At 39.7% G+C, this 144,179-nt stretch overlaps 5 protein-coding genes, 1 long non-coding RNA gene and 1 pseudogene across 6 annotated transcripts in view; 3 read left to right on the plus strand and 4 right to left on the minus strand.

Annotated features, from left to right (window-relative positions):
• The window catches only part of LOC140238110 (ATP-dependent zinc metalloprotease YME1L1-like), a 20,749-nt gene extending 256 nt beyond the window's left edge, over nt 1-20,493 (minus strand). The window contains exons 1-17 of the mRNA XM_072318043.1: nt 20,366-20,493; nt 19,220-19,396; nt 18,166-18,319; nt 16,813-16,920; nt 16,263-16,369; nt 15,689-15,923; nt 14,913-14,989; nt 14,309-14,399; nt 13,709-13,861; nt 12,992-13,187; nt 12,100-12,212; nt 11,164-11,208; nt 9,809-9,919; nt 7,866-8,017; nt 6,520-6,720; nt 4,660-4,770; nt 1-735 (exon numbers count right to left, since the gene is read on the minus strand). The exon at nt 1-735 is cut by the window's left edge and continues 256 nt beyond it. Of these exons, the coding sequence (XP_072174144.1) occupies nt 595-735; nt 4,660-4,770; nt 6,520-6,720; nt 7,866-8,017; nt 9,809-9,919; nt 11,164-11,208; nt 12,100-12,212; nt 12,992-13,187; nt 13,709-13,861; nt 14,309-14,399; nt 14,913-14,989; nt 15,689-15,923; nt 16,263-16,369; nt 16,813-16,920; nt 18,166-18,319; nt 19,220-19,396; nt 20,366-20,395 (2,202 nt within the window). The 5' untranslated portion in view covers nt 20,396-20,493 and the 3' untranslated portion in view covers nt 1-594. The remainder of the gene's footprint in view (nt 736-4,659; nt 4,771-6,519; nt 6,721-7,865; nt 8,018-9,808; nt 9,920-11,163; nt 11,209-12,099; nt 12,213-12,991; nt 13,188-13,708; nt 13,862-14,308; nt 14,400-14,912; nt 14,990-15,688; nt 15,924-16,262; nt 16,370-16,812; nt 16,921-18,165; nt 18,320-19,219; nt 19,397-20,365) is intronic.
• Nucleotides 20,494-20,949: 456 nt separating this feature from the next.
• LOC140237637 (uncharacterized) lies at nt 20,950-45,129 on the plus strand. Its single transcript, XM_072317563.1, has 6 exons — nt 20,950-21,078; nt 38,077-38,150; nt 39,801-39,893; nt 40,784-40,891; nt 41,949-42,103; nt 42,794-45,129. Exons 1-6 carry the CDS (start codon nt 21,021-21,023, stop codon nt 43,605-43,607), a joined length of 1,302 nt encoding a protein of 433 aa, XP_072173664.1. The 5' UTR covers nt 20,950-21,020; the 3' UTR covers nt 43,608-45,129.
• Nucleotides 45,130-52,195: 7,066 nt separating this feature from the next.
• LOC140237950 (uncharacterized) lies at nt 52,196-57,979 on the minus strand. Its single transcript, XM_072317880.1, has one exon. It carries the CDS (start codon nt 57,977-57,979, stop codon nt 52,196-52,198), a length of 5,784 nt encoding a protein of 1,927 aa, XP_072173981.1.
• A 295-nt stretch (nt 57,980-58,274) lies between these two features.
• On the plus strand, nt 58,275-65,573 carry LOC140237951 (uncharacterized). The gene is made up of 4 exons (XM_072317881.1): nt 58,275-58,288; nt 59,956-60,032; nt 60,734-60,953; nt 65,456-65,573. The coding sequence occupies exons 1-4, from the start codon at nt 58,275-58,277 to the stop codon at nt 65,541-65,543; spliced, it is 399 nt and encodes a 132-aa protein (XP_072173982.1). The 3' UTR covers nt 65,544-65,573.
• A 7,666-nt stretch (nt 65,574-73,239) lies between these two features.
• Nucleotides 73,240-77,379, minus strand: LOC140237953 (carbohydrate sulfotransferase 11-like). The gene is made up of 3 exons (XM_072317882.1): nt 77,259-77,379; nt 75,931-76,019; nt 73,240-75,436 (listed from the first exon to the last, which is right to left on the minus strand). The coding sequence occupies exons 1-3, from the start codon at nt 77,377-77,379 to the stop codon at nt 74,468-74,470; spliced, it is 1,179 nt and encodes a 392-aa protein (XP_072173983.1). The 3' UTR covers nt 73,240-74,467.
• Nucleotides 77,380-104,937: 27,558 nt separating this feature from the next.
• LOC140237707 (uncharacterized) lies at nt 104,938-112,049 on the minus strand. The gene is made up of 3 exons (XR_011901863.1): nt 111,918-112,049; nt 107,905-107,967; nt 104,938-105,148 (listed from the first exon to the last, which is right to left on the minus strand). It is a non-coding gene; the product is annotated as an uncharacterized lncRNA (long non-coding RNA).
• Nucleotides 112,050-114,144: 2,095 nt separating this feature from the next.
• On the plus strand, nt 114,145-114,657 carry LOC140237694 (large ribosomal subunit protein uL24 pseudogene; annotated as a pseudogene).
• The last annotated feature ends 29,522 nt before the right edge of the window (nt 114,658-144,179 follow it).

The raw sequence follows: 144,179 nt of genomic DNA on the forward strand, positions 1-144,179 counted from the left end.
CTTGTTCTACTCATGTGGAATTTTTAAGACAATCACGATTCTCAAGGAGAGATAAAGACTATGTACAAGGCAATATGTCTAAGATTCCACTAGCACATTACATGAAGACCTTTTCCCCCCTTCTACTTGTAGGCGTTTGATTAGGTCTCTACCTTACCAACATATACAATTCAGAAAAAAAAAGGTTTTTATTTTATACATATCTAATTTAATTTATTGAAAAACCAAGTCAGCATGATGTGACATGACAGGACAATAAAGTTCTTTCTTTCAATCTTTTCACTGATAGTTAAGTTACAGATATGATTACTCTCCTATAATACAGTTTGAAACCATAACTGTTACATTATGACGAACACAGTGCAATCTTTTTGAGATAGAGTACATGTGACACCTATTTGCCTTGTTCTTGCCAAGTTGAAATACATGTATGTGCGATCACTGACATGGTGACGGCTAAGGAATTACAACCATACAGTACATTCACTTGACGGGTTGAACATGCTTGGTGCCCGAGTTGGCCATGCTGTCAGGGTTACACCGTAACATCTCCATCGGAGGGGTGCAGATCTATACCCGTTGACCGGAGGACTTTCACCTGTCCAGCTGCTGACCCTTGATGACCTTGCCGATCTCGACAGCATTGAGCGTCTCGTAGCGCAGCAGGGCTTCCGCCAGGAGGGTGTGCTCCTTGCTGTGCCCCTTCAGAATACTCCTCGCCCGCTCGTAGGATTCCTGCACAAACACCACAAAAATGGATCGCATCTTGTGAAGTCTCTCCCTGATAGACTCAAAATATGCCATACATTCGCAAGCATGACATTTTGAAAATCAAGATTTGTACAATTTCACAAGCGGGTGAAATTCACAATCAAAAACCATGGCAAAGTAATGAGATGTGAATGACCTTCCATCAGGGCAGCAAATTTACCCACTTCAAACGGTGAAAATCATATATCACATGCAAGTACAATACGCAGCATTTGGGTTACAGGAGGCAAGAGTGTAGCATGCAAATATTTCGCCTTTGTAACAGTTGACCTGAACTATTCACAAAAATGAAACTATCACAACAAATATAATTTCTTGTACTTCACACTTTCAACCTTTAAGCAAACTGAGACGCTTTTCAGGTTGTGATATGGCTATACCTGGGAACTTTGTTAGAACGAGCTGCTTAGGACCACTGACATTTCCTCATTAGAGTTTCTCATTATATCAGGGGTAAAAACAACAGGAATATAAAGGAATGGGTCTTTCAAAAGTGTACCTCATTAAATCAGGTATCTCGCTATAGTCAATCTCATTATAACAGGGTTCCAATGTACAAAAAGTATACTGTTACTATTAAGAGTAGTTTACTGTGATTATTATCACCATATAAGGGCATACAGAGTGGTCCAGAAAGCTTAGCATAGAATGTCATGGTCAGCTCAGTGGTCAAAAATTCAACTTTATGATTACTTCTTCAAATAATTACATTTCCAGAATAATATATCATAAAGGGTTATTGGATAAAATATACTAGAAAGGGTGTGGTTTAAAAAAAAATCTGACTTTGAAAAGGGACAGTAAAATTTGAGTTTTCATTTTTGGTTTCCTCTATGCCCTCCTGTGCAATATTTTGTGAATGGAGAATCCTCTGTGCTGTCTGAACTCTCCGTACTATTATTTCTTTGGTGCATTCCAATGGATTTGGATACATCAATTTCAGATGTGTGTGACTTAAAAACCAGCAAAAAAAAAAAAAAAAAAAACTCAAATAAAAGAACAGACAGAACAATCACTTAATTATTATTTACATCATTTACAATAAAAATTGGATTTGCATTCGGTGCTGTTTGTCTTAGTGCATGTGTTACTGTTTGGTTTGGTTTTGGTTCTCTCTCTCTCTCTCTCTTTTCAAATCAAAAACCTATGAATATACTACTATCAATAATGCTGCTACTTGTGTCTTAAGATAGTTTCATAGCATATCATGAGGTAGCAGCCAAGGATGCTGGGTGCAGCTTGAAGATTTGTAATTTCCAGAATGCGATTTCTCTTGCTGCTTGTGGGTACACTTTAATCTCCTCAATCACTAGCACAATGAAAGGCGGAAGTTACACGACCTTCAGTGTTCTCATCAATAAAACAAATCAATTCCATTTCTCGTGCTGCTGCACAAACCACAGAATGTGAAATATTCATTGTTATCGCTTCACCAGAGCAATCATCCCTCTACGAACAAGGAGCAAAGAGAATGTGAAATAATCAGTGAATAATTCATGTCTCTACAGGGGGAATATCTGCTGAATTTTGAAACAATTCATTTCAATGCATATCATTTTGCTGGTTTTACGCTCCTGTTCAGACTCAATAATTTTTTCTGTCCTTGGCTCGGTACTAAATTCATCATTCCTTATCTGTGGTGTGTAGATATTTTTCATGAATTCTGATTTCCCACACATCCATCCGTACATCTCCTTTGAATATCTTTACTTAAATAATTGTATGGGAGGAGAGAAATCGACAAGTCTATGTCATAAAAAAGGAATATCGTGAAGATGACAATATCACTAGATGAAGTAGAAACATGCATTGATTTATAAAGGCTTTTGTGCTATAATGCAGTGTAGCTGGAAATGCAACCCAACTAGAACGATTCCATTGCAGGACACAGTTAACTGGAATGATTCCATTCTCTCAAGCAACCACTATATTTGGCAATTTTATGGCCTGCTGCTCACACTTCCATGAAGTTCATTAATTTTGACCACTGAATTTCATGATTCAATTTTTAATCCTCCAAACACTCAGAAAATTCTACAAATTAATTGGTATTTCATTGGGCCAAACTGCTTAATCGCTGGCCTTGCCTCAATGAAGTCATAAATTATGATCCGAGGATGACATGACATTCTTTTGCTTTCTTTCAATGACTGTTTACCATGACCTTCAACCTCTTACCCTATTATTTCATGCTTACGTTTCTCTACCCAGTTTTGAACTTCTCTACCTAGTTTTGTGCTTCCAACCGAGTTTATTTTCAATGCACATTCCCAGCTGAAGATGGCAGCCGGAAAATTAACATTCTTAGTCAAGAACATTCAGTTTTACCTTCATCATACATTAAATTTTTGCCAGAAATTCTTATGTGCTATCTACACTTAATGTAGCATACCAGGCTCAAGTATCATGGAAAACCCTGGACAGAATATTTCTTCAGTTGTATTAAGGAGAAAGGTGGCACCTAGTACAACAGACATGAAACCCCTGAACATACTGCCTTTTGCATCCCACAAGTTGAGAGGAACGAAAGCGAAAACCAGAGCAAAGTCATCGGACACCATAGCAATGCTATTAGCCATCACCTTGTTTTAAGTTCACTTTGATTCCTAACTACAGACAACATGGACTGAATCGACCTTGTGCAAGTCAAAAAAGTTGGCTTGGTCTAAGAAAATTTCTACCCCAGAGGAATGTAAATTTGTGGCAATTCTATCGTGCAAGTCAAAATTCACACATGTCGAAGGATTTTTCTCCGGTCCCCTTTGATTCAACTTAGGCAAGGTTGACTGGATACTACTATGGTATCATTTCAGGTTATTCTGATTGAAGCAGGAGGGCAACATATTCATCATGAATTACATGTCAGTATAGTAGAGTTGGAGAGCATTTTAATGATTACACAATCCAATATGCCCAAATCCCTATCATCTCATTATATACCTGGTATACATACTAACAATCAAGATCAGGGTAATCAATACGCAAAGCAAGGAACGTGAAACTTTCAAATCCAAAGGCATTCCACAGTGTTCCATTACATGACCAGCCCACACACTCTTCAGATAGGACTCATGCACACACACACACACACACACACACACACACAAAGATAAATAAATGAATAGTACAGCAACCCTGAAAACAGAGAAAAACAAGAGGCCACCACTGCATCATCCCCTATGACATTCCTGAAAAAATAAATCTAGCATTTGGTATGCATGCATGTGTAATGTACATTAAAATTTATACTAGATTACTTCAGGAAGTCAAAAGTGATATAAGTTCTGGTATGAGTGAGTTTGTCTTATGGGAGAGAGCATTGTTCCTGTCTACTCAAATATCTCCTTGTACAGGATATGAGCATTTCGTATGTGAGTAATGCTATAGAGTACAGTTTGTCTTACAATCAAATACAAGCCTTACGACGTTTGACAACCCATATACATTCAATGAAAATAGCATTTCTGCATAATTTCTTCATTTCTGCATTCAATTATTACACATATTCTTTTATCTCATGTTTGAATATTCTGTCATTTGCAAAATGACAAGTATATTGTCTTTGGATAATACAGTTATCTCTTTCATGCATTGGTTTCCATATTCTTTTTTCTCTTATTCCCTCATTCATGAGTATATGGGGCATTCACTATTGAGAGGAATAAAAAAGTAAAAAAAAAAACTGGATGAACAAGCGATATAGGTGCTTGTGATGGCGTAATGAACAAATTTGATAGTAAAATGGACAACATATCAACATGAATTGACATGAAACATGAATCAAAGGTTTTTAACAACATGGAAAGAAGAAAATCGCATCCGCTTTCGACAAGCTGCGCCACCAAGCACAGAAAGTAGCAAAATGACTCATTTACGTAGGATGCTTACCTTCAGCAGTGTGCGTATCTCATTTTCGATGAGGAGTTGTGTTTCCGGACTGAGCTTGTTGCTGTCACCGTACACCAGGGGATCTTTGTCCTGGAACGTCATCACACCCAGCTGAAATGAAATATGGAATGTGAGAGATAAGTCATTTACGTACTTCTAATCACAACCAATGGGCAACTTGTAGTTCTCATACAAAGCAAGAGCATAACATACTGATGAACATATATGCACCTTCCTAAGAAAGCTTGATCATTGAAGTGTTGTTACAGCTCAACAACCGTGAGCTTTAGTTTTGCGATGCAATCGCTACGACGACACAGCCTACCAGGTTGGACAATGGAAACAGATGTCTAATGCATGTGCAGAACACAATTTTTTTGCCTAATTAATGTCGTCTTAATGTTCAAGTCACAGATCTAAAGCTCACTAATAAGGACTTCGTAGGGAGTGGGCTTGGATGCCAACCTTGAAAGCAGCATTGCAGTAATCTGAGGGCTGAAAAGCCATATCATTTTAGTGGAAAAACAGCATGTTATCTTCCTACAACAGACATATGAAGGAAAACAATTTTGGAAATGCAATATTTTCCATAAAACCAGCAGCATTTTTAGCTAAATACCACAAAAAAGTAACAGTTAGCATTTCTGAGAAGGGTTTGTAGTTGCGCTCAATGTTACCCATCAAAAACATACATTTCTATGATAGACATGTGCAGAAACCCATGAGAGTATTGAAAGCTATCATCACCTTCTCTAATTAACATATAATATGGTTTATGGTACCCCATGGTACCAAATAGAAATCTACCATTTTGTTTAATTATCTAATCTTCTTTTAAGTACCTTGGGTTACTACTGTAATAATTGGGGAAAACAATTTTAGTGCTTTGTCCAAGAAGATTTTGAAGCACTAAATGTACAAAAAAACCTCTGAGTTCCCATTTTAATTATGGATCCTTGGACTCCCAATGCAAATTGGAAATAAATTCTATTCATTATCAAAAGTAGAATTTCAAGTGTCAGTTTCTTTCATCTAATACAGTAATGCTATAGTTAAAGTGTGTGTACTCCCTTTGCACTCCCTCAAAACCCTGCAGCAACTAAGGTAAGCTTTTTTTTTTTTTGCATTATAATCAATGATAATCATGTAGGAAAAGATCAGATATTACCTACCCAGTCTAGCACAGATTAAATAAGCCAGCCTAACTTTTTCCCTATTATTCCCTCAATGATTATAAAAGAGTATCATTTTCATTATCATGATTACGTTAAGCATATCAAAACCGCCTTGGATTGGCATTGGGATAGTTATCACCGATTGCCCAAATTTAACTGCCATGATAGCAAAGTCTAACTGTACGTCTTATGAACATGAGGTGGTGCTATACACAACACTGTAGTCTTGGGGATGACGGTACCCCAGGGTAAGGTGTGCCGCATCACATTGTCTGGAAAGATAGCTCTGTTTTGTGAAAACATGAAAAACTTGAATTTCAATAACTTTCTTTTACTTCATGCCCACTATAAATGGAACGTCTTCCAACAGCTTTCTTTGATATATTTTTAATGAGAATCAATATTCATGCAAAATGACATTTCACGTAAACTCCAAAAGAAATCAATGCACTCTCCAATCTTTTCATTTTCCATTAATGACTTCTATGACAAACGGCTTTTGGGTTAATAATTTTCTGGTCAGGTCATAGCACATGTCAGAGTCACTTACACAACAGAGCAAAATGATAAAAAAGTAGGGTTTCTTTTTCCTTCCCTTATTCAATGGCTCCCTAAATATTGAATAATGCCAGTCACTAAATATTATGCAACCATGGGAATAAGGCCATGAGGACCTTCTCAGTACCTTTTCACTCATCCCAAACTTGGTGACCATGAGGTGGGCAATCTTGGTGGCCTGCTCAAAGTCGCTGGATGCTCCCGTGGTGATGTTGTCAGTACCAAAGACCAGTTCTTCGGCGACTCGGCCTCCCATGCACACGTCCATCTGGGCCAGGAGCTGTGACTTGGTCTCACTCCACTGGTCATTGTCCGGCAGCAGTGACACCTGATCGCAATCAACAAGGCAAATGTGGAAATCTGTAACACATCGGGTAGTCACTGATCTCATCAATGTTATGTTAGTATTTTGAACATTTGATACTGTACGAGCTGAAATTTTCACGTACAGATATTTTCGCGAATTGGTCCTTCGAGGACATCTTCGCGTGTTGTTAATTTCGCGGTTGCGAGGGTCTAACTGAACTTACTTATTTGCGCGTTGTTATTTTCGCGTGTTGTTATTTTCGCGATTCAAAGGCGATTCGCGAAATTTGCGAAAATAAAACCACCGCGAAAATTTCAGCTCGTACAGTACTCTAATGCTACCCCAAATCATAAACTCTCATTTGATGAGTCTTCAGTTATGATTGGATGAAATCGAGGGCATAAATTTAATTATAGTCTTCAGCCCCACAATACCCAAACTTTTTCATAGTTCTAAACCACCCCATGGTACTAAATTGCGATGTTTTAGTACATTTGCGAAAAGTACATACATGTACAGTACATGCTTGGCTTCCACAGCATAAGAGGTGACCCTTGTCAAATGTGATTGCCATGCATAATATCTATGGCAGCATCTGATGTGTGAACTGGCTAGTGTGAACATGATCCACCAAGAAAATTGTTACTACTTTGTTGAGATATTGTCCCTCGGGATCTCAGCTCCATGCTACAACCCTCTGTGTATAAAGCTCCTCACAGGTCATAGCACAGAAATGAGATCCCTCAGGACAACAATATAATGAATGTCCTGAAAAGCAGTCCATTACTATTTTATATTTATTCACAAACATTCTGGGAAAACATTTTTTTTTTCTCTTTAAACACCTGAATGCCAGCAAGTTTGCACTCTCATCTGACAATGACCTCTCTTTGGTTGAATTATCATTTTTATTTCTTTTAAAGTGAGTTTCATAACGATAGTGATCTCTATTTGTAGGCCATTTCCCACAGTCTAAGGTGTTACAGGACATACCATTATCATCCATTTGCAGAGTGAAAATATGAAGAATGATGGTGGGCCATGGAGTACTACTCGAGTGAATCTAAAAGACCCCCCCCCCCCCCAACTCAGGCAAATATGATGTATTTGGAATTCACCAATGATGTATTAGGAATTCACCAAGAAGAGGGTAGGCTGATACTCACATGACCAAGTGTTGGTCCTCGTGGCATGATGGTGGCTTTGTTGATGGGCTTGGCATCCTTGGTAAAGAAGGCTACCAAGGCGTGGCCTCCCTCATGGTATGCAGTGATCTTCTTGTTCCTCAGGTCAATTTTGGCACTCTTCCTCTCCGGGCCTATATCATACATACATACAACATATGTATAAGGAAAAAGAAATGCCTGGTCAAACTACAACGTGGACATTTTCTCTCTCCCCTCCTATAAACAAATATTAACCCGTTGAGGACAGACTGATTTTGCTACAACACCCATTTCCTACAGACACCTGGGACTCGACTGCTCCGGACTTCTCCTCAACGGGTTAAATCCTTCAAGTTCCCCACTCTTGGGGAGACCATGCATCTTTTCTACCCAAGGTCTAAAAACTATGTGACAATACAATGTGACTAATAGCAATCAGTAACAACTATAAAATAGCATATTCACAAAGATATACAAAGTCAAATTTTTGCTTCTCTCATTTGCTGCTACTACATTAATTGTGTTTGATTTCATCATGTAACATTGCTACTACAGTGTTCACCACTTAATCGGGAGGGGTTGGGAGACAAGTTTTTCTTCCGTATAAGCGGTGCTCCCACTTAAAGGCACAATTTACCATTTGCAGATGAAAGCATTAGTGCTTTAAAATAGTTCTAAAATGTGAGTTAGGGATAGAAACAGCCACTGTCGAAATTTGAATCCGTATAATCCATGTTGAGTGTTGTTAAATACACAAAATGTGAACAATAGTTATAATAAAAATGTTTCCAGACTAAACCGTGTACAGTTACGGTTTATTGAGAAAAACCCTGATATCTCCTTATATTTAAGGTTTTATGGCAAATATTTCATATGGTAGGATGTTTTATGATACAACTGACCTACACATATGCATCAAATGTGATATCTTGAACATTTTTTAAATCACTGCTCCCAAAGGTAAACTGGACCTTTAAGCAGTGGCTGGTATTGGCCCGTGCAAACCACACAACATGAAGCCAAGTATGTGGCTATTACATGAAAGCCATGCACGGTTATCAAACCTGCCAAAAAACACAGCAACACGTACATTCGTGCTACGACATGCAGACACAAAACTGTGATAAGAAAAGAGACAGTGGCCTCATAATTTTGGCAAATGCGTCATCTGAACAAACCTTCATTCATTTGATCCACAACATAACCCTTTAAGTACATATCAAGTCATGATGCCTATGACATTATTAATGCAGAGAAAGTGGCAGCTATATGCAAACTTCCACATACTGTTTAAAATGTTAACAACATGCACATTACGATGACACTGACAGCAATGATTGTACGAACACATTTTTCTCATATGCATGCCCCACTGCATGCATACAATGCACGAACAGGAAGAGTATTGGCTGCACACAGAGAAGGTGACTCTCTGTACTCTCTGCACAAAGTACAGTGTAAGTGCACGAGTAGAAGCTGATGTCGCTTGAAAAGATGACTACCTCTGCACTTACTGCCTAGCGGCAAATGTTTTAACTGCAGTCAATATTTGACTCTATCGTGAACTGGTTAGATAATAATCATTCTGGTAAGGAAATGAAATCCCTGCAGTTATTTATAAGGTTTTACTTATTACATTTAAACATTAGTGAAGGGCCATGGAAGTATTTCAGCCAGATTTGTCCCCACAAAGAGGTTCATGGTTCTGATTAAGCGGTGGAAATAATGTGAAAAATATGTTACACCATGTTTTGTTGCACTTAAGCAGGGTTCCCACTAAAGCAGTTCCAGATTAAACAGGTGAGCACTGTATCACTGACATCATTTCAATCTCTACAATTTCACTTTGACTCTGATAGAGATTATGATACTATATATAGGAAATACTTTACTTTGTAAGATTGTCTGCTCAATTCCATTAAATTTTCATGGCATCTACTCACCCATGATTATTTTATCCTTGGCAAATTCAAGATCCTTCATGTCCACAGACTCCTTGCCTCGCCTGGCTGCTTCCAGCGCTGCCTGGTTGACTAAGTTCTGAAGGTCGGCTCCTTCAGCCAGGAAAAAAGAAAAGATGTAAGTATACTGGGTCAAGATCACAAAAATCTCACTGAACCAGTCACAATAGACCAAGGTCCTATGACAACAAACAAACCAATCAACTGTTGTTGTATACACCATATATTTCACTTGGTTTTTATTTTCACAAATTTTGTGAGTTGGGTGCTATTCGCAAATTGAACAACATAAAAGCATATTAACTCTGATTCTGACATGAATGAGATGTGCTAAGCCTACATTTCTCTGTTCACTAATCTACTCCACAATCTCAAATCTAAACACTTGTGAAATTATCTGGAAATGCTGTTTTGGGGAAAATTAGACTCGACAAATACATGGCATACACAGTATTATCTGGTTATTCAAAAAGTCAATCACGATCTCCCCATACTCAGTTAGCATTACTTGATTTGGGATGGCAATCAACTGTTTACATTGGCTCATCCTAACACCAAGTTTTTAATTATAGATAATGAAAGTTTGTCCATCATGGACCAAACTGATGAGTGTTCATCCCATGTTTAGGACCCTTGCTCATCAACTAAATCCACACACAATTAATGAATCCAGTACACCTGACATTTTAGGATCACATGGTGTTGGCATGGTACAATTAAGACATCTACCCTCTGGGGTAAAACACTGTCATCTTTCTTTTTCCCAAGCAGAGATAAAGTCAAAATTACAAACTCCAACAACAAAAATTCATCACTTCTCATTTTTGTCCCAATAATTTCTTGTTTTCTTCAGACCTGTTCTTGGTATAAGCTATTAAAGAGAAATATGTTTTTGCAAGTTCTCCTCAGCAGATAAATTCTCTGTGCTCAAATATTCTACACTTAAAATTGGTGAAATTTTGTGTATAAAACGAATGCAGAGCTGCTCAGCACCTAGATAACAGAGAATTGCCAATTTGTCTCACTCTCTCAACTTTAACACGTCAGAACTTTTTTTTTTTGTCCAATTTTTTTCCCTACAATTAACTGATTTACTTCTCTAATATTTATGTTTTCGTACATGGCAACATAATATCAATATAGAATGTTGCTTCAATACAAACAAGAGTAATGAAAATGAACAATCACAAAATAAAAGTCAGTCAAGCGATTACTTGCTGAACACAGACTCCCAGTCGAGCCAGACCCGTCAGTCCAAATCGATTGGTATATGAACACAGTATAGAGCTACAAAAAGATAATCAAATGACATTGGGCGAAGTCCTTTAGATTGTTACCTGTGAAGCCAACAGTTCCTCTTGCTAGGGTCTCAACATCCACTTCTATGAAGCAAAACAAAGCAGGGGGAAAAAGAACACATTACATACACAAACAGTGCTGATGATTTTATTGGAGGTTACAAATTTAAGAAAGAGGAGAACTGTTTTTGGTACAGCGAAGAACGTCTAGAAAATTGCTTCTTACAAGTTTATGCCGCACCTTAAATCATTTTTCACAAGTCAAGTTCTGGGATCACCTTGTTAGTTTGAATTACCAACTCTGAATTTCACTACAAATCTTTTGTTGAACAAAGACAATGTGGAATTTAGGTAGTTATATTCATTAAATCTGCTTAAGCTCAGAGAGAAAGTTACAAAATTTGACCAATTTCAGAGGACAAAAACTCCAGTCTTCTGACATGTGCTGCGAGGTTATGAATGTAGCAATCAGAGGCTTTGAAAATGCTGCAGCTGAAACAATTATAAAAACATTGACAACAGAGGATTCATACAACAACAAAATGACCTTATTATATACTAATACTTAATAATACATATCACATCTTCGAGTAAAGATACAAAACTAAACCTCAGAAATGTTATTTCTCCAACCTGATGGGTATTCATGAATACCATCACACATTTAATCACAGATACACAACATGATTCAGAGGTAGGTGTTATGTCCACATTGCAAATATTATGATAACACAATATCCAGATTCTCCTAAAATATCTGTGTGGCTCCTGTATGTTCTCATTGATCTCATTGTGACATAATTCAAAAACTCTTCTTGCAACACCCAAAATGACAGAATTTAAAATGTACCAAAAGTTATAACTGGAATGTTGGGACCACAAAAATTCAAAGATTGAAGCCATACCATCATAATAACTCAAGTTTTACTTTCAACAAACCAAACAGACACATGCCATCTGGTACCATTAGCATACCTGTTGAAACCTTGACCTTTCCTAGGTAGAGGTCAAGAATATCTTGCCGACCTTTGACATCTGGCCGTGGAACCACAACTTTCATGTCGAATCTTCCAGGTCTTGTTAGAGCACTGCAAGGAAGTAGATACGCAAATATTGTCTCCGGGAGTCATGAAAAGACGGCAAGATTCACAAGGCAATGGCACAAATATTGTTTAAAAACTTTTACCATATTCTTTGCAACTTTCCAGAAAAAGGAGAACATTAGAAGCATTTAAGCATCAACCGATTAAAAAGAACATGTCAGATTAAGAAAGGTTGGATGCCTTTCAATGTCAGGTAGGTAGGCTATAAACAATTTGCTTGAATGCAGTTTACACATGAATTTGGAACAATCGTTAATAACATCATTATCCTTTTATCAAGCTGACAGGTATTTTCGTACTTTGTCAACGACAAATCTTGTCCACAGTCTAGCTTCTTTTTTTTTTTAATCCAAAACTGATGATAGCTGTAAAAGACTAGTGTCATGCAGATATTGTTTGGTACATATCAATGCTTGGACCAGAAATTGAACTTGAATTTGAGCAACCTCATTCAAACCTATGCATTTGCAGCAAAAGTGGAATGGAATGGAATGGTAATGGTTTATTTAAAAATTCATTTGCAGCCATGGAGATGGCTGAAGTGCAGAATTTTGTACAATATCATATTTCATTTTATAATAACATACATAATCATACAATCATTCTTCGATTAAAATGTAAAATTACTCAATTATATGTATATAAAAGACACCTGATGACCAAAATATAAAAATTAATCAAAGTATAGAAGATATCACTGAAAAAGGAAAAATGTTGGATTACGGAGTGATGGTCAAGAGTCATAAGAGTTGGAGACAACTTACGGATCGAGGGATTCTGGGAAGTTTGTGGCCGCCAAGACCACGATGCCCTCGTTCTGTTTGAAGCCATCCATCTCAGACAGCAGCTGATTGATGGTCTGCCTGGCGTAAGGGTGGAGTGGTGAGTCCACTCGCTTACCACCAACTGAGTCCAGCTCGTCAATGAATATCAGGCACGGGCTGCTAGCTTTTGCTTCAGCTGTGAAAATCCCAAGAAAAAACCTTTATGAGTGTCTACTACCCCAGCATCATATAAGATTTGGACTAATTTCATTTAAGATGATAAAGATAGCCACTCTTGCAGGAATGGCAACTTCCCATAGCAACAGCCAATCAGGAAGCTGGATTCTTGTCATTACCTTAACAACTGCCATTCCAGCAAAGAGTTGCTATCATATACACTTTTTTTATGAAATAGGGCCCACATAGCTTCATCTTTCTGTATCAACACTATCAGGGTCATAATGTCACTATGAAATTCACACTGCGCACGACCAGACTGCCAAAGGTAATGATGACGGTAAGATGAATTCAACATTAACTGGCCAAATTCACTTCCTACACCCTAATCTCTCCAGGCCAGAACAAACTCATGTCCACATCAACTCTGTCACAGTGTTTAATATTTTAAGCACCCATGCATGCAGCAGGGAGATAAAAGTCAACAAAAATAGCATTGAAATAAATGGAAAAGCAGCAAGGTAGTTGCTTGAAACTCACTAAATATATCTCTGACTCTCTTGGCCCCAGAACCAACAAACATGTTGTCAAAGTCTGAGCCCGACGCATAGAAGAATGGAACATCTGCCTCTCCAGCCACTGCCCTGGCCAGGAGGGTCTTACCGGTCCCAGGGGATCCCTGCAGCAACACTCCTGTAACCAACAAGAAAATAATAGAAGATGCTTAGGTACATCATATCAATAACACAGAGGGAAAGGGAACACATGAAATAGTCTGAAATGGTATACCATGGGTACAGGGAATCACAACCTCTCTGCAATTGCACTTCAATCCTCTGAGTCTGGGAAATCAAGTTCAATAATTTGTTAGCCAACAGCTTGTGTCAATGCTTTGTGAGGGAGTAGGTATGTGTGTGGGTGTGTGGGTATGTGTGTAGTGTCATTGCTGATACTGAATATCTTGCCCTTTAATTGTATTTTTGAGGCAAATATTATCTGGCTAAAAAAGAAAGCAAGTTTTCTTTCAAAAAAAAAAAAGGTTTCAAAAAATTATTATTGACAAAAAGATTTTTTCACAGTGCAACAGGTAAATCAAGTAATTAAATGGTAGTAAGCAGCAGGATGAAGGAGAAACATTACCTTTCGGCAGCTTGCCGCCCAATGCGGTGTACTTGCTAGGGTCCTTCAGGTAATTGACGATATCTTGAAGCTCATTCTTTGCCTCCTCAGCCTACAGAACAATGACAGAGGTAGCCATGAATAAGGGGGTGGGGGGGGGGGGGGGAGACACGAGTCACAATACATGGACATGTTCACATTTTCCTGGTATTATGATTATGCTTCTCAAACTTGGCCACAATATAATTTAAAAGTCAAGACCTACACACGCATAACAGTGTTTGAATTCTTGGATTATGTTGCTTGTTTTCTGAGGTTCTTGGATTGTCATAAAATCGCGGGTAGAAATAATGGCTCTGTAATCTTTGAAATGGAATGTATGATTTCGGTCTATCTCATTCACAGTGGAGAGGCACTAACAAGTTCATCTGAATTTCAAGATTATGTCAAATGTGCCATACTTGACAGATAAGACACAGTCTGAATATGACACCATCTGGTATGTATCAATGAATAAAGTTACCAGCTTTCAAGGAATAGATGATTGACACCTTGCCACTTTTTTCTACACACAACACACAATGCCTCACTGTAGCTTCAAAAAATTTCACAGCAGTTCATTTACCCCTCTGACGTCATCAAATGTGACGTCTGCAACATTCATGCTGTCCACGCTGGAGGTACCAATGATGGACACGCGGGCTGCAGGAGGAGAGAGGGTTAAAAGACATAAGACTTCATGGGCCCATTTTAAAAAGACTTACAAAATACAATTATCCATTCTACTGTGAAAGTGGATATGTTTGCATGAGCAATTTTTCGCGTTTGACCAGGTAAGATGAGTTTCACATGTTTTTAATTCCATGGAAACAAGACATTAACTACAGGAACATAAGTCAAGCAAAAATATTTGTGTGCTTTTATTTTCATGTTACTTTCTGGTTGCGCAAATTGCACGAGAATTTTAACATAGCGAAAACTTCCACTTATACAGTACACCTGTATAGTACCAGGTTAAAAGCACAGCATATATTTCACTGTGAAAGTCTTGAGCTGATGTGCTACCACATGCAAAATCAAGGAGACATAATTAGAAGGCACTAAAGAACGTGACACCAGGACCTGACTCAGATGCTCGTCATATTCATAGCCACAAGAATGACTATGAGTAATTGCTTTACCACATCCACACAGATGGCATGACAGAAAAATTCCCAGTACTGGCATATGACTTACATACAACACAGTCATGCTACACAGACAAGACACAGCTGTCTTTTTATTCCCAACAAATATGACTTACACATGATCAGTTGTAATCAGCCACATGCTGATATTGTACAGACAAATGAAACAACTAAAATCCTTGAGATGCTTGTGACCATTGAACACATGACTTACCAAAGACAGACACCATCTTGACATACAGGTAAGCTAAGACCCCAAAGACGAGGACGGTGGCCCATCCCCGGAACCTGTCTGTCTTCTTGGGCTCCTCCTTGCCCATCATGTAGCCCTCCAAGTAGCCCGTCTTGAAGGAGTCCTTGTCGGCTACCTGGTCCTCGTGGCTCGTCAGGGCATCGTCAAGCTTGTCGCGAAACTTCCTCTCTTTGGTGTCCTTTGAGGACGTAAATTTCTGATGGGAAAAATACAAATCAAATATCAACTTTCACGGTCTTCTTGCATTGCTGTGTTGGTATTGTTGCTCTGAACAGATCTGTCTTGCAATACAGATGTCTGATCTCAAATATTCTCTGTGGGAAAAGTTGAACACTCTAGTACAACAACGGTATTGCATACATGTAATTGCTTTTAGCTTTTAGATATAGCACACAGCACACATCATATCATCATAGGACACTTCAATATCTGCCTGAAGGATAAATATTTTCTATAAAATACTTTATTACATCCAATAATGGCAATTTCGCCATTATTTCTTGTGAAAACACAAGAAAACCTCTCGCTTTCTCACCTTCAGAATGGATGATAAGCCTACGTCTTCCTGGCCAGCTTTCCTGGAGGATAGTGATTTGGCTGTGGCTGCTCTCTTGGTTTTGAAACCTCTCCTCTGCTCTGTTACTGTATACAAAGACATTGGAAATCCATATTGCACCTCAAAAAATATTAAAGAGGTAATTACTCTGATCAATTGCTTTGATCAATTGCATGTGCTGTTTTGGAGGGCAGGGTACTTTATAGTTGCAGAAACTGGTTTTTAACATGTGCTTGCTTCATGTTATGACAGGTTTTTATTGTATATAGCTCAAAGCTTCATCCACAGTATAATGGAGGGTTTAATGCATTTAGAATACTCACACACACACACCCACACACACACAAATGAACATTTCATAATTGAATAAGAAAAACTTAACTAAAGGTTATACAACAAATCTATTTAAATATGGTACGGCATTCATGTTGTAACTAATATTTGTGGTGCTGAAAGTTTCACATTGAAATACTTTAAATAAAAATATGAACAAAAACTTGATCTTAGACAAGAGAGTGTCTTTGCTTACACCATGCCTGTGATGAACACTGGTTTGTCTGGAGGAAACTTTGCAGTAACCGGAGACTTGGTTGTGTTGGCATAGGGTGGGAGAATCTTAGATGCGATGCAGGAAAACCTAGAGCAAAAAAGAGATTACTGTCATTAACAGAAATTAACAGACTGCACCTTACACCAGCACACTGAAGCATAGGTTCACTTTCTAAAACTACACTGCAAGTGTCAGAATCTCTATATGACTTTGCAGTCAAACCGTTCTACTGCAGTATGGCCTATATGTTATCCACAAGGATATGAGAATTTTAGAGGTGGGGCAAAAGGACTGAAATTCTATACAAGTGACCTCAAAATCACATGGCCAAAGCAGCATTCAACAGCAATCTATGTGTGCCACCATTTCAAATAATTTACTGACATTTAGCTCATGACTTTCTTATACAATGCTCAATTTGGTAACATTGGATCTGAACTATTAATCCTTTGTTTCACATTCGCACACCCACCTCAGCATGCCCAGATAGCATTTTTGCTCAAATAGCACCAACCTGTCCAAACCAATTGATAAATTGCCAAATGCTAAAGTACAATGAACGCTTCACTCACGATTCCGTTCCTCTCACATGTAGCTTGCATTGTGTGGTGATTGAATATCAATGTTCCTAATTCGATTTTTTTTAGTACTTTCTAATTTTTGTCACAGTTGTGTGTGAAAAATCAAGCCTCCCAGACCCTTCACAAAATGTAGCTACTGGCCATTTCAGAGAAAAATAATCACAGATGAGATTTGTCATAGAATTTACATCTAAACAAAACTTGGAATTTTCTCTACAACTCTGGTCATTGCACATCCTCCATAAAAGATTCTATAAAAAGTTACACAGATTTAAAACACAGAATGCTTTCCCAAAGTATGCCAGCGTCACAGTCTCAGAAAAATGTGGCACACAGGGAGATTGCATCATGGTGCATAAAGAGTTAAGTACACTGCCATCATGCCCTGATCAAAATGCAACATTTCACCAAGGTAAGTGCCCTTTCATTACTTTTAGCCTGTCCAAGTCCACTCACAATACTGGAGCTTAAAATTGTATCATCAAAGTGTGGTGTGTTGATACATGTATCATCCCATTGCCTTTATGAGAAAAGTTGGCCTCAACATGATGTCCATCCCTGGATGCTAAGACAAACACAAAATAAACAAACAATCAAGAGGTAAGTGATGTGCTCAGTACTATCTCATACAGTCATTACTGTTCACTTGTACACTGTATGTCTCCCCTCCGATCCCCGCCCTGCCCCCACCCACACCAATACCATCGACTCAAGCTATCAACAATTTTCAAGGCACTCTTGAGATATTCACCGTGTCTGTTCTCAAAGAAGGACTCTGCAGAGGTGTAAGACGGTGAATGTACTCTATCCAGTCTCTCTGCTGCTTCATTGATGGTGGGTAGTAACGTCTTCATCCAGTCCTTTGGGAGCATTTGGGCTCCAAGATCTGTCAATTTGAGTGTCACCTGCTCGGGATAAGGGGAGAAATAGACAGACAGACAGACAGACAGAGAAAAAACAGATAAATTTTATATACATAAATGCAGACACAAAAGTACAGAGAGTGAGAGAGACATGCAGATGGGAAGACATGGGGAAAGAGATGGCGGGGACAGAGCAAAAGAGACAAAAGACAGAGGAAGATGGCCATCTCAATAACTGCTGATAAATCTTAGGAACTACATTATGTATTTGTATGCATAACTGAACAAAATGACCTTTGAATTCTTTGTAGCAGCTTTCTAAATCCAGGTTCTTTCTATCATGGGACCCTCCCTGATAGAATATAAAGAAAAAATGCACAGTTATATCTTGAACAATATATACACTTAAGATATTACAACAAGCTTGACACATTTTGATCAAATATCTCTCAATATTATTGGGTTTGGGTTTTTTTTCCTTAGACAAATGAAAACAACAATCTTTTCACATTCCCCTAAACATATGAAATTGTAATGTATCCATTGCTCTCATTCCTTTCACATCTTTTCAGGTGTGGTTAACCATATTTTCCAATCTGATATTATCAAACAAGTTTCTATAAATCATACACTTGTTCATAATTGATACAGGCAAGATCACTAATGTCATTATATTGACAATCTGGAGTGTGCATCCCAATGTCTTTATCTCAAAGTCTTTCAAAGATGAGATTGGTTACTAGGGTAGTTTATCTTCAGCATCAGTTTATCTTCAGTATCCAGCAACTTACATTATACTATGGTATACATGTATGTTCTGCCCTGGTACTGTCAAGGCAACTGAAAAATTTCCAAGGGCACATAACAGAGCAACTTTCACTTACAATTTGTATCATTGTCATTTTATTTCATACAGTAATACTTTGCCCTATTCAACCTTACATTTGAGAGACTGTCTGTGAAATGTGCTTCTCCTTCTGCTTTGCCCGTCTTTGTTGTGGATGATGATGATGATGTTTTCACCGGTGCATGATGACATCTCCTGCCAGCACTGGTTTCTGCGACACCCTTTAGTGAATGAAACGCTGTGACGAGGTGCGGCAACGGTAGCACCAGCTGCTGTAATATTGAGTGAGCACAAAAACAGTCATTGGTTCTGGTTTAATATCAAATATAAAAATAAAATTGTACTGTACATGCAACAGACATTACAAGTGAAAAAAAAAAAAAATCTTGCAGATTCTTGTATCGAAGGCATCCTCATCAGTTCATGCTCTCTCACAAACTGCCAGTTCATCTCTTTGTTTGAAGCAATCCTTTGTGTAGGCAGAGCTGGGATCTGGTATTAAAATTAACATGTACAGTACAATGTAGACTCCATATTGTTCTGGTCCTAGTTGGATGTAGACATTTCTACTGTACTATAGACTGCACTGGCGAATCCAGGGGAAAACGCATCAGGCGCGCGCCATCCTGCCCCCTTTATTTTTTTGTTAAAAAAAAAAAAAAGAACAAGAAAAAATGGATGGGGGGCATGCGCCCCTTTTGATTTGTGTAAAGGCGCTGTCCTCCCCACTCCCCCCTGTATGGAATTCCTGGATTTTACTATTAACCCCTTGTTGTTGAGGATGGGCTGATTTTGCTAACTGTTACAAGTACAACATACAGTTTCCCATTATAGACTTAGACACTTTTGCCAGGCCAGGGTATACTCGGGACCTACCATTCAATCTTATTATAAACTAAAATATCATGAATATGGTGAATGATGATTGAGGATGTCTGTTTTAGACGAGAACAATGATAAATTCTACTTGTAGGCCTACTTGTTTACGTTGTAACGGTTAGTGTTATCGCTCATTTATACACAACTTGTGCAGTATAACACTACCATACAATTTACAAGAGACCTACCCGAACCGACGTGTCACTTGCACGCATGGTAGGCCTAGGCCTACATGTACTTTTTATTCCAGATTCTACAAACAAAATCTACGATGTTTTCTCACGGGGTACCTTCTCTCCTCACCAGCACACGAGGATGACCGCATAGGCCTAAAATACATATAATATATTATGTGTACTAACCTGGGGATTCAATCCACCGATGGAGAACATCGTGTTTCAATTTCTACGTTAGAGACTAAATAAATCAAGATCTCCGAGCCAGTCCGAGGAGGAAGTTTGTAGCTTCGAAGAGCTTGGCTTGACCTTGGTGTTGGCTGTAAACTTAATGCGGACAGCGACTGTGCTGTGTGTGGACTGTTATGACGTGTACGTGCGGGTACGGCCGGGTTCAGCTCAGGCGTCAGCTAAGATTTTGTCTATTTGTTAGTTTTATGTAATTTAACTTGTCTGTTGTGGTGTCCCTCAGAACACAACGGCCATCATGGGCCAGTTGTTTGGCTTTCTTCGCCCCGGTCGGTCGGCGTGCCTTCTTGATTAGCAAGATGACGAAACACTTATCACAGACATAGCATGTTTCGTAAGTCACCGATACCGTACTAAACAGTTGCAGTTACTGCGCTAGCACACTGTACTAGCATTATGCATAATATGCATTCTGTGTGTACTGTGAGATGTTAGCTTTACGTTATCGTGTGTTATGTAGGCAAAACACACGCGGAGTCCGTACTATACGCGCTCGCTAGTACGTGAGTGCTCACTAATCACGTGGACGTTGGTGTAGTGACAGGTGATATCGGTGGCTGTCGATCGCTGTGCTGGCTGCTGGTAATCTGCAATGATGGCTGACAATTGTTTTGCTAAAAATCAAATGCAAAAATACGGATGGATGCAAGGTACGTATACGCCGCCTGTAAATAAACGTTGTATTAACGTAAGCTTCAATGGCGCTTATACTCGCTGCTCGACTCGGCTCTCGCGCAAGGATCGCTTCAGTCCCACACGCTGATAAATATGTGTGGTGAGTATGGATGCTACAGTACAGTGCTGTGCTAGTGCTACATTGTTAGTACCGCCCGGTAGTGGTAGTACCAGTGGGTGATTTCAAGTTCGGTGCTAGTGCTAACAACGTTAGTGCTATCTCAGCACTAGCACCGGTAGTTGGTGCTGAGCTGGGCTCGGTGTTGAATGTGGTCTGCTGAACCGAGCTCCGCCGCGCCGTTTACTTTGTGTTTAATAGCGATTTAGAATCTACGTACTTTTTCCCCATGTTATGACAACACACTAGACTACTCTATGTCACTAACCCGTAGGGATTATCATTTTCTTCATTTCAAGTTCGGTGCTGGTGTTAGCGTTGCTGTGCGAGACCCGGGCCCGTATCCACTTCCATAATAGATGCATGTTTTACGTTAGAAAGATCCGTCTGTCCGGAGGACTCTTTTATATTTTGCCATTAATGCTGTCCTCCGTAGACAGACGGAAGGTACAGTACCCATTGCTGTGGGGATGTTCTTAACCACTGACACTGTCTCTATGGAAAATTGGGTGAGGTACCTCACCCTTCTCGATTGCGTCTAATTCACGTCCCTAGGTCGGCAAATTTAATCTTGTATAGTGAAATCAACTATTCAAGAATACACTACACTCACCAGATTAATGAATAATCCAACATTTTGGTAGAATTTTCAACGTAAAACACACATCAACCAGCCCGTCGCGTCGTCACGTTCAAACTGCAGAAACATACAGTATGAATCTATCTAATGGCCAATCACATGCGAGGTAGTTTCTACGTGTTTTTTTCAATAAAACAAGTACCTCGCATTTGATTGGCTTTACAGATTCAAAATGGCGACTTACAGCTAGCGAACGGTCTTGTATACGGAGGGGATCCGTGAAGCCAGACGCAGTCTCCGCGAACATTCCCCGACGGACAGATACAGACCGATCTTTCGTTCAAGTTTTACGTGTAAAGTCTATGCTAATACAGTGGTTGCCCACGTAACGTACACGAACACTCCACATGCTCCAGACATGGCTATACAGTAGCGCTCACGGTAACCTGTGTCACTCCCGCGTATTCCCGCGTGCTTCGTCGAGTGGATAAATCGGTGTTCGCTTCCGACATACCTGCAGGGATACGCGGGAATACAGCGGGAGTACAACGCAGCGAGACCGCGTGCAATTTATCGTGTGGGAAACACGCCAAAACAGCCCGATGTACGATCAACGCAAGCCCGATGTACGATCAACGCAATGTATGAACAATGCTATGCTTCGCATGGCCGAGTGTGCGATTTGCGCTGTGTTGGCCTACAGGTACATCCTTGCATAGCGCGTGTGCTTGCAGACGAACCAGCGCAGTGACAGTTGCAATTATTTGCAGAGTAAGAAGAAAAGCACGCAAAGAAAGCTGCCTCATTGTAATTTAATTCCACGTGCCAGCACATCGTACTAGTAACTCGCACGGGAGGGATAGGGCCCTGTAAGCAGCGAGGTGAAAGGGACTCGATTCTACCTTCCTGTCAGTCCACTGCACAAAACTGCAAAGCAGTATTACGAATGGAGCGATGTTACAAGCACGTGATTTCCCGAAGTTTTTTTCTAGACTCACAGAGAAATTAAAAAAAAAAAAAAAAAAATCTTTCTTTTCGACTTCGTGCACTCACCTAGTGACATATTTCCTGAGAAGAGTTCTTCTATCTTTGTTAATAAATTCACATCGAACCATGCAATAATTTTCCAGAAAAAAAAAGATTCATCTTTAAACAATAAAATACATATTCTTGTACGGAGAAAACCTTGTGAAGAAATTACTACATGTACGGTATCCGTAAATCGCTACTCATTCTCGGGGAAGTTGCACATCTCTCCCGTACTCAGTGGAGGAGTGTGGGAGAAACGCGGGAGTTACAAAGCACGCGGATACGAGAGTTTACAAAGATCGAACCCTAGGGTGTGAGGGGAAACGCGGGAGTTACAAAACTCGCACCCCTCCCGTACTGAGAGCATGGTGTGCGGGAAACGCGGGAGTTACAAAGCTCGGATAACAAAGATCGTACCCAACCCGTATTAAGAGCAGGGTGTGAGGGAAACGCGGGAGTTACAAAGCTCGCACCCCTCCCATAGTGAGAGCGTGTTGTGCGGGAAACGCGGGAGTTACAAAGTTCGGATAACAAAGATCGTACCCCACCCTATTAAAAGCAGGGTGTTGGAGGGAAACGCGGGAGTTACAAAGCTCGCACCCCTCCCGTACTGACAGCGTGTCGTGTGGGAAACGCGGTAGTTACTATAAAGCTCGTCCCCTGCCGTATTATTTTGTGCCCGTTTACTTTTCTTTTTTTTTTTTAATCAGGTGATGAAACATCGTAGACCAGAAAAATAACAAAAAGCCTTTCTATTTCTTTTCTAATTTATGCACTTTCTCTACTGTTATCTAATCTTTTTCTGTTCTTCTTCTTCTTTTTTCTTCTTCTAATTACTGTCATTACAGTAGGCCTATTAGTATCATCACAACCTTGTTACTATAACCTCTGTAATTTTCTTTTGTGCAAGCAACAAACTATCTTTCTCTATCTTTCGTCTGCATGAGCACCAAGTGTTTTCTTTATTCAAGGGAAAAAGAAAAAAAAAAGCAAAATCACAAGCGTTGCGCTCAATCTACTTCCTTACGTTTATTATTGAGAAACTTAAATACAATGTATATACTATAGCAACGATTGTACTAGAAATGCATATCAGCATCAAAATAAGCCCATTTTCTATTATTCCTTGAGTTACAATAATCTCGCATCCTTTCCTTGCTAACTCTATACCAGAGGAGGGATTACGGGGTAATTTCAAAGTTCGCACTCTCTATTCAGTGGAGTGCGCTTCTGCGGTAAACGCGGGAGCACTAATCTCTCATCCCTCTCGTGATGCTCAGAGGAAGTTGAGGGAATACGCGGGAGTTACAAAGCTCGGATAACAAAGATCGTACCCCACCCGTATCAAGAGCAGGGTGTGAGGGAAACGCGGGGGTTACTATAAAGCTCGTACCCCTGCAGTATTATTTTGTGCCCGTTTTACATTTCTTTTATTTTTTAAATCATGAATCATGTGACGAAACATCGTAGACCAACAGAAAAACAACAAAAATCCTTTCTATTTCTTTTCTAATTTATGCACTTACTCTGTGACACATTTTCTGGGTAAAGTTCTTCAATCTTTGGCAATAAATTCACATTCATACTTTTCTCGAAAAAAAAATGGGTTGCACAATAAAGTTGAGGGAATACGCGGGAGTTACAAAGCTCGGATAACAAAGATCGTACCCCACCCCAGGGTGTGAGGGAAACGCGGGAGTTACAAAGCTTGCACCCCTCCCGTACTGAGAGCGCGTTGTGCGGGAAACGCGGGAGTTACTATAAAGCTCGTACCCCTGCCGTATTATTTTGTGCCCGTTTACATTTCCTTTTTTTGTTTAATCAGGTGATGAAACATCGTAGACCAACAGAGAAATAACAAAAAGCCTTTCTATTTCTTTCATAATTTGTGCACTTGCTCTGTGACACATTTTCTGGGGAAAGTTCTTCAATCTTTGGCAATAAATTCACATTCATACTTTTCTCGAAAAAAAAAAGATTGTGTTGCACAATTAAGCAATGAAATATTCTTGCTCACATTTTCTTCTCTACAGTTATGGTTTAATGAGAAAAATGGCGTTATTTCCTTATAGTTTAGGCTTTATTGAAAAAAAAAAGGTATGGTTGGATGTTTTGTGATACAACTGACTTACACATTTGCACCAAAAAGTGATATCCTGAACATTTTTAAAATCATGATCATCAAATAGATACAGTAAAATGTAATATATGATTTTTGTTTCCTATATCCCTGTTTTCAATTAGATATAATTGCATTTCCTCAATTTCACAAGCTCTGAATCTTTGATCTAACAGTACCATGAATACAAAGTGCCTACATTTTTTTCTTTTCTTTTTTAGTGGCCTAAATCACTTAGCGATAATGGTATATACTATAGTTAACGCATCATGGTGTGATAGAAAATTATTTTCTGGCACGGGGTATATCCCTTTCTCATTTTCGCATGAGTGACATAGCTCGTATCCCCCTCCCATATTGAGAGTAGAGAGTGCCCCTCCCCCAACTGATACTTCATAAGTGATATCCAGAGTGTGTGATTACACGAGTGACGAGGTTCGTATCCCGCCCGTATTGAAAGTAGGGTGTGCAGGATTACGCGGGAACTTCAAAGCTGATTACCCCTCCTGTATCGAGAGAAGGGGCGCGGGAATACGCGGGAGAAACAAAGGTCGTCAACTTGCCTGTATTGTGATTACAAAATGCGGGAGCACGCGGGAGCTTCAAGGGTCATTACCCGTCCCCTCCCTTATTGAGAGTTAAACAGGGAGAGCGGGACTACGCGGGAGCTACTACCTTTCTTCTCATTTACATGACCACTTTCAGTGTTAATGCCTTCACAGACCACAGGCAGTTATTGAAATTATATAATAGGCATGCTTTATTTTCACTTAAAATGCTCCTCACTTTCACGAAGAGTTTGTCGGTATTTATCCTCACTTCCTTGACAGAATGCTTGCCCTTCCCATGTCCATCGACAAGCTCCGGATCTTAAATGCATATGTTAAATATATTCTGATGAACGCTATTAACGAAAGCTTACCTCTCTGCCACGACACGGAGTGATCATGCATTTCTTCATCTGGCGGCAAAATATTACATACGGTGAATATCCAAATGATGGCTGTACACCCGGGAACTTGAGTCGTAACGTGGCAAGCAAAATCCTCGACGTTGTTGCAATATCAAGTGTATATTGTAGATTTCATTGACATCCAATGAAGTGAAAAGGGAAAACTTGTCACATAGTTTCATAACCTTACTAAGTGTTCATCACACGCAGACGAAGAAAAATTTGTCAAGGCAAACCTATGGTTTCACTATGCGTTCACTTTTTGAATTGTATTCAAATAATCTATTCTGTACTATCCTTAATCTGATCAATCTTGCTGCTCTTCTCTGCGTCTTCTAGTATCATCGTAACTTCGTTTCTTTTACCTCTTTAATGTCCTTTCCGATAGGCGATAAGGCAACTGTCTTCTCTATATTTCCTCTGAGCACCAAATGGTTTCATCAGTCAAAAGAAAAGAAAAAGAGGAAGACAAACAGCGAGGAGCTCGATACGCAATTTATATACATTCTTCGTAGAATATTCATGTTTTGGCAGGATATTGGTCCTGGCAATCACTATAATGTCTATTTCATGTATTTATGAACTGTGCATTCTTTTCTTCAAACCCACCAGTTATCAAACTCATTTTCTTTACTGGAGTAACAGTAACAGTAATGTCGCATCCTCCCCTTGTTAAGACAGGATACAGAGGGGCAATTTCAAAGTTCGCACTCTCTATTCAATGGAGTGCTCTTCTGCGGTAAACGCGGGAGCACAACACTGATCTCAGACTCCTTTCATGATGTTCAGAGGCTTAAATGTTAAAGGAATACGCGGAAAGTGCTACCAGCTCCACAATACTTTGGGTGCTGAGGATTACGCGGAAGACACAAAAGCTTGCACGTATACCCCTTCCATATTCCTCGGAGCGAACGCGGGAATCGCGGGAGCTACAAATCTCGACTCCTCCCGCGTTCACAGGAGGTTCTGAGCAAATACAAGCATACACAAATCCATTCCAGAATTTTATTTTCTGTTACATTTAGTCCTATCCATGGCCACATTTTTTCGGGATTGTGGTACCGGGAATTTTATATTGTACTTCTTCCCATCCACAAGCTTTGGTTCTACTAATCATTTTTTTTTTCCGGAAACTTTTTTTTTCATAGTATACATGTAATATGGCAAACCTGTAAATCCATCAACAGATTACAAGTAGTTTTTGATTTGATCTGCATTTTGATAACAGTAGTTACAAAAATCCATGGGAAGAGGGAAACTTGTCAAATGCATAGTATTCAGCATCCACCTTAAACAAACAAATGCGTTCATCTTTCGAACCTTATACTTACATCTTTACACCTGTTATCTAATCAGTCTTTTTCTGTTCTTCTTCTTCTTCTTCTTCTTCTTCTTCTTCTTCTTCTTCTTCTTCTATACTGTCATTCGTATCATCACAACAACCTTGTTACTATGATTATAACCTCTGTAATTTTCTTTTAGACAAGCAGCAAACTGTCTTTCGCTATCTTTCCTCTGCATGAGCACCACGTGTTTTCATTATTCAAGAGAAAAAATCACAAGCGTTGCACTCTTAATCAATACTTTCTTGACAGAGTATTTGTTATGGCCGATTTTGGTCCGGGTCATCAGTAATGAACATGGGAACCATTTTTCAAACTCACCAACTTAAGATCTATATAGACATGAAGCAGAGAGGCGGAACTGCTTGAATTGATGCACTATAAACTATGGGTATATACGGTTATATTTACTTGAGAAACTTTAGTATAATATAGCAACGACTGTAGACATGCATATCAGCATCAAAGTAGGTCTATTTTCTATTATTTCTGGACTTAAATAATCTCGCATCTTGTACTTGTTAAGACTATTATATTACACAGAAGAGGAGGGATTACGGGGTAATTTCAAAGTTCGCGCTCTCTATTCAGTGGAGTGCGGTAAACGCGGGAGCACTAATCTCTTATCCCTCTCGTGATGCTCAGAGGAAGCTGAGGGAATACGCGGGAGGTACAAAAGCTTGCATGCCTTCCGTGTTCACTGGAGCGTACGCGGGAATCGCGGGAGCTACAAAGTTTAATCTCGACTCCTCCCGTGTTCACAGGAGGTTCAGCGTGAATGCAAGCTTACACAAATCCATTCCAGAACATACTTTTTTTGTTTTTGTTACATAGGTCCTGCATGGCCACATTTTTCGGGATTGTCGTACCAGAAATGTTATACTGTACTTCTTCAAATCCACAAGCTCCGGTTCTTAATAAAATAATAAATAATCAAATATGAAATTTTATACAATGTATAAATATATACATTTTTCGGAAACGTATATAGTAATAAAAGATGGCAAATTAATCCCTCGAAACATCACAAGTCTTTGTTTTTATCTTTTAGTTTGATAACAGTAGTAACAAAAATCCATGGTTAGAGGGAAACTTATCAAATCACTCAGCAATATTATTCAGCGTTCACCCAATAAACAAAATAGCATGCGTTCACCTTTTGAACTGTATATACTCACGATTATTTACACCCGTTATCTAATCAAATATTTCTCTGTTCTCTTCTTCTACTTGTTACTGTCATTAGTATTATCATAACAACTTTGTTACTATTAACCTCTATAATTTTCTTTTGGACAAGCAACAAACTAACTGTCTTTCTCTATCTTTCCTCTGCATGAGCACCACGTGTTTTCATTCTTCAAGAGAAAAATAATCACAAGCGTTGCACTTAACCAATACTAGTCTTTCTTGGCAGAGATTTGTTATGGCCGATTTTGGACCGGGTCATCAGTATAATGAACATGGGAACCATTTTCTTCAAACTCACCAGCTTGAGATCTTTTACAGACATGAAGTATATTGGGAGGCGGAACAATTAGAATTAACGCATATTTTATTTGAGAAACTTCAGTATATTATAGCAACGACTGTACCAGTCTTGCATAATCAGCAGCAAAGTAGCTATAGTATAGGCCTATTTTCTTTTATTTCTGGAGTTAAACTTAATAATCTCGCATCTTTTACTTGTAAAGACTATTATACAGAAGAGGAGGGATTACGGGGTAATTTCAAAGTTCGCGCTCTCTATTCAGTGGAGTGCGGTAAACGCGGGAGCACTTATCTCTCACCCCTCTCGTGACGCTTAAAGGAAGTTGAAGGAATGCACGTACCGGAGGTACAAAGATTGCATCCCTTCCGTGTTCATTGGAGCGTACGCGGGAATCGCGGGAGCTACAAATCTCGACTCCTCCCGCGTTCACAGCAGGTTCAGCGTGAATACAAACTTACACAAATCCATTCCAGAATATTATTTATTTATTTATTTTTTTAACACTCGTCCTGCTTGACCACAAGTTATTTTCAGGATTGTCGTACCGGAAATTTTATACTGTACTTCTTCAAATCCACCAGCTCTGGTTCATAATCAAATATTATACATTTTTTTTTTCCGTACACGTTTTTTCTTCTATATATCAGATGGCAAATAAATCCCTAAAAACATTACAAGTCCTTGTATCATTCATTTTGATAACAGCAGTAACAAAAATCCATGGTAAGAGGGAAATTTATCAAATCATATAGAGTATTCAGCATTCACCTTAAAGGACAAGTTCACCTTCATAGACATGTGAGTTGAGTGAATGCAGCAATATTAGTAGAACACATCAGTGAGAGTTTGAGCAAAATCGGACAATCCGTTCAAAAGTTATGAATTTTTGAAGTTTCTGCTCAGTCACGGCTGGATGAAAAGACTACTATAGCTTGTGATGTCACATGAGTACAACGATATAAAGAAAGAATAAAGAAAATTCAACACATTTCCATTTTTCTCCCATAACAAAAGAACACTCAACTTCTCTCTTTCAGAAGGCAGGGGGAATAATATTACCCTTAACATACGTCAGTAGCAAGTCGAAGAACTGTGCACTTTATTCAAAAAGTAAAGTTTTGTGAAATTCTCCTTTTATTTTCCTTATATAGTTGTACGCATGTGACATCATACACTGTAGTAGTCTTCTCTTCCAGCAGTGACTGCGCAGATACTTAAAATATTCATAACTTTTGAACGGATTGTCCAATTTTCCTCAAACTTTCACTGATGTGTTCTACTAATATTGCTGCATTCTCTCAATCCTTATGTATATAAAGGTGGACTTGTCCTTTAAAAACAAACAAATACGTTCATCTTTCGTACTGTACTCACATATAAATACACCAATCATCTTACCAATCTTTTTCTGTTCTTCGTCTTCTACTTATTACTGTCATTATTACTAATATCATAATAACTTTGTTACTACAGTATAACCTCTATAATTTTCTTTTAGACAAGCAACAAACTGGTATCTGTCCTCTGCATGAGCACCAAGTGTTTTCATTATTTAAAGAAAAATATCAAAATCACAAGCGTTGCCCTCTACTTTCTTGACAAAGTATTTGTTATGGCCAATTTTGCTCAGGGCCATCACTAGGTAGTAATGAACTTGGAACCATTTTCTTCAAACCCGCTCCAGCTAGAGATCTTAGACTTGAAGCAGGGAGGCGGAATTGCTTGAATTAACGCACTATCAATCTATGGGTATATACGGTTAATACATACATGTATTTGAGAAACTTAAGTATACTATAGCAACGACTGCATAAGACATGCATATCAGCATCAAAGTAGGCCTATTTTCTATAGTTGAGTTACAATAGTCTCGCATCCTTCACTTGTTAACTCTATACCAGAGGAGGGATTACGGGGTAATTTCAAAGTTCGCACTCTCTATTCAGTGGAGTGCGCTTCTGCGGTAAACGCGGGAGCACTAATCTCTCATCCCTCTCGTGCGTGATGCTCAGAGGAAGTTGAGGGAATACACGGGAGGTACAAAAGCTTGCACCCCTTCCGTGATCATTGGAGCGTACGCGGGAATCGCGGGAGCTACAAATCTCGACTCCTCCCGTTTTCACAGCAGGTTCAGCGTGAATACAACCTTTTATACACAAATCCATTCCAGAATATTTTTTATTTTTATTTTTCATTTTTAACACTGGTCCTGCTTGGCCACGATTTTCAGGATTGTCGTACCAGAAATTGTATACTGTACTTCTTCAAATCCACCAGCTCTGGTTCATAATCAAATAATTGAGGCAATTTTGTTTTCCGTACACGTTTTTTCTTCTAGTAATATCAGATGGCAAATAAATCCCTAAAACATTACAAGTCCTTGTATAAGTTTTGATAACAGCAGTAACAAAAATCCATGGTAAGAGGGAAATTTATCAAATCATATAGAGTATTCAGCATTCACCTTAAAAACAAACAAATACGTTCATCTTTCGTACTGTACTCACATATAAATACACCAATCATCTATTCTTATCAATCTTTTTCTGTTCTTCGTCTTCTACTTATTACTGTCATTATTACTACTATCATAATAACTCTGTTACCATAACCTCTATAATTTTCTTTTAGACAAGCAACAAACTGGTATAACTGTCTTTATCTATCTGTCCTCTACATGAGCACCAAGTGTTTTCATTATTTAAAGAAAAAAATATCAAAATCACAAGCGTTGCCCTCTACTTTCTTGACAAAGTATTTGTTATGGCCAATTTTGCTCAGGGCCATCACTATAGGTAGTACCGGTAATGAACTTGGAACCATTTTATTCAAATCCGCACCAGCTAGAGATCTTAGACTTGAAGCAGGGAGGCGGAATTGCTTGAATTAACGCACTATATAATCTATGGGTATGGTTATATTTGAGAAACTTAAGTATACTATAGCAACGACTGTACTAGACATGCATATCAGCATCAAAGTAGGCCTATTTTCTATAGTTGAGTTACAATAGTCTCGCATCCTTCACTTGCGAACTCTATACCAGAGGAGGGATTACGGGGTAATTTCAAAGTTCGCACTCTCTATTCAGTGGAGTGCGGTAAACGCGGGAGCACTAATCTCTCATCCCTCTCGTGATGCTCAGAGGAAGTTGAGGGAATACGCGGGAGGTACAAAAGCTTGCACCCCTTCCGTGCTCATTGGAGCGTGCGCGGGAATCGCGGGAGCTACAAATCTCGACTCCTCCCGTGTTCACAGCAGGTTCAGCGTGAATACAACCTTACACAAATCCATTCCAGAATATTTTTTATTTTTATTTTTTATTTTTAACACTGGTCCTGCTTGGCCACAATTTTTCAGGATTGTCGTACCAGAAATGGTATACTGTACTTCTTCAAATCCACCAGCTCTGGTTCATAATCAAATATTGAGGCAATTTTGTTTTCCGTACACGTTTTTTCTTCTAGTAATATCTGATGGCAAATAAATCCCTAAAATATTACAAGTCCTTGTATTATTCATTTTGATAACAGCAGTAACAAAAATCCATGGTAAGAGGGAAATTTATCAAATCATTAGAGTATTCAGCATTCACCTTAAAAACAAACAGATACGTTCATCTTTCGTACTGTACTCACATATAAATACACCAATCATCTATTCTTATCAATCTTTTTCTGTTCTTCGTCTTCTACTTATTACTGTCATTATTACTACTATCATAATAACTCTGTTACCATAACCTCTATAATTTTCTTTTAGACAAGCAACAAACTGGTATAACTGTCTTTATCTATCTGTCCTCTACATGAGCACCAAGTGTTTTCATTATTTAAAGAAAAAAAATATCAAAATCACAAGCGTTGCCCTCTACTTTCTTGACAAAGTATTTGTTATGGCCAATTTTGCTCAGGGCCATCACTATAGGTAGTACCGGTAATGAACTTGGAACCATTTTCTTCAAATCCGCACCAGCTAGAGATCTTAGACTTGAAGCAGGGAGGCGGAATTGCTTGAATTAACGCACTATATAATCTATGGGTATGGTTATATTTGAGAAACTTAAGTATACTATAGCAACGACTGTACTAGACATGCATATCAGCATCAAAGTAGGCCTATTTTCTATAGTTGAGTTACAATAGTCTCGCATCCTTCACTTGTTAACTCTATACCAGAGGAGGGATTACGGGGTAATTTCAAAGTTCGCACTCTCTATTCAGTGGAGTGCGCTTCTGCGGTAAACGCGGGAGCACTAATCTCTCATCCCTCTCGTGATGCTCAGAGGAAGTTGAGGGAATACGCGGGAGGTACAAAAGCTTGCACCCCTTCCGTGCTCATTGGAGCGTACGCGGGAATCGCGGGAGCTACAAATCTCGACTCCTCCCGTGTTCACAGCAGGTTCAGCGTGAATACAACCTTACACAAATCCATTCCAGAATATTTTTTATTTTTATTTTTTATTTTTAACACTGGTCCTGCTTGGCCACGATTTTCAGGATTGTCGTACCAGAAATTTTATACTGTACTTCTTCAAATCCACCAGCTCTGGTTCATAATCAAATAATTGAGGCAATTTTGTTTTCCGTACACGTTTTTTCTTCTAGTAATATATGATGGCAAATAAATCCCTAAAATATTACAAGTCCTTGTATTATTCATTTTGATAACAGCAGTAACATAAATCCATGGTCAGTAAAGAGGGAAATTTATCAAATCATTAGAGTATTCAGCATTCACCTTAAAAACAAACAAATACGTTCATCTTTCGTACTGTACTCACATATAAATACACCAATCATCTATTCTTATCAATCTTTTTCTGTTCTTCGTCTTCTACTTATTACTGTCATTATTACTACTATCATAATAACTCTGTTACCATAACCTCTATAATTTTCTTTTAGACAAGCAACAAACTGGTATAACTGTCTTTATCTATCTGTCCTCTACATGAGCACCAAGTGTTTTCATTATTTAAAGAAAAAAATATCAAAATCACAAGCGTTGCCCTCTACTTTCTTGACAAAGTATTTGTTATGGCCAATTTTGCTCAGGGCCATCACTATAGGTAGTATAACCGGTAATGAACTTGGAACCATTTTCTTCAAATCCGCACCAGCTAGAGATCTTAGACTTGAAGCAGGGAGGCGGAATTGCTTGAATTAACGCACTATATAATCTATGGGTATGGTTATATTTGAGAAACTTAAGTATACTATAGCAACGACTGTACTAGACATGCATATCAGCATCAAAGTAGGCCTATTTTCTATAGTTGAGTTACAATAGTCTGGCATCCTTCACTTGTTAACTCTATACCAGAGGAGGGATTACGGGGTAATTTCAAAGTTCGCACTCTCTATTCAGCGGAGTGCGCTTCTGCGGTAAACGCGGGAGCACTAATCTCTCATCCCTCTCGTGCGTGATGCTCAGAGGAAGTTGAGGGAATACGCGGGAGGTACAAAAGCTTGCACCCCTTCCGTGTTCATTGGAGCGTGCGCGGGAATCGCGGGAGCTACAAATCTCGACTCCTCCCGTGTTCACAGCAGGTTCAGCGTGAATACAACCTTACACAAATCCATTCCAGAATATTTTTTATTTTTATTTTTTATTTTAACACTGGTCCTGCTTGGCCACAATTTTTCAGGATTGTCGTACCAGAAATGGTATACTGTACTTCTTCAAATCCACCAGCTCTGGTTCATAATCAAATAATTGAGGCAATTTTGTTTTCCGTACACGTTTTTTTCTTCTAGTAATATATGATGGCAAATAAATCCCTAAAATATTACAAGTCCTTGTATTATTCATTTTGATAACAGCAGTAACAAAAATCCATGGTAAGAGGGAAATTTATCAAATCATTAGAGTATTCAGCATTCACCTTAAAAACAAACAAATACGTTCATCTTTCGTACTGTACTCACATATAAATACACCAATCATCTATTCTAATATCAATCTTTTTCTGTTCTTCGTCTTCTACTTATTACTGTCATTATTACTACTATCATAATAACTCTGTTACCATAACCTCTATAATTTTCTTTTAGACAAGCAACAAACTGGTATAACTGTCTTTATCTATCTGTCCTCTACATGAGCACCAAGTGTTTTCATTATTTAAAGAAAAAAAATATCAAAATCACAAGCGTTGCCCTCTACTTTCTTGACAAAGTATTTGTTATGGCCAATTTTGCTCAGGGCCATCACTATAGCTATAGGTAGTACCGGTAATGAACTTGGAACCATTTTCTTCAAATCCGCACCAGCTAGAGATCTTAGACTTGAAGCAGGGAGGCGGAATTGCTTGAATTAACGCACTATATAATCTATGGGTATGGTTATATTTGAGAAACTTAAGTATACTATAGCAATGACTGTACTAGACATGCATATCAGCATCAAAGTAGGCCTATTTTCTATTATTTATTGAGTTACAATAATCTCGCATCCTTCCCTTACTCTATACCAGAGGAGGGATTACGGGGTAATTAAGTTCGCGCTCTCTTTTCAGTGGAAAGCGCTTCTGCGGTAAACGCGGGAGCACTAATCTCTCATCCCTCTCGTGATATTCAGAGGAAGTTGAGGGAATACGCGGGAGGTACAAAAGCTTGCATGCCTTCCGTGTTCATTGGGGCGAACGCGGGAATCGCGGGAGCTACAAATTTCAACTCCCCTGCGTGTTCACGGGAAGTTCTGAGCGAATACACTAGTCAGGAGGTAAAATCGAGACTTGTCAAATCATATGAAGATGAGAGTTCACAAATGCGTTTATTTTTCGAATCGTATTACATCGTCTGTGTCTACTCTTTGCCTCCTCTTGTAATCATAATTTTTATTGTCTCCTCTCATTTTGCAAGGGGTCTGTGCCGTCCATTTACTCACTTCACAAAAGCTAATTCCAATAATCATTTATGTCATTCATGACATCATAATTTTCTTTTAGCTCTATAATTTCCTTACGGATATTTCTAAGCGATACGACAGTTGTTTTCTAGCTCTATTTTTCATATGAGCACGGTATGGTTCCTAACTTTTCATATAACTTCAGCAAATTTAATAAACAAACAGTGCAACGGGCCGCAGGGCGCTCAACAAATTGTCGATCGCGCGTGCCAGCTGTTGTGATCGCATTTTTCTCGACAGGTTGTGAGTATCAATGACATTTCGGGGAATACACGTTCTTTAGGGGCTACACGTGTTTTCATGGTTCTCTGCTAAACTTTATTCTCTGACGTTCGTGGCATAAAGTTACGGCAAATATATAAGCCAGAAGTAAAGCAAACAAATGGAAATTTAAAAAAAAAAATCTTTCTCGTACGTTGCCTTACGCTGTGACAGGGAATTAACAGCTGATACGAACTAGCACAGGCTTATTAGCCCATGCGGTACCAGAAACACATGGAAGGCAATATCATTATTTTATTATCATTATTATTATTATTATTATTATTATTATTATTATTATTTTTGGTACTGCCAACCAATCGACTCGGCGGTCATAAGTTCGACAGCACGGTCGGAGAACTAGATGTGAGACACAGGTGCGTAAGTTACCAGTGGGCCTACAAACTGTACTTTACGTACCTACAGGAATACTGTAGGCCTACTACTATCGCAAAAAACACATCGTGCTGTTTTCATGGGACTGGAAATCAATTCGACGTTCTGCACAAACTGTCATGTTGCATTGATTCTTGCCGTTCGATGCCTCCTCGGGACTCGCTCGAAATGAGAAGGTAACGATATTATACCGTTGCGTTCGTGGTCCAATGCGAATGTCTTCTAGTCTTTAATGATATGTAGCATAAATTAAATTTTACTTGGGTTTTGCTGGGATTGATTCCACATTTGTTTTTCAATGTACCGAATTGTACAAGTTTTGTACTGTGATTACGCCACTCGTAACACATACAGTGCACATTGCGTCGTCAGGAACAGCACTACAAGCACAATGTTGAATCGCGCGCTGCTAGCTGTGCTGTGCACAGTGTGCATGCATGCTGCAATCGCGATCGTACAACTCGCACTCGCTCGTGTGGGCGGGAGTTCCCTGTACTGTGTGCGGTATTGTCGCGATTTTTGGCGCCGCACACATCGTCCACGGACTTGCGAAAATTCTGCATGACAGAGCGCGGGAGTACGCGGGAGGACGCGGGCATACGCGGTAATCGCGGGAGTGACACGGACCCCCACAGGTTACCGCGAGCGGGACTGTATACAACAGAGCCTGGGAGCAAAATTAAGATAGCTGTATTTTGGGGAATGGATGAAATTTGTGGCATTTTAATCCGTCTTCCTTACTATATGTCTTAAACTAAGCAGTTTTGGCTACATCTTTTAATATTTGACTGTAATCACGAGCCATCACTTTTTTCGTTGTGCAATTCCATTTTCAAATTCCATTTTCCCAGGCCCAGCAGCAGCCAACACTCAACAGCCAGATACGAACATTGAGAGTGAAAGGTCTAGCCAGCGTCATTCGGTGGAATTTTGTGATACTATCGTCTGAGGATGACAGACAAACTAGGTCTAACGTTAGAATTAGATCCACATGCACAGCCGGCCAGACACGTCGACACAGAATCGATGAAAGTTCAACTTGACTTGAGTTTGCCCTATACATGTAGTACATGTATAAGTTACCCTGGGGCGCTCCTAGCTTCACACAGTTATACTGTGGGAGCACCCGGAGTCAACAGAGTGGTGTCTCTGTATGATGAAAAAAGTATCACAAATTTAAAGGGACTGTACAGTACTTGTGGAGGTGGGGATTCATGTTTTGAACATTCCTAAGTGAGATAATGAGAAACCTCTTATATTTCATAAGAGGTTTCTCATGTAATTTTAAGAAGGAACCATCACTTGTTTGATGAAAATTGGTTTTCAAATGGCTGAGATATCTAAAAAAGTGTTAATAATAAAGGTGACAGGCCACGCCTTTTATTAGGATCTCTTTGTTTCACCTTGTTTTTGGATATCTCAGCCATTCCAAAACCGATTTTCATCAAATAAACTTTTGATACCCCTTAGAATTGCATGCTCTTTGACATCTCATAGAGTGGTTTCTGAATATCTCGCAAAACGTTAAATGCTAAATCCTCACCTTGACCAGAACTGTACACACCCTTTAAGTGCATCTACAAGTGTCCTATTTTACCAGCAAATGGTGTACTTTTATACTATTAACTTTTAAACTGCAAATGGTAAATTATGCCTGCGCTATATTTTATATATTCATGTATAAATGTATAGGATATGAAGATTTTATGTTATTGTGACATGAAATGATGAGATGCTGTATTGTGTTCACTATTGAATGTCATTCTCACAGGGAAAGGCCTAGGAAGAACTGAATCAGGGATAACTGATGCCATCAAACCAAAACTTAAGTTCGACACTGCAGGGGTAAGTAAAATATAGGAGAGGTAATAACCTGAATGCATGTGTAGTCTGGATACTAGTAATGTACACTCTGAACCTTGCTTGCTGCACCTTTTCTTCTTCTTTTCTTGTGGGCAATAATGTGCATAGCACTGTTAGCAGTCTCTTTTCTTCAAAAAAGAAAAGAAAGAAAAGAACAAGGAAAAGTAGAAATTACGCGGTGCGTAATATATGTCTCCGCCGGAAGTAGCATTTTGTAGCAAAATGTACAATATAGGTATAAAATCAAGGTCAAAGGTCAAAGAAGTCAAAGGTCAAAATTCTGTGTAGAAGTTTTGAAGCCCTCACCTAGTGCCATCACATAAAGCAAACGGAATCAAAATCGGGTTAGAAATGGCGAAGGAGTAGCATTTTGTAGCAAAATGTACAATACAGATCAAAAATCAAGGTCAAAGGTCAAAATTCTGTGTAGAAGTTTTGAAGCCCTCGCCTTGTGTCATCACATAAAGCAAAGGGAATCGAAATCGGGTTAGAAATGGGGAAGGAGTAGCATTTTGTAGCCAATGTACAATATAGGTCAAAAATCAAGGTCAAAGGTCAAAGAAGTCAAAGGTCAAAATTCTGTGTAGAAATTTTGAAGCCCTCACCTAGTGCCATCACATAAAGCAAACGGAAGTGAAATCGGGTTAGAAATGGCGAAGGAGTAGCATTTTGTAGCAAAATGTACAATACAGGTCAAAAATCAAGGTCAAAGGTCAAAGAAGTCAAAGGTCAAAATTCTGTGTAGAAGTTTTGAAGCCCTTACCTAGTGCCATCACATAAAGCAAACGGAATCGAAATCAGGTTAGAAATGGCGAAGGAGTAGCATTTTGTAGCAAAATGTACAATATAGGTCAAAGGTCAAGGTCAAAGGTCACAACTGAAATTCTGTGTAGAAGTTTGAAAGCTCCCATGTAGTGCTATCATATAAAGCAAACAGAATCAAAATTGGCTCATAAATGACAGAGAAGTAGCAAATTGAAGATTTTGATCACACACGGACACACACACGGACAGACGGACAGACAGACACACGGACACACACACGTACGGAGCCCATTTCATAGTCCCCTGCTCGAACTCGTTCTGCGGGGACAAAAAGTAAACCAGGGAAAGAATTAAACAAGTCCCTTCTTGTTGTTGCCAAATAGAAGAGAAAGCATGATTTAATTTGTTGGTAGAAATACCAATCTATACACCTTGGGTTCTGTTTACCTTTGGGAGCAGTGATTTAAAAAATGTTCAAGGTATCACATTTGATGCATACAGTGTATGTGAAAGTCTGTTGTATCGCAAAACGCCCTACCATATAAAATTTCTGCAGTAAAACCTAAAATATAGGGAGATATCAGTATTTTTCTTAATAAACCATAACTGTAGATGGTTTAGTCTGGAAACATTTTTATTATATCTATTGTTCACATTTTTTTTATTTAACAGTACTTAACATTGATTATACAGATTCAATTTTTTACAGCAGTTGTTTCTATCCCTAATTCACATTTTAGAACTATTTCAAAGCACTTATGCTAGGTTTTTGTTTCATCTGCAAATGGTAAATTATGCCTTTAACTGGTATTAAGGCATCATACATTTGCCTTATCCATGGTGGTATACTGTGTTTTCTTCATGCAGATGGGACACAATGCAGGGGAGCAATTCTCTTTCCACTGGTGGGATCATGTCTTCAATTCAGCAGCCAAGAACATCTCTGTCGAAAACAGTGAGGTAAAGTAATGCGCTTTGGTACTACACTGTAGTTTGATCTCTTTCAGGATGAGAAGCTGTGGCATGTTCAATCGTTGGCTCATTCCCAATGTCGAATGGCTTGCCATTGAAGAAATTAGCTGAAAGACCATACAAACCAGAGGTATGTTTTCTGTTGACCTACTCATTTTGGGGTTGGGGTCAAAACAAAACTGAGACTAGCATCAGTACCATCATTAAAAGGACTTATCTAAATGGGAGCAACTGTTGTAGGAGCAAATGTCATAGAACCCACTAGAGGAGACGTCACTGCAACTTGTGCGACTCAAAAGACCAAGAAATGGCTTGCACGTTCACCAAGAAGGCGACTCCAGGGCGATGTCAGAGATGTTTCCAAACAACATTACAACCCAGAAGTCGTAAGGACATCACTGCGACATCTCTAGATGTCTTCTCTCTGCAACGTCTCCACTTTGCCGCTGATAGGTTACCATAGGTCTCTGCGAGGTGGCAGTGCCAGGTCACCACCTAGTATCCAAGTCGGTGGGATGCCCACTTTAGTTTGGCTAGAAAGTAAACATCCAAGCTGGACTGACATCAGTCTCCAGTCAGCATGATTCATTCTTCTCCATCAAGTCTGCCACATTTTAAAGAATAGATGGCATGCAGCAAAAGTGAACAACAAATGGTATCATAATGATTGTGTAAGATTAATGAACAGCTATACAATGTACTGCTCAGGTTCTGCATTTTGGTGGTGCATACTTTTGACCCATCTAAACTACCAGTAAGTAGCACATGCTGAGTTTGTACTGTGTGTACACTCTTCAGCAGATCCTCTTTCTCTTTCCCTTTTTGTCCCAATTATTCATTTCATGAGCACATACTCATTCTTTCTAACCCTAATGCAGGAAGGCGTGAAGGTCAGCTCAAAAGGAAACAAGGACGACCTCATATCAAACAAGCGAAAGACAGCAAAAGTCAAAGCAAAGTCTCTTCTTTATGGATCTTTTGTGAAGGTGCGTGACAACATTTACTCACTTTGTACACATTTGTGCCAAACAGCTTGATAAGATATAAGCCTGATGAAAAAATGCCAAGCATAAATTACTTATGAATTGAGTTCTTCTGACAAATCTAAGTGTCCCAGGAGGGATTACAAATTATCCCATTTTGTTTCCCAAAACCTACCATATATGTGAACCAAACTGTTGAGCAAAGACAGAGGGCCCTGTTTCATAAAGCTGTTCATAAAGTTACGAACAACTTACGAGCGACTGGTGATCAGTTCTGATGTGCTATACTTATAAGAATTTCCATAATTCAGCACAAGAACTGATCACCAGTCGCTCGTAAGTTTGTTCGTAACTTTACGAACAGCTTTTTGAAACACCCCCGCCCTCCCCCCGTTCTATTCTATTTGTTACATTGCAGCTTTTAAAGAAATTTTGCCCTGTAAAAAAACAAAACAAAAAATATATATGTATAAGTTAGGATAATAAAAAGAAATGCATTGCAAATACAGTGGGAGTGTCTCTGTACATATAGCAGGACAAGGTCTTAATGACTACATTTCTTGAATTCCAGAGCATTTGAATATATATCCTCTCTTCCCTCTTCTTCGATTGTTATCATGTTACTCAATTATTACCAGCTTTGACTAGATAAATTTTGTGGTATATTCATACAGCATGTAGCCATAGATATGTAATCAAGGTTTCCCTTTCTGATGTTGTTCCATTATGTGAACTGGCTGTAATAGGAACCACCTTATAGAGCCATCAATTGATTTATATTTGGAATGTATAGTGCAATTCTTCTTCTTTTTTTCCCCCTTAGTTTTTATTTAGCATGCTTAGTATGTGCACCTTTCACAGTTCTTAGCCAAGCTGTAATATTTGCTTTCAAAAAGCTCTATGTACTTTAATACATCAATGTTTTCTGTGGTATGCAGTGTTTTGTGGCCCTTCCCTTTGGTCTCCCAAAGGAAACAGGGAATGCAATTTAATCTCACCAAATATGTACCGATACTTTGCAACTGATACTTCAATTCACATTTGATTGTCTTCATCACAGCATGGCACCATGAAGGCAGATGGATTGATCTCCCAGGAGAAAACCTCACTGTCATCATCGTCAGAGGACAGTGAGAGTGACGAAGATCCACCAGAGTCCTACGAGGGAAATGACGAAAGATTGTACAAAGCTTGTGGAGGGAGGACCGCCCACAAGTAATTCCTTACTTCACATTTCAGTTGAAGATATGTAACTAAAATACAGTGCACTCCTGTTTTAATGAACACAGTTTATGATAACAAATGTATCATCACAACAAAATAAAGATTCAGGTCCCAAAATATCATCTTTACACAATATACTGTTTGGTTAATGAAATTTTGATAAATGAAAGAAAACCACCGGTCCCGAGGACTTGACTATAACAGGGGTGCACTGTATCTAATTGCCTACATAATTGTGTACATAACAACCAAACTGGAATGTGGGGACAGAACACTGACACCATAATCCTGTGAGTGCAGTAGTTTATCATGAAGAATGAGCTGGCAAAGCAAGTATCACTGAGTTTAGATCCATGTGAGTTGCATGTTAATAGCAAAAAAGCAAATAACTATTCCTCCAATCAACTATGATGTTTAAAATTAAGTTCACTTTCTTGTTGCTCTATTCTAGAAATCTTCAAATCAAATGAAAGCGTATATAGGCAGTATTGTAGTCTAATTTGTAAATATAGGACAGGCATGTGAGGTGTAATACATCTGTACAATGTGTTGTCATTTCAGATCAGATTCCCTTATGGGAACTTGAGATTATGAGGCTATTTTTTTATGCAAAGTAAGGTTTTGAGATTGGGGAGCACTTCATTTAAAACTTTGGTATCATCTTTTGTGGTTTCTTCTCAGGGGAGCCAGGCATGGGCTTCATCTGTCTGGAAAGTTGAAACGAATCCAGATGCAAGAGAATCATCATGGCAACCGCATCCAGAAGGTAAATCATGTGGTAAACGTGGAAACAAAAATGGAGGCTGATGATAGTGGAAGTTTAACGAGAAAGGAGGATGGAGGAGACTCTGCCAGAAGAAGAGAAAAGAAAGAAAGGAAAAAGAAGAGGAAGCATGATAGGACAGTATCAGCACAAGACAGTCAAGGAGTTCAGTGGAATTATGATAGAACTGGTGAAGAGATGGATGATTGTGCTAATGGAGAAATGGTGCCAGCAGAAGAGGAAACGCCTAAGAAGAAATCAAAGAAGAAGCAGAAGAAACTTAAAAGGAGTGGAGAAGAGGATATTAAGAATGGTGGACTTCATGCAAAGGAGACCTCTAAGAGACCTGATGACAGTGTTGGTGTTGAAAGGGGTGAGTTAGAAGTGACCAAACAGCAGGAGAGAGTGGTAGATGATTATGATTGTCAGACATCTAGTGCCATGGAGGCTACATCACGCAAGAAGATAGACGATATACAAACCAATGATGTAATGGTGTCAAATGAAGATGAAATGCCCATCAAAAGGAAGAAAAAGGGCAAGAAAAATAAGAGGAAATCCAAAGAGCATAAAGATCGTAGTAAATCTCCAGGAGACGACGAAATGGGAGAAGTAGTTGATAATATGACAGAGGTAGCCAAGTGGAAGAAAGATGTGGGTAGTGATGATGCAAGGAAAGATGAGGATATAACCCGGAGAAAGAAAAAGAAGAGTAAAGAGAATGCAAGATGACAGTTCTGTGTAATGGCTGAGCACTTACAGTAAGAGGTAGATGTGCTACAGTTATGTATTTCATACAGTTGTATGTAGACTGATTGGGTGTAAAATTACAGTTTTCCTCCTGAGGTGCATTAAGTGCAGTGAAGATTGTACCTCACTCTTTAACACGTCTGTTTTCTCAATTGCCTTTAGGCAGAGTGAGCACCTCTTGCATTTAACTTAATTAGGCATTGGAGAAAGATCCTGTTTTGCTATCATATGATTTTAATTGAATAAATGACAATACAATGTACATGTACTTTGTAAAAGCTTCTGACATAAAACTACTGACATTCTGATGGCATTGTTAATTTTCATATCATAAATTCCACCAGTTTATGTAAGAATACCTGTTTTTCTCGGGCAATTCTCAAAGCAATACCAGCAAAATAAAAGATGTCTCATTTGTCATGTTTATAGTGCCTAAGTGGTGTTTTAATGACGGCATCGTCTTGAAAACATTATTCAAAGCAATTAGAGGTACAATATATGACAACATAGGTGAAATTAAAACACATCTTCAGTCGAACCCCTGTAACGTTTAAAATCAAACACAAATGTATCACTCATACCAAGCAATGTTACTTTGTGATGCATTTGGCTGTCATCCATATCATCTCAGTGGTACCAGAAAATGTAGTTTGCTTAAATTCTTATGGAATGCTGATGGTGCTGTAAATGGGAAATTTGAACTTACAAAAGAAACTTAAATGGGATTCAACCATTGTGCTCAGGAACGTGGTAGCTACTCTGAAAAGTCAATGGTGATTCCAGATTCTGACAGGGAACAGGTTAACTGCAAAGATGTGATGCAGGCGACTCCTGTTATAACAAAAGTCCTTAATCTAATCATAGGCAACATATAAATTACCAGCATATAAAGATATACGGATATTATTTCTACACCAACCTTTTACAATGCATGTAACCTTGTTTGTTATAATGAGAGTGCTCTGTATTCTTCTTCAAAATGTCATCCCCGCATTTAGTCGTATTTCAGTGACAAACTTTCCAGTAATGTTTGTAACTCTATGTCGAGAAATTTGGTTTGAATAACCTTACTTATACATGTGTAATGCAACACAACACAATGACTGAATGTGTCTACCTCATTGTACTACATGTACATGTATCATGTGTATTAGGGAATGCCCTATTTTTTGCTATCTTCTCATTCATTCTGTATATCACCACAGACATTGTATGGGTGTACATGTATTTGAAAAGGGATATGAAGCAATATAAGTTCAAGTCTGTAAATAATTGAAGAAAATACAAGGAACAAGAGGAAAATTAATCTTCATAATGAGAACAATGTCAATTACAGCTGTATTTGTCTACGATTCTACGATGTGAAACTTTGGAGTTGTGACTTTGTCTGTTGATCATATGCAATGTAATTACACCCTCTTACAAGATATTTATTGATGTATTGCCACATGCAGCCCTAGAAAAGAACTACATGTAATACATATGCATATCCAATATGCGATCATTTACAATACAGTGTATGGCGTATTGTATGTCAATGGTGTGTTTGATTTTTGGTGGTGTCTGTGATTCAGTGATGTGCTGTCTTTGAAGTTCCAGTTCTTGTCATGGGCAAGAGTCATACGAGAGTGTTTGAAGGTGCAAGTCAGTGTATGAGTCAGTCATGGACCCCTTTTCAGCTGGAGAAAGTGAGAGAAAACAACAACAACAACACCCTAAAGTATGGATAACTGTAGAGCAAAGGTTGGCATTGGTTTATGGTTAATTCAGAAATGTCCATGTTCTTCTTCTTCAGTAATCACTACTTGTTTGCCTGTTTTGAGATGGAATGTGGCTACTCAGAAGCTTTTGTGAGGTGGCCTGTAACAAAATTGGGGATAGGGAGGGTCCATGTATGTTACAAATCTGAGCAAAAGTTGCGAACAATGTTACACCCAAGATCTTTGACAGTTTGTCACAGACTCCAAGGATTGTCCAAAACACCCCTCCCTCACACACACATATTAAACAAAAGAGAAGAAAGAAAAGAAAAGAAAAGAAAAGAAATGTTCTTTCAGTGGGAAAGGGCAATTATGCGTGGACTACACTACTCCCCGTTCGGCTCTGTATTGTTCTGTTTTCTCACAAACAATACATGTATAGGGTATTGTAAGGCCTACACCACGTCCTAGCTGAGGTTATCAAGTACACTGTACTGGCAGTAATCATTCCATTTTATCCTCAATATATGTATTACTCTGTCTATTCAAAGATGGAAAAAAAAAACCTGAAAAAGTTGATATTGTTGCGCTGGTGCTCAACGAGTAATGCCCTCCGTTTTAAGCTTTCAAATGACATGAAACAAGTAAATGGATAAGTGAGTGAATGAATTCTTGAGTGGTATAGATAAATAAATAAATATATATGTACATATATATATATATAGTCTAAAAAAGAATAATACATGTAATTGAAATATAGGAATGAACTGTGTAGTAAGTAATGCCTGGGATTCAGGTGGAATGGAAAACTTCAAGAACAAATAAATCTTTCACAGATACATTGTAAACTACAACCCTTAGTCACTCAATAAAAAGAATAATTATTCAGTGGAATTTGCTCATAAATACGGTATTAGCAGAACGACACCCCAACTCAACGGAATATCGTCGTGGTTCTCTGGAAAAAAAAAATAACACCCAAAACAAACAAAACCTCATGAAGATTTGGGACGAATTCTGAAAAGCTTTTGTTTCCGCACTGCAACGAATACTATGAAAATCTTCTGAATGCATCATCAGTCGCTCAGAGACAGTCTATCGTAGGGTAATCAATTTGCTGTATACTGGAAAGATCTGTAGTGAATATCAATATGGAACGCACACCATACTTCAAAATCACTATAGACTGGATTATGTGTGAAAGGCAGAGCTCTCATCATTTGATATCAATATGACTGGACTGTCCTTTGCTTGCATTTTCTTTTCTCATTTTATTTTGATTCGCTTTAAAACTTCTTTTTTTTTTTAATTTGTTCGAATGTTCTTATTCTTGTTCTTATTTTCTTTTCTTCTTCTTGTTCTGCTTAACCGCTGAAAAAGATCTGATTGCAATCAGCAGAAAAATGACAAACTGACTCGCGCGTCAAGAGGGCAGCGAGTTCTCCTGAGCGAGAAGCTTATAGGAACATTGAACATGCGAAGCGATGCCCCTTAAGACCACTTTATTTGTAAATCCGGTGCTTGTGTTTCGACATAATGGTGGAAAGCCATGCAATCAAGATGTTGTTTGTCAAAGTTAAAGAAAAAGTTTCCACTCCGTTGTTAAATCTAACGTGAATAAATCAAAATAAACTGAACAGAACTGTGTATGAAGACCGTGTGATACTCGGAGAGTTTTCTGAAGGGGGCAAATGCATTTACCATGCTGTCTATTCCATGTAAAATATTTACAGTTGCGCATCTCTTTTTCTTTTTCTTTTTTTTTTCATTGTAAATTGTAAGGCATATACATGTATTTTCTTTATTCAAATTAACCTATAATGGCCACATTTCAGTTTAAAATCCATCCAGTTGCATACACTTGTACTAACTGGCCTATCAAGGCGTGCATACTTCGAAAATATATATGTAGCGACAACTGTCCCTTCTTCCAGCGCTCGGTAGCCTTAAATAACAGAGGAAAAAAAAAACAGTTTTGTTCATATGGAAATCTAGTCACCAATGGCATTTACACACACACACACACACAAACACACACACAAAAAGATCCATAATGATATGTTTTCACGAAACGTTTATGATATTGGTCCCAATCACACATATTCAAATTTAGACGGGATGATGATTTATATAATCTACTTACCTACAAGTCTCTGTTCACACAGACATCCATTTGAAACAGAAGATTTAATATTCTTAGCAATAGATAGCAACAGTCGTTACAATTGAATTATTGTTTTACACGTGAGTCAGAGTTGCTCACTTACTAAAAAAGATAATAAACAAGAAAATGCGTTCATAATAATCGGGGTTGTTGTTAGCTTGTATACTAGTACACAAATTACAAAAATATGAGACGCCTATCGTACATTGCTGCATCCATTTATGCGTGGTTGAAACTAATATCACTGTCGATCGGGCAAATATGAAAACTCAAATCTCAGAACTTCTTTTTTCATTTACTAATTCATTTAAATGACAATTCTGCGATTCTGTTTGATTTAGTTAGCACTAGTCATCCACATCAAATGAAACATGCAGGAGTGAAAGTTGCTTATAAGTTGCATGTTATTCACATGCAAAACAGCGCCCCAGATCTCCCTGCCTCGTCCAGATTTGGCAATGTTGGGAACCTGGCCATGAGCCAGTGTTGGGATTGCGACACATTTGTCGGGAAAGCGATTGTGAACTTGTAATGTTGGAGCCATCTTGATGCGCTATTTTGGAGATAAAAGCTGCTTTAAAGATCCAATCTAAAGTTGTCTTTCATTGCGTAGTGTGCTCGGAGAAGGCTGCAAAAACACAACGACACCTACAACAATCACACACATAGTTGTGATTTGAATTAGCTGACATCCAACACCGAACACCGAACATTCACTTCCTCAAAACTGGAGAAACAACTACATGTACAAAGATATCCTCTTACATGTACAATGTACATATGTATGCTTCTCCTACATAGGTCCTACCCATATCGGCATTTTGTTTATAGTCTTAGTTAAAGTTCATGCTCTTCTGCAAAAAGTTTCATTCACGACTTGAATTGTCTTTCAAATTTCATTGCATCTATGGATTTTATTACCGTTATAATCATCAAGAAGAATGAGACTGATTTTTCCTCGAGTGGTTTTCAATAACTCGCGGAGAAAAGGAAACCACTTAATATTGATAAATTTATTTTTTGCTCTCTTCGTCCCTCACCACATCCCACTCGCTCTCAGCAGCCAACAGCAGCTATCCTTCAGCTATTTTGAAACATCCCCTCCCTCCACCACCCCACCCCTCCCCCTCCCCACCCCATCTTTCCAGTCTCAATCGCTGTATACCTTTTCCCTCGATGTGCAAACAGCTAAGCGACCCATGCCTGGTTCCTCGGTACGGGTAGGGTTAAAGAGAGAGGAGGAAGGGGTACAGTCATTACTGTCGGGCCAAAGTTTCTGTTGTTGTCATGTATAAAAACAAGTGGAAACAAGTTGTTCGCATACTTGCCATCGAAGGACGCTCTCTCGTTTGACGTGCTGGGTATGTTCAGGGTGAGTACAATAGGCAACAAGTTCATTTTAGAATTACGGTATTTACTCAACATAGGACATCTATTTCTCTTTTTTTTTAAGGCTATGGAGAGAGTATCTTTATGCGGGTCGATATACTTTCTTTCGTGTTGTGTCGATTTTCCTTTGTATTCCATTTCATTTGGTATTTGTCTTTTACTGCATTCATTTGCTGGTTGCAAATCTTAGAAATAGTGTTCCAAGCGCAGATGTGTTTCCGCAGTCATAACATGGCACATATATTGTGCATAACCGTCATACATATAAAAATTGTGGGGTTATATTAAATGACACATAAAAAGCTATCAAATCTCATCGATAAAGCGAATAATTATTTCCTCGTCACGGGGAACTCGTTTAAAACGAAAAATTCTGATATACTTTTTTTTTTTTTAATCCAGCCACATCTTTAAATTTGTTATAGTTGCACTTTGCCTCTGCATGGATGTTTCCTTCCAAACAATGGTAGTTTTTTGATGTCACTGTTATTTTACATAATACCAGAGTCATGAATCATCTGAGCACACGATGTACAGACGTTAGAACATCGTTTCGTACAATTTTAACAAATAGTAACGTCATCTATAAAGAGTTTGATGAGCTATCTAGTCTATATCTTCTGTAACTGTGCGGTAATTTAGCAGTCAATATATACTTAAACGCAACATCCCAAATCTGTGTTTTATGTATAGCTAATAATGTCGTCACCAGAGTAATGAAGTTCTGACACGTAATGGCTGACTTTTTCCTTCATAGAAATCGCTTTGCTGCGTTCTCTGCCTTTGTGAGCTAGCTTGAGAGTTACCCGTCACAACGTTACTGCCCTAAAGTTGTGTAAAGCACACCAAGTCAGGGATGTCTCTCCAAGCTGTCTCAAAAGCTCCCGTCTGTCCCCGGCAAAGGTGAGAGATAACCACACACACACACACACACACACACACACACACACACACACACACACACACATTTTTTACCTAGTGTCAGACTTATTGGGCCTCATTTGCCTAGTATTGAACTCGTGGGCTGTATGACTCGAAGGCTGCATGACTCATCGATCATGGACCTTTTTACAACGTCGAACTCGTGGGCCATATATGGCTCATGGGTGTCGGTCTCGTGGGATGACCCCTGACGGAGCACGGCCAGATCATACCGTGTATATTACGTGCGTCGTATTGCCATCATCAAAACGAAAGGAAACGTTGTATGAAGGGTTTGAGGTCTGTAGACAAAAACATTCATGAGAGACAGTTTGACAACATTTTGATTTCTCAGTGTTCAATGCACCTATAGACGAATGCAATATTAGTTTGAGCACATTGTGTTTTGCGTGATCATTCTCTATCAATTTCGGAAGCATTCATTAACTTGGTCATGATGAAAAATATGATGATCATCCTCATAAAATGAAGAAGAAAGAGGAGGAGATAAAAATAAAGGAAAAGAAAGAAAAAGGAAAGAAAGGAAGCCATAAAGAAACCTGTAGCCTCGTCTGCAGGACCTTACTACATTTGTAGATTTTTAACGTTGCAAACGCACTGTTCATATATACACGCACAGTCAGAATCTGAATCATAACACTTGTCATAGACGCAGTCCTTTGCTTTCCACTGGCTATTAAAGTGACTTTATTCAGTTATCCAGCTCATGCAGCTCACAACAGCATAATGTCATCTGTGTGACGTGAGTATAGCGATGTCAAGCGACATGTAGTGAATTGAAGTGTAGTGTAGCGTAGTGCAGTGTAGTGTAGTGTAGTGTAGTGTAGTGTAGTGTAGTGGTTCACTGTGACAGAAACACATGAAGAAACATTCATATTAGTTACACTTGTATCAACTTCAACCGAATTGATATACACCAATTTAACATATTACTTAGCGCTCAAAGACTTAAATGTAGCTTGCGCTCTACGACAAATTGTTCATTATTATTACTGTTTGAGTAATATTATCACAAACCTGTTAATTACTTAATGCAACATGCATTTTAGATATATTCAGTGTACAGTAATCGATCTGAATATGACATATATCTGTCAGTATATTAATTCCAAACTGCTGTCAAACTTTCATATAACTTATTCGTGGCAATTGTGTAGAAGCCTATCCATTCAGGCTGAATGAAACAAATTAAATACACTGTTTATATTACCACTGCCAGTGCTAGTACAACTACGATGGGCAAAAGCCCCTAAGCTTCACTGGGCAGTTTGTTTGTTTGTTTCAGTACTTAACTTCCTTATTGAACTATATAGTACAGCTGTACAGGGTTCTGGATTACATCCCCCTACCAAACTATCCTGTGCACCGCACAGCTAACTACACAGACCATCACTGTTCTGGAGTGGTCTCCATGGCAACTATCTCTACTTGGGGCTGCACTGCACCCACCACTCTCTCTCTCTCTCTCTCTCTCTCCCCAGCCATGCTCTGGGCCCTAAAACACACATAGGCATATACACTATATACAGTGAACAAGTGCAATGTACTACACTTTGAATATCCATGCTCCAAACAAATTAATCTATCTTATATGTCATTAAAGTTAATCTTCCGAACTGTCTAGGAACACTTTAGGAATACAACACCTTTCCATCACATATTATACATTGTGTAATATACCAATCAAAGTATTCTTCTCGTACTCATGGAAAGTTGATTCCAATACATTCTACCCTGTGTGGGTTGAATACGTCTACACATCGACATGGAGCATGAAACAAAGAGATTTACTCTCATTCAGATACTCATTAACAACTTAATCATATGCTCTCAATTAATGAGGAATATTATGTGTATACACAAATCAAAGAAGGATATCAATATGAATTGGACTTACCAACTGTTACGTATCCTGGTCACTAAATATAACTCTCCTCATTGCTCTTAGAAGACACTGCTTGTCCTCAAAGCTTCCAAACTCACTCTGCTAACAAAGACTGTGCACTGCCTTGGGGGTGAAGGCATGTGCTCTATGCAAATTAGCTTGGGTGTTCTACTATGCAAATTAGGGTACTGAACAGAGCATGCATTGTTTTGGGGTTTGGGGTTGCTCTACTATTTTGGGGGTGTTAATCACTACCTATTGAGGGATAGTGTTGTCTATATTAAACTTCTTATGCCGCTACATACCGGCCCCCAATGACCTGACTACAGGAAGGTCATTTCTTACCTTCATCTTAAAGCGGCATTCTTTACAATGGTACTTAAGATTTTGACAACACTTGGATGTTGAACATCAAACATAAACAATAATTCACTTCTTGCTAAACTATCAAGTATAGCTGTAAATATCAAACATTCATAATGTTATCACTTTACTGGTCATCTGCAGCTTCCAGCATACAGAGTTTGGAGATTGGTCTCCTAAGAAATACAGATCCCACTTTGACTTCTGCCTGGCGGACTAGTCCGTCTTTACCCGGGTACACCTGGGACACCTTTCCAAGCGGCCACTGGCCTCTTGGTGCGCGCTCATCTGCCACGAGGACTAGATCATTCACAGCCAAGTTCCTGCGCGGAATCAACCATTTCTGTCGTTCTTGTAACAGAGGAAGGTACTCTGCTTGCCATCTCCGCCAGAAGACTGTCGCCAGGTACTGTACTTGTCTCCACCGGCGCCTTCCGTAGCAGTCTCCCTTGTCAAACTTGCCGAGTGAAAGGCTGGGGTTCTGTTTCATCAACAGCAAGTGATTGGGGGTCAGGGGTTCGTTCTCCTGTGGGTCCATACTCAACTGTGTAAGGGGGCGTGAGTTTAGAATACCTTCTACTTCTACTAGCACAGTGGACAATACTTCGTCAGACACTGTCTGTTGTCCGAGCAGGCTGCCCAGAATCTTTCGAGTTGATCTTACCATTCTTTCCCACACCCCACCCATGTGACTCGCCGTTGGGGTGTTGAAAGACCAGTTTACTCCTTGGTCTAGAAGGTAGTTGTTCACCTTGGTCTGGTTGAGGGAATGTAAGCTCTCACGTAACTCTCGTTCTGCACCCCTGAAATTTGTCCCATTGTCACTCACTATCTTCTCCGGCTTGCCTCTCCTAGCAATGAATCGTCGCAAGGCATTGACGAATGAATCTGTATCGAGCGAGTGAGCGACTTCTACATGAACTGCTCTGCTGGTCATGCAGGTGAACAGACAGCCATACCTCTTTACTCTACTGCGGCCTTGTTTCACCAGAATCGGCCCAAAGTAGTCGACTCCTACATATGTGAAGGGGGGCTTGTCTGGTGTGACTCTGTGCAGTGGAAGCTCAGCCATAATCTGTTCCATTCTCGGTGCGTTCCTCCTCTTGCACTTGAAACATTTTCCTACAACCTTCCTCACCGCAACTCCTCCTCTCATCACCCAATACCTGCTTCTCAGGGAGGACCACGTCATGCCTGCTCCAGAATGTCCCACCAGATGGTGATGGTGCAAAATAAGGAGCCTCGTAATGTGATGATCATGAGGCAAGATGACAGGATGTTTCTCATCGTAGTCAAGAGGGGCATTGCCAAGCCTGCCACCGATTCGGACGATACCGTCTACTACGATTGGATTCAGCTTTTTCACAGCACAGCTTTTCAGTTCCTTGCCGTCGAGATAATCACCAAACACACCTCTTTGCATGATTTTGATGTCTTTCTCCGCTTCTATCAGCTCTTCTGCTGACAATGAAGACTTCATCTCGCCGTTCCCTTCACCCTTTGCCTTTGCGAGAAGCCACTTCTTGTACCGGAGAAGCCACGCCATGGCTCGCTTCAATTTATTCCATGAGGAATATCTGCTGAAGAGGTCTTGCACGTTACCTCTTACAGATGTCGCAAACACATGAATCTCTTTCTTCACTTCCGGGTCACTTCTTGGAACCTCGAGCACTTCTGGAGGTGAAGGCCAGAACTTCTCTTCCTTTGCAAGGAAATCCGGTCCAATAATCCAGCGCTGATCTTTCAGAAGCTCCGATGCTTTCAGTCCACGAGATCCATCATCTGCTGGATTTGATTTTGTGTCGACATGTCTCCATTGCTCAGGTGCAGAGGACGCATGGATTCGTGCGACTCTGTTCGCAACGAATGTCTTGAACCGCCTGCTTTCACTTCGTATGTACTGTAGAACGGCTGTAGAGTCAGTCCAAAAGACAGTCTCATTGATTTTGATTTCGAGCTCTCCCTTGATGCATTGGTCCATGGTCACTGCAAGGACAGCAGCCATCAGTTCCAATCTTGGGATTGACACCACCTTCATTGGTGCTAATCTTGCCTTCCCTAGGACAAATGCACAATGTACTGCACCTGATTTGCTTGTCAGGCGCAAGTAGGACACAGCCGCGTATCCAACTTCAGACGCATCACAGAAGTGATGAAGTTGAGCTGATTCAATTTCCTGGAATCCCTCCGGCTTCAGACACCTACTTATTTGGATCTTCGTGAGCAAAGGCAAATCATTCAGCCACTCTTGCCACCGTTTTTCTTCTTCAGGTGATATCTTTGCATCCCAAGTCAAGTCTCGTCTGCATAAATTCTGTAGGAGTACCTTAGCTGGTAGCACGAATGGGGCAAGGAAACCCAAAGGGTCGTAGAGGGAGCTTGCAACAGACAAAATCCCACGCCTTGTTGCCGGCTTCTCCTTTACCTGGACTTCAAACTTGAAGGAGTCTGTTTCCATGTCCCACAGGATTCCAAGTGTCCGTTGAACTGGCAAATCCTCGAGATCTAGATTCAGCGCTGACTCAGCCCTTTCCGACTCAGGAATTGAAGCAAGGACGTCTCGATCATTGCAGAGCCATTTAGTCAGTCTGAAACCTCCTTGGGCTAGAAGACATCTCAGATCTTCCACTAGACTCATCGCATCATCTCGGCACTTCACTGATTTTAAACAGTCATCAACGTAGAAGTTGTTCAGGACTGTATCGATGACTTCTTTGTTGAACTGTCCACGAGCATCCTCTGCAGTCTTTCTTAGTGCGAACCCCGCGCAGCTTGGTGAAGATGTCGCACCAAAAAGATGTACTGTCATGCGATATTCTGTAGGCTCCTTGGACAGGTCACCATCCCTCCACCACAGGAATCTCATCGCATCTCGGTCTTTGACTGGAACCTTGACTTGGTGGAACATCCCTTGCACGTCGGCAACAAAGGCAACTTTTTCCTGCCTGAATCTTGTGAGTACTCCGGCCAAGTTGTTGGTTAGATCTGGCCCTTGTAGTAGCTGATCGTTGAGAGCTGTGCCATGATAGCGAGCAGCGCAATCAAAGACTACTCTCACCTTCTCCGGTTTGTGAGGATGCACGACTGCATGGTGTGGGAGGTACCACTTCAACTCCTTGGGTTCCTTTGATTTCTTTTCCCCACCATCTGAACTCTTGGACTGGTGATCAGATTCGTCTTTCACCTCTTCTGCGTAGCCATTGGATATGTACTCGCCTATGGTGGTTGTGTACCTTTCATGGAGTGCTTCATCTTTCTCCAGCTTCCTTTTGAGGTACTTCAATCTGACTTCTGCCAGATAGCGATTGGACGGCATCTCAGGTGGCCAGTATCGCCATGGTAGGCCGACTTCATGATGGTTACCAATCTTCCTTGCTGTATTTTCCATCATCTTCAAAGCCCGCTGGTCCTCGATTGACATGCCCGTCTTCTCCTCCTGGAGATAGCCTCCAAAATCCAGTTCCCAAAACTGTTTGAGTTGGCTGTGCAGAGCGTCTTCTTCTTGTTGTACGAAGTTGACACTAGCTGACGAGGATCTGCTCTTAGATGATGTCGGTCCCAACAGACTCCATCCCAACGGCGTGCGCACAGCATATGGCTCCTTAGGATTGCCCCTACGTTGGTCTAACACCCAGAAAGCTTCCGGGGTGTCTCCTCCAATAAGAAGCTGTACATCTTCTTCATCAATGTAGGGTAGTGTGATCCCCTTCAAGTGTGGCCATCCTGCTAAGTCTGCCCTTGTAGGAATACAAGCGTGTGAGATGTTCATCTCCTTGACAGTCCAAACCGTAGGAAGATCGATGGTCCTTCCGTCCGTGATGTTGCTCACCATCAGCCCAACTTCCAAGCCCTTTTGGTTAGATAGACTGTTACCGACAGTAGTCAACTGGAAGTCCTTTGGAGCTCCTTGTATGCCTAACTGCTTCACCAGTCTGTCGCTGCAGAGAGACACATCGCTTCCTTCATCCAATAGTGCCCAAGTTTGGATTACTTGGCCATTTCCTGCAACATTTACAGGAACAACACGAAGGCAGACCTTTTTCCTCGATGAAGAAGTACTGAGACACTGACCTCCTTCTGTCTTTGATGTTGTTGGATCACTGGTTGCAGTCGCCATGCTAGTCCCTGTTGATGATGTAGGTGTGGATGAATCATTGCGTCTTTCTTCCTTCTTTCCGCTTTGTGGAGGATGAAGAAGAGTGTGATGTTTCTTGTTGCATCCAGCTTTCTCACACTGTGGTTTTGCTGAACATCCTACAGCAAAGTGGGAAGGTTGAAGACAGTTATCACACAGACGTAGTTGCCTGGTAAGTTTGATGCGCTCAGAAAAGGGTCTTTCCTTGAATTTCTGACATTTCTTGAGTCCATGCTGCTGGCTACAACAGGGACATTTCATACCTTGTGGGTGTGCCGTAGAATTTTCACTCCTCATACTTGCCTGAGTGGTGAAAGTCATGCGTTGAGGTCCCTTCTTTGGCCCACTTCCTACAGCTGGTTTTGATGACTTCCTTATGTTCTGTCCAAACATGTTGCTCGCAAGCTTTGCAGACTGCTCGACGAACTCAGTCATGCTCTCGAAGGTTGGGCAGACCCCTTTGCTCATCATCCTGTGAGCCTGCTTGGCCCACTCAGATTGTAGGTGCATTGGTAGGAGGTCTTGGATCTTGAGAAGATTGTCGGAACTATTCATATCGGCTGAATATCCCATCTGGGAGAGAACCATTTGACACCTGCGCATGTCCCTTGCCAAGTCCCACAGTCTCGCTCCATCGTTCGGCTTCACCTGTGATCGATTCAAAACCTGCTGTATATGGGAATGAGAAACAATGTATGGTTGGCCGAACTGCTCAGCCAAAATCTCTCTGGCCTTACGATAACCTTCCTTTGCACCCAACAGAACACAATTCTCAATGCTTTGTCTAGCTTTACCAGTACAATATTGTATCAGGTATGTTAATCTCATACGATCATCACATGCTTTATCTGCTACGACTACATCAAAATTGTTCATGAAACTCCAGTACTCTATTGGATTACCACCAAATGTCACCAGTTCTGGTTTTGGCATATTTGTTGCCAAATTAAAGGCCTGAAACATGTGAGACATATTATTCTCAAGAGCAGCAGCATCATTTTCAGATTTGACTTCTCTACTTGTGAAAACTGGGGCATGTGGATTAAGCTCTTTCTTTACTGCAGGAGAAGATTCAAGATTTGTACTCTCTACCTGAACATTGTGATTTTGCACATCAACTTCTTGAAGAGGTTCACCTGAATTAAGTTCTTCATTTACTACCTCTTCTTCCCACAACTTTTCTTCTACCTCTGCATTTGTTAACTCATCTTCGATCTCCATCCTAGCTAACTCCTGACCTAACTTAAATTGTTCCAGTTTCACCCTTTGTGATCTTTCAAACTGCACTTTCTTGAGTTTGGCCAGTTCCCTTTTCACTTTCGCCTCCCTCAGCCTTGTAGACGATGAACTCGCGCTGCTCCTTCGAGATGACCGGCTGCTAGTCGTGGTCGCAGACCTCACAGAAGCGTTGTCGTCATGTCGAACCGATTCAGCGCCACGCCTCTCACCAGCCTCCTTCCAGTCCTTCAGTCTGCCACGAAACTCCTCTATGTTCTGTTTGCTCTGTTCGAATTTCTCTAATGCAGCTTCTGCATCAGCACCAACTAGCTTGCTATGATATTCTCTGAATCTGCCTTCATACAGCTGGAATACACTTTCAAGCTGATTGTACTTCTTCAAAACTGCATCCTTGTTATCAAACGTTGCCATAAGAACCTCGAGTTCCTTGTACATTTTAGTAAGGCTACCCATGTAACCTTGACAGGACTGTCGCAATGGTTTAACCTCATCTTGAGCTGGTTGAGAGATTTCACATTCATGTTCAGTGCTCTCCATCGTGAAACCATCCATTTAGTTTCAAGAGAGCGACTTGAGTTGGAGTTATAAAGTTGAGCTGAAGAGTTGTGAACTTAAAAATGTAGCCTCGTCTGCAGGACCTTACTACATTTGTAGATTTTTAACGTTGCAAACGCACTGTTCATATATACACGCACAGTCAGAATCTGAATCATAACACTTGTCATAGACGCAGTCCTTTGCTTTCCACTGGCTATTAAAGTGACTTTATTCAGTTATCCAGCTCATGCAGCTCACAACAGCATAATGTCATCTGTGTGACGTGAGTATAGCGATGTCAAGCGACATGTAGTGAATTGAAGTGTAGTGTAGCGTAGTGCAGTGTAGTGTAGTGTAGTGTAGTGTAGTGTAGTGTAGTGGTTCACTGTGACAGAAACACATGAAGAAACATTCATATTAGTTACACTTGTATCAACTTCAACCGAATTGATATACACCAATTTAACATATTACTTAGCGCTCAAAGACTTAAATGTAGCTTGCGCTCTACGACAAATTGTTCATTATTATTACTGTTTGAGTAATATTATCACAAACCTGTTAATTACTTAATGCAACATGCATTTTAGATATATTCAGTGTACAGTAATCGATCTGAATATGACATATATCTGTCAGTATATTAATTCCAAACTGCTGTCAAACTTTCATATAACTTATTCGTGGCAATTGTGTAGAAGCCTATCCATTCAGGCTGAATGAAACAAATTAAATACACTGTTTATATTACCACTGCCAGTGCTAGTACAACTACGATGGGCAAAAGCCCCTAAGCTTCACTGGGCAGTTTGTTTGTTTGTTTCAGTACTTAACTTCCTTATTGAACTATATAGTACAGCTGTACAGGGTTCTGGATTACATCCCCCTACCAAACTATCCTGTGCACCGCACAGCTAACTACACAGACCATCACTGTTCTGGAGTGGTCTCCATGGCAACTATCTCTACTTGGGGCTGCACTGCACCCACCACTCTCTCTCTCTCTCTCTCTCTCTCCCCAGCCATGCTCTGGGCCCTAAAACACACATAGGCATATACACTATATACAGTGAACAAGTGCAATGTACTACACTTTGAATATCCATGCTCCAAACAAATTAATCTATCTTATATGTCATTAAAGTTAATCTTCCGAACTGTCTAGGAACACTTTAGGAATACAACACCTTTCCATCACATATTATACATTGTGTAATATACCAATCAAAGTATTCTTCTCGTACTCATGGAAAGTTGATTCCAATACATTCTACCCTGTGTGGGTTGAATACGTCTACACATCGACATGGAGCATGAAACAAAGAGATTTACTCTCATTCAGATACTCATTAACAACTTAATTATATGCTCTCAATTAATGAGGAATATTATGTGTATACACAAATCAAAGAAGGATATCAATATGAATTGGACTTACCAACTGTTACGTATCCTGGTCACTAAATATAACTCTCCTCATTGCTCTTAGAAGACACTGCTTGTCCTCAAAGCTTCCAAACTCACTCTGCTAACAAAGACTGTGCACTGCCTTGGGGGTGAAGGCATGTGCTCTATGCAAATTAGCTTGGGTGTTCTACTATGCAAATTAGGGTACTGAACAGAGCATGCATTGTTTTGGGGTTTGGGGTTGCTCTACTATTTTGGGGGTGTTAATCACTACCTATTGAGGGATAGTGTTGTCTATATTAAACTTCTTATGCCGCTACAGAAACCAGAAGAAGAAGGAGGAGAAGAGGAGGAGAAAGTATTATCTTGGACTACTTATCTTTTAGAGTCTTCACGAGTTTATTTATTGTTTTCGACAGCTTCGCAAACCCAGTTCTGATTTAGGAAGTGACTCAAATCGTAACCATGTCTACCTAGAGTCCCCTTTGTCTTGTTTGCTTGCGACACAATCTATTGTTGCTGGCATGAGTTGGTAAAACGCTCGTCGTCTGTTTTTATTGGGTCCCCAGGAACAAGTACCCTGGAGCGAAGCCGGGAAATGCCCAAACTATCGAGGAAAACAGAGCTTGCAGCGGTGCCAAGATAGGTAAATTGTCTGGACGAGGCTCACCGTAGAAGTAGGTCACAGCACTTGAAATCACCATGGTAACAGCAGAAAGTGATCATTTACTGTTCTAATCTAAGCTCATCGACTCATCATTTGCATATTCATATTGCCCGTTCGAACTAGAAGTGATTTGAAGAAATTATCACAATTTCATAACTTCCCTAGCGTTTATCCGAATTTCATCGCATTTTCACTATTGTGTTTATACAATTTTACTCATTTTTATCAGACTAAATTTGAACAGGTACGGAATTCCCCTTTAGTTTGTAATACTGAGTAGATCAACCCTAAATAGATTTTTATCTTTGAGCACTTTGCTCCGCATAATTGCCTTACAGAGATTCTACGGTTGCATCAATGTGTTTGACAATTATCACACAAACGTAACCACTCAAATTGTCCTAAAAATTTGAGCGTTATCATTATGTAACATTATCATTTTTTATCTTATCATAATAAAAGTCGATATTATTATCAATATAAATGTTTAATTCATAGGCCCTATAATAATAATTATAATGATTATTATTATCACTGATATGTCTTATCATTGTTATCATAATATCATCATTGTTATTGCCATTATAATCATCTTCATGATCATTGTCTATATGCAATGCACTCAGTTCATCGGTGAACGTAGAATCGTATACAAACTCAACCATCCCTATTCATTTCAGTGAAGGCCATACGAGGAGGGTACAACCCGCAAGCTTCGCCCCAAGACGCCGTGGCGAACTGGTGGGCGACACACCCAGCTTTCAAAGCGCGGCCGCGAGGGAACGCCCCTCAAAAGGCGCAACACCGCAACCTCTCGAGAACCACGTCTAACCCGGTGCCTGCTCAGAGTCGAGATCCTAACAACAACAAGAGAAATAAGAGCACCACTCTCAGAAAATCGTGAGTAACACTATATATATATATATATATCACTTCATCTGTTTGATATGCTATGATATCATTTTGTTATTTTCGTTACATTGAATTTTTTTGTACAAGGTGCTACAAAAAACATTTCCCACTTTTAATGCTTAATAGTTCGAAAACTATGTATCAGATAAAACTGTCATTGATATGAGTAATAGCTGAATAGTGTACAATTTTGTTGGAGGTGATTTGAATGTGATAACCTATATCAGTTTCATGAAATCCATGATTAATTTCAATGTTAGGTTCCAGATTTTGGTCAAACTTTAACCCTCTGTACAAAACCTTAACTTTACACAGGAACCAATGATGTGTATGTGAGTGTGTACTTTACAATGACCCTGAACAATGGACCTGGATACCACCTGTTCAGAGCTCTGCTCCAAGGCACATGAATGCTTGTTAATAACTATTCATGATGGATTGCCATGTATGGGCACTGCTAGACTGAATTCATGGTAAAGGGTGAAATGCATGCACATGAAAAAAAAAGTAAACACATGTTTCAATGTGGTTGCATACACCACATTTCAGAACTAAAAAAGACTAGCTGTGATAGTGGAATTCCTCATAAATAAATACTGGCATTCCAATCCTGGGGCCCGTTGCATAAAAGTTACTATTATGGTAACTTTGCCATCCAATGGTAACTTCCATGGAATTCTTGATTTTGATTGGCTGTTGAGTATTGTTGCCATGGTAGTTACCATTGGATGGCAAAGTTACCATAATTGTAACTTTTATGCAACGGGCCCCTGGTCATTGTTCAGGACCATTGTCTTGGTATCAACTACACACTCCCATACACACCAATTGAATTCTGTGCAAAGTTAAAGTTTTGTGCAGAGGGTTGAAAAAGGGCAAAATCTGAAACCTAACTGAAAAATTAATGTTTAATTTAATGAAATTGAATTATGCTGTCATTGTAAAATTGCCTCCAACAAAATTGTGCATTATTCAGCTATTGCTGATATCAATGTTAGTGTTATCTGATATATAGTTTTTTGAACTATTAAGAATCAAAAGTAGGAAATGTTTTTTTTTTAACACCTAGTATCATATTACATTATATTATATAAGCATAATTATGTATATAATGAATATACACCGTAAATTTTATAAAATCCTCAGTAAATGGAGGGTGTGGGAGGGGGGTGTCCCCCCTCCCACGGTGAGAACTTTTTGCATTTTGATGTTGCAAATGGTGCAATTTTATGCATGTTTTTGCGTGTTTTAACGAGTTGAAACAGTCCCACTTGTTTAAAGGAGACCTCCGGATGATTTTCAGACTTTTACATTTGAACAACTATAAATCAGCTAAACTGAGTACAGCGTTTCAGAATTTATAGTGATTAGGATGAGGAATGAGAATGTTTTCAAAATTTATAACAAATTGCAATGGACAAGGATGATGACATGGCAGCCTCACCATAAGAATGCATGAGTTGGGGCTCACGGAAAAGAACAAAAGAAGAAGGCATGCATAGATTCTTCACAGGTGAACTTGTTGAGCAAGTGGTATTGTAATGGAATTGCACTGCTACATTTCTGAAATATATGAGGCTCTGATGTCATCAACACTGTTCAGTGTAATTTGTTTAAGATTTTCAATTTATTGGTTTCTCTGCTCAAGAACCACAACAAATTCCGCGAATCTATACATGGAGCTGTTGATTTATGTACTACATGATATGAAATTATGAAAATCGTCCGGAATGTCCCTTTAAGGTTGCAGTATATTTTGATGTAGATTATCATTGAACAATTTGCCTACAATATGGTATAATTTGAATACACTTTTTGTATTAATTCCTTTCACTAAATATCATGAACGAGACTGAACCCGAGCGAGCGGAGCGAGCGAGGGGGGAGGGGAGGGGAGGGTGTGGAAGGGGGGTGTCCCCCTCCCACGGTAAGAACTTTTTGCATTTTGATGTTGCAAATGGTGCAGTTTGATGCATGTTTTTGCGCGTTTTATTGACGTGAAACAGTCCCACTTGTTTAAGGTAGCAGTATATTTTGATGTAGATTATTATTGAACAATTTGCCTATAAAATGGTATAATTTAGATACACTTCTTGTATTAATTCTTTTCAATAAATATCATGAACGAGACTGAACCCGAGCGAGCGGAACGAGCGAGGGGGGAGGGGAGGGTGTGGAAGGGGATGTCCCCCTCCCACGGTAAGAACTTTGTGCATTTTGATGTTGCAAATGGTGCAGTTTGATGCATGTTTTTGCGCGTTTTATTGACGTGAAATAGTCCCACTTGTTTAAGGTAGCAGTATATTTTGATGTAGATTATTATTGAACAATTTGCCTATAAGATGGTATAATTTAAATACACTTCTTGTATTAATTCTTTTCACTGAATATCATGAACGAGACTGACCCCGAGCGAGCGGAGCGAGCGAGGGGGAGGGGAGGGTGTGGGAGGGGGGTGTCCCCCCTCCCACGGTGAGAACTTTTTGCATTTTGATGTTGCAAATGGTGCAATTTTATGCATGTTTTAACGAGTTGAAACAGTCCCACTTGTTTAAGGATGCAGTATTTTGATGTAGATTATCATTGAACAATTTGCCTACAATATGGTATAATTTAAATACACTTCTTGTATTAATTCTTTTCACTAAATATCATGAACGAGACTGACCCCGAGCGAGCGGAGCAAGCGAGGGGGGAGGGGAGGGTGTGGGAGGGGGTGTCCCCCCTCCCACGGTAAGAACTTTTTGTATTTTGATGTTGTAAATAGTGCAATTTGATGCATGTTTTTGCGCGTTTTATCGACGTGAAACAGTTGCACTTGTTTAAGGTAGCAGTATATTTTGATGTAGATTATTATTGAACAATTTGTCTATAAAATGGTATCATTTAAATAATCTTCTTGTATTAATTCTTACACTGAATATCATGAACGCTGTCTGTTCAGCAATCAAACAGAAAAAGCATGCACACGAGGGTGTAGATAGGGGCATATCCCTTCCCACACCAAAGTGATTTTTGCGTTTTTAGACCTGAAATTCAGCGATCTGGTGCAAATTTTTGGTGCAATACTTTTTCATCGAAGTGTTAAAATCACGGAATTTAGCTCTTATTCCGAATGTGCATCATCTGTGTGTATGTACAAAGTCTAGTGAGGTAGAGCTTAGGGGAAGGGGGATTCCCCCTCCCGCTCGCGAAGCTTTTGCGTTTTTAGAATGATAAAGCGATCTGGGGCACACTTTTTGTGGAAAATTCGGAAATTGTCATTCCCAAAAATGTACCAAGTCTATAGTGGGTAACAAGCAATGAATGGGTGGCAAGATACCTCTCCCATATGCAAGGGAGCCTTTTTTTTTTTTCAGTTTTAAGCTTTTAGAACTGAAATTCAACAATCTGGCACACACTTTTGTTGGAATATCTGGAAATTTGTCAATCCGTGAGAAGAGAAGTGTCTGTGGAAGGAGATTCTGTATAATTTTCTGATTGCAGTTTAACGTTTTGGTGCGCACATTTTGTGTCATATTTGGAAAACTGTTTATGTTCAAAGTGTAGCCACAGTCTACTTCTATGCATGGCGGGGGGGGGGGGGGGGCGGGCGAGCAGGGAGAAGGCGAGGGCGAGTGTTATCTCCATCTTTCCCTTACTATGGAGCTTTTGCCTTTTTAAGATTGAAATGGAGATATCTCGTATACGCATATTTGATGGAATATTTGGGAAATCACCAAAAAGAAAAAAAAAACTGATTGGGTGGGGGGGGGGGAGACTGAGGGAGGAAAGGATCTATTAAAAGGTGAAATTCCCCTTGTACATGAGGGAACTTTGAGTTTTCGGAATATAAGTGATAAGTCTTGTGCACTCAGCATTATTCATATTTTTTTTTGTAAATCTAAAAAGTGTACTAAGCTAGGGAAAGAGGCACAGAGGGGGAGGGTTTGGGAGGGGGATACCCCCTCCCAAGCAAGAGAGATTTTGCATATTTTGAATTGAAATTCAACGATCTGGTGCACACTTTGAGTGAAAGTTTCAAAAAGCAAATATGATCTTATTTGATGAAAGGTTGCAAAGGAGACCCGCTTCATGTGCATGCATACAGTATACACGCATTTTTTTCCGCCTCCCAAATCCCCGGTCCAAATCTTAGGGGGGGGGGGGGGGGCGACCGCCCCCCCCCCCCCCCCCGGCTACGCCAGTGATCGAGGGGTATCAGCGTCAATATAAAATAAAGTGTGAAATGCCATTACAATAAACTGTAGCAACGTCTGCATAGTTTCAGTATAGTTATGTACTATATACCAGATGATATGGTGCAATAAAGTCAATACTACGAAACGGACAATAAATTGAAAACATGTGCATTATATTGAACTGAAAAAAAAGGGCGAGCTATCACATTTAAACTGCCGGACTTTTAAAAAGTAACGCTTCTTAAGAGAAATATTTGATTCTTCCTTAATACCACATCTCATCTTCGTTTCTCCTCCTGCAACTTCTAGCATGGACTGCTCCATCTTGTCCTGGGTCGAGATGGAGCCAATGCACGTGATGTGCAAGCAGAAGGCCAAAGATGATAACGGCGTTTGAACACAAGCGGGATGAGTTGGCGCAAAAGGGAACCAACTATACACAGAGCGTGGATGCCGTCGGCTGAGCAACCGTCTGCTCTGTGTAATTTTAGACTGATCGAGTATGTCAGCAATGTGCAATTACGTGACATGCTGAGGGCCAAAATGTGGCTGGCGTTATCTCATTACCAATACCTTTACCTGATTCTTCCGCTTGAGTGACAGGCTTCAACCTTCCAGATTTCAATGGTAGCAACGCAACGTTGGGAGGTCATATCTCTTCTTATACCTCTTCCTCTTCATCTCTCCTTCTCGCCTCCTCCCCCCTTCTCTCTCTCTTTCCTAAATCACTTGACTTTCCTTATTCCAGAATGTTTGACCACAAAAGGATCCTAGTATAAACTTTCAATGTTGTACGATTTGAAGTATGTACCCCTGTTTAGTATACAGATAAACTTTGCCATTAGCGTTCTGTTTAATACTATGGGTAGAGGTGACTCGCGAATAGTACTTTTTGCGACACCGAGACCCATGGTTTTAACCAGAAACTCGAAAATAGGCAAAGTATGATTGTTTTGTATTTTGGATAAAAATATCTTATCAAAAGAAGGGGAAAATAGGGCGAGAAGTCGTGTGGTGCATGGATGCGATAATCATTGTGGAGGGATCTTATACACTGACCGTACAAAGCATGAAGCACACGATGCCAGTATTGCATTATGGTATGTCGGGTGGCGTTCCACTGTCCCAGAACTGATTCAAGATGGCCATACGAATATGAAAATTGTCAATTTATCGCGAAATTGGTCCCGAACTTGGTTAAAATCCAATCAAGAGCCAAGGCAGATACAATGCCTCAGATCTCACAGGATGGCGGGATGAACCACACTAAAGGGCTACGCGAAGATGTCTAAAAAAAATAAATGAATAAATAAACTTTCGCAAGATCTTTGGACTATTTTTTGGCTTGCCAAAAATTTTGCCGCCGCTCAAGAAATCGCTGCCGGAGCATGAGAAACTCCATCGGCGGTCATCATCATTATGGTGTCTTAAGATGCCCTTACGAATGATCCGAAGTTTATACGGTCAGAACAGAATTTGAACATTTCCTTTATCGTGTGTCCATCTCTGCTCATCAGCTTCGGAACAGTAGTGACGCCTGCATTTACGAAGTGACCGCGCGCGATGTCACAATTGCTTTGGTGACATCAAAATCGCTTTGTGACATCATTTCACAAAATACTTGGAAAATGTCATAAACAGTGACGTCATTTTCAAGATAGTACAGTGTACATCAAAGAGTGGCAAACATGTCAACAGTCTGAAATAGCTGTTTCAACCAAACACCAGACGATAATTTTTTGATCCAAAATAATAACTTATAAACTGAGTAAGTTCGATAACGTTTAGCCACAATGTCGACTGACATACAAGTCATGTCCAATATTATACCTGTTGCACACATTATTGAATACATTTCCTGTTCTAGATAAGTAACCAAAAATGCGATTTGTTTTGAGAGGTCAAAGGCCACAGGTCAGAATCTTGATGGTATGACTGTCACTACGTCTTTAAGCTTTGTAATTCTGCGAAGGCCCTATATAATGACTTCTGAATTAGGAATAGTTTGGAACAAGCGGAAAGGGTCAAAATGGAGCTAAGATACCACTGATATTGTCAACATCTCTCTTTCACACTGAAACTGCCAACGAATAAACCGCAGGATTCTGAATGAAATGTACAAATAATCTTGTTCTTTTAAAATTTAATGCAAGGCACGTATACGACATGTCAACTACTGCAAGAAATCAAAAGAGCTGGCCGTCTATAGATATCCGCATGTGTTTTGGATCCGTTGCATAATGTCCGTGCGCAAGAATTATTTTATAGCAATGATATAACCATTCTACTGCGTGAAGCACACGATATAGACTGAAGTTTTCATTTTGTCTATCGAATATTATGAATGTAACGGATTAAGTCTTTGACGTACACGTGAGGATGTATAGGAACTGTCCCTGCATACAATCCAGAAACCACGCCATTGAGACAGAAGTGGTCTGGTCGCACGGAAGACATATCAAAGAGATGTATTTTATGATGATTTCTGCATGGTTATTACATGTTTGTTTGTTTGTTTGTTTGTTTGTTTGTTTGTTTGTTTGTTTTCATTCCATGACGTACACGTAGCTTGTTGCTGACTGAACTGGTCAACAGCTCATGGCAACGCATGACGGCTTAGCAAATGGCTGTAGCAGGGAGGTTGGTTAGAGGCTCTCCAACCTCCTCCCTCTTTGGTTTTGACTGGTTGTAAGATACAGCACAGGTTCATCTGCAGGCTGCCATCTTAACATAGAGAATAATCATCCCGTACTGGCAAGACGTCACAGTGTCCAAAAATAGACACAAGATGGCTCTACGAATATGGAATTTTCGTGCTAATTTGGTCCCGAACTTGGTCAACAGCCAATCAATAGCCGAAGCAAGTACAATGTACGATGCTTACAGATGGTCACACGATGACACCCGAACCACACACGATGGCTACGCGAAGATGTTACCCGAAGGAAACACGATGGCTACGCGAAGATGTTACCCGAAGGAAACACGATGGCTACGCGAAGATTTTGCCACCGCTCACGAAGTTGCTGAAAGAAACGTGAGTCTCGGGAACCTGAGAAACTCCACCGGCGGCGATATTATCTACGTTGGCTTAAGACACCATCATACCACGGATGACGCGATGTTTATACAATCAGAGTCGCATTTGAAAATTTCCTTCGTGTGTCCATCTTTGCTCAATGATTATTTCAGGACAGTGTGAAGCCTGCATTACTCTCATACGATCACTCACGATGAATCCGTACGATAATGATGATGGTACGATGCTGTGCACGAGTACTGGTGACTTCCACTCTTTCATTCCTTTCGAACGCTTTTATAACAGCAAAGACTTTCAGTACATGTTTTTAAAGTCTGATAATCACTTCCTTAGCGTCCAGCGGCGGAGAGTGGAGATATTTTCGGGTGCTCTCCCAATGTTCTATTTTAAAGGGTAGACATGATTGTAAAAAGCCCCAACCTAACAAAGGAGGAGGAGGAGGGGGGGGGGGGGAAGGAGGAGGAATAGGAATGGGGGGTGTGTCTCGGGGGCTGGGTGTTTGGGTTTCCATTATGTGTCATATACATTCGAGATCGACAGTCCGAGAAATATGTATACTGGCTATAAGATTGAACGATTTGCCTACATCAAGTACCTAAATAGCCGAACATAATACATCTTCTTTCTGTCAGTTTATTCAATTGCTGTGTCTATTTTGTGTAATTGTTTCTAGGTCTGACGGTAGCAAACAGGCCTTGTGGTGTACAAACCTTTGTAAACAATGACTGTGCATGAAATATGTATGCAACTACAATGTACATACAGAAATCGGTATTGATTAATAAAGTGTTTGCTGAAGACTCGATATTATTTTCAATTTTCTTTCACAGCTTCACATTCTGTGAAGAAAATGTATTGAAATACAATGTTTTATCACATCACATTAGCAATATTACCTAACACTTAACAATAATGATCTGTCCAAATTAATATATTAAATGCTATCTATTTCCGGATTCCCTGGGTACATTCTGGGTATTTCACGTCCTGCATGGGATAAGGAAACGATTTAGGTAATTAATTGTACCCATACATACACACACACACACACACACACACACATATATATATATATATATATATATATATATAATATTGAGTAGGTTGTCCACGTGTTGGCAAGATAAAAAGATAAAAAACAAAACTGGAACAAAGTTTATGCTGTATTCACCAACGGTTTATTTCTGTTCACAAATTTTCGAGCGACTCGCTCTTTCAACACTTGAAAAAGAGCGAGTCGCTCGAAAATTTGTGTACAGAAATAAACCGTTGGTGAATACAGCATTAACTTTGTTCCAGTTTTGTTTTTTATCTCTCTCTCTCTCTCTCTCTCTCTATATATATATATATATATATAATTTGATAGAAATATAGATGAGATGGAAAGGATAAAAACAGTACACAGAGATAGATAGTATTAACTGGACATAATCATATCAGAGTGAGGAAAAGCATGGACACATATCGCCTACAGAGTATTTTGATCGCATATTTCAAATTTTAATATTAAAAATAAGATTAGTGGACAAGAACGTATCTTACATTATTCAATACATTACATCATGACTTAACACGATGATTCCTCACAAAGAAGTCGAACGTCGAACTTACGATAGAACTCTGACATAAGAGGACAATAACCCTAGTATAATGCCAATGTAAATCCCATACATGCACATACCGGCTTGATATAGCAGTACAGTGCAGTGTGCAATCACGAAACGTTAGAGTAAACCAGTATTATGACCATTACAGCTCTATGATTACGACACTTTATTACCTTTGAATTGCCTGAAATAATGGCAGATAGCTGTTATTTTTGCTTGGGTTTAATTTTCGCGAATTTCGCGAATCACAGTTGGATCGCGAATTTAACAACACGCGAAAATGTCGCCAGACGCCAGAGTAAAAATACAATGTACATTTATAAATCAACGTCGGTGTCAGTTCGCGAAAACAGCATCTCGCGAAAATGTCTGTGACCTCCACATTCGCGAAAATATCTGTACGCGAAAATAACAGCGCATACAGTACCCATTGCTCACATAGCGCTGATACCTCATTAATTTTTATACACAGAGTCTAGCCCTGGAGTGCTTTAAATGCCCTGTATAAATTGGGTACGAGAGTGCTGAGGCAGCTCTTCACTTGCAGAGCTTTTAAGTGCAATATAATGCAAAACTTGCGAGGGAGACAATTTACAACACGATTATGTCTAAATTACGATTTACATTCACCTGTTCATTGCTTCATAATGATTGTCTACATGTCATGGGCATTATTCCAAAAATCATTTTAATCATCCAGCTTACACAAGAGAAAAGAATCGCAAAGGGGATCGACGCCAAAACGGGCAAATTCCTAATGACGATGCGAGATATCATTACAGTACACGTATACAAACCTTTAATGTCAATACGCACGAGCTCCATGACAGAGTACAATATTAACATACACACAAACACGTCTCGTATCCTGTGCAATGGACATTTGCGTATGTGTGTGACAGCAAGAGTACGTGTCTATGTGTATGTTGATGTTGTTGCTTTGTTTGTTAAAAGGAGGGTTTTCTATTAAAAACAAACAAACAAAAAACCTCCATGTGAAAGATGATTTAATTGTGAGACTCAATATGATATTCGGGTAGCTAAATCAGATAGATTTTGAGAAAATATGCCCACTTCAATAGCAGATATATTTCAAGCACCTAAAGAGAAGCTGCGGAAAAGCAAAGAAAACTCGCCATTGATGTCATTTTAGATAAATCTCCTTTTCTTTTCTTTTTTTAAACAAAACCAATTCAAATCTAAACTCTGGTTAGATTTAAGGTCAATAATGACAGACAAAGTCAACACCTTCACGCACATCATGTCATTAGAACCTACTTTGTGTGTGTGTGTGTGTGTGTGTGTGTGTGTGAGTGTGTGTGGGGGGATGAAAACCGATTACTGTCACGTGACCAACAGTCATATTTTCGCTGTATGCTGACACTGCCGAACGAGTCACAACTTACTAATAAATTAGCAAACTTCGCCCGGATTTTCACCGTTTGATCTGTTGTTGTCTTGCATCATTCTCTCTCTCTTTTTTTTTTTAAAGCAAAATTTCTCTTGGAGCAGATTTTCTAAACTAATCTGTATGTTCTTGTCACGACGTGCTTAAAAAGCATAAAACAAAACATAACAAAACAAAACTAGAAACTGTCTTCATACACTGAGTCACCAGCAGCGAGTAAGTATAACCGATGTTTCCTAAACGTTGCCGTGCTGTATGTAGGTCAGTAGACTTAAGTGCAAATGCAGATATATCACTTTGAAGACACTTTGCACATTATGCATTCTAACTCGACATCTTCGGTACGGTCGACATACAAACGACAGTGAGTTGTTACGACCGAACCACGTACAAATAAACCTTGTACCCATGCAAGAATAAATACATTACAACATGTATAGTCAAAGAGTCGTACAGGCATGATTACACACAATTTCAGCGCCGGTTCACCAGACACATAGTGCCAATTACATAAATACTACCAGGAAAAAAAAAAAAAAGACACACACAAAAGATGCATGCATCATGTCGTTTCGAACCTGAAAGCTGGATAGTTCAAAATATAACAAATCTACTTTTCGACCACGAGCAGAAATTGAAAAAATACCTGTAGTTTCAAACTTCATTGCAGTTTGATACGTCACAAGAATTCACTGATGACGTCAGTATCCATCATCCACCCATTGTGCAAAAAGAATGACTCTAATGAGAAAGTATTTTCGAATCACCATCGAGCTATATTAATAGAACGAAGGATCATATCTGATTATCGAAAACTTCAACAGAGAGTTGGCTTAATCGCAAGAGCGGATTCAAATACACACTACAGGTAAGACGAATATTCAATTTGTCAAAAGATAAAAAAGACATGTCACAGCCTTCGCTCAGACGACCTCGCAAAGACCAAGGTGACACACAAATTACGTTTGGGGTGAACAGATATACTTTCTCTACGTAAGTAATTACAAATAAAATTGTTGAAACACGCCAAGCTTAACACAAGATCCGAGCTATAAACCAGGTTAGAATTGAACTCAACATCCGTTTTCCTTTCAGACATATATATAAAAGAGAAAAGAAATGAAATAGATACAACATTGTTAGCCTTCATTGGGCACCTAATTAAGGCCATATAGAACAACAGATTCACGAGTACTGTAATATTGTAATAAATGTTAAGTCTTTGAGATGTAGTGAAGTGCTGATATAATTACATCTCCTATATAGTCTTCTCTATCACACCGATGAAATTTTAACTTCGCTTCAGCTATCATTACGTATATCAATCAAGAGAACAACAAATGGATCGAAAATTGATACTCAATCACCATAACTTGTCTAACGATATTCTGTCACAGGAAGCCGAGGTACTTTTGAAGGCTCTTATAACACAAATAGAAACTGACCACGAGTGCGAGGGTTGGGGATCTCGCACAAGGTGAAAGATGAAATGCTCTTTTCAGCGAAGCGATGCCGAGTTGAATGGAGCGTCTCGTTTTTTTTTTTCTTCTTTTTTTTTTCATCGAGTGCGAAATCTGATTCCATGCATGTATAAAGGTCATACATTATTTGTTTCATACAATACATCGCCCTTTAAAGGGCATGTTCCAAGCCAAAGGCCGCAGTACCAGCAACAACCACTTCTCAGGGCAAGGCAAATGGGAAACTGTAAGATTGATGCAGAGCCTAAGAAGAAATATGCATGGTTCGTGACACCATTTGGCACATGCCAAAACTGTTCGACGGTATCTTGAACGCTCTTGCAATAATACATTAGCAAATTTTACAGGATGAGAAGCTGACCAATCATATTGCTAGATTTTTTTAAAAAGGAATTGTATCATTCTGGGGGCATTTCATGAAGCGTTTTGTCCGACAGATTCGTCAGACAAATTTGCTTTCAGCCAATCAGATGCAAGGATTTCAGTAGCTTATAACAGTTTATCCGAAAAAAGAAATCCGACAAAATGCTTCATGAAATGCCTCACCCCCCCCCCCCCGATTAATATCAGACCAGTTTACTTAAGCAATGATTTTAAGGAATACATTTTCCAGTAGACCTAGTTATGAGTCAGTCCACATGTTTAAGTAATATCAAAGTATTTCAGTAATGTGGAATCCAGTTTGCACACACAAGTTGATATGTCTGGCAAGCATGAAATGGAAATCTTCTGGTGCCGGTATCATCTTCATCTTTGTACAGTGGGATACGGCACTCGCTTTATATCAAGTACGCAGCGCAGCGTGAGTAAAGACTTAAACAGTGCGATGTTATATCAATACCCGAGCCTGTTGTACGGTTATGAGCTAGACCCTCTCAATAATTATGATTCACATACGCACCACATCAACGGCTTATGCTGCGTTTACACCAAATTCGGCACGGGTCACGGAATGGGGTTTTTGCTATGGTGTGCCAAAAGGAACCATGTCTGATTCTCTTACAGCATCACTTCCCCACTAATAATTTTGTTACAAAATTAATCTTCTACTGTTGATTTTGTTGCTCATGATTTTGACATAAGAATAACATTTTGAGTGATTTTGTACCGAATTACTGATTCTTTTTTAAGAGAACCAGACATGGTTCCTTTTGGCGTATCATAGCAATAACCCCGTGCCGTTGCTCGGTGTAAACGCGCCATTAGTCTTCCAACTGTCTCGTCAAAATCACAATACTAAACTAATCTCTGTAACCACGCTCTTCTATCAATAGTACATAGTACTGCTCCTCCGTGATACGATGAGGTAGAATGCCCATCGTGCGAGTTAGCCACCGATTACAATAACCATCATCAAAATCGAGAGGTACAAGGACGAGTGTTTCATCTCTTCAACAAGGAAATTGACAGAGTAAAATGGCGAAAATTTCAAGCCTAGATCCATACCTACAGTATGCCCCAATACGAGATATTACAAAAATACCTGGGACCTGTTTTAGTATCATAATCGGCTGGTTACATGATGTATATCTGAACTGACGCTAAATAACAAACAGCTGCAATAAGGGAAGCAGCTGTGTGAGAGAAAAAGTTAATTCAAGACAGGATTTGTCTTTAGTGAGTTTAAGGATGTCGATTGCATAAATCCCTAAATAACCATCAAAATTTGAGTTTTCACTTTTCCAAGTTTACTGAGTAAAACATTATTCGTCTCTTTCTCTTCAAGGAAGAAAAAATAAATAAAAACAAGCACACAAGTCATACAGGCAGTCACATTGGCTACCATCATCGAACGTCTAGGACGCCATCTACGGTGGCGTGATAGTCGAACATTAGGAAATCAATTAAGTAGCGCTTGTAGAGCTGTGTGATGTCTTCGCTGGGCAAGTTCCCAAAGTACTTTTGAATTAGATCTGGGTCGGAGCTGTTGGTGGGCGAGCTTCCCTGGGCCGAGGGGAAGCTTACAGCTGCTTTGGCACCTGTTAAGGTGAGTATGTAGCGGGCGTCCTCGGCTATCGTCTCCATCTTTCCGATGACGTCATAATTGATTAAGCAAGGCAGACAGCTGACGTGCAGGTCCCGCCAGTGCTTGTTGCCGCCTTTGAACCCTTTCCGTCCGTTGATGACGAATTTCACGAATTCGTCGAAGGACAAATCGTACTTTTGCTGCGATTTGTTCTGGCTCTCCGCACGGTCAGCGGCCGGCCTGTACCTCTTGATGATCTTCTGGCCCACTCGCTTCTGCCACTTCTGGGCCCTGGCGAACGTGCTGTCCGGCGCGAGCTTGTTCCGGTACGCAGAGAGAACGCGGGAGAACGGATGGCGGGCAAACATGAATTTGGTATAATCCCGGAGTATCGTCCTGCGCTGTGACTCCGTGTAATCCGACAACGACTTGAGCATCTTGCCGCCCTGTCGGTTGGTGAAGAATTGTGGTATGGTGTCCGTGTTGTTGTACTGCCCACTCAGCACCAGAAACACCTTTTTCCAGTTCGTGCAGGCCACTTTTTGCACGTAGCAATACATAATCTTGTACTTTTCGTCCACCAGAATGTTCCAGGGTGGATGTTTTGCCACGTCAGATTCCGGGTTGGGGTGGTACTTTTTGCACACGCTGTCTACCACGGCGCGCCGGTGTTTATGAACGGCACTCTGTTTCCGCATAAAGTCCATCTCCTCGTCGAACGACTGGTTCAGTCTGAAGAGTTGGGTGTCGCGCTGAGGTAGCTCCGACGGTGAGGCCGCTATACTCACCTAAAATGACAATAAAAAATACACGCGATTAGGACTTGGAAAGCGTCACGCCATTAATAATTTCTATTCCACTCAATCAAGCTTATACTCGGGCAGAGCGTTAATTTCCTGACTGTCTAGATTCTGACAGTGATTCAAAGGGCACCGTATTTTTCGGTTTATATGAGATGTAGTAATGGCATAGTTTCAGTACAAGCTATGTAACTACACTTTATAATATACCAAAATATAATACCCTGGGTGGCGTCTTCAGGGTTGCTACTGCTCTTCCAGAGTGAGCATTTAAAATCATCATTCTAGAGCATGTAAAGATCTACCAGGTAGCCACTTCTACACCCACGTCAAGAGGGACACCCAAGGTACAACATCTGGTCCGCTGTGGTACGTGCTGAGCAGGATTCGAACCCGCATCCTCACGTTTATGCGTTTAAAACCTTGTCCAGTGTGCCACGGTGCTCAAAGTAACTGACCATTCAGGAACTAAATTGACTTACGTGTCTCTGTACTGTATCGTCGGGAGTTGCTCGATCTCTGCTGTGGATCTCGAAACTCTGAGCCTTCCCGAACTCTGTTATTTCATTTTCTGTCGAGAAAAATAAAACAGCATTCATATAATAAAAGCAAGATATTATTCAGATGGATGAAGGTTTAGGTATGAGTTTTTTTCAATTTGTCTCTCTCTACAAAAGAAATCTGCTAAGATCACAACTGCTGATCGTGTCGGAAAAAAGGGGAACCAGTTGGACTAGAAGCAATAGATGACATGTTCGAGACCCACTGGTTCCTTTTTTTTTTTCAGAAACGTTTGCTAATTTACAGATCAGCAGTTGCGATCTTTAAAAAAAAAATAATAATTTGTAGAGGGAGACAAATTGAAGAAAGTCATACCTAAGCATAATCCATCATAATCATCATCGTCATCAGCGTATTTCCCCGCATCGGCATCACTGCCATAATCGCCGAAGTGGTCATTTTTACGATCATAATTATTTAAAGAAGAAAATTGTATGGATATAATAGTTGTGTTGTTTTTTTTCAAAAGAAAAATGACTAGATGCTGAAAAATTGTCAGAAGATTTAGACACAGGCCTATGAGTTCTTCTTCAGAACGAATGAAAAAAAGAAATATAATCACATTAATATTGCATATAGTCATCCGTGTAGTCGGCACTTTTTTTAAGTATTGACCGCAATGAGTCATCTGCAATAAAGAAAAATCCACAAAAATTAACTTTTCTAGCATAATGAAAGAGCACTTGACTAACCGCTATCAGAAAGCAGGGGGAATAATATTATTGCTACCCTTAACTTCAAGTTGATGAAATGTGTAATTTTCATGAAAAATGAATTTTTGTGGAATTCCCTTTATATTTTCTTTAAATATTGCTGTCCACACATGACGCCACAACCTCTAGTAGTCTCCTCATCCAGCCGTTCCAACACCAAAACTTTAAAAATTCATAACTTTTGCATCGATTGTCCGATTTTCCTCAAACTTTCACTGACATGTTCTACTAATGCTGCTGCTTTCACCCAATCCACATTTCTCTTTGGGTTTGGGTTTCCTTTAAGACTTGCCCAACATAGCAACAATGAATTCATGCAAACTGCATTCTCATAAGTGTTGAAATGTATGTAGCAGAAACAAGCGAAATGTATAGCTCGTTCCTATAGGTCAGCAGGAGGAGGACAATCAAACAAACAAACAAACAAACGTGATGTTCATGACCTCTTTAATCACTGTCAGTCCCATCGGCAATACACACCTAACGCACAAAGGCAATAGCATTTTAAGATGGTGGTCCGAAGACGTTTTGGTTACCTTTGTTAATGCTGAGTACTGTTTGTGAAGACTGCTTGGAGGGCGATATATAGACGAGTACGGTGAAGGTGAACATGAGGCCCAGGACACACCAGAGCGCAAACTTGCTCAACGACGCCATGTCCACTCTGGTAGCTATCTAAAACACAGAGAGGAGAGATAGAATGAGAGAGAATATTAATATAAACAATTGCTGTGTAAAACCAAAGAGGATATAAACATCGTCACACATTTACAATCATTTAACAGCTGTAATGGAAGAACATCGTAAGTCCTACTTAGCTGAAAAAAACTGACCATAATAATGACGTAGCATTCCGTTTTGTGTGGCAGCAAAATTGTTGTAAAATGGCAATTTTTGACCCTGAACACCTGAAAATCATGCAATTCGCATTTATTGGGATTTATTCATTGATATAATTTAAATTTCGCTCGATTTGAGTTGACATGAATGAAGAAGAGCCGAAGGAAGATTAGAAGCCCCTGGCGAAAAGCAACCATGCTCATAACATCACAGGCATTGAGACTATTCACAAACACAAAATGTTGCAAAACTCATTCTAGAGGCCACAGTCGCGTATTCTTGCTCAGTATAACACAACCAGAGATGAAAGAAACACATCAGCCACACGGCCCAAGACTGAAAGTGCGAATTTATACTCTGGTATACGTTCTCTTCTAATTCGTGTAACTTGAGTTCTGGTTGTGATTAGTATTGCTTGTTGTTCGCAAGTACCCTGTATGCGAAACCGAAGATTTTCATCTTAGGCTTGATGCGGTAACACAGATAGATGCAAAACACAGACAAGCAGAGAAATATTTTGACCGTAACTTATGGTTGTTGTCTTTTACAGCACCACAGTGATATGCCTATAGAAACAGATTGACTGATCATAAAAAGGGCCGGGCGACGTGCAAGCATTTAAAGGGGAGTATCAAGTGCTATTTCCACGGATATACATCCCCTGCATACTTGTATGGCAAATGACTGTGAAATATCAGTTATGAACTGTGAAATATCAGGCACGTCGCAAATTAGGCATGAATGTATTCTACGGACTTTAATCGACAAGAAAATCAATTAAGATGAAGGTGTTTTTGATGAACTCATTCAGGTAATATTTACACTGTATGTTGATCACAGATATAACGTAGATATGTCCATATATAGATACAAACACAGAGACTGCAAGCCACAAACAAACATAATCATATACCTATAATAAACGTCAATACACAAAATCCATTAAAAACCCTTCACTTCTGGGAGCGTATACTGATATACAGATTCAAGTATCAATCTAAAGCGCATGCACATCGATCATCCCCAAAAGAGACGGGGCGTATACCAGCGGCCTGATATTTGCGACGCAGTGGTCGTCAAAATACTAATGATAATAATGCTACAAAATACTATGCTATCACAAAACTGACAACTCGCTTTAGTCGGCCCATACAAGTCATGTAAGAAGAGGTCTGAAATAATTTTTCTTTTCAGAATTTTAACCTGAAATACGAATTCAAGTAAAAACCAAACAAAACTTAGCTTTGTTACAATTCTAAATTGTAGTTTACTCTCGGTAACAACTTAAAAAAAAAAAAGAAGAGAGATATCGATCTACCGACGCAGTGTAGACGAGGTAAAACGAAATGGAAGCGCAAGAGGCAAATTTTGTAGATTTCTTTTAAATGATTACAAATAAGATCTCGTCACCACGATAAACGTCGCAATTTACGAGTTGGTGCTTGAGTGAAATCACTGGGGGAACCTATACCATAATACTTCAACATCTACTGCTGATATGACGTGATTAAGCTAAGTGTCAAGCTGGGCTAGGCTGGCCCATGTTACGGTTTATTGCCACTTGGTCTACTATCAGATGGTCTACTTCCCAGTTCGTCCAACACCACTACAGCTAAACTTACTTGGTCTACCATCAATTTCGTCTAATGCCCGTTTGGTCTACTTCTCACTTGGTCCAACGCCCAGTTTGGTTACTTATCGTTTCGTCTAATGACCAGATTGTCTAATTTCGTTTTGTCTCCTTGGACTTTTCCCCATTTTGTCTAATAAACTGTGGGTATTAGACGAAGTGGACATAGCCCATCTGGAAGTAGACCAACTGGTAATGAGGCTAAGTGGCAATTGGACTAAATGGTCGATAGACGAACTGGTTGAAGACGGAATGGGATTAGACCATGTGGGTTGAGATCAAATGGCTATTAGACGAAGTAGGAGTAGACTAGCTGATAGATCTCCCATATATTATTACGGACCCGGGTTATCATCGCGGCTGGTCATTAAGTAGTCTGGAGGAGATGGGGACCAAAAAAAAAAAAAAAAAATGAAGCATTCTGTGACATTACAGGGTGCAGTGTTCGCTTCTGCACAGTTTGACTTCTTTGCAGAAGACTGTCCAGGTGCTTTAAAATCACCCGCTGGATGTCTTGCAGGTGCAGTGCGTGGATTATTAGTACGCAGAGCTTGTGTCATACGAAATCGTCGTTCTGCGGTTCATAGTGGAGGCAATCAATTCGGGGTTTTGCTGCTGTTGTTTTGTTCTGATTTTTCTTTAAACATCATGATTGATTGCAACTCCAAATTATCATGATTATCACGACCTAAACAATGTCTTTAATGAGCTATTTTGCTGATTGTTAAAAATGGTGCGAGTCATCTGTTTTCTATTCATAATGTGTTTGGTTGTCACTGTTTTGTTCATTTTGCTCGTTGTGTTTTGTCTTTTAGTTTGAAATTCATATTGAACATGGGAAACCTCGCCTACACCATTACAATAATCGGCAATTATAGGTATACGTGTTTGGAATGGGCTTTCGTTCTTTTCACAATATTGACTGTAAAAAACAAACGAACAGTGACTTGATTTGTGATTGCCGGGAAAAAAAAACGGAGAAAAGACAGCATATTCGGACCTATTACCTGCTGCATTGAAAGAGTTCAAGTCTTCAAAGGAGGTACTAAAAATTCAACTCAAGCGAAATAACGTAATCACATACACTTAAAGGGAATGACTAGTAACTGATCAATGGGAATCAGTGGGAATGCTGGGGGATGATTGTTCCAATCCTTGTGGGATTCATTTAAGAGTACATTATGTATCTATTGTTGTGTGAAAATTATTTGCTTCAGAATGGTCTCATATTCAAGTAATGTGCAGTTTAATGTTTCCAGGTTAGCATGCCTGTACAGTGAAGGGGTGATTAAACTGCACATTATTTGAATATGAGACCATTCTGAAGCAAATAATTTTCACACAACAATAGATATATAATGTACTCTTAAATGAATCCCACAAGGATTGGAACAATCATCCCCCAGCATTCCCACTGATCAGTTACTAGCCATCCCCTTTAAGGATTCAAACGAATCGTGCAGAGGTGGACTTGAAAATATAATATATATATATATATATGAAGGGGTCGGTGCAATATAGTGCTAACCCACACTTTTGTCAAAAGTGAGTTACATGCATTTTCATAATCCTTAGCCTTCTCTCTAAACTCCGTGAAAATATCATATTTGAATTCAACCTATAAGATGGTAAAAAATGCATGCATTCATGTTTTATTAATGTACAATGTATGGACTTTCCAAACATTCAACAGCAATTATCTCAAAATGACTATTGTGTGGGTTAGCACTATATTGCACCGACCCCTTCATATATATTGCCATTTTAGGTTTTTATCACACACACACACACATATATATATATATATATATATATATATATATATATATATATATATATATACATACATACACACAATCAAATTCTTATATCTTGGGGGGGGGGCGGTGTGAGCTGGCTAGTGAAAATTTGTAGCTCCCACGCAAGTAATCCCACCCACCTAACATACAAATCCACGTTGTCTGTATGCATTGGTATGGACTATACTGCAAGAAAAAAAAAATGTTTATTATCACAGCAAACAACGCGTATCTTCAATTATTTCCATCCTAGATGCAATGACCGAAAGTGCGTAATCAAAACAGGACTTACAGGGATCACGACGACACAAAGGGTGAGTGAAGTGTATGTGAGTGTGTGTGTGTGTGTGTGTGTGTGTGTGTGTGTGTGTGTGTGTTTGTGTTTGAGATTGATGTGAATCCCTAATCAATAATCCTCAGTAAAATCTGCTGACAGCTATGTTTATTCCGACTCGTTGGGGGAAAAAAAAGAAATCAAATAAACCACAATTTTATGAAAACAATTTCCAGAAACCAAAAACATTACATCAAGACTAGTTTGCATTCAAACTTTTGACAAAATGTGAAGGGAAGAAAAAATCTGAACTTGCAATGACATGCTGTTAGCAGCCCTATTTTGCACGACTCTTTGTTTTTACGAAAATATAGCAGTGTTATAGGCCTACATTTCTTAACCCGTCGACAGGTTGATTTTGCTATAACAGGCATTTCCCATATAGACACCTGCCCGAGAATACTCGGGAATAGTCTGAGGCGGGATAATATTTACACAACTATTTATCATAGAATGCTTCACGGGTTTTCATGTGGTCTCTAGATAAAAAGAGTCTCATTAAAAAAAAATGCACGCATGTGTTAAATCGTGATGATGAACTTACTGAGACTAATCACAGCCAACGATATATTGCAGCATACATACTGTAGGTACATAGTCACTTGAGATATTATTCAGTACTGTACGGAGCATGTCGGTAGCATGCTTATGGGATTATTCATCACCCATACAGTCGAAGCATGTCACACGCATTATGACGATGACATTGAGAAGAATTGCGGACTTACGACACGTGACGTAACTCTTGACCGCTCGTGCTTTTCAAAACTCATCGAACCGTGGACGTGTACCCGCTCTTCAACGAGACTCTCACTATATCGCTTCCTTAAATCTCCCCTCTCAACGCCTCTTACTGAGCAAAGTAAGAGCGGCGGTCGTGAGAGTCCAGATCACGTCACCTTTAAAGCGGTCCCCATCGAGTTATAGGTCAAACACGAATCAACCGAACCCGGAATAGCACGGACAAACAGAGAGAACGAACCAGTCGCATGGCTAATGAGAAGGGATTAGAAGGGAGGAGGGGGAGGAGGTGGTGGTGGTGGAGGAGGAGCAGGAGGAGGAGGAGGAGGCCGATGAGGAGGGGAAGGGAAAGGAGGAGAAGGAGGACGCCGATGAGGAGGGGAAGGGAGAGGAGGAGGAGGAAGGAGGGGGGAGGGAATGTTGGTACGGGGATGAGAGCCGTGGTGAAGTACTGAGCCTGATATACATCCCATGCGAAGTATATACATTTCATGCAAAGTATGAATGGAACTCACACAAGTCAGCGCGGAAGAACACGCTGTGTGTCACGGTGAAACCTATATCTCGCGTCACACAGAAACTGATTTATCTGACTCTAATTTACTGCATAACAATATATAGTGACTGTCTTCCAGTCTTACCTTCTCAGGCTAACTTCTTTCATAGTCTGAACTGTCTTCCCATGACAAAAGGCCATATTTATTAATGTCATTAAAACACCAGCATCGTCTTGCACTCATTTATACACCTGTATGGGTTAAACAGCAAATTGCTAGTAGAAAATCTTGTCCAAGGAAAAAGTGTTGAGCTGGATTCAAACCGGGTGCACGCTCTAATCAACTACACCATAATACATGTATCGCACATTGTTCCAACTACTTTTTGACAGTAGATATCAGAAGTATAAAATCGCAGCATCACCTATACACATTAACACCACGGCCAAACACAGGGGATATCAAAACGTAATTTTCATATTCGCTCGTAGAATGTCGGTATCACGCCACTTTGAAAAAACAGAGCATTGAGAGCAATTATTTTAATTAGTATATAATTTATGCATCATGAGATTGTTTCACTTCCTTATATGAAAGGCCAAGAATTTGCGAATTCATAATGATCATCAGAAAGTATGAAATACATTCAAATTAAAGTAGAATTCTCAGGTTGATTTTTTTATAGAATTCATTCTGGTTTCTCGTTCAACGCTTAGCGGTCCAAATGCCTCCTTTCAGGCGACTGTGGTGAGATATCAAAACCCCTTCTTTGGGAGTTTACCAAACGTATTGCTACAACAGTTATTATACTTCAGATATAGAAAGGTAATGTTCATAAAAAGTCGGGCTTGTTCGTTGTTGTTGTTTTACCTCTTGCTTTTCCGAGACTATCCCCGGATTTTAAAGTACTAATACTGGTCATGCATAAGAGGAAATATATGGACACAACCCAGATTTCCCATGTTTTTTCTGACTTCACGGGGTTTCTCTTTTGTGCCTTGTTGTTTCCGAAACCGATTCCACGGTTTTGGACTGCTAGATCTGTCTACGTTGGTGGAATAATTTCTATGCGCATGTTGTAAAACTTTGCGACTCTGTGCCTCTTTCTCCCTTTTTTGTGTGTCCTGTATTGCTTTGTTTTACTGAAGGTTTTGAAATCGAACTAGAAGTTTAAACTGTTAATTCTACATCAGGACAGATTAGAAGTAGAACATGTAGTCATGTTTCCATGGAAGATTTGACTATTGGCTTTATTTCATTTATCTATGTTTTTTTTTTTCTCTCTCTCTCTCTTGCAGGAGCTCTCAAAAGCCGACACAATGGAGCTTTCAGTTGCTGTAGAGCTCTCTTTAGATGGAACGATAATAACAATTATATAAACAGTAAATATTTGCGGAATCGTAGTTATTCCTTTCTATAAGGTGGTTTTAAAAAAACGCCTGCAACAGGCCTACGACATTCATTCCGTCTCGAATTAGGGGTTCGTGATTGCCCATTACTACAATGGAGAACTTGCCTTCGTGTTTATGTCATTTTCCAGATATTTTCCCAAATGAATGCGGCTTTAAGCTCCTGGACGAGTTTCAATTCGACTATGCACACAACGCGTATACGATTAATGCCCAGGTGTTGTTAATGATTATCTCGACAGGCCAACAGGCAGTGCCGCGAATGATGGCATTGGCATAATGGCATTCGGCTCGTTCGAACGCTGGTCGAGTGCGAGTACGAAGTGAAACATAAGAGGAACCGAGAGAACGACTGGGAGAGAGAAAGAGAAATATTAAATTAGAAAGAACGATAAACAGAGGTGAAAAGACAAAGATGATAGTTCGTATCGTGGGGTTTCATCTGGGAGTGTGTCTGACGATGCCTGGTATGATGGGTGGGGTGTTTACGAACATACTGTCCAAAGGGTAAATAAGTTATCTTTGAAGGTATTGTTTAACATTGGGAGCAGTGATTAAAATAGAAATGTTCGAGATATCACATTTGATGCATATGATTGTATAGGTCAGTTGTATCACAAACAATCCTACCATACAAAAACTCCGTAATAAATCTTAAGAATATAAGGAGATATCACTATTTTCCCCACTAAACCATATCTGTAGACGGTTTAGTCTAGATACATTTTTATTATAACTCTTGTTCACATTTTGTATATTTAACAGTACTTAACATTGATTATACTGATTCATATTCTACATTGGTTGTTTCTATCCCTAACTCGCATTTTAGAACTACTTTGAAGCACTAAAGCTGGGTTTTTATTTCATCTGCAAATGGTAAATAATGCCTTTAACTGTGTCAAAACATGCTGTCATTCTTCAGATCATGGGCGAGAAGAGACGAGCATCATAGGCATTAGTCTCATCCCTTTTTCGTTTGAAAACACCCCAAAAATGCAAAATGCTTCACATTACGACTCTGTGATCAAGCAATGACATATTGGGACTCTGTTCAAAAGGTGTACTATGTTATAATGGCTGTGTCTGTGGTCCACGTTTTACCGCCGTGAAATCATTCTGTGAAGATCAAAGCTCATTATATGAATTACCAGACGAACAACACAGATGCGATAAAAATAGATTTCCATCTACGATGATGGATCGGAAATCATTCAATACGAGAAATAATCATTCCAAAGGATATCTCTGTAGAAAATGTATTGCGCGGAAGACAACCGAATAGTGTCATAGCCATGAAGCTATGCTCATTATCATCATTTTTTTTAAAATAAGTTTACAACATGCACCATTTCTTGTTCGTGGACGTCATGGCAAGCTGGCGACACATAAGACCAAGAGGGGAAAAATTGCCACCAAACTAGATTCATGCCCATCCATTTCCCAAAGTGCCATCCGAGCAATAGCTCCTGGCAAATTCAATTTGTAACCAAAGTGACGACATTCAGAGAAGAGCAGAGCATAGGCGTTTTTTGTTCTCCTGCAAGGGAAGAGTCCACGATTTAAGAGCTACAATATACGATCGGTGACATCTTTCTGAAGGGCGTCAAGACTGAACATCTTTGTTCAGATCATATTCCGTCACCAGACAAAATTTGGCTGTCGACGGGCTCTCCTGGCTACCAAAGAAAGAAAGTTATTAAACAAACCGACAGCAGTAACAATCATTCATGCAGCCCTCAAGTGACTGTCTGCAACGGAACAGTTTTTCAAGCGATACGATGAGGGCATTTATTGACATAAAATCCATTGGTTCCTATAAATGGCACAGAGTGCTTCTGTGCCTTGATTACTTGCAAACGTCGCGTGTTGGGTACCCGCAGGGAGGTGGGAACACCCATCTCCCTGCATGGCACGTGCAGACGTTTTTGGAACTTACAGCGTGCGGGCGATGGCTCTTTCTGCTTTTTAACTTAACAGTATATTGGAATGTGTGAAGAAAAGAGAGAACGAGTAATTGAAAGCTTGCGAGAGAGGAGAGAGAAGTGGCACCGACTTCATGATAAGCCTCTCCCTCCCTCTTTGAGTTTGTCACGCGAACTGCCTCGCAGAAATTCAACCAGCTTTCCCGAGCTGCCAGCGGAAATTCGACCACCTGTCCGCATGCGAAGGGAACGAGAGACAGAAAAATAACGCTTCCTTCCGCCAATTAGGGAGTCACTGTTCTGAAACCAAATCAAAGTCCGCTTGGTACCATCGACACAGACGGGGACGCACCCGAGGCGATGGAAATCAATTAACAGCCGCGAACATCTTCGCGAGTGTCCATGTAACGTAAGCTGACGTTGGGGGCGTTGTGATGCTCACTTACTGTTTGGGACTCGGATCAGTAGGCAGAGTTCTAAGCTATGTTCCAGTCGAAATGAAATAATCATGGCCACAAATATCAGAGGCTTCAAACAGTCTCAAAACAGCCTCTGCATCAGTGCTTCAAGGAAAGAGAGGCAGAAAGACAGACAAATAAACGGACAGACAGACAGAGAGGGGGTGAGAAGGAGAAAATAACATTTACGAAGAGGCGACAACGCAAAACCTGAAAGAAAAAGAGAGAACTATATTGATTCCTCCTTGCCCATCCATCCCCACACCGTAACTATACAATATGAAGACAGCGGATAGGAGCATTTCGAAAGCGTCAGTGACATGGTCCTTTCGTGTAAGGATGACGACTGGTACAAAGCATCAGATATCACGATCGCACTATACAAGTTTATTCTTCATTATTATTACGACAATATATCACAGGTAATTGAGGAGGAGAAGTTCGACTTATGTTACAGAGGGTCCCGTCTCTGGTAGATGTCGACCTCGTCCCAATACACACGACGATTGCTCTATATACGATAACGGAGTGGGACTCAGGAGCGCAAAGGGGATATGACACCTGTATATCTTGCTCTTGTACTAAACGCTGCGAAGTACGTATTTCAAACCATGCAGGGAGGTGAGCTAACCTTCCTGATAATACTATACACGCGCAGAAATCATGGCGATCGCCGAACTGACAGAGTGTAGCTGTAGGTTAAAACAAAACTCTCGCTTCCGTTTGTGAGCTTCCGCGTAGCCCGAGAGCTTGAAAAGCCTGCCTCCCCATTCCATGAATAACAGGCCTGGGCCTCCTTCCTCTCCAATCAAAACATCCGTCTTCGACTAATATCTGCACGGCTGTCTTGTTACATTCAATACCATTACTTTGCATAGGCACACCCGGGGCAAAGGGCTCTGAAGGCAGTATACCTGCATACTTCTCAAAGATTCTTCCTGACGGATTTCTGTGACAGAAACAACGACATTGCTCAAATTCCATGTCGTCCATATTATGTTTGCTCAATCCATTCAGTCTGCAGGTATATAGACGAAAGAAAGTGAAATATTATACTACGCTTTTGTTGTGTGACATTAACCTGATATGACAACGAGACAATTTACGTTTATGAAGAAGAGTCAAGCTAAAAGCACTCGTTTGGCGCTACATACACGCAATATTCACTTGCCATATTTAATTTCTAGAATAGAAGAGTTACTACAATGAAAGCACTCTTTTGAGTTTATAGCCTCTACAGAGTTTTCATGTAACTACTCAAATTTCTTTCCAGCATGTTTGTCAATAATGGGTTATATAGGCCTACGATACTGGGTGGAAAGCTGCATGCTGCAATGAAGTTGTACTTAACGTTATCTTTAAAAATCATAACTCTCTTTCGCAAGTCCTATTATTCTTTCCTATCCTATCTACTGGGATCTTCCATGGATATTACCAAGATAGGCTTAATACATCCTAATACTGTATTCCCTGAATTGTCCTTACTGTATACTGTTTTAACTTATCCTTCAGATACACACTATTACACCGTAGATTTTGTCAGGTGTATTGTGCTTTATTTGACTCAGTACACGACGTATTCTCATTTCAGTTTGAACTTATATTTGACACCGCATTACGTAAATCAGAACGGTGCTTGCACTATAAACTATACAAGTTCAGGATCTATTGGTAAGATTTGTAACAGTTCAGACATTTCCATCCACCCCGTTTTTATGGTGGTGTGAATATATTCTGGTTGACAATCCGTTCAAAAGTTATGTTTTTTTTAAGTATCTGCGCAGTCACTGCTGGATGAGAAAACTACTACAGTGTATGATGTCACATGCGTACAACGATGTAAGGAAAATAAAAAGAGAATTTCACAAAACTTTATTTTTTCAATAAAGTGCACGTTTCTTCAACTTGCTACAGACGTATGTTAATAGGGTAATATCATTCCCCCTGCCTTCTGAAAGAGAGACGTCCAGTGTTCTTTTGTTATGCACGAAAAATGAAAGTATGTTGATTTTGCTTTATTCTTATCTTTATATCGTTGTACACATGTGACATCACAAGCTATAATAGTCTTTTCATCCAGCCGTGACTGAGCAGAAACTTCAAAAATCCATAACTGTTGAACGGATTGTCCTATTTTCCTCAAACTCTCACTGATGTGTTCTACTATTATTGCTGCATTCACTCAACCCACATGTCTATGAAGGTGAACTTGTCCTTTAAATGTCGCAATGGCAAGTGACATGCATTACTATTAAGCATTATTCTTCCAGTAGGTATCCGATTATATACAGTAAATCTTGAAAATGTGAGATAACAGTTTCACATGATTGGCAAGAAACTGATAACATTGCAACTGATTGACAAATTGCCCTACATCGACGTAAATAAGCACTGAATTGATCAGTGTTTTAGTAGTAGCCACGATAAAAAATCATGGGCGTACATACTCGAGCAGGATTCGAACCTACGACCTCCTGATCACCGGACAGGCGTCATCTCCACTAGACCACCGAGCTTTCGCCCGACAGCAAGTGTTGGTTCTAATCCTTATAGCATGCAGCGGGAACTGCTTTGCTATTCAAATTCATGAAAATTCTTCCGTCGAGATGTTTTCACTGCAACTGATTGACAGATTGCCCTACATCGACGTAAATAAGCACTGAATTGATCAGTGTTTCAGTAGTAGCCACGATAAAAAATCATGGGCGTACATACTCGAGCAGGATTCGAACCTACGACCTCCTGATCACCGGACAGGCGTCATCTCCACTAGACCACCGAGCTTTCGCCCGACAGCAAGTGTTGGTTCTAATCCTTATAGCATGCAGCGGGTACTGCAACATGTTTAAAAGTTTGAAGGCACAATCCCAAGAAGTATTGTGTTGAGTGATATTTTCGTTCCTTGAACCAAGTTTCGTTTGATCAACCCTCGACCTTTGAACCCTATGGCCTATAATTTTTTGTCCCGAAATATTCACGTGAGGAGATTTTGCATGGAGGATTTTTTTTTTTTTTTTGTTTCAACAGTCACCACAGGCAGGGTTTGCTTGTTTGTTTGTTTGTTTGTTGTTGTTTTTTTGGGTACTGAGTCAGGCTTATGTATTTTTTGTCAAGTCTGTGTTGTGTGTGTGTGTGTGTGGGGGGAGGGTGGGGGTTGCGCGTGTATGTTTGTTCACGAGGCGGTCGTCGAGGAATCAGGCAGGCGCTGAATTTTAACATCAAGGCATTCGCTTCCCATGAAAGAAACATGAGCACTGGGCCTCTGTTCAGACTTGATAAACGGAACAAGGATTTCTCCCTCCCATACCCCCCCCCCCCCATCTCCCTCTTTCCTCTCGCGTCACCACTCTTCTATTCCGTTCTCTTCTCTTTGCTCTCCCTTTCTCTTTCTCTCTCACCGAGACCATCGCACGCGGTACAGTACACGTTAACATTTTCCTTCCATCAGGGATGAACACGCGCCGTCTGCTCAAACACAGAAAGTGTCAGAGCGCGGGGCCATCAACGCCAGCAAAGGGGAGCGGAAGGACTAAAAGGCGTCAAAAAATGAATGTGCAATAAATCCCTGAAGTTAATTTTAACTGGTCCGAGGTATACAGGTGAGCGAGATTTAAGGAGGACGAGCGGCGGGAGGAGAAGGAGGGAGGGTAATTACCAATCACTATCATCGAGTCTTGAGTGCCTCATTGACCTTGTACTTAACGGACTTGCCATCCACGGCAATGACGTAGACATCATTATAACTCGATTCGGATAAACAGCGACGTAATTATCAACCATCGTGAGTACTGGTTGTCCTACAAAAGCATAGCATGATCTCGTCTGTGGGAAATTTATTTCTTATCCAGTTGTAGCAATTCCTTCAAAGCGAGAGAAAGTATACACAAAGAAAAGAAACCATTCTGTATCAGAATACCAGACAATTTAAAAGTTGGTGAGGAAAAGCAGAAATTCTGCTTTTGAAATTTTGTGAGAAAGTGATTAAATTGTCCTTCAGGTAAATCACAAGTAAATTAGTGGTGTTTGTTGCAAATAGTATTTTCACAGGACTGATTTGCTTTTTAGTCGAACGATAAACATAAAATGGGATTTCTGTTGGTACCTCAACGTACTGCACACTCTGAAATCGGTGTCGAAAAGAGGGCGCCCTTGTAAGACAAAATTCGTTTTGATGGTCAAAACTAAATAGGATATGTCGGAAATAGTTAATGACATTGCATTGCTAGATTAATGGTCATGTTGTGACACGGAGAGTACATTTGAAATCAGTGTTATGAAGAGGGCGCCCTTGTCAAACAAATTCGTTTTATAATGGATGGTCAAAACTAAGCAGGATGTGCCGGAAATAATAACGCCGTTTATAATCTAGACTAATGACCATACTATTGTTACGAAACGGCAAACACGTTCGAGACAGATAAAAACTGATCTTTAAGACTCATATCCTCACAGGTATTTTATATATACACATACGAAAACGCAAACATGTATGTGCTATACATTTAACATAAACAAATATATACAATAATGTATCATTGGTATTCTATGTACAGAATATGCACAAAGGGACTGAGAGACAAATAACCAAATCCTTATTTAAACACTTTACAAACGTGTCACGCCATAGTTTGTTCCCAGGTACAGGAGCTATATTGGCGAGGGAATCCACTCAGTCTGGCAAACATTCATCTCACAAATCTCATATGTTAATCATCAAACAAACTGCCCTCGAATAAACAATATTATTTACCGCGTAAATTCTATTAGCGATATCTGAAAATTGTATATAAAAGAAGGTGTTTCATGATGTTATCGTTGATAAGGTGACAATGCGACAACGTTGCTTTCGTGAAGTGACTGACAATAATATGAAGAGATGATTTCTTAAAATAGCGTGCGCTGAAACGGAAGGATATCATCACTTTCTTCGCCCCATCGAGATACTCACACGTTCACGTCAATACTTTTACCCTCCGGCACCGTGCGTAATAAGCAACCAAGACGTCTCTCAGCCAGTGACGACAGTACATGGCCTTGCGCTTCAAGGAAGTGCAAGGCTCGATATGCGAACCTCACAGTTATACAACCAAAAGGGTAAACACACTCGATACTTTGCCAAGACCATCTCGAACACATGGTTGAACGCCGTTTTGTTTCCACTACTTTACGACGCGCGTTCGATGTAAGACAATCCGTGCTCCCAAGTGTAGCGAGTGCGCTTTTCGGGTTCTTTACATGACATCACAGACTTTAACTAGCACGGCATTTGATGTCAAGAGCAATTCAGGACGGGTCTCCCCCTCCCTCTCACCTGCCTTTCTATCTACTACACACACACACACACACACACACACACACACACACACACACACACACACACACACACACACACACACACACACACTCCATCTCTCCTTTCTCTCTCTCTCTTTCTGTTTCTATTATCTATTTCTTCAATGTGATCATGCTATTGATGTCTCACTCAAGATTTTTCTAAGATATAAAATTTCACTCCTCTCTCACTTCCTCATATACCTCCCTCAGTCCTGTTGCCGTTTCTTCTCATCTTTAGTGCGTGCTTATAATTGTGTCTTTCTTTTCCCTCTCCCTCATCCACACAAGTCATGCAAACACACAATCACACAACCACCACATCCATAAAACTCAATCCTTTGCTCATGTCACTACGAACTATGTCGTGTGCAAACAGTTTGCTAGCGTGAGAGTCACGCACCTTCTTCATCAGTATCCGCGATTTATGTCGCACTGTCGTTCAACTTCCGCGACATACGAAAAAACATCACCACATAGTGACAGTATTCCCATTTCATGTCGGCGCCCGGCTGATTTCGAGTGGGTGGGTGGACGGGAAAAGGCGCCTAGATCGTGTCGATGAAAGTAAACGAATTAACAGTGAAGCGGAACACAAAGAAATGTTCTTTTCTTGTGCTTAAAAGTAAAAAAAATAAAAAATAGAACCGTGAGTGTTTCTGAAGAAATGAGCGCTATCAACCACCCGTCTCATGCCCTGCCAACACAAAACACGTACAAGATGTAAACTGATGTATAGCATGTATAAAACAGTGGTTTTGAATGTGGCTGTTTCATTTCAAAATAAAACATTACTCCATGGTGAAATTAAAGTACCTCCAGCTGTTTAACTGGTGTAGATACCGATATCGCCCTAAAACATGAAAAACTTTTCATCTTACATTCAATTTCGATGAATGGTATGCCTGTCTTTTGCTTCAGTTTGCTCTGTACATTTATATCACCATCAACATGGAGTAGAATTGCATTCTAAGATGTGATACCTTACTGTCTTCAAAATGAAAAAAAAAAAAGTTTCTTCCAAGTTTGATGTACGCGAGTCTCGGTGACTTCAAAAACTATCTATTATTACATTATATACAGAGGCAGAGTATACACAGTTATTCTCTCCCTCTCTCTCTCCCTCTCTCTCTCTCCCTCCCTATTCCCCCTTCCCCTCCCATCTTTCTCTCGTTTATCTGAAACTTTCCGATAAAGGTTATGGAAGCTTTCGGAGAAAATCATGAACCATCCTTTCCCTAACGGGTATATAAGGAGATTGCGCCAAACATTAAGAGACGAGGTAGAGACGCTGTAGAATCGGTAAAACGGCAGCCAACCTGAAATTAACAATTTCCTCGAAAGAATTGTTGAGGAGAGGGGGAGACAGAGGGGGAGAGAGGGAAAGAGAAGGACATGAAGAGGGAGAAGATGGATGAGTGGACTCGTAAGTGAAGTATTCAAGATGAGGAATAAACAGGAAGTGTGTCTTTTAGACACGGTTCAATGGCAGCCGCTTGCCTCATTCAAGCATCCTCGCCCGGCCATTAGTCCGCCGTTCTGGGTGAATTGCGATCATTTCGATTTTCACGCACGAACACGGGGTCGAGTATGGCCGGCGACGATCTCAAATTCCCCTTCCTCCTCCTCCTCCTCCTCTTCTATGTCCTCCTCTTACTCCTCCTCGCACGCGCGCGGTTCGCTGCCCTTACGCGGCAAGAGAAAAAAAATATAGATATAAATACATTTTTGTTTTTTACAAATACATTTTGCTCTCTTGACATCGAAGCTTGTGAGCATTCGTGTGAGTTTTCTTAAAGTGACTTCGATTTGTGTTTGTATTCAAAACATAATGGCGCACACCAATACGGGCATTACAATCAGTGCAAGTACACTCAAATGAGAAGTAATGAAGAACATCTCACGTAGACGATATAAATTGTCATCCAAGTCAACACTAACACCCACTAAATTAGTGTGGACTGTCGTCACAAGCACTTACTATTAGAAACACGATTTACCCATCAAAGATGGGGCTGTATTGTTATTAGCTTATTCGAGACACTCTGCCTTGAATGATTTCCACCACAGATGCATAATAATGCATGAAGAAAACGTGGGATATTAATGTTTCACCACGTCAGACAACGATCATGCATGTGGCTCAATGAAGCCATGAAGCAGATGATGACGAGTGGGAGTATCAAAGTTTCTACAGTGGAATGCTACTCAGTGCTGACTTTAGTGCATCAGGTAAAATATCAAGTAAGTGGAATTGTAGGAATTCCAACAAATGGAATCAAAATAAAGCAAGTTTTGGAATGTCTGAAGTTTCACTATATTTCATTGAACAGCACAATAAATTGGTCAAAGTAACAAATGCAAATTAGATAAGTGATGATGTCTTACAAATCTTCCAATGACTTGCATACAAATCTTTCCTAAATTTTCGGTTAGGATGAAACTGTAAGCAGACTTACTTTTACCCTTCGAATGATATAGAATTGTAACCGATAGTAGTGATGCTAATTTCTAAATTAACGTATCGATTTCAGGTATGCTTATATATTTTTCCTTTCAAACTCATGGTATATAATATGAGGTATTGACATCACTGTCTCAAATTACTTCATTAACTAACGTTAACTTGATGGAGTGGATGTTTGTTGAACTGATCTTTCCGAGGCGATGCGATATACAACAGTCCTCTCCCCAAAAACAACAACCACGAAAAAACCCCACAAAACACAAAACAAAAGACTATAATGGCAATTGCTTTGCCTTTGCCACAGCGCATGGTTCTAGGTATAGTAGAGTACATATCGACAACGGCAAAAGTAACCCCCATGACCCAAAACTTTCCCCGTGCAGAGAATCTTTATCCGATAATATGCGTATACACATTTTCAAGAAAAAACATGTACCTTCGGGCATTGCATAGATATTGAGGGAAATCAACAGTGTTGTGAAAATGTAAGAATTTGTCCTTGACCTTTGAACTTGCGCACGTGCGCCCAAAAGTTGATAGGCACAGATTCGTCCACTCAAGCATGCAATGCCAGATTTCATTTGGATACCTCAAACAGTCCTTTAAAGGGACTGTACAGAACTGATTGAGGTGGGGATTCATGTTTTGAACATTCCTAAGTGAGATAATGAAAAGCCTCTTATGAAATATGAAAGAGCATGTGATTTTAAAACGGATTCAACGTTAATTTGATGAAAATTGGTTTTCAAATGGCTGAGATATCCAACAAAGTTCTAATAATGAAAGGCGACATGCCACAACTTTATTAGGAGATCTCTGTTTCACCTTGTTTTTGGATATCTCAGCCATTTCAAAACCTATTTTCATCGAATAAACTTTTGATACACCTTAGAACTGCATGCTCTTTGACATCTCATAGAGTGGTTTCTGAATATCTCGCAAAACGTTAAAAGCTAAATCCTCACCTCGACCAGAACTGTACACACCCTTTAAGTTACGCTGTTGACGGAGGGTGGGTGGACAACCTGAAAACATAATGCCTCCGGCGACACTTGTCTTTGTGACGGAGGCATAAAAATCACTATCGCTAAAAATGTAAGATCCTACTGAAACACTTAACTTTTCTAGACATGTGAACGATACAATCGGTGGTCATGACCCTACATTAGTTGAAACACTCGAGACCTTCCCCTGCCTTCATCTTCCTCCGCCCACCATGAACCGACCTCATTCTGCGCAACACCATTTCCAATGCTTCCATGCTGTGGTCATCCATTTTGTTTGTTCTTTTGCCCAGTTGAGTCCGTTTTGCTTGCAAACCATAATGCGCTCTGACATTTCCCCCTGCTTTCGCGGTCAAACACCGAAGCAAATACAACTACCCGGTACTCCTGAACAACTATCATCAGCTTCTTCGCTCTTTGTTGTTGCCCCTCTCCGCCCTCTCTTTACTGACAACCGTTTAAAGGAGAATTCCAAACCAGCTAAAAGTTAGCCTGAAAAAAAAGAGTAAAATTACGAGCAAATAATAGTGAAAATTTGATCAAAATCGGATTAAAAATAAGGAATTTATGAAATTTGAAAGAATGGCTAATTCTTTATGCAGAATAGTTCTCGAACAGTTGATATGAAAGATGCAAAACAGCGAAATTTCACAATATCATAACTGCTCCAATTTTCACCCCATCTCGATCATACTTTCACTGTTGCGATTGTAAAACTACTCTTCCTTTTCCCAATTCCAACAAACGTTTGTATTGGTCCCTAATTCCCCTTGAATATGTTTTACTATGCAATATCACTTCCTAGTGTCACGCTCTCTACATACTTATGCAGTGTGTGTGTGTGTGTGTGTGTGTGTGTGTCTATGTGCGCGCATATATCAAACATCAGTTCCAGGGCCTTGTTTCACAAAGCTGTTCGTAAAGTTACGAACAACTTACGAGCAACTGGTGATCAGTTCTTGTGCTGAATTATTGCAATTCTGCTAAGTATAGCACATCAGAACTGATCACCAGTCGCTTATAAGTTGTTCGTAACTTTACGAACAGCTTTATGAAACAGGGCCCATGCAGGTTTGGCAATAACTACACCGTCTATATCATCATACTATGTACAACAATATCTTCATACCACTGCTTTTGCTGGAGTCGTCACACGAAAATAACAGTTCCATAATTCAAAACACACATGCCGCGGTTGAGTTCCGATGGGTGGTGCTTCCAAAATGGCAAAGGCAAGAAACATTCTGTGTAACTGCATTATAGTGTCTAATTAAAGTCGAAATGAGTACGCTCTCAACAATGTACGGAGACTGACGCTTCACTTCACGATGGGAAAGACGCGAGACGAAATGATACAGATCTTTCATTTCCTGTCGTGCATGCTGGCATTTCGGTCGTATTCAGGCAAACACATCTATGCGTGACAACATCTAATAATCAGTCTCACTTACCTGATCAAATTCAGGACTGTCAACACTCACGCGTCAAAACATCAGGGCGGTGTGAAGGAACATCTAGGAGGTATTACTGGTAGGCTAAATGCATTACAACAGGTAAAAGTGATGCTGTTATATCTTCTCTCAGTGTTCTGAAGGGAAGTTTGCGGATCCTCCCACAACATTGGGAAGACTTGGCGGCTTTGAGAATGTCGTTCAATCAGAAAGACGCCACCTACAACAACAGATCCGCGGAGCTATAGTGCTCACCTGCATCAGCAGCGCGCTTTGCCTTCATTGCAGTATATCTAGTCAGCACTACATCTGAGGGAAAACATTTCAAAAATCGCTGGATAGATAATAGGCTCCATGGGCAACATGCTCCTAGTTTTGGGTTTTTTGACCCGCTCCATGGGGGCTCACTATCATCATTAGTACAAATTATGGCCCCCTTTCCCCATTCCGCAAAGTTTGGTCGATTTCCAACAACCAGTTTTGTGATGACGAAAATGTGAAGAAGTACGCGAGCTCCACGCGAGCTATTCCACTCAGGAGAGCTAAAAGACTTGAATATTCATCTATCATTTATAAAGCGGAAAGTAAATTACATTAACGCCTTTTTTCCACTCTATCGCATGTTATCTCCATCAACTCTGTTCAACAGTTGCCTAGTTCACTTACCTCTTTCACACCCTGTTGGTGACCGGTATAATCATGATAGTCACGCACATGCGCAGACAAATTTGTTTACACTGTCACGTTGTGCTCTCTCTCTGTCGTTGCTGCAATTGGTATCAAGCCATTTTGATTCGCGCTAGAAATCGATGGGAGGCGAAAAGCAATCAATCAACCAAAATTGAGGTTCGGGGGAGGAAGTGGTAGACGAGGAATGGCAAGATTCTCGTTGCCATAACAACGTATTTAGTCCTCTATATCGATGCAAATTTTATTCTGTGGTGTGGACGCCTACCACGAAGAACTGGCGTGAAGCGACAATGGCAGCAAATCCACCGCATCTAAACATCTAAAATATCTAACAGCTCGTGACACTATGATGATATTGGGAGATCATAGTAACAGTATGCTGTGAAGGATAAATGATTATCACTACCAGTTGACTACCTTTGGGAAATCGGAAAACGCATGCTTTGTCGAACAAAATCATAAATAGATAAATAAATAACGAAACTACATTAGCTCGAATTCGATTTGAAACATTGCTCTTAACTCAATTACTTAAATCACAAGCACGCCAAGGATCACAAAACATTCCAAAGTAGCCTATACTAATTCAGTGTAATCCCAGTGTCTCTGGTATCACAACTGTTGTAAGATATAATATTTCTGCTATTCTTTAACATCACCCACGTACATTCAACTACGTGTGCACCATTCTGTTACACTGGTGGTTTGTCGCTGGAGCAATCCGCGCACCTCTTCAATCCTCAGTCTTTAACGTGTCAGCTGTACAGCGGTTTGTTTCACGGCTTTACATTACACGTACAAACAAGCTGTCTTTTTCTTCCCTCCTCCTCCATCATTGCATCCGTTTAAAGGGATTGTAGCACAGTTTTGGTTGAGACCTAACCTTAGGTTTCTAACATTTATTTATTCATTCATTCATTTATTTTGGTGAGGTAATGAGAAACCTCTTATAAAATGTGAGAGAGGATGTACTTCCAAGAGGAATTCAACGTTTATTTGATGAAAATTGGTTTTGAAAAAGCTGAGATATCCAAAATAGAGCGATCCTAATAACAGGCGGTACCCACCGTTTATTACGATCGCTTTGATTTACTTTGTTTTTTAATGTCTCAGCCATTCCAAAACCGATTTTCATCAAATAAACTTTGAATCCCTCTTAGAATTGTATGCTCGGTACTATTTCATAAGTGGTTTCTATATACAGATATAGGTATCTCGCAAAAAAAAATAAAAATTAAAAGCCCCATCCTCATCTCTATCAATACTACACCATTCCTTAAGTACTGCGTATGATTTTTAGAGACCACTACATCGCAGAGGACTGATCGTGGTGTGACGCTCTCCAAACTCGAGCTAGTGTTATATCTTAACTCTTTATATGATAAAAATGACAGCTCGGATTCACGATGATAATGGAACTAAAAGATGATAATTTGTCGGAGAGTAGAGATTAAGGTCGATCACATACAGGGTCAGGAGGACAAACAGCAGAGACACCCATATCTCCAAAAATATACCATCGATCTATTTCAAGTCTACGCAATACCAGAGTAAAACAAAATGGAAGCCACTGACTTAAGAAGTTAATAACGCTTTTTTTTCCTTCCCTAGAAAGAAAACCTTTCAGTAATTTTTGGTCACATGGCCACTGTTCATCATGGGAATAGTTTTATACGCTTTCCACGACAGCATCGGTGTAGAATGTCTGAAATATCTTCCTTAGCTTGAGGTGTGGCGTCACCTCTTGCGTATGTTATTCCGCGAGCGCATACTATAAATTAGATTCTCTACTCTACGGATAGCGAATATCACCGAAATCAAAAGCCCATCTTTGAACTACCAGTTATGTGTCTCTTCAGCACACAATATGTTCCGGCGGTTTAAAAAGAAAGAATCCAAATTGTCCTGTACGTTTCCATTTCTAAGTCATGATACCATTTTTTTTTTGATTTCGTTTCAATCTGCATTTTTAACTCAATTACAGTATCAGGGATGCAGACCTTGTAAACAGCATTGCAAAATTCTGAGGCGTACAAAGTGGGTCATTTTATATGGAAAACAAGATTTTTCACCATTTCTGCAATAGACAGCTAGACATTATTGTGTATGTAATAAAATTTGCGAAAAACATTACTTTACATTTGAAAAACACAAAATATTGGAAAAAAGTCACAATTGGCATCTCGACAAAATCTCTACATCATTTAATAGATCCCGCATATTATACTTTTTTTGGATGAAAATAAGAAAACCAAACATTTTCAGCCTTTTTAAGGCAGAAAAAAAAAGGATACACAAAGCACACAATCAAATCAAGAGAAAATCAGCATCACGCGAATATCCAAAGCAATACAATGTGCCACGGGCGAGAGGCCACTAATAGCTTAACGCAATATCCACGCAGCATTTTCATCTAACCTTGTACAACGTGGCTCGGAAAAACCACGAACACGAATGGATTTTATCTCAATTTCGAGAGATGGAGTAGCTGTGCATTATGATTTGAAAGACGTGTTACTGACATAAAACGTCATCGATCAATGACACTCTCTGGAAATTCACAGTGAGAGGGAAAATCGAGCATCTGTAAAGAAAACAACAAAAACTGAACGCAACCGTAGAGATAAAACCGTGACAGTTACCAGTAAGAGTTTGTTGCTGTTGTTTGCTGTTGTTAGTTCATTACAAAAAAAAAAAAAAAAAATGGGGGTTGCATAAAAAAAAATACGTTGCATCCATAGATAAAGGCTCATCTTGATCACAGTCGGTGGGAAAATAATAAGTAACATAATCAATAAGAACAAGAATAAACAATGCAGATTAGGTATATATATGCTTACATACTACACAAACGCCATGTTTGAGAAGCATCGCGGCGTTAACTAGGATGCTTGATGTATTTTATACTTTGGCATAATCGTTTTTCTTGTTTGATTTGTCAAACTCAGAACCAAGACGAACGATTACGATGACCTGGAAAGGGGGGGGGGGATAAAATTTCGCGTTGACCTGTATTGCATCATAGCAGACACCAAATGATAAATGATATGTAGTCAACAGGAAGAAGCAGGGCTAGACTCTCTCCCAAGGCATATTGTATGGGTGATTCCTTTTCTCAATGTCGGACAGCGGAAGACCTGATCCCCTCGAGTCATGTGATTCACGCACAAGGACTAGCCGAGGTTGAGGGAGAGCGGATCTTTAACCCGTTGAGGACAAGTCCTGAGTATGCTCGGGCAGCTGTCTATGGGAAATGCGTGTTGTAGCAAAATCAGCCCGTCCTCAATGGGTTAAAGTGCCGATATGAATATGCACCATGTCTAGATTTACTTTAATGTCCAGAGTAAAGACAATGATCGGAGCTTCACCACAATTGGACTTTGAATAAGAAAGTTGTGTAATGTTGAAAAGTCGCAAGTTCCTATCGAACAGGTGAACTTGATAGCATCCACATAATCGTGGGGGCGTTGTGGTGTAGCTGATAAGATTCCCCAACTCCAAAATGGAGGACCCGAGTTCGATTCCCGCCCAGTGCTTACGTCCTTGGACAAGATGTTTTTACCCACAAATGCCCCACTAGACCCAGGTGTATAAATGGGTACCTGGCAACGCTAGGGTAATAATAATGGCAGGGCCCTCTGGTAGAACAGTGGCAACACTGAAGAGGCTACCCTGGATAAAGAACATCTTATAAAGAATATAATGAAAATTAGTTTAGGCGCTATGATGACGACATGAAGTCTCTATTATACTGTACTTTCACACTGGTCTGTGTGTAAGAAGTGTCATTAAAATCATGCTTTGGCCGAAAATTTATCACTAACCCTTTTCTCCAAAAGTTACTGTCGCCCATGCTAATGCAACACGACAAGATTTGATGCAAAGAATAGAGGTTTTCTTCTCGCTTTTTATTATCAAGAAAGAAAGAAAATAAATGAAAAAGAAGTACATTTCAAGAAGGTTCGTGTGGAAGTGAATGCATGCGGAGACCTCATCAAGTCTGATGTGTATGTGGTCACTACTAAGCGTTTCCAATGTTTTTTAATGACTGATTTTGATAACTTAAATAAACACACACACAAAAAAAAAATAATGTCTGATTTCTGTCCTTATTCTCAATTGAAAACAATATCGAGTTCCTCTTTATACTGCAACTTCCAAAGTCGATTCAGGTGTCTTCATAGTACCATCCTTGAAGAATCCATGGAATCTCATGGAAAAGAAACAAACAATAACACGAAACTCTGCACAATTCGCCGTAAGCCTGCCTCAGATTGTTTGGGGGCAGGTGGACACTATTGCAACGGAGGTGAAATTTGAGGGAAAATTCTGCGAGCAGTCTCCTCGGAACGTAACATAATTCTAACGGAAGAGACGTAGAACTGCGTATGAGTGGATGTTTAGAAAGAGGGATACACAAAGATAGGTACGAGATAGAGAGAGAGGGAAAGCGGAGACAGAAGGGGGAGAAGATTTTGAGAGAGGGAGAGAAATTTGAAGAGGACGGAGGTATGACAAACTAAATTACGGGATACGGGAATCTCGGATTCCCGGTTTATCATCTGCAGCGAGAGCATTTTATCTCTTGCCTCCAAACCCTGGCTCGCATCCCACACCGTATATATACATGAGAGCACTCCTTGGATTTCCATCGGTTCCGCAAACAAACCCATGTCAGCAACGAAATAGACGTGACTAAAAATACGTTTCGCGTTTCTCCAACGCGTTCCCTCTCTGTATCTATCTCTCCCGCTATCTCTGTGTATGTATATATTATCTCTTTCGTTATTTCCTTCGTGAGTATAACAACAAACACATCCGATGGCGCTGTCTCGATGATGTGACACGGTGCTGAAATCCACTGCATGGCGGCCGGGACGTCCCATTCCCCCCCCCCCCCTTTTCTCTCCCTCTAAAGAGAGGAGTCTTTTAACATTCATGTCAACAGATGGGGACGAGTTGTATCATATTGTGCTGTGGTCTCCACTTCCCGAGATTTGGCAGGACGAGGTGAAATGTGATCGAGCATGATGAGACGACAGCCTTACTGACCTCGTCATCGAAAAGGAAGGACCAACAAAAACGTGTGAAAAGTGTTTACAGTCTTGTCTTCGGACGCGGCATGGAGAACCATTCTGCGTTAAAGGGATGGTACAGTTTTGAGGCTGCAGCTTTCCAACTTGTGTGTGCGTGTGTGTGTTTGTCAGATATTGAGAAACCTGTAATTCTTATAGAGAAATTCATTGTTAATTTGATGAAAATTGGTCTTGAAATGGCTGAGATAACCAAAAAAGAAAAGCGATAAAGATTTGATAATCCATGACTTTTATTAGGATCTCTTTGTTTTATCTTGTTTACGGATATCTCTGACACTTCAAAACCGATTTTTTTTTTTTAATAAGCTTTCGATTCTCCTTAGAAAATATGCTCTTGAACATTTCATAGAGTGGTTTCTAAATAGCCCGCAAAACATTAAAAGCTGAATCCTCACCTCAACCAAATACCATGCATTTCATTGTGAATGAGGGAGGCCACTTGCAAGCTGTAATTCTCATCCTGTCTTTTCTCTTGTTGGTTTTGCTGTTGTTGTTAGTGGTGGTGTTGGTGATATTGCTTTTAGATATCTTTTCCATGATAATTCGATACACGATGTGCATCGAAAGAGTAAAAAAACATCCTTGACGCAAATGCGTTGCCTTTGTAACCCATTCCACCCTATATAAACGAAACGTCGAGGCAAGTAATATACAAATTAAACGCAATACAACAAGCTATTCAACAAGCTATTCAACAAGCAACTCAACAAGCAATTCAACAAGTTATTTGCTCATTAATTTCCCCATTTGAAATCACATTACATCGTTCGTCTACATTTACGTTAAAATGATGAGCGACTGAGTAATCTTTCGAATGTTACATTCTCCCTCTCAGCATCCCGTTAAACGGCTCTTCGGGGAACAATTTGTGAGAAATTACGCTATTTATGCTCAGCCAACACGGCAGTGCAATTCAATGACAAACGTGTAGACTCTGCCTCACGCAATCAATGAGGTTCGTAAAGCTAAAGGGGAAACAGTCTGCGACCCAATATTGTTCTGCGGATGGAGACTTGTATACCTCGCTGTATTCTTATTGGCACTCAATTTACTGCATTAATTCGGCTTTATCTATCTCCGTTATCATTATTATATTATTATCATCATTATTATTATCATCATTACTATTATTATTATTATTCTTGACTGATCGATTGATCGATTTACTTATTTCATTTATAGGTATATAAATATTTTTTTATTATTATTATTTTTATTTTTTTTGCGAAGTTGTCTGGTTAGTTTACCCAAACATTACCAGCGCTATCTCGAGAGAGTACCATCAACTTGTTTCCGCACTGTGAAATGAATCGTCGCTTGTACCTTCCTTCTGCACGCATTCAACTGAAGGGCTCAATGTGGGTTGCGACTTGGGCTTTTGTGAGGACATAGATAAAAAAATCCGGAATGATTGTCTGAGTGCTTGTTGACCCGGGGTCAAGGCGTTCTTTCCAGGTGTATCACTGACGCATGCGCAGAGATTCCATTACGGTGTCTTTCTTTAGCGAGCTAGTTAACAATAACCAAGGCTGCCATAACTTCCACATCAAAATTTGAGAGATTCCATAGAGCGATCGAGGAGATTCTTGTGCATTTATACATGCATCTCAATGAGCAAAAATAATCACCAAATCAGGGAAACTTTTACATTCTCTTTCCAGGACACGATAAAAATTAAATGCTGAAGTTTTTCTCCCTCCCCCCCCCCCCCTTCCAAGCCTCCTGCACAAGCGGAGAGGCTAGAAAGCTTGCCATTAACCTACCGACATGCCAACTCCCCCTACATAACACACATGAATCATAACAGTGTGTCTACTTATCGAATCACTTAGAGTAAAAATTACTGCGTCACGCGAACACGAGTGGAATTTTAATGTTCCATATCTTCCTTTATTCAGATCTGATTTTTTAACTGTTCCGTTCGTTTGACTTTACTCTTTTGATTAAGTCCATTGAACTCAGGGAGGCGCTTGGACGAGTCCGTCTGATTTGGTATTTTATACTTCCTAAGTCTGTTGATGGATTCATGATTATCTTTATCTACTGAAGCCCAACAAAAAAATCTAAGAGCTATAATGCTCAAGCCCTTTTTTAAAAAACAGGAATGAGATTTGAGAGGTAAAACGCTGACTATATAGTATATGTAGCATGCGCCGCCGGTGGAACATTTTCAAAAGTGGGGGCCCACTTCCGGGTTGCAAGGAGGGCCCAAAGTAGTGACACCGTATTGTATAAAAGTCCCCCCCCCCCCCCCCCCCCGACCCCGGTTCCGCCGGCCCTGGCATGAAGAAGAACGATGTTTATCAAGCGAAAATTTGTGCTATTCCGACAAGGGCAGTAGTAATCAGACAGCACGTGCCTGACTCTGCCTGAATCCTGCTATTGTACTCGAGAAAGTTGAGATAACTCCAAAAAGACCGGAAAAAAGTTCGCACAGGGGACTGGACATGGAGAAGTTTCTAGTTTAGGGCCCAAAAAGCATTTCGAGGTACAGTAAATGTTCCCAAGCAAGAAAGAGTAATCATATGCAGTACCTACCTCGATACGAGATGTAAGGTTGAGTTCTTTGGTAATAACAGTGGGCAGGTAAGTTTCTCCGTCCCACCGGAGTTGGCTGCGAGACCAAGAGTATTAACTAGCCACGATCTAAGCCCGACTGATAGGTTTCTCTCCACGGCATCGCACACTGGGGAGACGGCGAGGCTACGCGAGTCGTCCTCGTTGTCTCAGCGACCGGCCCAAATCATCGACACGCTGAAAGAATAGACAATTATCATAATAATTATTGATCAAAACACAATGGGCACACAAGCATACATAAACACATGTGCGCGCACACACGTATGCGAACACAATGCACAAATCTCACACAACAGCACACCTTACACAGTGCAATATGATTGTATTTTTTTATCCAAAGGGTATATAAACGCTCCTATAGTATAACTCATGGGAAAAAAAGATAAGATCGATTCAGAAGCTGTGTAATATATTGTGTGAACCATGAAATACCACAATAAACAACGCTGATATCTACCGTTGATGATTTCTTTGTTTCCACCGCTACGAACCAGTATAATGTGTACAGGATGCACAGGCTTGAGTGAAGCAGTATAGGAGGAATCGGATGTACAACTTTAAAACTTAACCTTAACTCTGTTTAAAAAAAAAAAAAAAAATGATGAATGCATCTCTAATTCAACTAATTAAAAAAAAAGCACTTGTGCATTATTATTTTCTAAAATGGGCCTTTATGAATATAGGTTTTCCCATCCATTTTCGCACTTTTGTCATTCAATTTCAAAGATTTATTATTAAATTTCGTCCCGAGAAGCAGGTGGAACGCAAATCCTAACTTCAGTTTCGTCAATTGTCATTGTAATTCGTTTTTCGTCAAACATTTTCGAAGACATAGCATTCAGAATCGTCAATTGTCATTCAAATTCGTCCCTCCCGCTGACGGATCGCAGAATGTGAAGATCAAATTCGTCTTTGTTCACACAATTTCTTGAATTTTTCATTCAAATTAGTCAGATGTTGTCGATTCTTTATTTTGATGGTGAACCAACTTTAAGCCGACATATTTTTACTTTCTCTCGTAAACTGTATCGTTACACATTATTCCCTAACCATTTTCTTTAACAATACACACGAAAACAAGACTGCCAACGAAAATGATTGAAGGATAAACGACAGTAAAAAGTCATAACCCAGGACAGTATGTCAGTGTCACATTTTGAATTTTAACTCGTAATGTTCAGGTTTTCGCATCATAATGCATGACGCAAAGTTTAAATTTTGTACCCTGGAAAGCAGCACACGTAATCATGTTATCCATCATTCTTTGACATTAAACAGGCGACAATTCTACACTTAAATTTGTCTTTAATCATGTTTGCCTAGAAATCGTTTGTCAGTGTTTTCGTTTGCGAGACGGTATACGTCTGTTTGTATCAGAGTGTACTCGGATTACTTGTGTGTGTGTGTCTGCATCTGTGGTTCTGTGTGTGTGGGGGGGGGCACTTGTGTGTATGTTAACTCCTAAATGTAAAATGTGAACGGTTACAGAAAAAAAACCAAACAACAATACATTAATGACTGGAAAATCACACCGGGTAGAGATATGAGACGAATATGAATGAAAATTTAACGAAAATGATTGACAAAAGACGAAATTGATCCGGCTGTTTTGATTGCTGCGAGTGAGACTGACGAATTTGAACTGTAAATGACGAAAATGTATGCCAAATGACTAAATTGAATGGACTTTATTTGAAAATAAACGACGAAAGACGAATTTGAAAGTAAGATTGGCCTACTCCCGACATTCCGCGACGAAATTGAAGTAAAAATTTGTAAAATTGAATGAAAAAAGTTTGAAAATGAATGGGAAAACCTGTACTAAAATCCAGAGCTTTCACCTTCTTCTCATCAGTATGTCCGTTAAAAAGAAAAGTCATTTATCCAGTTTTAAATATTAAAAAGGAAAAATGCCACACGAATTTTGCCTATTAAACGGTAAGGCTCACTGTAATTATATGAGTATACAATCAGTACATATAGGTTTACATAGCAATCAGCCATCACCCTAAGTACAATAAATTGTAGAGGTTCTATAGTTACAAACATATTCTTATGTAACTTTTCAATGTGGATGTATATACGTCACATCTTACTCATGTAGCTATACGCTTAACAAGACACTGGATTGGTCTGAATTGGTGAATGAAGAGCGTGAAAGGCGTCAGCCTAGCTTACGTGGCAACAACATAAGGAAGGAGCCTCTGCTTATTAATTGTGCGTCAGGACGCCAGAAGGCTCGCGACGTGTCATTGCCTTATATGGTTTCCAGCTCCATACAATAAAGCGCTACAAAGAAAAACTCTACTCCATGCTGAAACTTCACTTTGATGAACAGGGTAAAATATTATTCAAAACCAAAACAAAGCAAATACAGCTTCCTCAAACAATAACATCGGACACAACACACAGATACGGCGAGTGAAAGTTTCACAACTGTTTCCACAACACGGTGATACCGGTTACGATCACATAAACATTACGCAGATAATAAGTGATAATAATATCATCTCAACAGTAGTTTTTTTATTGACTCGAAAAGAAATCTTTCCTAATTGTCTTTTCTAAAAAGAATTTAAAGAATAGTATATGCATCCATCATAATATTATTCAAAGGAGCTGGTAATGTGCCATTGCATTAATGAATGTTAACGGGGAAGTAGTGATAGAGGTGACTGAACCACCAAACTATGTGTTAACCCAGGGAGGTGAGAAGAAACTCACCTCTCTGCATGGTTAACCGGAGAGAGGCTCCTGCCGTCATCACATTCTTTATATCATTTACATATAAGATTGTTACTAATAATTACTGTTTCGTGGAAACACGTGAAGTTGGTCATTCATTCTTTATTTCATCGTTTCTTCCTTTGAAACTGCACTTGTTCTGTTTGAATGACTTCTCTCAGAGTGAAGTTCCCACTTTAACTCACCTAATCATAGTAGCAGGGCCTGGTTCAAGATGCACAGAATGTTACCCTCATGAGCAGTCCAATCTGAAATGCAGAAAAACGTGTAAGACAGTAATTCTCTGTAACTAATTTGGTAAGTGACGGGGTTCTTTAAGATAATAAAACCGCCCACAAAGTCATGATCAATGCCTGTTCTTTGAATCTGAATCTAAACACAAATGCCGAGTTTCATCTTTACGTAGTAATCGCGTGACAGACGAATATTATCTTCCGGCATACAAGATTTTGACCAAAGACAAAATTAACGAAACAAACTGCTCCTGGAAGCACCAGAGTGTTATCATTGCGCACTTGGAAGACTACAGTGACGTCTGAAACAAAGACTAGTTCATCATGGACCAGACAAAATGCTTTTGTAGAACACATCAGGTCCTGTGATAGACATATCAATGTATAATATGGAGTTCGAGTTATTGAGTATGTAATCACCAGCGAAAGTACATCCTTTTTCGAATACTTTCGAATACTTTCGAATACGAGATGCCATGACATAAAAAAAGGGTTTATGACACATGACTTGTGTATATCTCACTCCCACTTCTCACAGCCTAACTGGCAACTTTATAGTTTTAAGTTTAAAGTGATACTCCACTCCATGAATCCGACTTTAATCACCGGAGAAAACTTCAAAACAAATAAACAAATAAACAAACAAAAGAAACAAACAATGGTATACAGATTCCATTCAAATCAGACATAGGATAAGATGGATTGACACTTGTTTTCACGGCTGTGTGTTATTTGTCATCTGGATAACTGCAGTCACTACCTCACAATAAATTTATACTGACACATGCACCCGAATTTTCAAAGACAAGCAAACCCCAACACGCTCTGAATCCACACATCACACACAACGCTCACAATCACGTCATATGGTAGCGACCTCCCTCTCTCGGAACGACTGCATTATCGCGAGTTCATTGCCAGCTGTAGAGAGGACTAACGAGGTCAGGTTCAATCCTACGATAGATCCATGGCTTGCATGTCAAGACCTTTCTAGGTTATACAATCGGTGGAGAATCGCTTTTGTAGAAGAACCGAAGAAGTGACAAAATCATTCCACGTGCGCTGTTTGTTGTCATCGTGTAGCTGTGAATTAGATTTCCCTCCTCGGAAAGGAAAAGAGGAACAAGGATCAAGAGCGTGTGCGTCAATGGTCACGGCAAGGCCCACGGTTTGGGGTTGTTTGGGGTTGTTGTTGCTTCTTCCTTTTGTCCCTTCCGTCCCATCGGGATTTCCAAGTGAGACACACAATTTTATCGTGTATACTATCGAGAGAATGGTTTTCAATCAACTAGTTTCTTATCAAGAGACGGGAGAAGAAGGAAATGGGAGAAAAAGGGAGAGAAAAGGGGAGAAATGAAATGCGAGGAGTAGAAGGAGAGAGAGAGAGAGAGAACAGGAGGATAACTTGATATAAGAAAGACGGAAATGTTACTGCAATGTTATCGCGTCCTTCTCAAATATACACTTTAGGGGAAGTTGCGTGTGGCTTCAGTCCAATGTTGGAACTGGTCGAGAGTAGATTGCATTATGTGCTGTCAACAGGGTTGTTGCACCTGCATGTGTATTTATGCATGTTGGGTTTGTGCTTCCCACATAGAAGAACCACTGCAGTGGGGAGAAATGTCGAACATTTCCTTCTTTATTTCAAACGCTTTGCCCGAACTTGATTGTGAAGAAAATAATCATTTGGCGGTTTGGATGTGTTTGAGAAGAAAAAAAGGTCACTGTATACCAACAAGCATGCTGGTTTTTAGATTCACTGAGTTAAGCATCTGTGAGATAACGCTTAATCATGCATGCAATTCATACAAATGATGCTTGCCAGCAAATCCATCAAACAGCGACAAAGTGTTCATGAAAGCCCATTATTGTTTAGCAATGTTAGTAAAAAAAAAAAAATGTTCATTCAATCCATTAGTAACTGAATCGCCCGATTCTGCTCGTAAGATTACTCCCTAAAACGCCCGAAACCGCTCGTCCGCTTTTTCATAGTTTTATGCTTTCCTGTTTTCATTGTTTTCATATAGAATATATAATTACATAGTTCGAAAGTTGTCAAAGGTCAACAAAAGTATGTCAGAATTATTTCGGTGACACACCCTTTTATTTGTAAAGTCTTGACGGGCTTTCAAATAAACATTACTTATAATAGACCCCACAAAAATGCAGTGATCTATTTTGCATAATTTAGAAAGTTGTCGAAATAAGAGGAATATTGCTGTATACCTTCCAGGGAACAATAGGCCATTATGAACGGTATCTTCAGTTGCATTTTAACATTTATTGCAAAATGTTAAATGACGGACGCATCCACGATCACCTTGTCTACGCAAATTCATTATCTGTGATGAATCCTATGATGTTCGTCAAGCTTATGCATTATAATGCATTGAAAACGAGTGAAGTGCCTAGCCAACTGAAGAAAAAGAAAAAAGAAAGGTAATTTGTACCAACGTGCACGGTCATGAGCTAATTACGAACTGGCTTATTGGATTCGCAGAGTAATTTAAATCGAATTTAATAAGCTCGTCACTTTTGGTTAACTTTTGGGTCACTTATGGGTGCTCCACTTAAATGAGAACATCAGAGCGAATAGCTATGCACTACCACACATTGTAGCATGAAGCGAGAGGGTTGATCAGTCAGGCATACAGATACGACGCCAAGGCATTTGATATTCAGTGCGGCGGAAACTTTCGAAACATGTTAATTCCACAAACATGAAAACAAACAAAAACAAAACATACATACAAAACAAACATACAAAACAAAACGGAGTTACACCAGGTACCTAAAAATGAGAAAAGGCCAAGGGTTACAGTACAAGACGTGATAATAATTGTGATTGCTCATAATATATTTTTGATGTTTTATGGATAATGTTATTTCTTTGTTAATGTTTGCGTATCATTTTTATTAATATTCTGGAAAAATACATCATGCATTATCAAAGAAAACAAAATACCACAAGAAATTCTTATTTGTGATTCGACTATGAAGACTTGTTTGAAAGCGTTTTCTCCAGACCATATTATATACATAAGCACTTGCTGTGTAACATATGTCATTTATTTTTTGAATTCACAACGAATTTTTGGCATTGACCTGTCTTTACAATTATCATAACCTATAGCACTGCCTCGTGAGAAATGATGAAGAAGAACATGACCTTCGACCTACATGCCAAGACCAGCTTGCTCCTATGCCACGGTCGACACCGTTTGACATGTTAATCTGTCATCGCAACCTAGAAAGTTTGGTTTGGTCGCTATATCGCCTGGAGAGACCCTTTTCCAGGTTTCACGGAATGTTCTGTCTTTTGAAGCCAAGAATATAACCAGTGCCTCTGCGTTGCGTAGGAGCAAAAGTGGCAGCCATACCCTTATTAGAATGAATAAAATCCTAAGATGATGACGATTTCATGATGAAGTAGTTCGTCTTGAATGTGCGAGTGACAAATAGTCACATGCGCAGATGATTAAGTGAATTTGTCTATATATCTGTTAACATAAACACTACATCTAAATTAATTATTATGATGATAATAATAAATGGTGATAAAAACTGTATCATTATTATTTTTCATTATTATTATTATTGTCATTATCATCATTATTACCAGGTATGAATATGTTATACATAGTCCAAGTATAATACTGTATATTTCACAGCGTTCACAATATTATTATATGTTTTACAAAAAATCCAAATATATCAAATCGTTACAACTGCATATGAGGAAAAAGATCTAGTTTTTAACATTTTCTTAAAAGTGTGTACTGAACATGCGGATTTGATGATAGTGAAGAGTTTGCCATTCCTTTGTTACTGTTACAGTGAAAGTACGATAATAAAACTGAGGTGTTTGGGTTTTTTTTTTTTTTTTCAAATTAAAAACTGATAAGCATGTATTGACAATCTTTTCTTTTTAACCATCGCTTATTTTCGTAAAAATTGGGACTTACCTCGAACTACTCTGCCACATCACTAGCTACACAAGAACTTATGATCTCGTTGTGGAAGCCTTAAGTGCACCTAGTCCTTGGTCCAGTGGTAGCGCCCCACGCCTCTTTCGTCACACCCGAGAGCCGTTCCGGTGGTCCCGTCCTGGTCCTGGCCCTCCCGGCCCTGTCCTGCAGTATTTTGTCCTGTACAGCGAGACGAGACAAGGGAAAACAACGAGAATTTCGTTTTAACCGTGTTAGTTATACCGGGAGTGCACTGTATAAGGAGATAATAATGTAATGTTTGTGGTGGTATCCTGTCTGATATCATGGGATCTTCATTTTATTGATATCCTGTCACGCATCTCTCTGGTTTTTAAAACTATGACTGGGTGGGAGGCGCAACCGTGCTGGGAGCTCGGTTCAAGCAGAGCATGTGAAAGACAGAGAGATGGGGGAGGGGAAGACTATATCTATTATAGAAAAAAAAAAAAAAAAACAAGCACAGGATAGTTCCACTTGTGGTGTAATTGCACGCCGTGTCATGCAAAAGGGTTTAATCGGACGCTATTCCTCGATCTCAGCTATCAATTTTCAGACAAATCGAGACATGCGAGGGAGGGTAAGCTTCAGTGCACTCCTATAAACATCATTTCGTTGTTTCATAGCCTACACCCTTAAGAATTTCTGGTAGGCTTTTCGGTATATTCATATCAAGCCTTTTGTTTTCTTCTTTAAATGAACTGCACTTGAAAGACATTCTCTTGTCTTGAAGTACACCAGGAGAGGAAAAGCAAGACAATGATGTCCTTGGTGTATTTCCGTAGCGTCAATGAAGAAAACACTACTGAAGTCATTGTCATCGTCATACAAAAGTGGGAGTACTTTGTTTTTATATTCATAACAGAATCTGAGGTACAGCCAGATACCTCGTGAGAAGACGGCTTATCAGGATATACACAGGACGTATTATTACCATCAGGTGATGCTCAGACAGACACTTCAGTCACTCGATCAGGCATCTAAAAACATAATATTTTTCGGTTCTCAACCTTGCTCTTGTTTGTTTTTTTCTTCCATAATATTGTGCATATTTTCCTGCAAGTATTTCACTGCTGCTGCGAAAGACATCATAATAATAACAGTAGTACAGTCTTAGCATCACAGCTATCAAGGATAATGGTGATAACATCTGTGATGATGAAAACAAAACACTGTCAATATGATAACAATTAGTTACAATAATGATTAGAAGATTACAATGTTAATACTTCGTATCAAATTAAAAGTTTTATCAGTAAAGTCAATATTAAAAATACACACTGTACATGGAAGAATAGCAAGGAAGGAGTTTGTTTTCCGTTCAAGTAATAAAACCAATACAATGAGTAAACAACCCATAATATTATATGGCCAAAGACCCACTGTGTTTATAAGCTTTCCAAATTCCTATACACTCTAAATTAGTTGGATTAAAAAGTAATCTAATAGACCACGAAGAGGGACAAATCCAAATTAGATTATTAAATCAATTAGACTAAAGATTGTCATCTTATGTGGATTTGTCCCTCCTCATGGTCTTATCAGATTACTTTTAAATCCAACGAATTTAGAGTGTAAGGAATGAATACAATGACTAAATGATTATAACGACTTTGTAACAAAAATGAAAATTATCATCCCTTTATTGTTTCTATCATTTTCATAATTATAATTGTCATCAGTAGCTGTAAAAGAAGTATCATCATACAGTCATAGAGTCCAAACAGTATATGAAACTAAGTCTATTTTGACAAGGCCAAAAAGTGGGTCAGCAAGTTATTACTGAGTATAAAAAATACGCCGAACCGGGTTTCTCTTTCAATGACTTCCCCCTATGACGTCTGCTCCTATACAGATGGAGCAAAGTTTCATGCCGCGAAAAGGCCGAAGGCTCCAACCCTCAAAGTTTGAATGTCGCGAATGTTTCTGGTTTTACAGTACGCTCTGATTCTCTTTTATGGGCTCCAATACTCGTAAACGCAGGTTCCACCCTCTCTTCGGTGGATACACAGTCATACCAGTCCTTGATCGAGGGAAAATTGCAAGCTCTTCAACCTGAACTATGACGTGGTGAGAATCTTGTGGGGGTCCATAGCAATGGAACAAGGTCAACCATGTTACTTTTTCCAGTAACATGGTTGACCTTCGTGTCGCACACAATGGGTAGTCATGAGAATTTGACGTATCCTCTTTTTCGGTGGCCGAAAGTTGGGAAAGAAGACACCATGAAGCTTAACCCACTCGTGTCATCTTCCCAGAGGAAGAACCGCAAGCGTCACTTCAATGCCTCCTCGCACATCCGCAGGAAGCTGATGACCGCGCCCCTCTCCAAGGAGCTGTGGTCCAAGTACAACGTGCGGAGCATCCCGATCCGCAAGGATGACAAAGTCTCGGTTTCCCGCGGACATTACAAGGGTCAGCAGGTAGGCAAGGTCGTTCAGGTGTACACGAAGAAGTTTGTCAACTACATTGAGAGGATCCAGCGTGAGAAGGCCAACGGTGCCCAGGTCTACGTCGGTATCCACCCCAGCAAGGTCGTGATTACCAAGCTGAAGATGGACAAAAACCCCAAGGAAATCCTGGAGTGCAAGGCCAAGACCCGCGAGCTGGCCTCGGACAAGGCCAAGGGCAAGCACACAGAGGAATCAGTTGCCATGGCTACAGAATAGTCACTATCGACCGCTCCATTGTACCAAGACTCTAAATTCCATTGCTATGGACCCCCACAGGATTCTCACCACGTCATAGTTCAGGTTGAAGAGCTTGCAATTTTTCCTCGATCAAGGACTGGCGACCAGGGGTTTAAAGTTCACTCAAGCCAATATCTGGTCATCAACATCACACCCTCAAAAAAGAAAAGAAAAGAAAAAGAAAAAGAATTTGACGTATCCACACTGCGTTCAGGACCGGTCTGCTACACGTATTCACTGCGAGCTCCACCGTCTTCATAAGCAAGGGAGGGGAGACGACCTCCTTGGTCTAAGCAAGGAGCTACTATAGCTCCATGGTCTAAGCACATAATCTCCATAAGGGAGGTGACTTATCGTCTCACCTCCCTTATGTCTCCATGTAGTATAAGCGTTGAGCGTTCATATTGAAGCCAGTGGATACAATAAAAGCGTGTGTGTCCAGTCCACTAACTGTGGAAGCGCTGTACGTGAAGCGGTATAATAACACAATGACACCAAAATTCAAGACAAATAATACAAGCTGCATGGTTAGTTTTCGCAGCCCCTTATTCCTCTTTAAACCGAAGCCTTCAAATAAAACAACAAAAGGAAATACACGTATAACTGATGAAACATTTAACTCACTCTCACAGCTCGATTTGATGGCCCACTAAACTCGGGACTCGTTTGCTGTTCACAATAGTTGCACTTGTTCAGATGTATTTCTAGTCCGAGTAAAATTTTATTGCACAGCAATCAGAATTCAAATTTATGCTTATCTTACCACGACCCTATGTCCACACGACGGTGGTGGGAAGAAACTCGGACTAATTTACCACGGGGATCACCGTGGAGGGTCGGTGTAACTTCCGGAAGTGGTTGTGCCGCGCACGTCAACCATACCATTGTTTTTTTTACCAGAGGCATTTATCTTCTCCATTCCTGTTGATAACAATTTCTGAGCGATAGCTTCTCCGTCGCGATCGACTAGGTTAGTATTGTACTGCAAGCGCACGTGTACTCGCATTTGACTCCGAAAGTTTTACCTAGGTCGTATAAGGTTTGTAAGGTCATAGATACTCCGAGGGCTTGTCCGCACGGGCAATTTACTCCCACCGGCTAGTCGTGGTAGCGAGATACTCCTGAAAAAACAAAAAAAAACAAAAAAAAAAAACAAAAAAAAAAACTCAGGAGTATCTCGGTCGGAAGAAGAGGTCGTGGTTACTTCCTCCGAACGGAGGAAGTAACCACAACCTTGTTCAGACGGACCCTACTCCGACCTATCCTCCGAAGTTACTCCGACCAAGCTTCCTCCGACCCTTCCCCCGAAGTTACTCTGACCAAAACTGCCCTTGTCTGAACACAGCTCATATCACTTATATCACTCAGCATGCAAGTATGCAAATAAAATCATATTTCTTACATACTCCATACCACATCTTGAAGTGGGCAAATTTTGCTCGTCAAGTTCTACGAACTTTTCTCTCCACCTCTGATGCAAGACGGGTTCACAGTGGCTCTCCACCTCTGATGCAAGACGGGTTCACAGTGGTGGTCGTCTCGTCCGCAGCTCCGCAGTGAAGCCTCCTCGGCATGCAGGGTTAATCTTTTAGACGATAGTGTTAATGCGGAACGCGCTCACACCGCCTAGAATTAAAACGGTGTGCAAGTGTTCACATTGACAAGTTGCATATCAGCTCCGGAGCTGGTGCTCACGACTCGTGACGTATGGCCGAAGTGAATACGGTATCATTAGTGACGGTTTAGACAGATGCCACTCTCGTCCTTCAATGTAATGTATGTGTTTTTCCTAAAGATTACAGCCGTGTAATTCTCGTTTCAGGCTCTCGTTGTTACCTGGAAGGCCGACATGTGTGTTTACCTTGAACTCAGATGATGTCGTGGTGGGTAGATCACCCCAGAGAAGAAGGCAAGTTACTATACATTCACTGAGTCACCGGAGGAGTGAATCATTTTCCCACAGCAGTAGAGCGTATTATATTGGCAGAAGCTGCAGCAGAAATTACATTCTTAGAAGTTGATTGCAATACTGTAAACAGGCCTAATGGTAGTGGTATAATGGTAAGACATGGTAGAATAATTGTTTGTGGAAGCGATGTGGCAAAAGTAGCAGCAGATATTGTCCACGACTTGAAAGGAGGCACAACACAGGGGCGGATCCAGAAATTCTGTAAAAAGGGGGGGGGGGGACTAATATTTCTGGTGCCAATTCCTGGTTTCATTTCAGGTTTTTTTTTTTCCCCTTTTTTTAAAGAAAAATAAAGGGGGCGTGCGCCAGTTGCGCCCCCTCTGGATCCGCCACTGCAACATTTTCATACATTTGACTGTGTACAGCACTTGCATTTAAGTAGCAGCAGCAGCAGTAGTAGCAGTATAGTATAAGTAACGGCGATAGTAGTTAGTATAAGTATAGTGGTCGTAAGTTGAAGGAGCAGAAGGTTTAATTACATAAAGTAAACTGTGATAGAGTCGTCCACATAACTTTTCAACACAGAATCGTCACAGGTTTATCCATTCCCCATGAGACCACGAAATGTCTGCAGATTTTACACAGGAACTGCAATGCTAATGTGAAAAAGGCCAAAAATGCAAATTCTGCAACTAATCAAACATAATAATGTCATGGGTTTTTCATTATTCCGTTTTTCACACTTTTTCCCCTTTATTACATATGGAGCAACCTGTTACTTGCCTCTCGTAATGTCATCAACGGTAACAAGTCAGCTTAAATACAGTGTATCGCAATGCTTATGATTATCATGAAATATCATTAGACATGGTTACAGCATATCCATTCCATGCATCCACGAAGCTGCAAAGAGAGAGAGAGAGAGAGAGAGAGAGGAAAAAACAATAGCGAGAAAAAGAAAACAAGCATGAACTATAGCACAACTGGACTCTTCAGTGCTCCGATATTTGAACTTCCGCCCTATCTCTCCCTGGAATAATCGGTATTTTCCCGCAGTCACACTCCGTTCTCCTAGTCCTTCCCTCTGAACCCGCACAAGATGGCCATGATGATCACGAGAAACGACCGACCAAACGCAGGAATCCCTCGGAAACCGCACAACGCCAGACAGGATCACGTCTGGGTGTGTAGACCGCAATCTTCGGGAATGAGGCGATCCAACAGATAGAAGCGGTTGTGGTGTGACGGCAGCGTCTCAAGCAAGAATTGTCGAGAGTGATATGGAATGACATATTTTGACTTATGGTTCGAAGTTTTGGCTTATCTTAAATATGAACTTCAAAGTGCATGCTTACGTTGATTTCTTCTTCTTCTTTTTTTTTTCAGGCTGAAGTATATGAGATTGAGTTCATCGATGTCATTGAACTGGAGGCGGAAGAATGAATCATGTCTATATACCTGTTGAGTCACGTTAACATTTATGTTTAAAGTGAGGCAGTTTTTTGTTATTGGTCTCGCGAGGGATTTCTAATTGTCTAAACTGAACCTGAACTGCAGACACAATCAACTTCGCAGACATGAATCGTAACTTGCAAATTGCATATCGGGCTCACTATGCAAATTGCATAAATCATAAAACAGCTGTAGTTTGTCGCAATCAAATATAAAGCCCTTGTTCGTGCAGTACAGAGTGCAGAGTACATAGTGCAGTGCAGAGAGTCCGATTACAAAGGGGGAAAAAGCAGTAGAAGATCAATCGTGTGTAACAAAAAACAATAGATTAATTAAAACGAAAATAAAAAGATGCGATTGCGGTTCAAATGCAACATCAGAATAGACTGATTGCATCCGATCATGTGGCTGGTTTTGAAGATACCATGCGAAATAAAATACTTCCGCGCTCTTCAAAAATTATTGCAATGATTATGACGGCCGTGCATGGTTGCTTTGGTTTCATGTTTGATTATATTACATCAAGCACAAAACTACGATTTTGTGGTACACCACTGCAGCCCGTATTTTTGTAGGCATGTTTGGCAAACGAGTTGATGTCAGGCATATCATGTTTCATATTCCCCAATTACGGTCTATACACGGTCCTCCATTTAAAAAGAAAAAAAAAATCAGATTACCTGTATAATCTAGCGATACATCAAACTTTAGAGAAGCGATGGGAGATCCCTTTGTCACATTAGTTGAGGATAAGACAATCGGCAACAATGCCCGACGAAAGTGGGATGCATCATTAAACCGTATATAAACACCGGATAGATCCTCCACATCTCATAAGACTCTTCTCTTACTAGAAAGAAAAAGAAAAGATGATTGATGACTGATGAAAAAAAAAAATGTCTCCGGCAGGCTCCGGTAAATTTACGGAGGCATAAAAATCGTGATTTCCTGAACCGTCATCGGAAACTGTTGTCTTCATCCTGTAGTGTCATCAGTCTTTCTGAGGATATCACCTCTTTTTCTTTTCTTTTTTCTATTCCCTTTCTCAGCCACCCTACCCCTCTCGCGATCTACTGATACAACTATACAAGGAACATTCTTCGCATAACGAGATATATAAGCCGAGTGCAGGATGTTTATGACAGGAATTCTTGTATGAGAGGTAAACATCAAGAAAGCGTCGAGACTTATCAACAACGATCTCCATCTTCGACTTACTTGCAACTGGTTTCTCATTCTCCCTCTACGTTTCTCGTTATCTCTTTTCTCGTCCTCTGTATATACATCCCTTCACAATCTTCCCCCACCATTATCTCTCCATGTCATTCTGTGCTTGAAATTCACGAGATGGAAGATTTGGTGCGACAATGATGTAAATGTAGGAAACGTGTGGCGATAGAACCGAGAGTCGATTCCCAAGTCAGCTGCCACTTTCATCTATACCTTAATATAAGTATGCTGCCAATTTCAGATTCAGTTATAACTCAGTAATGAATAGACTCCCGATTATTGTGCTGAACAACAACAAAACACAGCTGATATTATAAACGAAATAGGCCTCAAATAAGTAATAATGATAATGAAAGAAAAGATTTCACTCTACCTTGTAAAACACTGGCTGCGAATTATAAAAATCATCTCATTCATTTTATTTTCATTCATTTTATTTTACCACGGATAAAAATGCAAAATCAGCAAAAGCTGTTTTTCAATAGGGCCGTGAAATCAGATGCAGCACCAAAGAACTGAAGGTCTTTCATGGATTTGGAATTGAAAAATAAAATAAAACAGAATAAAATAAAGATAATCTTCAGAGGGCATTCCGGCTGCATGCTGATTGTTCGGCTGCATGCTGATTGTCACTAGCAATCTGTTCTCTTTGGAACTCTGTATAACTGCAAGAGCATCCATTCATGATACGAACCTAAGTTAAGGAGGGTTAATCGTCGAGCGCTGACGAAAAAGGAGAAACGTATAATGTATCTGCTCTATGCTCACTATCAAAATTCACTAAAACACATACACAATCACTCTTACACACACTCAAGCACACGCAAACATTTTTTTAAAATCGATAAAGCGTGGCTACATGTGAAAGTAAGTATATCTCACACAATGTGACATGCAAAGTCACATTTCAGAACGTTTTCTAGAACAGTTATTACCCTATCTTTGTTTTTTTTTTATCGGTTTTATTCAATAACCAAAGGATCAAGTTTACGCTTATTTTTTTCTTTGAACTTACTCGTACAGGTAGATTGGGGTCACTCCGTTCGAAGAAGGGGGAAGGAGGAAAATACGATAAAGAGTGCTATAGTAGCATCATTTTCCCCGCACTGATTCGATGTCCCTCATGAGCTACCCCGCCCCAAGTATGGAACGCTATACAGTAGTATTCGGAGACTGCATGTGGCCGGAATCCTAAATCTGTCCTTCGTGCCTATTAGGTCGAGTCCCAGAGCCGATCTCCATGTGTCGGCTATGGTTAACATCATTTTTGTCTCATCCAAAGTCTGCATTACTTTGAAACCGTTTAATATTTCTAATAAACGAATACTTCACTCTATACGCCGCCTACGGTGTACTTCAAAGGACGGTAGCCAAAGAGAAAAGAAAAGCTGTAAAAAAAAAAAATATATATATATAAATACGTGTGTAATGTCATTGAAGCTCATTAATTTAAAGTAAACGCCACGAGCATCGGTAAGCCCATATAGCATGACCAATTATTCACATCCACATTCTAAAACTCAACTCCCCACCCCCTCCGTTTACTCTAAGTGCATAATTGTATTGCATGCATGGGTACCTGTACTAATTAATGGAGATTTTTTTTAATCATATACTCAATCAATTGACTTGGACTAAACCTGCACGCAGTGCATCAATCACGATTTTCTTTTTCAGTTCATATATTCCACCTGCTCCCCTTTCGTTCTTATCCCTGTCTCCATACTCTATATAACAAGATATTTTCGCGGCATGAAATCTTCGCGAATTGGAGCCGACGGCATTTTAATACGCGGCATCAAATTTTCGAATTGCTTTTATGCACCATTCAATGCATTTAGTGTAGACAAGAACATTCGCGTGCATTTTAATTTCGCAAATCTGTGCTCTCGCGAAATTCAAATGCACGCGAACATTCCTCGTTCTACAGTATTTTATAACCCATCCTCCTTCCCTTTTCTCTCTCTCTTTCTCTCTTTTTCACACAAACACACACGCACACACACACACACACACACACACACACACATTCTTTCACCCATTCTTCCATACCTCTTGATACCTCCTTACACTATACCCCTTGTATCCCTTTTCTTCCTGACATCCAGTCCCGCTCTTTACATTCTGATGCAGTATAATCATTACTCCCAATTACGGGAAACAGCTTTTCTGACGCCTCAAATGCTTGACACGACGCGGTGATGATGAACGGGTTTGGATTCTCCATTACGTGTAATATAATGAGAGTTTGATGTAAGGAGCCGATATGTCTTGGTAATGGGCCAACAAGGCAAACGCCGAAGAAAATATTTCGCCTGCAAATCGCAATTTGTACACGGTTTTGGAATATGATTTTTTTTTAAGCTTCCGAGCAGGAAAATATTGTGAGTATATAGAAATTTCATAAATGTAAGTTCACTGACCTTTTGACCTCTGACATTGTCAAACCTGATCCATATTCAAACTTTACTTATATCTTACTCAATCTTCAGGTAATGTTTCTATGGTGCCTTTTTTTTATTGACATACAGCTCAAAGCGCTGGAAAGTTGTTGAGAGTACACCCCAATAATAGAGTATTGTATTTTTCAATGCAATTTCATTGACCTTTTCACCTTTAACCTTATCGGACTGTAGAATGTTATTTAGAGTACACCAAAATACTGCGAGTATACGGTGCGTATCAGGGAAAGTTCATAGACCTTTTGACCTCTGACCTTGTTGGACTTCACCCATATTCATTTTGACTGATATTTTTAGATTAGGTATCTGTGGTGTGCGTTTCGTATCGTCATACATAATAGCTCAAAGCTGTGGAAAGTTTGACAGTACACTATACTGTTGTGTTGACGACGACGGAGTAGTAACGCCTGTGTCACCCTTCCGCTACGCAGGCGAGACAAAAAATATGGTGAGAGCAGGGAGGTGGAACTTTCCACCTCCCTGGTGAGAGGTATACAAGTACGAACATTTGGCTCTTCATTGGCAACGCTCAACAATATTCAACCCTCCCAGGGTCCATACAGTGCAGGGCAGCACACAAATTGAGAGTGGAATGACAAAATAATGACGAATTTTCCGACGAGCCACACAGTACAGTATATAAATTACAATATACAGTATGTATATTGCGCACTCTCTATCTCTTCTACAATATAACCTTTTTTTAAAAGAGCATCGGGCAGCAGCAGGTCAGGTGGGTATACCGCTTCGGTTGAGATGGGGTTTAAGGTTTCCGACATTTCTTGATGATTATTATAATTTTTTTTTTTGGAGATAGTGATAAACGTCTTTTGAAATGTGAAAGACCAAGTAATTCCAAGAGGATTTAAAAGTTTATTTGTTGAAAATTGGTTTTGAAATGGCTGAGATATCCAAAACAAAGCGATCTTAATAAAAATGGGACCCACCTTTTATCAAATCGCTTTTTTGTGTGTGCGTTGTTTTTTTTACTGATGTCTCAGTCATTTCAAAAGCGATTTCATCAAATAAACATCAAATTCTTCTTAGTGTATGCTTTGTAACATTTCACAAAATGGTTTCAATTATCTCACACAAAATTTAAAGCGCTCATCTCAACTAATAGGCTACTATATATCATCCCTTTAAGTATACCTCCTTGCCTGACAGGGTCATGAAGGGGAAACAGAGCTTTGGGTAGAACGACCACAGTGATATATCATTACTGTGTTATCATTCCGTTGTTGTTATGTCATCACGACTACTATGGCCATTACAATAAGCCAGTTCGGAGTTAGCTCATGGGCACATTGGTCCGAATGACCTTTCTTTTTTCTCAGTCGGTTAAGGGGCTCTTCACTCGTTTTCAGAGCGACATAATGCATAAGCTTTACGCAACGATTGATCAATCCTGCTTAAACAAAGAATGAACTCGCATAGACCAGATGGCCAGAATGATCCGTCAATATTAACACTTGGGAAAGCATCCATTTTATTATCTTACATTGCACGTAAGAACAACCTCTTTCTATCGATATTGCCAAATACCACTTTTGCTGTCAGGTGGATGTGCTGGCAAGCAGCATTTATAAGGATTACATGAATAATCATTATACATAATAATACATCACAGACGCTTATCCCAGTGACTTTAAAAAACCAACGTGCCTGTTGGTCCGAATGACCTTTTTTCTGCTCATGCACAGAGTGGAGCTCCGAACTGGCTTATTACATAATCATCATTACACTGATAATGATCGCCGTTGTTTCACTCTTATCAAGCCTTGGATGAAGCGATCCACGTCCGGTCATTCCGCGTTCTATTTGGTGTTCGATTTAGTTTTCATCGCTGTACTGGATTTTCCTTTCTATACAAACGCATAAGCATTGGTGGGCTTTGAATGACTCATAGCAATAGGCCGATAATAAGCTTTATAGCGTATAGGGCATCCAACATTTTCATTATACATCGACAACTTTTTAGGAGTAATACGATGGGAATGATACGCTAAAACAAATTATCCTTTTTGTTTCGAAATGTTGATAACTATTAACTATAATATAGGCTAGAAATCTGCGAATATAAATAACTAGCTATATAGAGCTGGTATACATACTGACGTAGGGGTTATCATAAGGAGCTGCTATTGATCTAATACCGTATGTCTATTACAGAGTGTTTTCATCGGGTGGGGGATAGAAACAGTAATGTCAATCATAATGTAGGAAAGTCAAGATTGGCAACGCGCCACATGCACGGCCTGCTGTGAATACGTGATATACACGCCCAAGACGTAAAAATTATTTATGAACTACACACATTCTATATACCAAGGTAGTTATCAAGAAGGTATCGCATACTTCCTTGCTATCACATAAATCTCTCAACACGACCTACTAGTATATCCCAATCATCGTTATTGCTGTTTATTTCATGCTTTTAATTCTTTGTCAGGTGTGAAAGTGGGGGAAACTTGATTTTGTGATTATGCACCGCGCGAGGATGACTTTTTTTTTCTCTCATTCGAGTGACATAATAATAGAAAGGAAACGACTTTGTTACTCCTCTCGGGAACTCAAGCATTCATAAAAATATCTTGTGAAAATGTGTCGGTATAAAAATGTGACATGGGCAACTGAAGTGCTAGTGAGTTTAACGCTGTCGCTGCGTAATGTGATGTAGGCCCTATACGGCACGTGTCTGTACTGTACAAGCCTCGTTGAATGTCCCTCGTATCCTCCTTGTTTGAGCCAATATCGGGTCCTTGATCATTTATCATCAGTTGCATAATAACGTGTGTACACGGCACTAAAGCCTCACCAACCAGTCGAATCCATTGCTTCATGATTTATGTCTCCAGACGGCGTCCAAAAATGGATGGCTTGTAATGTTGTATCATCACGTGTGTGTACTTATGAAGGTATAATCTTTGCTTTACTGCGCTATAACCACTTGTAAGGAATGAAAGTTCAAAGACAATCCCATGTGGTCTTGATATATTGATTCAAAACTTTAACTTTTACTTGCATGACTTCCGAGATTGAAAGAAAAATAAAGAAATTTGATAACAAAAACAAACATTTGGATCGAAACACCCTTGCTAGAGGTTGGTGAAAAAGTCCATTCCATATTCATCTGACTTCAGTCTTTTTTTTTGGAATGCAATGGAAAAACACAAATATAAATCTGAAAAAAAAAATATGTTATACCAATCTACTCAGCAATATAAAGAACTGGGCTGTCCGAGTGTTACAGGTCAATAATTTCCTCTTGTCCGGCGGTCGTGAGGGGAATGGGATTCGACAACCTGGTTTACTTTTCATTTTCTTTTCTAAAAAAGTCCAAGGTCTAGTTCGCTTCCCAGTTGATGCCTGTGTTTGCCATAATTTCGTGTGGATATAAAGGCAACGCAACGCTGCCAGTTGATTCGAAACGCACTCTTCCGGGAGGTTATCACTAACCCCCAAGGAACACGAACGTTCACCGGTGTTCCCCAAATGCCAAAATTACCATGTTCAAGTCATCTTTGATAAAGAGTAAAAGCAAGCAAAAAAACTGCGCTCTTCAAGTCGAATGCTTATTAAAAAGATAAACAATGAACCGAGGTGATAGATGTCATGTTCTTTATCGCCTTCCTATAGCATTACACAAGCAAGATGAAAAAGTTGCTTCTTTGTGTAATAATAACAATATTGATAATAACAACCAACGAGCGCCAAACTATATTGTCTTAAATATTATAGACTACTTTGGAATCAACTATTCTTTGCATAGAGTGAGTATACAGAGATGAAAATGTTTGGTGTGAAGAACAGAAATAAAAGGCTGGATGAAATTACCGTGTGATTTTAAACAGCATGCACAAGGCTCATTACATTGGCACTGCGGCCCGCTCTGTTGCACGCAGTCTCGTTTCTTGAAAAAAATCTGAGCTTGAAAGTAATTAAGCAGCAAAATTAGAACCACCAATGATGCCAATACGATGTTGTGTTCATAATATAAATTTGTAAAACAGGCATTCAATTTTCGTCTTTTTTAGACATCATTGTTCGTTGCCTTAAAGAAAAATTTACGCATTGGACGTAGGATATCATATTATTTCCTTCATTAACCAATTAGGTTATACACTCTACCACGACCCAAATAAAATAAGCTTCCTATATTACGCTGAAAGGGATATTTTATCAGTGATGAAATAAATGAATGAATAGCCTTCATTAATGAATTGAGTTATATGGCATAGCGACTATCATATCGCAGGAGTGAGCGCTCACGATTTTCTATATATATAGAAATGCACATATTATAGTAAGGCCAAGTCCAATCGTTTCAGCTTATCAACATAAAAATCTAATGAAATTATCAACACCTTATTGGTGTTTAGCGTTTGCTTTAACTTCCCCTTTTTTCCGTCCAAGATCGTATGCCAAATAAAATAACATCTTTAAGTAGCCTATTCTCACATTGATGATGTCAGACGTGTTTGCCCAGAAAGACCTATAATACGCAGCGCGGCAATTTGGAACATCAGCGGTATCTTGCTTTATCAATTTTTCAGTTTATGGTGAATTTCTGACTGCAAAGTTTGCGTAATATGTTTAATGACGGTGTCGGCAATTACGCATTATTCTCCAGAATTTTAATAAACCGACATTGCTATTAGTAGTAGGGAATCGTCGGTGGATTCTCGCCTCCCTCGTTCTTATGACCTCTTTTTGATGTCCCTCTGTATGATGTCTGACAGGGAGGGACTGATTCCTTCAGAGCCAGCAGGGCAATGGGATGTAGGGTGGGTCAGCAAGAGGAAAACCTGGTACAGCAAGCAACAAAAGGCACTGACCGATTATCTCTATCACTGTCCACGCAGACTGATAATGGAGAGCGCTTCTACGCTCAACTTCTTCTCATCAATATACAGGCACTGGCAATGTACAGGACGAGATTTCACAGGAAATTTGGCAGTGTGATTGCACTTTCTCAATGCTCGTCGTTGGATACTACATGGCGCTAAGGGGAAATATCGCCAAAATGTGGCATCCGTCAAAGCAAAGGAAAAGGCGGCCTTGCGGGAAGTGTAGATAGGTCCCATAGTTTCGGGAGCCCCCCTCGCGCGATGTGTCATAAGATCAACAAGATCATCGCGTCGCGTTTTATATAGGCCCGATGCATTTTGCAGATTATCACTCGGTATCTTCGAAACTAAATTCACGCAGGCTGAACCAATGGGATTGGGTCATGAAGTTTGAGACCGCGGTGTAGGTTATATCTAAAGAAGTAGTATATGAAATAGGTTAGATGTGTATGCATAATATCCACGTGAAAAATGTCTGGACAACGTAGGTATATATATGTGTACTTCATGTAGGTACCAGTGCAGAAGAAGCAGTCAATGAAAGAGAAAGAGAGGACAGTTTGTTGAATTACAGCTGAAACAAAACAGTTTCGTCAACCGACATCTGAAATGCATAATCAGATATTTGCTGTTCTTTGTTCGTGGTAGATTTTTTTTTTCTTGTTTTTCTTTTATCCATGTTCTTGTTTCCCATCATATTTACAGCCTCGGGGCCATCAGAATTCCATCTTGACCATGAAGTCGTGGATTTCAATTCAATTCAATTCAGTTTATTTCCATTTCCATTGAATAAACAGAAAAAATATATACAATACATTTACAGAACAAATTTATAACAATTTCAAAGAAAACGTACAAGTGGTCACGAGTAACAACAGAATTTCGTTTCTAAGGTATATACCTAATACAAAGATTAGAATGGAAATGGAGGGTCCCACTTAAAAAGCAAAGCTTGTAGGGTATGGGACCCTCTAAAAATACGTACACAAAGTCAAAGAAACCAAAGATTTAATTAATTATGATGAGTGCTAAATAGCAAGCATACCCGTTGTTCGTTTCATGCACCGCGTTCACATTGTCCCCCGCGCCGCGGGGACAGCCTCAAGAGATCTTATCTTTTTTACGACTGACCGTTCACATTGGTATCTCATCTGTCCCCGAGCTGTGGGGGCAATTGGGGCTTGGGGCGAGCTCTGCCAGGCATAGCGCATGCGCACATTTGATGACCACAGCTGGACGCTATCAATTTCGCCCCAAGGTCACTCTCCCCTCCAAATCTTGTCCCCGTACCCGACTTCATTCGCGGGGACGAGGGGACAAGTCCCAGCGAGCGTTCACATTATAGTTTTGGAGGAGAAAGTCCCACAGCTCGGGACTTTCCCCGCGGCGCGGGGGACAATGTGAACGCAGGGATGATGATGCCATCGAGAACGCGGGCGGTATAAACCGCCATGGGAACTCGCATCCGCCTCCTCATGTCGGTCCATGCTCAGACGTATAGGGCCTACGAACATGCTGATCAGGTCAGCGGTAAAGGACAACCCGTCAATTGAATTACTCTGATTATAGATACACACCGTTCCATGATTAAAATTCATTAGGGAGATGTTGGTGAAGGCGCTGCACAGCACATGCTGTACCACGCTGTACATACATAGGTGTATGTCCAGTAATACTTTTCTTCCTTCTCTGTGGCGGAGACTCAATTATACACAAATTACTTACTTTTTTAAGCATAGGTGCTTTGTGAATTTCGTTCTGTACAGTTGTCACAACATGAATAATAGCCCCTCAAAACAGAGGATTATACATCCTTATTATCAAAAGAGATCCGGAAGGTGGAAGAGTCTCTTCCACGTCCCTGAAGGTATTATGAGTATTTGAGTTTGTGTTTGTGTGTGTGTGTGTGTGTGTGTGTGTGTACAAATATCTTGTCTGGCTTCAAGAGATTAGACATCTGACTTATCTTGAACAGATCCATATCACATTCGTTACTCACAATCCATCATTGCTCGTCGAATACGTTCATAAAAGTGGTATATTTTGCCCTTTGTTACATTATATTATTATGGCAATGAATGCCGATATAACAGTGAAGTTTCAACATTATATCCTGGGACTGATCTTCCATCAAACATCAGTTCATTCATTCAGGCGTATGGCACAGTGCATGTGCTTGGTTGATACCGTTTGCATTGCATAGTCACCTGGGGCGAACCATGAGTTGTCGTCAAGTACTAGTATAAGAAACTAATAACCTCAGTCACGATATACCACATGTTATGATTTTGTCCAACATGACCACCACGCATGAGGGTAAAGCTATTGCTATGATTTATATAAACTCATTGAATTCTGTGAGTTACTATTTTTTATAATAAATATTAATTCATGATTTTAAGATAGGCCTATTTCAAGCCGTTTATTGAATAACTAAATAATAGAAAATGCTTCTTTTGAGACAAATATCTAATAACAAAATGTCTTACTATACGGGGCTTCAAAGCAGAGTCCATAGCTAAGTAAGTTTGAGAGGTATTCAATACGATATGATTTAGAAAATAACTAAGAGGAGAGAAGGGAGAAGAAAGAAAATCTAAAACAGGAAGACAGTAAAGAAAGTGTGTATATATTCCTCAGAAGAAATATAAGAATATTCAAATCAAAATGCGTTGCCATAAAGTAATATAATTCTTTTATTTGAATGAAACGAAAGAGAGCTACTACGACATCCGATAGAAAGCACACGGTTTAAACCGATTTCACCAAATAAACCTTGAATTCCTCTTAGAATGGTATGGTCTGTATTATTTCATAGTGTGTGGCTGTAGTGGCTTCTTTTCTCTAACTTGTCTAACTTCTCTAGTTCTTGCCCAAGCCAAGGAGGCTGTTTGAGACAGCGTTTGTTTGCTTGTTTGTTCGTCTGTTTGTATTATTCAAAAAGTTATGAATTGATTTCGATGACAACTTTAAGACAGGTCTATCGTGGAAAAAGGAACAAGTTATAAGTTAAGGAAGTTAAGGAAGGATACAGTTCTATATGTATGGAAACCCTATACGGGCCTGGCGGATGTTTGTGCTCTGTAGCTACCAGGACTTCGGCTATAATGTAGTTCACTAGTATCCGGTATTTTCAGCGATTTTTAGGGTCATTCCTTCCTCCTCGACCTTAAATGGCATAATGTGTTGGGTCCATATACAACCTAGTTTGCTGATACAGTGCTAGTCAGGTCTCATGCTTACTGGAGCCAAATGATGATAATAATGATGATAACGATGATAACATGGATTTTGTTGACATTGACATGATACCAATAACTGCTAATGATGTCAATTATTTAACAGCGCATTTGCTGAAGAGATTTTGATGGAAATTGTCTATATAGAGAGAGATACTCTTCCATTTCGAGATTACCTATGGCAGTTTCAATCTCGTTTACACAAAGCAGATCATACATTATCAAACTCCTGTGAAATCTGGTTCAAACATAATATATTGATCCGAAGTACCTCTCAAATGTATCTGTCAAGAAGGATACAAATCAAAATTTCTTACTCTTATGAGTCTTAGTCTTGGCGTCTTGGCATTATTATTTACCATTTGCACATGAAACAAAAACCCAGCGTTAGTGCTTCAAAATAGTCTTAAAATGTGAGTTAGGGATACAAACAACCAATGTAAAATTATTGTTAAATCTGATTAATAATTGTTTAGTACTGTTGTATATACAAAATATGAACAATAGCTATGATAAAATTTTCTAGAATATGTAAAAACCGTCTACAGTTATGGTTTATTCAGAAAAATAATGATATCTCCGTATATTTTAGGCTTATTGTAAAATTTGTATATGGTAGGCTGTTTTGTGACACAACTGACCTAAAGATGTGCATCAAACGCGATAACTAAAATATTTTCATAATAACTGCTTCAATGGTAAACAATACCAGACGATCTACATGTAGTAATGTATCTGAAAATATACATAATCAGTCTATTTGCCCAGTGATTGGAGAAAACTAAAAACCGCAAGTCACATTTATGAAGAATTTAGGCTCAAAGTAAAACTGTTGTTTTTTTTATCCTGTCATGTCAATATCCTAGTTCTACGCTGCCACACATTTACAGGATCAGGACAGAGGCATTCAACAAGCAAGCAGCCTGGAGTGGAAATGAATTTGAACTTGCCTGACCTTATCCAACGTGCCAAAACACTCGACACAGTGACTGTGACCGTGCATAAACATGACCCAAGAGAACTTACGGGTAACGTGATACCATGTCGTGAGTGATTTGGTGTACGAGCAAGACTTTGCAATCTAGCTAGATCAATACTTCCGTATGAAAGTAGGTCTACGAGCAACTCGTGCAGCACATGCACACTACCGTCACCAACCATGCCATGACTAGGAACTCATCATCAACAACAACAACAACAACAACAACAACAACAACAACAAAGGAATAATTTGTGTGATATCTTCAGCTAAATTCTGCAACATTAGCTCAATCTATTCCAAACGCAAAAGCTTGACAATGACAAAACCTTGGTGCTGATTTGCTGAGTACGAATGTTTTACCTGCTATTGACAATTGAAGCTCTGCGGCTGTCAACACTACGTATCGACCAAGCTCTGCGGGCGATCACCGGCGTCCGCCGTGAAGGAAGCCGTTGCAGCGCAGCAAACCTGTAAATCCTGTCGAAGGTGAAAGATATCCCCAAGTTAGCGTCGTTTTCCGACTACTAGTGAGGCTTCCAACGACGCTATGAATTAACGTTATGGTCAGGCTGGTTGTATGTTCCGTTAATTCAAGGGGGCATGTCACTATGAAGTAGTCAATAAAAGTAGTCAATTCGTATCGCGAGTCGCGTCTATACGCCTAGCTGTGGTGAGCTCTTCGTCGGCCGCCCGCATTCATCTGTACGTACATTTACTGTACTAGCAAAATAAAGCCTCTTCATACACCTCTACTCTCCATCCATCCTGCTGTGTGTCTACTGCGTGTGTAGCTCATAGAACTCTGTGTGTAGAGTTCTGTGGTGAAGCTCGCACAGGTAAAGCGCTGCAGTATGGGCGGCCAAAAGGAGCAAAATCAACGTTACAGTAATGAACAAAAGTCGCTGAGAAACGAAGAAAGGAAGTTTAGCCTCGCCCCCATCCCTAAGATCCCTCACTGTGACTAGAACCTATTTGGATTTCACAGTATGACTTCTCTTTCAGATATCCCACTATACTCACGAGAGAGCGTGTGCTATGAGTACACTTATAAAGTATAATCAACCATTCGAATTTTTTCTCGGATTCATTTTGATACCATCATCTGTCGTATTAAATTCGTGTTATTGGTCTGAGCTGCTCTGATTTCATCCTTTTCTAAGTTTCAAAAGAAAAACGACTTACGGCCACGGTGAACTACTGCACTGAATGTGGACTCTGAGAGTCTGTAGGTCCTGACAATATATGGAAACAGAAGTTTCCACTGACCATACATCCAAGCAACTTATTAGCTGTAAGTTAATCAATTCAAATTAGTCCGCGATATTTTAAAATCATCATATTGACTTTAATATCAAACCAATGGTACCATAATATTGATGAAAATGTCCCGTATTATTGAGAAATATACATCTGTGCACGGTTCCACACAAGCGGTTCTTGCTTAATTCTCTCCGGCTGTCAACTTGCATTCCCTGGGAAGTGCATTAATTTTTTTATACGACTGAAGACTGTATCAATAGGCTCGCGGCATATGGTATAGGGCTGATTGGTCATGTACGTTCAAAACCAATTAATCACATATTCGAGTAACTCCCTCTATTGTCATCATAATATGTTCAAATTGTTTCTAAATGTCCGTTGTTAATTTCACACGCACATTTTGTCGATTTCACTCAACGTAATTTATTTATTTTGCGCAATAATCTTTGAAGCGGAAGAAGCGGACTTATTTGATTAATGATGCCAACACTAAAGTTCAGAATTAAGACGTAAATCAAGCAGACTTTGTATATGTATAGTTTTAAAGGTGCATGGTCTTGGTGTTTTAGTCAAATGCGTACGCGGGCGCAAGGCGCAAGTTTCCTATAGAGACCTACGCTATCGACTTCTCTTTGGCGCTTACGCTGTGGCTCACTTCCCCGAGTCCGAAGAAGTCCGATTCACTGTAGTCAGTGGTCCGATCACAGTTCGGCTCATGATTCGGCTGAGGGAGATGACAGCTTTAGCAAACTTCTTTTGTGATGTCATAATAACAAGCACATATGCACGCACCCTGGCATTACTACAGACTGCGCGATGCGCAGAGAAGACAACGAAGGCAACGTTACTTAGCAACACCTACGCGCTTTACTCTTGATGACAGCTCAACTTCGGTTTGACAATGTTTGACAATGTTTGACAATGTTTTTTTTATCTTCCCATGTCACTCAAATATAGAGTAGGCCTATTGGGGAAAATCAAATCATGGCACAGAGTAATAACACGAAAACGAAGAAAAATACAATAACTACTATTGATGATAATATAATCTTCGTATCAATGCTAACGGTGATCGGCAGTATTATCAACAGCGCCCTCTACACTACGGGGACTATGCACCTTTAAAGGTGCATGGTCCCGGTGTTTTAGTCAAATGCGTATGCGGGCGCACGACGCAAGTTTCCTATAGAGACCTATGCTATCGACTCCTCTTTGGCGCTTACGCTGTGGTCCACTTCCCCGAGTCCGAAGAAGTCCGATCCACTGTAGTCAGTGGTGCTATCACAGTTCGGCTCATGATTCGGCTGAGGGGATGACAGCTTTAGCAAACTTCTTTTGTGATGTCATAATAAGAAGCAGATATGCACGCACCCTGGCATTACTACAGACCAAAGATAGTAGAGATAATAAGATACGAAGGCGCGCGATAACAATGGACACAAATGGCTACCCTGCATGACGATACAAAAGAGAGCTAAGTACAAACTCAGTACACCTAGGAACATCATTCATTTCCAAAGGTAGTGGTATTTTTATTATCTTAAAAAGATGTAAAAATTATAGTCGTAGCTTTTTTTTCGATTAAGGGGATTATTTTGAAGAACGAGATTTTAGAGTAATAAGGATTATTTCGTGGAGGTAAAAATTTGGCAACAACATGATCTCACAATCAAAAACGCTTGATAAACAACAACAACATCTGCAAAGACAGCGCGTCTCAGGCAAAGACACGCATCACCTGAGACGCGCAGTCCCTGAAGCCGCTGCTGTTGTTTATCAAGCGTCACGGCAGCGTGTCTCAGGTGATGTGCGTATACGCTTGAAGACCGCGCGCTGTCCATTTGTTTTGTACAGGATTAGCGCGCACTTTCGTGTCTTATTGCTACAGACTGCGTGATGCGCAGAGAAGACAACGAAGGCAACGTTACTTAGCAACACCTACGCGCTTTACTCTTGATGACAGCTCAACTTCAGCAATCTTCGTATCAATGCTAACGGTGATCGACAGTATCATCAACAGCGCCCTTTACACTACCGGGACTATCACAATGCACCTTTAACATAATGGTAGGGAAACGTTTATCATTAGAATCATCACAGCGGTTGAAGGAGGATTAACAGTGTCAACATGACTGATCACTGTATACACAGGGGACTTTGCTTGACCCATATGTAGTTCGCTTAGCGCACACCATTCGCACTATTTCAAGCAATTCACGGCTAAAAGTCTCGTTTTATCTTTTATATAAGTACTTGTACAGGGAAAAGGGAAAATTATTAAACCTGTAACACTTGTTTAACTGTACAAATAGAGGCCAGTCAGAACCAACGAAGCGGTGGAAGTTGCACAATAATCTATAGGCACCTACAATAAGTGACTAAATAGGAATGGTTTACCGGGGTTCTCAAACAGTTGGTCAGCTGATAGAAGTTCAATAGTTTTATTTCATTCCCTAATTGATGCCTTTTCAAATTAAATTATTAGGCCCTGATGAGGACAAGATGTTTGTTGTCATCATGATTGGATCGAAACAAAGGTGTGAACAGTTTATAAACAAAAGTTTCACAGCGTTATTTGTATGTCAAAACCTCAATCAATGAGGACATTCATACGCGCATAACATTGTTCATTGTCATAAATATACACAATTGTAGAAGTACACACTCGATGTTCACATCATTTAGAATATAGTGCTTTACATAGATAATAAGCGGAAAGCTCAAATTACAAAAGGCTGATGAAGTTATAAGATTTCGTCAAGTACAATGTAAATATCATTATGTATACATGTATTTGGTATAGTTTTGTGAAATATCATATTAATTACTTTTATTAATCAATGCTTATTCAGTGTAACAAGGCAAGAATACGCAAGATGGTTGCTGTGCCAGTGCTGCTATAATGACATTATGTGGTAGCATATACGATGAAATTGGATTTTTACATGTATATACTGTATACTGTTTCCTTCGCTACAGTAATTAAAGGGATTGTATAGTTTTGGTTGAGACCTAATTTCAGGTTTCTAACATTATTTGGCGAGATAATGAGAAACCTTTTATGAAATATGAAAGAGGAAGTAATTCAATGAGGAATTCAATGTTTATTCGATGAAAATTGGTTTTGAAATGGCTGAGATATCCAAAACAGAGCGATTCTAATAAGTGTGGGACCCACACTTTATTACGATCGCTTTGTTTTACTTTGTTTTTGGATGTTTCAGTCATTCCAAACCCGATTTTCATCAAATAAACTTTGAATTCCTCTTAAAATGGTATGCTCTGTACTATTTCATAAGTGTTTTCTTGGTATCTCGTAAAAAGTTAAAAGCCCAATTCTCATCTCCACCAATACTGTACCATCCCTTTAAACCACAACAACAGGACGCAACGCAACACTAGACTGAGCTACACTTCACTTCATTCACTGCATCACAATGTCATAATGGATACAAATCGGTGTACATATTTGATTGTGACTCTTAAATGGAATGTTTCAAGGAATCGAGCATTGAACCAGGACAGGTCTAAGTTATTCAAGTAAACACAAGTTAAACAGTATGCAAATTGTAACGTCTCGACGATTGGTCGTGTGCCTGTGTCTAAAAGTGCATAAGTTGCGTTTACACTCACAAAATCCCTTCTACTGTAGTGAAGCTACAAACCATTTGATCATTTTCACTGAACATCCTTATGTTTGTTTCGCATGGCGACATTTCTTCACTTCACTAAACCTCCTTATAGATATGTTCATTTTGCAGCGACCTTTGTTCATTAGTTGATGTATGATAACATTGATTTTGGCCTTTTTGGCTGCTTATTCTGCAAAGATGGAATGGCAGTTGTACAAGCGATGCACAGGTTTGCGGTCTATGTTTTGCAACCAGTTGTGTATTGCTTCTTTTTCTTCTGCATGTATGCCGTGATTTCACGTTGTACGCACAAACGGTGTTCGAGCACAGTCACGGCTTGTGGTTGAATGTCGGTATATCATAATTATTCATGAATGAATATTTTACCCGGTATTTTTGCCGATAACTACACTTTTAAAGTAATGTTTAGGACACAGCTTTTAGAGGCTTAGGCCTATTAATTTTATGTTTTGCTCTGAGATATAGGCCTACATGAATTCGTACACAAATTATAGAATTATTGATATTGGTTTTTCGGTACTGTATATTGTCATTCCACTTTATTTTCATTACATTAGGTCTATTTCACTTAATCCTCAGAGATTACTTCCCCCCACACAGCGTGGAGTCTGTCGATCAGATATCCAGATAAGTTGGCAAGGTCTCATCGGGCCAACCCAGCTCGGAAGTGTACGTCGAGCAGCGAGAATACAAGTATAATACTTTGTAATGTATATGTGTTGTTATGTATACTGAAGGCCTAAATATGAATACACGAAAACCCTTCCAGTTCTTGATGAGAGAGAGAGAGAGGGAGAAAGGGGGTAGAGAAGGAAGAAACTGATCGATATCCTGAATCTATTGCATCGGAACCAATGATCGATTTCGTAACATTTTGCTCCTGCGACAATTGCTCCAATGAAAATAATATAAGCACGGTAAGCCAAGCGCAAATTCTACCCACAAACATAACCCTAAACCTAATCCTAATCCTCATATCAATCTAACAAACCTAAAATCCCATCACAACCCCAACTCTAACCCTAACCCTACGGCGGTAAGTCGTTGGAGAAAATACGACCAGAGTGATAATAATTTTGTCGCAGGAGCAACGTCTTGTCATCAATGTCAATGAGCACACACAGAGTACCAAAAATTCAAATCCAATCCATGTTCAAGTATAGACTTTGATAAATGATATTGAATAAAGATAATAGAATACATTGTATATGTAGTAACATTTCTTCTTCTTTTTTTTTCTCATAAGAGACATTAAAAAATATGAGGTTATGGGTTTGGACAGCAGATAGCCAGCAGCTTCATGAAATAGTGCATGTATAACTACAGGTGTACATATTATATACTCGGTCACCCCATTATGGAAGTTGTGGATGTGGTGTAAAAAGTGATGAGCGGAGCCGGGAGTTTCCTTCAGTGGAAATAACCTATCCCCATGCAAATTTCAGGACTGGAGTGAAAGAAGTTGGTGTAGGCCTGTACCTAGACGTGGAAGACACTAAAGAGACCGAACCTTCCGTGTATTTGTTATACATGTATTTGTAATCCGTTTGTTGTTTTTTAACACGCGTGTCTGTACCTACTCTGAGGTGCAAGACCACAGAATTCACGAGGATTACAGGCAGCGTACGACGAAAGATGGCGCTAGAGTACATCCATGTATTGATGGGGTGGAGTTTGGCTCCTGACCGATTTTGTTGAGGGGTTGTTGTTGTTTGTTGTTGTTTTCTTCTTCTTTCTTTCTTTCTTTCTGCGTGTATATTTCTGAAGTAGAGAAGATGTTCTACAGCTAGCTACGGTGTCAAAGTCGCATGAGTTTCCCCCTCTCCTCCTGAAAAGAGGATAAAAAATTTACAGATCTCCTTTTTTTTCATAAAGTACACCTGGCGTAGATGTCATGTGGATTTGTACACTGTACTGTATTTTCATTTTATTTTTCTCATAGTGTTCTGAAAACAGAATAAGAATGTACCCAGACAGTGCATTAAAGATTTGCTGTAAGGCATGAAGTGAAGTTTGATGCAAAGTTTTTGTTAAACCATTGTTCCGTGGGAGGAATTACAAAATAGGAAAGTAATGGCACAGTACTATCATTAAATAATCCTGTAAAGAAATACATTGTACCACACACACACACAAATTTACACACACCACAATCACATTACCACTACACTATGACAATAATGGTTCTCATCTTGAGTTTGTGAATACACTGGACTTCTTTCATAGTAAACTCCATGGGACAGCTGAAATCACTTTGTGATGTAAATATTTCCTAATAGGATTGGAAAAACAATGAAATAAAAAATTAAAATTTGCAATTCGAGGCAAAAAAGAGTTAATCTCTTTAATATGGTGCCATATTCTCATGTCAATGTCCATAGAACACGAGTCCACTGTATTTACATCTAACCTCACATACTATTCATCCCTGAATGCTGTATGTCAGTTGGGCAAAACCACACAAAGTCAAGCATAAATCTTATACAGCAGCCCACAATCAATACACGTACAGCACATCGCTATGCCCCATAAGAAAATCTGTTATTATTTTAAAGGACAAGTCCACCTCCACATACATTAGGACTGAGAGAATGCAGCAATATTGGTAGAATACATGAGAGAAGGCAGGAAAATCGGACAATCCGCTCAAGTTATACATTTTTGAAGTTTCAATGTTGCCATTGCTGGATGAGATCACTACTGTACTACAGCTTGTGATGTCACATGTGTATAAACTTCACGAAAAGCAGACAATCTGTTTTAAAGTTATGAATTTTTGAAGTTTCAATGCCACCATTGCTGCAGTAACTGTGTAGAAACTTAAATTCATGCCTCTTAAACGAATTGTCTGATTTTCTTCAAACTTTCACTGATGTGTTCTACTGATATTGCAGCAGTCTCTCAATCTACATGTGAAGGTGAACTTGTCCTTTAATGGCTTCACCAAATCAAGGAATGTCCCCAGTTGCAATCCCTTGGAACATCTCCTTTCATTATCACCACACACTAGATATCATTTTCAGCCAACTTCTTCAAACTCAATTTACTCCACCAAATGCTGTCAAACAGGGGAAAGAAACAAATCACACCATATCATTTTTTCCTTTCTTTCTTTAAATTATTTCATTTTAATACATCTCTCTGTTTCGGTGTACTCTTTTTCAGAATTTCAAGCAACCTAAAACAAAACACACAAGTATCAAATGAACTTGAGGTATCTCTCAAAATTGAACGTGGAATAGGTAATTGCTCCCAGTGTCTACCAGAGAGGATGTGTCATGCACACATATAATCAAGTTTCACACTTGCCAGTGCACATAAGAAAATTGCTTCATATGACAACATTCTGTTCATGTATACAGTACATTAAATTACATATGTGAACATTGGTAAACCACATTATCTTCAAAATATCGTGGGAATGAACAGCACACTGAAAATTCGTTTGGACATGACTGCACACAGAAGATAAAAATAGATATAAGAGGTATATTGTAATTCTTTTGCGCTGGAACACATTGCATAAAATACATGGCTAGCAAAAGGACAGAACTAAGACATCTACCCTGTATCACCTTGCATGGCTCTTACAGCTTTGTGCGTTTTGATTGTGGGATATACACTGTAGCAACCATGTCAGCAACACCTTGAAAGATTCACTACAGACTTAAGGTTTGCAACACACATCTGCAATACAAAGAAACTAAACATTTGAGCAATCACTAGCTATTTACATAACTGTGCTATTCTGTAGATGCAATGGAGTAAAGGTTTCACAATTTGTGCAAGAGTGCAGTGCGCACCATCCAAATCATTCACAATGCTGACATCATAATGAGAGAATCAGCCTGAAAATTCCATCAGTTCTGCTTGCTGGAGTCACTCAAGTCCATTCCTGTGTGAGGGGCATAGATCTGAAAGAGAGTACAGTAGAACAACAAAGTTCAGATCACTGTGATACGTGCCATGGTTGAGTGATATACAGGCCTCATATCATTTCTTCTCAGCCATCAAATTAAGATCACAAGCTTTAACTATCAAAGATTATTAGGCACAAGATAAGAGTAGAATTTGCCATTCATGATTACAGTGTACATGATCTTGCATATGAGCACATGTTGTTTTAACTTGACTTGTGTATACAAGTGTACATGTTGTAGAACAAAGTTATGACTGTCAAGCAATGATTATCTTGTCATGGATATAGCTCACACAAGAAAGATCGTCAACAGAGGTCCACACAGAACACCGGTAGGAGGCCCGTAGCTGCCGCAAGTCACAGGCAGTTAACCCGCATGAATTACGTAGGTTGCCCGCGGATCTGTGCCTATGCGCTGGACACGCATTTAATCTGCGGGCATTCAACAAGCATAATACGAGTGTGTTATTGACAAGGAGCGGTGTTAATACATGTACTGCCAACATCTGTGTGACTGGTCAGTTCTGTGGGTGTGGAGTGAGCTTAACAGCTACTGTATACGCTGTTATTTTCGCGAATTTCGCAAGCTTTGGGCTGATCATGAAATCAAAGACACAGGAAAATATTACCGCGTCATACCTTATGTACAAATTGATGACAAAATGCATCCAACGCTGGCCGGACCAGAACGCGGCTGTTACACCGGCCAGTCCGTACACATACTATTACTAGTATGCTCATTTCCACTTCAAGTGCGTACGGTGCGACAGATTCTGGAAGTGCAGTACTATGATAAACATGCATTAAAATGTGCAATCTCCGTGTTACGTTACCCTACGCGAACGAACACCGGCTCGACATGGTTGGGTGAGGCCTACTAGTAGGGATGTATGTAAAACTTTCGCTAGCGCTAGCGCAGCTCTGAAACTTTGTAGTCTACATCTATTTGTTGCAACATTTGGTAGGTACTTGTGAATGCCGTGTGTGAGTGTCTCACTGCAAGTTCCTGTAATTATTGTTTCATTCTATAAATTTTCTACTGTGTCTTTTCTATTGTCATGTTTGGGAAGTCACAAAGCAAATGGAAAAACGTTACGAGTTCGTTAGCAAGTGTTTGAACATGTTTCTCGGGCTTGGCAGTAGACCCTACTACTACTAGTATCAATCGCGAATTTAACAACACGCAAAAATGCCACTGGTACCGTGATTCGCAAAAATATCTGTACGCGAAAATATTGGCGTAAACAGTATTTCATACACAAATTGCGTGCATGCTGAGGGGCAGTTACTGCCTTTCTGCTGATTAGTTGAGAGTTGGCTGCAGCCAAGAAAAGGACATTCAGTGGGACCTCTGCCAAATAAATAGTCCTTCAGAGGGATTCCTTCACTGAGTTGTCAGCCCTCACGAGCCACCCACGTGCCTGACATGCAGGTCACAAAGAATGCACACATATCAGATGTAGAATGTAAGTAGCATGCTTCTGGCAGGTAAGATGCATGCAAACTCCCCCTTATCCTTGTCCGCCCACAGTACTGTACGAGCTGAAATTTTCGCGGTGGTTTTATTTCCGCGAATTTTGCGAATCGCCTTTGAACCGCGAAAATAACAACACGCGAAAATAACAACGCGCAAATAGTTACGTTCAGTTAGACCGTCGCAACCGCGAAATTAACAACACGTGCAAATGTCCTCCAAGTAGCAATTCGCGAAAATATCTGTACGCGAAAATTTCAGCCCATACAGTAATTGTCCTGCATGCTGGAAAATCCCCTCGCGCAACAAGCTTGCCCACAAAGGTGTGACAGGGCCTAAACTTGGCTGCAGGAAAATAGGACTTGCGTGCGCACCTCCAGGCAAGTACAGGCAAGATTACTGCTAGGTATTGTCATGTGCGGACCATCTGTATGTGGGGACCTCCGAGCACAAATGTAGCCAAAAATTGTTCCCTGCATGTCCCATGCAAGGCTTGCCTGGAAAGGTGTGACAGGACCTTTACTTTCACAGGGAGGTACATACAAACTGTACTGTACATGATCACAAAGATTTCACTGTAAAGACAAAGAATCTAAGAATGGGATTGAAAGTTGGGTTGTACTTGTTTGCAATCATAGAGTACTATGAAATTGTTCTCTTCAAACTTCAAATTTCAATACATATCTAAAGCATGGACTTGAGAGACCTGACACACAAATGGCTCTAGCAGCCTTCTGTACGGTGCCAGGTAAAAATGGCAGGGGTAAAAATGGCAGAGGTAAAAATGGCAGGGGTAAAAATGGCAGAGGTAAAAATGGCAGAGGTAAAAATGGCAGAGGTAAAAATGGCAGGGGTAAAAATGGCAGGGGTAAAAATGGCAGAGGTAAAAATGGCAGAGGTAAAAATGGCAGGGGTAAAAATGGCAGGGGTAAAAATGGCAGAGGTAAAAATGGCAGGGGTAAAAATGGCAGGGGTAAAAATGGCAGGGGTAAAAATGGCAGGGGTAAAAATGGCAGAGGTAAAAATGGCAGAGGTAAAAATGGCAGGGGTAAAAATGGCAGGGGTAAAAATGGCAGAGGTAAAAATGGCAGAGGTAAAAATGGCAGGGGTAAAAATGGCAGGGGTAAAAATGGCAGGGGTAAAAATGGCAGGGGTAAAAATGGCAGAGGTAAAAATGGCAGAGGTAAAAATGGCAGAGGTAAAAATGGCAGAGGTAATAATGTCAGCGGTAAAAATGGCAGAGGTAAAAATGGCAGAGGTAATAATGGCAGAGGTAATAATGCCAGAGGTAAAATTGTCAGAGGTAAAAATGTCAGAGGTAAAAATGTCAGAGGTAAAATGTCAGAATAAATGAGAGTGATTTCGTCAGAGATAAACGTATGAAGATGTTTTGATTGATAACCTAGCCAAAGCAAACTGTATCGAATTATCAAATTCCAACTGAAGGTTTGAAGAATATTTATTGAATTATGTTTTAAAAAGATTAGAGCACTCTCATTATTCTGAGTTTGGTTCAAGTGCAGTGGCGTAATCTGTCCGTTCAGAGGAATAATATAAACCAGCTAAGAGCCTAGTAGGCCTATGGGAAAATTTCATTATTATTATTATTATTATTATTATTATTATCTTTATTACTATTATCTATCATTATAAGGGGGTTCCAACAATGCTGCAAAACCCTTAAACAGTATAATCCTATGTTGTTTCGCCCAATGAAGTTATCACACACACACACACACACACACACACTCACGAACCCACTTTTGGTATAAACATATACTTCTATACGCAGATATACATACTCTCACATACACACTCTTACACAAACGAATTTCGCTCACGTCCAGGCTAGTATATTGTCATTATTTTTCATTTTTTGAACTGTTTAGTGTCAAGAAGGAAAGGAGACATCTTCAGTAGTCGAAGCAAACCGCTAATTTTTCACCTGTTCTATGTTATTTTCTCACATTCAGGTTTCGTAGGAGGCTATTTATTTCACAAGGCCTGATCACGACATAATGTAGAAATAAAAATACAAAACGCAAAAAAACAAACTATTACAGCAGATGTATCGGCAGACATAAGTAAGCTCTTGCAAAATATTTTATAACATTTTTCAAGTATCACATGGCGCAAAAACAAACATCTCGAAGTTTAATGAACACTTTGTGGACACTTAACAAACTTATGCTTATTAAAACTGGAGACGAACTTAAGCAATGAACTGTTCAAGTGAGAGTAAAAACCGATAGTTTGCCATGGGATTTTTTCAATCATTGTCGAACGAATCCGCAGGCAAAAAAAAATGTAAATGTTTGATGCCTTTCAAACTTAGCTGTTGCTCCCGAAGTCAGATTCCATTGTGTTTAACGTATAATCTATCAACATGGTGTGTTGCTAAAGATTGGTAGATTCAGCCACCGAAAATGACGTTGTTCTCTCGTTATACAACAACAGTAAGAAAATCCAATCCAATCCCATCCAGGTAGAATGAAATCACCGCCTCGATGACTACCATATGATCGCGATTTAATTTACACAGGGATCGCTGAAGCTCTGAAAGACTCTCTTCGTCATTTTCATGAGGCCTGTAGTACGCAGCCATATGAAGAGTCTTAGACCCCGCCATATTTAATTTACACAAGATAATTTCACAATCCTTTTTTTTTTATGTTTATGGAAGAACATGATCAATGGTGGAAATGAGGTGCATGCTTGACGGAGGTCTGCGCTCTGAGAGTGCTTTTCTAGTTTGTTAGTTACCTCCGCCAAGGGAGGAGGTTATGTTTTCGTTACCGTTGGTTTGTTCGTTCGTTAGTTAGTTAGTTTGTCCGTGTGCAAAATAAGTCAAAAAGTAGTTAACGGTTTGAAATGAAACTTGCATGAAAGGTTGAGAATGGCACAAGTAACAAACGATTAAATTTTTGTGGTGATCCGAGAATTTCAAACCTTTACGCGTGTTTTTTTCGCACATGTATACCTTTTTTTTCCGTTTTAATGTTTATAATAACGTATACATCGTTTACGTCACGGTTTATGCACTCTCATCTCATAGCCCCAAGAAAATGTTTCGGATAAACCAGAAAGAGGTCAGGTGAGGCGATATGCATTCTACCTGTTT

The sequence above is a fragment of the Diadema setosum genome, chromosome 14 (assembly GCF_964275005.1).
Source record: "Diadema setosum chromosome 14, eeDiaSeto1, whole genome shotgun sequence".
In the NCBI taxonomy this organism is placed as follows: Eukaryota; Metazoa; Echinodermata; class Echinoidea; order Diadematoida; family Diadematidae; genus Diadema; species Diadema setosum.

Coding starts and splice junctions, on each gene's coding strand:
- LOC140237950 (XM_072317880.1), bottom strand. CDS start 57,979: ATGGAGAGCACTGAACATGAATGTGAAATCTCTCAACCAGCTCAAGAT.
- LOC140237953 (XM_072317882.1), bottom strand. CDS start 77,379: ATGGCGTCGTTGAGCAAGTTTGCGCTCTGGTGTGTCCTGGGCCTCATG. Junction 76,020..77,258: donor AGTACTCAGCATTAACAAAG/GTAACCAAAACG, acceptor TTTTCTCGACAG/AAAATGAAATAACAGAGTTC. Junction 75,437..75,930: donor ACGATACAGTACAGAGACAC/GTAAGTCAATTT, acceptor TTGTCATTTTAG/GTGAGTATAGCGGCCTCACC.
- LOC140237637 (XM_072317563.1), top strand. CDS start 21,021: ATGATGGCTGACAATTGTTTTGCTAAAAATCAAATGCAAAAATACGGA. Junction 39,894..40,783: donor TCTCTGTCGAAAACAGTGAG/GTAAAGTAATGC, acceptor ACCCTAATGCAG/GAAGGCGTGAAGGTCAGCTC. Junction 40,892..41,948: donor TTTATGGATCTTTTGTGAAG/GTGCGTGACAAC, acceptor TCTTCATCACAG/CATGGCACCATGAAGGCAGA.
- LOC140237951 (XM_072317881.1), top strand. Junction 60,033..60,733: donor TTGCAGCGGTGCCAAGATAG/GTAAATTGTCTG, acceptor TATTCATTTCAG/TGAAGGCCATACGAGGAGGG. Junction 60,954..65,455: donor AGCACCACTCTCAGAAAATC/GTGAGTAACACT, acceptor TGCAACTTCTAG/CATGGACTGCTCCATCTTGT.